Below are 119,348 nucleotides of genomic sequence, written 5' to 3' on the forward strand. Positions count from 1 at the left end.
TCACAGCAGTGTTTCTGGACAGCATCGTGTGAGGGCATTTACTATCTTTGGCTAGCATTTTAAATGCTGAATTGTATGCCATTCTAGCAGCACTTATTCGTATCACATCTATGGCTGTGTCATCATTTGTGGTTGTCTCAGACTCCCTTAGTGCTCTACAGGCTATACGGAAATTTGATACACCTCACCCCCTAGTTCTCTGTATCCAACTTTGGCTACGCCGTATTTCTACCAACCATAAAGATATTGTTTTTTTGTTGGGTCCCTGGTCATGTTGACGTACAGGGCAATGAACAGGCAGACACTGCTGCGCGGTCAGCAGTACAAGACCTACCAATTTCATATAGAGGTGTTCCATTTCCAGACTATTTTGCTGTAATAGCTACCCACCTTCTTGACAATGGCTGATTTACTCCACAAACTCTGATACCTTTCGCACTCCTCTCAGCCCTTTCTACCTCAGTCTCTTGCTACCCTCTACCCTTTCACCATCCACTGTTCCGCTGTTCTCCGTAACCTATTACTCATCCATCTCCCATTTGCCACCTGATACCCTCGCTTCCTTCCTGCCCTGCAGCGCTGTATAGCCCTTGTGGTTTAGTGCTTCTTTTTTATTATAATAATAATAATAATCAGACTCCCTTAGTGCTCTACAGGCTATACGGAAATTTACCTCACCCCCTAGTTGTATCGCTACCAAGCATAAAGATATTGTTTTTTGTTGGATCCCTGGTCATGTTGACATACAGGGCAATGAACAGGCAGAAACTGCTGTGCGGTCAGCAGTACATGACCTACCAATTTCATATATAGTGGACCCCAGACATTCGATGGCATCGACATTTGATAAATCCGACATTCAATGCATTTTAACGCAAAAATTTCACCTCAACATTCGATGGAAAACCCGACATTCAATACGATTCGTACGAGACGTGTCCATGTGTGGCCTGAACTGCCTCGTATGTGCTAGTGTTTACAAGCCAGCCAGTGTAGGCACATCTAAGGATACATTCGGTACATTCCATATTATCCATATTATCACTGTTTTTGGTGCTTGTTTCTGCAAAATAAGTAACCATGGGCCCCAAGAAAGCTTCTAGTGCCAACCCTTCGAGAAAAAAGGTGCTAAAGACTATTGAAATGAAGAAAGAGATAATTGCAAAGTACGAAAGTGGAGTGCATGATGATTTGGTAAAGAAATTGCCTGCAACTAGTGATGTGAGTGAATTTAAGGCCAGCAAAGGTTGGTTTGAAAGATTTAAGAATCATAGTGGCATACACAGTGTGGTAAGGCATGGTGAGGCTGCTAGTTCAAGTCCTAATGGAAGGGGATTTCCCTTCTAAACACTAACACCATCCACACTCTCCCCTCCTCCCATCCCATCAATCATCACCAGATCTTCATTAAAGGTAAGTGTCAATTATTCTATTGTTATTAATCTATTGTTATTGTTGTTATTGTAATTATTCTATTGCATTAAACTTAATATTTCATGTGGTAAAAATTTTTTTTCATGCTTTTGGGTGTCTTGCATGGATTAATTTGATTTTTCATGCTTTTGGGTGTCTTGTATGGATTAATTTGATTTTCATTATTTCTTATGGGGAAAATTAATTTGACTTTCGATATTTTCGACATTCGATGGCCCTCAGGAATGAATTAATATCGAATGTCGGGGGTCCACTGTAGAGGTGTTCCATTTCCGGACCATTTTGCTGTAATAGCTACCCACCTTCACACCCGTTGGCAACAATGTTGGTCAACTCTGCTTGGTAACAATATTAAACCGAGCATAGGTTACTGGCCGTCTTCTTGTCATCAGTGCCGAGGCTGGGAGACTACTCTCTCCCGCCTTTGCATTGGCCATACTCGTCTTACTTATGGGTATCTCATGGAGAGGCACCCTGTTCCTCTCTGTGAGCAGTGTCAAGTTCCAGTATCAATTACCCACATTCTGTTAGACTGCCCTCTCTATCAACGAGCACACAGAATTTACCTCCGTCGTCTCCGCTCTACTACTCTCTCTTTACCTTCCCTTCTTGCTGATGGACCCTCCTTTAATCCTGACTCTCTCATCGACTTCTTGACAAAGACTTATTTACTCCACAAACTCTGATGATGGTACCTTTCGCACTCCCCTCAGCCCTTTCTACCTCAATCTCTTGCTGCCCTCTACCCTTTCACCACTCACTGCCCCTCTGTTCTCCGTAACCTATTAGTCGCCCATCTCTCTTTAGCCACCTCCTGCAGCGCTGTATAGCCCTTGTGGTTTAGTGCTTCTTTTTTTATTATAATAATCTATATGAAACTAAGGTCAAGTACTGCTGACTGCAGCAGAGTCTGCCTACTCACTTCCCTGAACATCAACATGACCAGGGATCCAAGAGAAAGCTTTTTGCTAGAAATGTGACTGGACCAAAGTCGTATACGAAGAACTAGGGGATGAGGTGAATCAAATTTTTTAGTAGCCTGCAAAGTAGAAAAGGAGTCTGAGACTACTACAAATGTTGAGGTAGGCATAGATGGAATACGTAAAATTGCAATGAGAATTTCACACAATTCGTAAGAAAGAACTAAGCAAAAATGCTAGCCGAGTCGAATAAATGACCTCACACTATGCTAGTCATTCAAAACACTACACCATGTACATCAGGCCAATATTGGAATATGCATCACCAATACTACTACTTCCCCACTACTACTTCCTTCCCTCCACTACTACTACTACCACCACCTGCCTATATATACCCATCCTGCTCTCCTTTTTGTTAGTGTGACTTTGTAAATGGTCCGAGTCGGACCGAAACGTCGTCGTAAGCTCTTCTCTTCTATGTGCGGGTTGTGTAAAGCATCACCAATATGGAGCCTACACAGGGTCAAGCACATAAAGACATTAGAGAAGGTTCAAAAGTTTGTTATAAGACTAGTCCTGGAGCTAAGGGGCATGTCGTATGAGGAAAGGGTAAGGGAACTCGACCTGACGACATTGGAGGACAGGAGGGTAAAGGGGGAACGTGATAACAAATGCTGAGAGGAATTGACAAGGTGGACAGGGGTGTTTCACATACGGTACACAACTGAAAGCTGAAAACTCAGATGCATCATAGGGATGTTAGGAAGTATTTCTTCAGCCTTAGAATTGTCAGGAAGTAGAATAATCTAGAAAGTGTAGTAGTGGAGGCAGATCCATACATAGCTTTAAGCAGTACAATAAAGTGCTTTGAGCAGGGAGAGAGTGGACCTAATAATGACCAGTGAAGAGGTAAGGTCAGGAGCTGTGCCTCGACCCCTGCAACCACATACAGGCGAGTACATAAGTGTACATACACACGCTCGCACACATACACAAAGACAGACAGTTGACCATCGATAATGAAGGTAGCCATGTTCTTGAAAATGGCATCCTAAAACAAACTGAAGACCATATGGGAAAAATAGGGTTACAGTATTTAACCCCCAAAATGGTAAACATTTTAGGTCTAAATTAACCCTTTGTTTCGGTCGTATGATGAGACACTGTGTTTGACATATATACACTCAAAAATTCTAGTGGCTTCAAATCAAGCAGGAGAAAGCTGGTAGGTCCACATGTGAGAGAATGGGTCTATGTGGTCAGTGTGCACCATATAAAAATCTTGCAGCATGCAGTGCATGAGGAAAAAAAAATTCCAACCAGGTTTTTGGATTAAAACGCCGACTTTGTGGTGTATTTTCATGTAGTATTTATCGTTGTATTCTCGTTTTCTTGGTCTCATTTGGTAGAACGGAAAACATATTATAGAAAAAGGTGATTTTGATTGGTTTTACTATGAAAAGAACCTTGAAATGGAGCTCAAAGGAGGGAAAATGTTTGATTTTTGCCAATGTTCAAAACTAAACAACTAGCCATTCTAATATGCAGTCATGAATGGGTTGAGATTATTTGTACAATTATTACAATATTGCAGTAGTCTGCATAACAGTAAATCTTCTAATTTTTGTTTGAATAAAAATTCAAAATAGAAAGCAAGAGTAATATCAGAGGGGCCTGGAGACATGACTGATAAACAAAGAAAATGTTATTTTAGAGCCAGGAATGTCTGCACTGTTCATTCTGGACCCTATCTTGAAATTGGCATATTTTTTAATTTGCGTGAAATTGGCTAAATTGCAAATTTCTGACCATGTTATTGGGTAGGAACAATGGAATTAGCCAAAAATAGGGCTCAAAGTGGGCGAAATCGCCGATTCATAAATATTGCCGATTCGTAAATATTAATTCTTTTGGTGTCATTACCATCAGGAAAAGATTCTCTATCATTTCATTTGAAAAAATATTTTTTTTTTAATTTTCAACACCAGGAGACACCTCAGGATTTGGGGTTGTGAGAGTCAAAGGGTTAAAAAAAAAATTAGTTGTAGTTTATCTTTGTGTTCAGTGCATTGCTTGATCCTACAGTTACAGAAATACTATATCTTAACCTTAAATTGTGGTTGCTGGTGAATGTCACAGATTCTGACCAGAGTGGAGAGGGGTACTATAGCCCTACTTGTCTACAGCATCCCTGGTTGAGGCTGTCAATCAAAATAGATGGTTGTACTACAGTAGCGAGAAATTCTGTAATGTATCTTTGGTCTCTTACCCTGCAGTACTTTATACAGCTCATGGTAAGGCATAATCAGCTGCTCTAGGCACAGTATAAGAAAAATCTTGCCCCATGTAGTGTATGATGAGAACAGCAAACCACTGAAACAGCATTCCTTAAGAACCCTTGAAAAAACCTCATCAGGACCAGGTGACTTATTTTGCTTCAGTCGGTCTATCTGCTTCACAACCATTTCACTAGTGACTGTGATGTTACATAATTTATCTTCTTCTGATCCACTATAAAAATTAATTACCAGAATCTTATTAGTGTCTTCCTGTGTAAAAACCGAGAGAAAATAATTATTTAAAATCGAGCACATTTCATTCTCTTTGTCAGTAAGATGCCCATAGTTATTTTTAAGGGGACCTATCTTATCTCTGACTTTTGTTCTATAGACCTGGAAAAAACTTTTTGGGTTAGTTTTAGAATCCCTAGCAACTTTAATTTCATAGTCCCTTTTAGCTTTTCTTATCCCCTTTTTAATGTCCCTCTTAATGTCAATATACTGATTCATAAGATGACCCTCGCCTCTTTTGATACGCCTATAAATTCCTTTCTTATGCCCTAGTAGATATTTCAGCCTATTATTCATCCATTTTGGGTCATTTCTATTTGATCTAATTTCCTTATAAGGGATAAACGTTCTTTGAGCAGCATGTATTGTGTTCAGAAAACTGTCATATTGATAGCTCTCTTCGTTACCCCAGTCAACAGATGATAAGTGTTCTCTAAGCCCATCGTAATCTGCTAGGCGAAAATCTGGGACTGTTACTGAGTTATCCCTACTATCATACTTCCATTCAATTCTAAATGTAATTGATTTGTGGTCGCTAGCACCCAGTTCCTCTGAAACTTCTAAATTATTAACAAGGGATTCATTGTTTGCCAGAACTAAGTCAAGCAGGTTATTACCCCTTGTAGGTTCTGTCACAAACTGCTTCAAAAAACAATCCTGAACTACTTCTAAGAAATCGTATGATTCTAAATTCCCAGTCAAGAAATTCCAATCAATATGACTAAAGCTAAAGTCACCTAGAATTACTACATTATCGTGCCTTGTGGCCCTAACAATTTCCTCCCATAGTAGTCTCCCCTGGTCCCTATCTAAATTTGGGGGACGGTATATCACACCTAAAATTAATTTTTCATGCCCCTCTGAAAATTCTATCCAAACAGACTCTGTATGTGTTACTTCAGACTTAATACCCGTTTTTATGCAACAGTTCAAGCGATCTCGGACATACAATGCCACCCCACCCCCCTTCCCGATACTTCTATCTACTTGGAACAATTTAAAACCCTGAATGTGATATTCTGCAGGCATGTCCCGACTTTTTGAATTAAACCACGTCTCAGTAATGGCAAATACATCTATGTTACCTGCACTAGCAACTAGTCTCAACTCGTCCATCTTATTCCTAGCACTGCGACTATTTGTGTAATAAATATTTAATGACCCTCCTCTCTCTTTACCCTTCCTGCTCCTTTCTGTTATTCCACTAAATCTATTACTGTCCTTGTCAATTAGTGCCACTGGCTTTCCAATATCCACCTCATTTTGCCTATTACTAGTTCTCCTAGTACTCATGTTACTACCCTGCGACTTCACAGTTTTCCCGCCAAAACCCCCAAAACCCATACCACTAACTATTCCTAGTTTAAAGACCTAACAGCTCCCTCCACTGCAGTTGCCAGTGCTCCCACCCCAGACCTAGATAAGTGAACCCCATCCCTGGCATACATGTAATTTCTGCCATAGAAGAGGTCCCAGTTGTCAATGAATGTTACCGCATTTTCCTTACAGTATTTGTCCAACCAGCAATTGACACCAATTGCTCTGGACAACCATTCATTTCCAACTCCTCTCCTTGGCAAAATGCCACATATGACAGGTTTCCCACCCTTCTTCCTAATTATCTCTATTGCTGACCTATACCTGCTAATCAGGTCCTCACTCCTACGTCTGCCAACATCGTTGCCTCCAGCACTGAGACAGATAATAGGATTGCTCCCATTACCTCTCATGATGTCATCCAGACGGCTAACAATATCCTTCATCCCAGCCCCAGGAAAACACACACTCTGCCTCCTACTCCTATCCTTCAAGCAGAATGCCCTATCCATGTACCTAATCTGGCTATCCCCAACAACAACAATGTTTTTACCTTCCTTGGCGTCGTCCGTCGTGATGCTCCGAGTAGTCGACTCACATTCGCCACGTAGCATTACACCACTTGTAGAATTCGTCAAGACGTTCTCGATGGTCTTCGTTGGGGTTTCTAGGGATGTCTTACTCACGTCTGCCAATGCTTCTTTGGTGCTCGTTGTGGCATTCCCAGTAGAACACTCACATTCGTCAGGTAGCACCGAGAATGAGTTGGAAGTTTCCATGGTAGTTTTCTGGTTTCTCGTTGTTTCTGCCTCTCCAACCGTTTTCTTGATCTTCAGCTTGGTTCCATGTTGCCCGGCCACTGACCAAGCTCCCCTCTTAACCTGGGGACTCACAACAGAAGGATTACTACGAATCCTCTTGTTCTCCTCCGTTAATCGCCGTATCTCCATCTTAGCAACTCTGAGCTCTTCTCTCAGCTGCTGGTAAAGTTGCTCAAGAGAGGGCATCCTGGTACAGATTCGCAGAGAGCACACAAACAGGTCTTCACAGAGCTAAGTACACGTCACCACTGAGCTAAGTACACGTCACCACTGAGGAGGAACTGAGTTTGATTTGTGTCATTGGGTACGGGAGTAAATTCTTGGGTAGCTTTGGGTGGAGGTCATTTTGATAAGGACCTGCCTTGCATGGGCCAGTAGACCTGCAGTGTTCTTCCATTGTTATATTCTTACTGGCTATTTGTTTGTGTGAGGGAGGGATGGCAAGTTTATTGTTGGAAAATATGACACTAATATCAACTCAATGGCTTATTTATCTATCACAATTCAGCTAATATGACATAATAAACAATATTAATAACATAGAAACATGGAATATACTGTAGAATGAATAAAATAAGTCATTACGAATGTCACGAGTGGCCCGGTGGCCTGGTGGCTAAAGCTCCCGCTTCACACACGGAGAGTCCGGGTTCGATTCCCGGCGGGTGGAAACATTTCGACACGTTTCCTTACACCTGTTGTCCTGTTCACCTAGCAGCAAATAGGTACCCGGGTGTTAGTCGACTGGTGTGGGTCGCATCCTGGGGGACAAGATTAAGGACCCCAATGGAAATAAGTTAGACAGTCCTTGATGACGCACTGACTTTCTTGGGTTATCCTGGGTGGCTAACCCTCCGGGGTTAAAAATCCGAACGAAATCTTATCTTATCACGAGAGGTGTTGTGTTGTGTTGTTGTTGGGTATATAAGGGCCACTGAGTGTAAGCCGTCCATAATGGTGGTGAGGCGGCGGTGGTTTTTGTAGCCCTATATAACTCCAACAACATTGGAGGAGTTGAACATTAAAATGGTATAAAATACCGACAGGTTGTTAGGTAAGACACATATGCAACAGTTAGGTATCTTTATTTCGAAACGTTTCCCCTACACAGTAGGCTTCTTCAGTCGAGTACAGAAAAGTTGATAGAAGCAGAAGAGACTTGAAGACGATGTAATCAGTCCATCACCCTTAAAGGGTGATGGACTGATTACATCGTCTTTAAGTCTCTTCTGCTTCTATCAACTTTTCTGTACTCGACTGAAGAAGCCTACTGTGTAGGCGAAACGTTTAGAAATAAAGATACCTAACTGTTGCATATGTGTCTTACCTAACAACATTGGAGGAGTTGGTAGAATTGCTGAATCACTAAAGAAGGAACCCTCTACCACCATCACTACGACCTTCTACCACTATTACAACTGTTACCACCATCACTACTACCTTCTACCACCATCACTACTGCCTTCTACCACCATCACTACCACCAAAGAAAGCTTCTAGTGCCAGCCCTTTGGTAAAGAATGTGAGAAACACATAATTTATGAAAAAGTTTGTAGAAAAATACAAAGATGGTGGTGGTAGAGTGGAACAGTTGTGATAGTGGTTGATGAACATAAGAACATAAGAAAGGAGGATCACTGCAGCAGGCCTGTTGGCCCAGGCTCGGCAGGTCCTTTACAATTCATCCCACTAACGAAACATTTTCCCAACCCAGTCCTCAATGTTACCCAAGAAATAAGCTCTGATAACTCTATCCACTCATTTGGGACTTGCAAATGAGTGGATAGAGTTATCAGAGCTTATTTCTTGGGTAGCATTGAGGACTTGGTTGGGAAAATGTTTCGTTAGTGGGATGAATTGTAAAGGACCTGCCGAGCATGGGCCAACAGGCCTGCTACAGTGATCCTCCTTTCTTATGTTCGTCAACCACTATCACAACTGTTCCACTCTACCACCACCATCTTTGTATTTTTCTACAAACTTTTTCATAAATTATGTGTTTCTCACATTCTTTACCAAAGGGCTGGCACTAGAAGCTTTATTTGGAGCCATGGTAGCTTATTTAGCACTAAAATCAATGGAATATTATGAAATATTTCGTAGGAGCATGTGAGGGGACCGTCACTCACTGGTAAACAATGGCACACTGGCTGGGAAGGAAAGGCCGAGGCGGCTCAGAGCGTGAGTACGCGTCCAGGACGAAGGACTATTAGGACTATTAGCGAGTTACCGGACCATTTGCAAGCCAATATTTTGACGAAAAAACAGGACTATTTCCGAAATGGACGACTTTCAGGCCGGATGATTATTGAGGGACCACTGTATTTCTTATGGGGAAAATTGATTCGAAAATCGTCCATTTCGATAATAGTCCCACTTCCAGGAACGGATTATGGACGATTATTGAGGGACCACTGTATTTGTGTATACCTGAATAAACTTACTTATTCCGACTTCTCCCTCTACGGTGTGGCAATTTTCGAATCGCCAGCCCGTCCCACGTCGGACCAACTCCGGTCCCACTCCTAAACGCCCACGACAGTTGCCTGATATTTTGCTTCCTTCTCAGAAAAAAACAGGCACGTCATGCACTCTGTTTCCACACTCGGTTTCAGAATGCACAGTGGACTAAATTCTTTACGACTGACTTCCTCTACTGGCAAGGTGCTCCTACGCCATGTTGGTAGAGATATATCTTTTCACGCTTTCGAGAGTGATACTAGCATCATCACTGTCCAGAATGCTAACCAAGCTCATGACCTTTCTCTTCTTTCAAATATCGATACTATTCCTGTCACTATTGAAAAACATCATTCCCTCAATTCTTGCAGTGATACTGTCACTCTGCCCCATACCACTGTCCAACAGAATTTCCAGACATATGGCAATGACATTCCAGAACAGCTGGAACTCCAAGACCTCCCAATCCTCAAAGTAAACACTTATGTCCCTGCCCGCGGGCGGAGACGATACCCTTGCAATGTAGCTCGATTAACTTTTGACTGCCGTGAACTCCCATCCTCTGTTTATATAGCAGGACATCATTTACAAGTTCGAAAGGTGATCCCTACACGGCAACAGTGTAGAAATTGCTGGCGTTTTGATCACCCAGCGAAATATTGCAGATCTCTAGCCGAATGCCCAATCTGTGGTGCCGATGACCATTCCAATACGTCTTGTAGTCTCCCTTCCTCTTGCCTTGTCATGAGGCTCGCCCGTCTTATTCTCGCCGTTGCCAAGTTTGCTCAAATGAGCGAGAAATCTGTTGCCTCCAAGAGGCAGGTTTCCCCTATGCTATGGCAGTTTCTCATCTACGTCTCCAAGGGAGACTACCCCGTATTTCTTGTTCTCATGTTTCTAAATGTCCCCCCACCTCTGGGGGTCCCATCTTCTGCAGCCTCCTCTGTGGTTACCCCTTCCATAGTCAGTCCTGTCTCTAATTCTTTTGCTGTCCTAGACTCAAAATCCCTACTTCAACACCTCAGTCTGTTCTCACTTCATGTTCTCCCTCACAAGTTCCGGTATGGACAAGATCTCATACACCTCCTCCCTATCACCCCTCTACTTCTCAGAAGTCCAAAAAAATCCCCATTGCTCAAATCTCCTTTAACCCTCCCTTCCCTTCTTCTACCACATTTTACTTTTCCAGTCTCTGTACCTGGTTCTTCACCTGTTACAAGTGTGGAGGTTCACCCTCCTCCTCGTACTGTACCTTCCTCCCCTGTCCCCTCCCAAGTTTCTTCCTCTTCTGCCCCCTCCCAGGTTTCCTCTTCTGTCCCCTCCCACACTTCTTCTCCAGTGCTCTCTGCCCTTTCATCCCCCCTTACTTTGGTACAGTCCATTGCTGTCCCAATCTTTACTCACCCTCCTCCTTCCATCTCCAATATTGTCTCCCATACGACATCTATGTCTTCCGAAACACTTGAAGCTATCTCGGAATATATTGAAGAGACGAGACCATCAATGGACACTGATCCACCTCCTGTTCCTCCTCTTTCCTCCCCTCCATCTGTGCAACTCCCATCTTAGCAGTGTCCCATTCCTTCGCTGCTTGAACATTTTCCATAGATACCTTTACCTGCAGATTTCTTGTATCTTTCTCATTACCAATCATGGCCTATTTACAGTGGAATATCCGTGGCCTCAGAGGTAATCGGGGTGGGCTTCAGATGTAGCTCTCCCGGTTTTACCCTGTTGCTGTTTGCTTACAGAACCAAAATTACATTCCACTGTTATCCATCCAATCTTAGGCAATGATTTATTGTATTCTTCAGATCCTTTTTCTGATGGGACCTTTAATGAAAGTGCCCTTCTTATACGCAGATATTCCGTACTGTCAGCTATTTAAACCATACCCCCGGCCAGGATTGAACCCGGCTGGGGGTATGGTTTGTTTGCAATCGTGTCATTACGATTTCTTGAGTCATGTTGACGGCAGTGAAGGGACTTGAGCTAGAGTTCGTCATGGCCACGCTAGCTGGAGAGTCGTCTGTAAAAACTTGCATTTGTGGTCGCAGAGGTGCCTGTGCTAACCTTCCTATGGTGTAGAAATATACCTAGTTGGATGAATCTTATTGTGGCTAGCTGGTCTAGTGGCTAACGCGACGGGCTGGAGTTTTGAGACTATGACCGCGGGTTCAATCCCGGCCGGGGGTATGGTTTGTTTGCAATCGTGTCATTACGATTTCTTGAGTCATGTCAGCTATTTGTTCATACTTTGCTGCATTACACTGCAGCCTGTATCCAGTTGAATAAATGGTATACAATCTGTTCTTTGTATCTCTCTCCTTCTTGGGCATTATCTATCCCAGATGTTGCCTTTCTTGTTTCGTCCTTACCGCCACCACTTTTGTTGCCTGGCGATTTTAAAACTCCTACCATTTCCTCTGGGGGGAAGGGGGGTCTCACTGTGACTCCCGTGACATTCAGTTAGAGACTTTTCTTGCTTCTTATCTCCTCCATGTTTTAAATACGGGGACTCCCACCCATTTTGATCCTCGTACTCATACTCTCTCTTGCATCGATCTCTCGGTCTGCTCTTCCTCCACTGCACTAGACTTCACCTGGTCTGTCGTCCCGGACTTGCATGACAGTGATCATTTTCCAATCATTCTTCTCCTTCATATTCACCATCTCTTCGTAGCCCACGCTGGCAATTTGATCGAGCACACTGGGACCTTTACTCGCGACTAACTGCTTTTAGTGAGGTTCCTTCTTCGTCCTCCATTGATGAGCTTTTACACCTCTTCTCAACCTCAATTTTAACTGCAGCTTCTCATGCTATACCCCAAACCTTGGGGAGGCATTCTCAGAAGTGCGTGCCTTGGTGGTCCCCTGCCTGTGCTCGGGCAGTACGTTTGAAACATGCTGCGTGGGGCAGGTATTGGTACAATAGAACCACAGACTTCTTGATCTTAAGCAGAAGCGAGTGGTTGCTCGCCGTGTCATCCATGACGCTAAACGAACTTGCTGATGAGATTGTTTCCACCATCACCTCTGCTTCCTCTATGAGTGCAGTCTGGAAAAAAGTATGGAAACTGAGTGGTAAATGCTCTCCCAACCCGGCTCCTGTTCTGTGGGTTGCCGGTGTTGATATAGCAAACCCTCTTGACGTTGCCATTGAAATTGGCAATCATCTGGTGGTTGTTTCAGACTCCTTTAGTGCTTTACAGGCTACATGAAAATTTGATACACCTCACCCCCTAGTTCTCCGTATCCAACTTTGGTTACACCGTATCTCTACCAAGCACAAGGATATTTTTTGTTGGGTCCCTGGTCATGTTGACATACAGGGCAATGAACAGGCAGACACTGCTGCGTGGTCAGTACATATAGAGGTGTTCCATTCAAGACTATTTTGCTGTAATTGCTACCCACCTTCACACCCATTGGCAACAACGTTGGTCTGATCTGCTCTGTAACAAACTTCATTCTATTAGAATGTGTATAGGTTACTGGCCGTCTTCATGTCATCAATGTAGAGGTTGGGAGACTACTCTCTCCCATCTTCACATTGGCCACACTCGTCTTACTCACAGGTATCTCATGGAGAGGCCCCCTGTTCCTCTCTGAGAATTGTCAGGTTCCAGTATCTGTTAGCCACATTCTGTTAGACTGCCCACTCTATCAATGAGCACAGAATTTACCTCCAATGTTGTCTCCTCTCTGCTGCTCTTTCTTTACCTTCCCTTCTTGCTGATGGACCCTCCTTTAACCCCTGGACTGTCGCATCCCCTAATCCTGAAGTGTCTCCTGGTGTCGCAAAATTAAAAAAAAAAAAAAAATTAGTTTTTCTTATGAAATGATAGAGAATCTTTTCCCGATTGTAATGACACCAAAAAAAATGAAATTTGATGGAAAACTGATGGAATAACGCTCTCGTGAAGTTAGCGACCTCAGCGATATTTACAGATCGGCGATTTCGCCCACTTTGAGCTCTATTTTCGGCTAATTCCATTGTTCAGTCGACCAGACTCATAGCTATTTCTTTCGAACTCCATTTTTTCTATTGATTGAATACAAGAAACTGCCCATTTACCAATTTCAACTACCCAATAATGTGGTCAGAAATTTGCAATTTGGCCAATTTCACAAAAATTAAAAAATATGTCAATTTCAAAACAAGGTCCAGAATGAACAATGCAGACATTCCTGGCTCTAAAATAACATTTTCTTTGTTCATCAGTCACATCTCCAGGCCCCTCTGATATTACTCTTGCTTTCTATTATGAATTTTTATTCAAATAAAAAATAGAAGATTTACTGTTATGCAGACTACTGCAATACTGTAATAATTGTACAAATAATGTCAACCCATTCATGACCGCACATCAGAATGGCTAGTTGGACATTTATTGGACAATGACATCATTTGTTTACTTTTGAACATCAGCAAAAATCAAACATTTCCCCTACCTTGAGCTCCATTTCCAGGTTCTTTTTATAGTAAAATCAATCAAAATCACCTCTATTTCTATAATATGTTTTCCATTCTATCATGAGACCATGAAAACAAGAATACAACCATAAATACTATATGAAAATAGACCACAAAGTCAGCATTTTAATTAAAAAAAAAAAAGGTCGGAGTTTTTTTTTTCTCATTATGCACTGCGTCCTCCAGGATTTTTTTTATATGGTGCACACTGACCACACAGACCCATTCTCTCACATGTGGGCCTACCAGATTTCTCCTGCTTTATTTGAAGCCGCTAGAATTTATGAGTATATATACGTCAAACACGGTACCTCATAAGACGTATATATACGACCAAAACAGTCAAAGGGTTAATCAGAACTGTCATTGACTTTTTGACAGCCACTGATTTACTCCACAAACTCTGATGATACCTTCAGCACTCCCCTCAGCCCGTTCTACTTCAATCTCTTGCTACCCTCTACCCCTGCACTATCCACTGCCCTGCTGTACTCCATTACCTACCAATCATCCCCCCCTCTATTGCTACCCGATACCCTCACATCCTTGCCCTGCAGTGCTGTATAGCCCTTGTGGTTTAGCACTTCTTTTTGATTATAATAATAATCTTTGATTATAATAATTTACTAAGTCTGATTCAATTATTACTATGCTATAAACCATGACCAATCATTCCTGGTTATATTTTATTATGAGAAATATGGTAAATTTTACATTTTTTTGTGAATTCAAAAAAAAATGCAAGTTTATTTTATGCTTTTTAACCCGTAAACGGTCCAAACATATATATACGTTCACTTGCCCAGTGCCCTAAATATTTTGAAAAATAAAATTGTTTTTTTCATAGAAATAAACAGTACATTTTTCTAAGTTATAGGATAAAAAAAAATTTAGGGTCAGTACTTACCGAGATATGAGGGCGCAAAGTTGGCACTTGGCAATCACCTGATGGCAACATGGAGCGCTGCCGCTTGCAGAAATTCTACATATTTACTTTTTTTTTTACTTGGTTTTCATATGATGCTTATGTTTTATAGTAAATCTTTTGAGTTCAATATTCAATGCCAATTGTTGCATATACATCAGTATTATATACAAAATTATTATCATACTGTCACAAACACACACACACTGATAGGTGATTTTGCACACCTGGCTCAATCACATTCTATTATCTACAACTATATACAAGTATTTACATGTCCCACTTATGCTTCTAGAACTCCATGATTGTATGATACTCCATGAAGCATGGAGTCATAGAGTGCCACCCCACACTAGCAACATATGTATCATGTGTTCTTCCGCTGTTGGGGTCGTTTTGTGGTCACACACACAACACACTTTTTCTGGGAATGCTTCTTTGGGGGTAGGTATTGGTACCAGGTAGTGACAGTTAGGGATGATTCAGTCAGGCACTTCCCCCACTGGCTGTGGTTGTGGTTGGGGGACAGGTTGTGGTGTGACAGGTCGCTTTGAGGGGCAGGTACAAGTGTAGTACCATACTTTTTTGCTATCTGTTTTACAACATTCAGGGAGAATTCTGCAAAACATTGTCATTTTCCAGTCTGTATTTCATACATAATGAATGCATTGAGCACTGCAATGTCTACAAGGTGGAAAAACAGTTTTATATACCACTTGCGACTCCTACGCACAAAGTCAACAAACCCTATCATGTCACACTTGTCAACTAGTTGCATATTGTTCCTGTAGTCGACAACAGCAGCTGGCTTGACAATACGTTTATTAGTGTATGGTTCATTTTGTTTGTACCATCTCGTTTCTGTGGATGGTTGACAGCAATGTCACGTCCCGTTTGTCATGCCACATCAGTGCCATGATGTCATTGGCATGAAATGCTTGCACTGCACCTTCAACACTGCCTCCACTGAACCTTGTCATATGTTTTCTATTCCTTCTCACTGTTCCACATAATATCATAAATTTCAAGCTTTGTGTCATTACCTTAAAAAAAAAAAATTATATATCACTACAGATTTTTTTAAATGTAGATACGGAGCAATATTAATTTTGGAGGTCATGACAGTAAAAGGGTTAAGATACACCAATGTTGAATGTTTGAAGTCATGTAGAAACAGCTTTTTACTGGTCATTGGGTACCTACACAAGCTATTGACTGCTTAAGCCTTTCACCAGAACTGAAAACTTGAAGCCAGTCAGAGGCATTCTCATACTGCAAAATAAAAAATCTAATGAAAAATTCTGGTAACAACTGATAGGTACCCCTTTAGGGATACAGAATAACTATGGAAGCAGCAGCACACTGCCATATGCAGAATGGAAAACTTTTATTGAGAAGTCTTTCTGGACACCAAATTTGTTCAATGAAGGGTTCCCATTCTGTTTGTCAGTTTTAACTAATAAAAAGAAACAAAAATATAAATAATATAGTACTCTATGTGAAATGCAATAATGCACAAAGTGGATTGTTGACAGCCTTTATTAACTACTTATTTTTTGATAGTGTTCTTTGTTTTTCTGCAAACTCTACTATTTTTTCATCAATTGCAAGCCCTTTTCTTTTTCTAACAGCATTGATGTACTTCCTGGCACTATTACCACTATCAGATTTCTCACCCCAATGCATCAGCTCTTCGGTGGTTTGAGGTTCCCAAAAGGGGTCAATATCCAACATCTCCCAGTGAGAAAACACAAGTTGAGGCATTGCTTCCCCTGAAGTCTGAAAATTAAAAAATAAATTATGTTTATTTGTTGTCTTTCCCTCAGCTTACAGAGCCCATCTACTCACAAGCACAGTAATTAAACTAATTTTTATCAACATTAATATTTTCTAATGTTTTACATTAGTTATCCTTTGTGACTGCCCTTCTAACATAGAAATTCATCTATTTTACAACTAATTTTTCCAAGTAAATTTACTTTTTTATCAAGATTTCTTCCAATTATGCCTTATGATTTAGGAAGGAATTATTACACAATTATTTCCAGAAATATGTTGACATTACAAGTCAGATTACCCTCTGACTAACATCCATATCTTTCCCTCATGATGCAGGCACTGCCCTTCCCACCTGCAGAGCTCAAGTCCAGCTAATCGGTTTCCCTTCAAGTTTACCTTACTTACACTAGCAGCACATCCATAAAACCCCACTTTGTTTCCATTCACTGCTATATAAAACTTAAAGCCTCTTTCTCCTAGCCATTCCTGGAATGTCCTTTACCTCTCCTACCTTCCACTGCAGATTTATACACCCTCTCCATCCTCTCTACATGCCCAAACTACCTCAGTAACATTTCCTAAGCTCTCTTCATTAAACATTTGGTCACCCTACATAACATTTTAATTTCTTTGTTCTGCATTCTCTGTATGATACTCTCAACGCATTGGTCTCATACACGACATCACTCCTCTAGCCTACTACTCGCTGCAGCATTTCAAAGCCAATGCCTCATACCCACATGAAAGTGTTGCTACAACTATATTTTGATACATTCCCCATATTTGCCTCCATTTATAAAATATTTTCCTTCCACAGATGCTTCAACACACCACCAACCTTTTTCATCTCATCAATGGGTCACCTATTGTCACAGACCTAGCTTCTGACATGTCCACTTGCAAATCTCTAAATATATTCACTTCCCTCTTCCAATCTATTACCCAGATTTTTAGTTACCTTCATCATCTTGCTCTTTTCCATTTTTTTTTTTTCAACAAGTCGGTCGTCTCCCACCGAGGCAGGGTGACCCAAAAAAAGAAAGAAAATCCCCAAAAAGAAAATACTTTCATCATCATTCAACACTTTCACCACACTCACACATTATCACTGCTTTTGCAGAGGTGCTCAGAATACAACAGTTTAGAAGCATATACGTATAAAGATACACAACATATCCCTCCAAACTGCCAATATCCCAAACCCCTCCTTTAAAGTGCAAGCATTGTACTTCCCATTTCCAGGACTCAAGTCCGACTATGTGAAAATAACTGGTTTCCCTGAATCCCTTCACTAAATACTACCCTGCTCACACTCCAACAGATCGTCAGGTCCCAAGTATCATTCGTTTCCATTCACTCCTATCTAACACACTCATGCACGCTTGCTGGAAATCCAAGCCCCTCGCCCACAAAACCTCCTTAAGCCCCTCGCCCACAAAACCTCCTTTACCCCCTCTTTCCAACCCTTTCGAGGACGACCCCTACCCCTCTTTCCTTCCCCTATAGATTTATATGCTTTCCATGTCATTCTACTTTGATCCATTCTCTCTAAATGACCAAACCACCTCAACAACCCCTCTTCTGCCCTCTGACTAATGCTTTCATAAACTCCACACCTTCTCCTAATTTCCACACTCCGAATTTTCTGCATAATATTTACACCACACATTGCCCTTAGACAGGACATCTCCACTGCCTCCAACCGTCTCCTCGCTGCTGCATTTACCACCCAAGCTTCACATCCATATAAGAGTGTTGGTACTACTATACTTTCATACATTCCCTTCTTTGCCTCCATAGATAACGTTTTTTGACTCCACATATACCTCAACGCACCACTCACCTTTTTTCCCTCATCAATTCTATGATTAACCTCATCCTTCATAAATCCATCCGCCGACACGTCAACTCCCAAGTATCTGAAAACATTCACTTCTTCCATACTCCTCCTCCCCAATTTGATATCCAATTTTTCTTTATCTAAATCATTTGATACCCTCATCACCTTACTCTTTTCCATGTTCACTTTCACCTTTCTACCTTTACACACATTCTCAAACTCATCCACTAACCTTTGCAATTTTTCTTTAGAATCTCCCATAAGCACAGTATCATCAGCAAAAAGTAACTGTGTCAATTCCCATTTTGAATTTGATTCCCCATAATTTAATCCCACCCCTCTCCCGGACACCCTAGCATTTACTTCTTTTACAACCCCATCTATAAATATATTAAACAACCATGGTGACATTACACATCCCTGTCTAAGACCTACTTTTACTGGGAAGTATTCTCCCTCTCTTCTACACACCCTAACCTGAGCCTCACTATCCTCATAAAAGCTCTTTACAGCATTTAGTAACTTACCACCTATTCCATATACTTGCAACATCTGCCACATTGCTCCTCTATCCACTCTATCATATGCCTTTTCTAAATCCATAAATGCAATAAAAACTTCCCTACCTTTATCTAAATACTGTTCACATATATGCTTCAATGTAAACACTTGATCTACACATCCCCTACCCACTCTGAAGCCTCCTTGCTCATCCGCAATTCTACATTCTGTCTTACCTCTAATTCTTTCAATTATAACTCTACCATATACTTTTCCTGGTATACTCAGTAAACTTATTCCTCTATAATTTTTACAATCTCTTTTGTCCCCTTTCCCTTTATATAAAGGGACTATACATGCTCTCTGCCAATCCCTAGGTACCTTCCCCTCTTTCATACATTTATTAAACAAAAGTACCAACCACTCCAACACTATATCCCCCCCTGCTTTTAACATTTCTGTCATGATCCCATCAGTTCCAGCTGCTTTACCCCCTTTCATTCTACGTAATGCCTCATGTACCTCCACCACACTTACATTCTGCTCTTCTTCACTCCTAAAAGATGGTATACCTCCCTGGCCAGTGCATGAAATTACCGCCTCCCTTTCTTCCTCAACATTTAAAAGTTCCTCAAAATATTCTCGCCATCTACCTAATACCTCCCTCTCCCCATCTACTAACTCCCCTACTCTGTTTTTAACTGACAAATCCATACTTTCCCTAGGCTTTCTTAACTTGTTTAACTCACTCCAAAATTTTTTCTTATTTTCATTAAAATTTCTTGACAGTGCCTCCCCCACTCTTTCATCTGCTCTCCTTTTGCACTCTCTCACCACTCTCTTCACCTTTCTTTTACTCTCCATATACTCTGCTCTTCTTATAACACTTCTGCTTTGTAAAAACCTCTCGTAAGCTACCTTTTTCTCTTTTATCACACCCTTTACTTCATCATTCCACCAATCACTCCTCTTTCCTCCTGCCCCCACCCTCCTGTAACCACAAACTTCTGCCCCACATTCTAATACTGCATTTTTAAAACTATTCCAACCCTCTTCAACCCCCCCACTACTCATCTTTGCACTAGCCCACCTTTCTGCCAATAGTCGCTTATATCTCGCCCGAACTTCCTCCTCCCTTAGTTTATACACTTTCACCTCCCTCTTACTTGTTGTTGCCACCTTCCTCTTTTCCCATCTACCTCTTACTCTAACTGTAGCTACAACTAAATAATGATCCGATATATCAGTTGCCCCTCTATAAACATGTACATCCTGGAGCCTACCCATCAACCTTTTATCCACCAATACATAATCTAACAAACTACTTTCATTACTTTTCCATATTCACTTTAAATTTCCTTATCCTACATACCCTCCCAAATTCATCCACCAAAATTTGCAACTTTCCTTCAGCAAAGAGCAACCGTGACAAACTCCCATTTTGTATCGGATCCAACTTTTAATTCCACATCTCTTCTCAACATCCTAGCATTTACTTTCATAACCTCACCACTACATATTTAACAACCATGGTGACATCATTCATCCTTTACCATAATTTAAGTGAAAATAGTCCCCCTCCCTTCTACATACCCTAACCTAAGCTTCACATAAAAACCTTAATTGTTTTTAGTAACCTACCCCCTATTCCATATATTTGCAACACCTGCTATGTAGCTCTCCTATCCACCCTATCATGTCCTATTCCTAAATCCATAAATGTAAAAAATCAGCTCTTTACCCTTATCTAAGTACTGCTTTCTTACATGCTTCAATAAAAAAAGCTTTACCTACACATCCCCTACCATTCCTAAAACCTTCCTGCTCTTCTGCAATCCTATTTTCCGTCTTAACCCTAGCTCTTTCAATAACATTTCTACCATTTATCTATACCTGGAGTGATCAACAAACTTTTTAACATACTGGCTGACTCCCACTGAGGAAGGGTGATCCAAAAAAGAAGAAACACTTTTACCCTCCCTCAACCTAACACTGTCTTCTCAGAGGCATGACAACATTACAGCTCAGATGCCCCTCCAAACTGCAATATCCGCACTCCTCCAGAGTGCCGGCACTGTACTTTCTACCTCCAGGACTTCAGTGTGGCTAACCACTTTCCCTGCATCCTTTTATGTTACCCTGTTCACACTAACTTCGCATCATAAAAAATAACACTCGCCTCCACTCCTTTCTAACACGTTCACACACACCTGGTAGATGTCTGAGCCCCTCACATACAAAAACCCTTATCTTCTCACTCCAACCTTTCCTAGGGCAACCCCTACCCAGCCTTCCCTCTGCTAGAGATTTATACATTCTCCAAGTCATCCTATATTGGCGAGTACAAATAGGAAGCGCATCTGTATCGCGCTCAACAGATGTAGGATCAAGCCTCCACCTCATCGTGCACTGAATAATACACACGGGTTTAGTGCTTATGAAATTAAAATATATAAAGATCCAAGGCATCCTTAACAGACTTATCTCCCTTACATTCTCTGGTACTCTTTCCTTTATACAAAGGAACTATGCATGCTCTTTTCCAGTCCTCTGGTACATTCCCTCCTTTTCATGCATATACTGAACCACTGGAATACTACATCTCCTTTGCCCACTTTCATTCTACTCACTGCCTCAAGTACTTTCCCTATATATACATCAGAACACACGAGGCACTAAAAAGAAAACTGATGAATTCACCAGTGAATGAAGCATAGCGAGTGAAAATTGCTTTTATACAAAAATGTTCACCAATCTTTAAAATGAGACCAGTTTGATCAAATTGTAAAGCTGACTACAGAGACATTGTTGCAAACATGTTGCAGACATTTTGTAGGGGATAGTCTCAAACGTGACATTTGGCAAATTCATTGGTTTTCTTTATGCTGCAAAGGTTTGTAGGTGATTTTCCCCAAGTGATATTTGGCAAGTTTATTGTTTTTCTTCTCAGTGCCTCATTCAATACTGCATGTTAGAAATATATAATACTTTATATTGCATCTGGGACTAACAAAAACATTAAATGGCGTGAAACTTACAGACTTGCGCAGCTCATTGGCAAAGTTCATGCTTTCAATGACTGGGAGGTAGGCAGTGATATTCCAAGATGTTGAACCTTCTGTGATGTCACCATCAACAATTCTCCCTTGCCTTTTGCCTATCACACTGTACATCCTGCCCACGACCTCTGATGTTACACTGATCACACATGAGTACATGGCACAAACCAGCCTTTGACATTGATTCTCAAATGCTTTTCTTAAGGTGTCTTTGGAAAGGGATATTATTTGTCCAGATGATATACCAAATGACTGTAACTGAGAGTCCCCACTTTCAGATACATTTGCTGGTGCCAAACTCCAGTCCTCTATTATGAAACAAACACCCATCATTGGTTCCTCACACAATGGTCCAGCAACAGAAGCCATCTGAAATCCAGTCACAAAACTTGTGTCATAGGCAGCTAAAGGAGAGTCAATTAGTGAGGCCTTTTCCCAAACTGAAGGTCGAGGATATGTCTTGATTCGATTTAACAAGATATTGGGGCCACATCTGTGAGGCCCGAAACTCCATATTTCATTAACTGCATTTTTCCATTCCACTCCAGCATCTTTAAATGCTTTATCTAGAGACATCTTAAAATCCGTTATTGCTTTGAAAGTTTCAGTTTTTAATTTCTGTCGATTTTCCATAGCTTTAGCAAGAGCACTCATTTCAGATTTTGTCCCAGCCTCCTGTTTTGACAAGATGTTATCAGTCATGTCACTCCCTGCATTGTGTGTATTTGTTTTATCAGTCACAATAGCACCAGCCAGGGTAACCAACTTTAACAGTTCTTCATTCTGTTCCAGGAGTTTAGTAACAGCTTCAGGTAAAGGTACAGCTCTGCATCGCAGTTTTCCTAAGCGGCCATTCACTTCGACCACACCCAAAGGGTCAGATTTGTCCATCTGAAACAAGCACACAAAATATGAATTAAATTTGAGAAGGCTCTAATATCCCATCCTACATTAAGAGTACAATATGAAGATATATTAAATTACAGTGGAACCTCAGTATGCGAGCTTAATTCATTCCAGAAGGCTGTTCGAGTGCCGCTCCATTTGAGTATCGAACAAGGTCTTCCCAACCAATTTTCTGTTTGGTTGGATGTTATCACTAATCTTCATAGGCCCCATGGTGACTTATTTATACAAATAATACTAAAAAACACCAAAAATACGAAGAAACACGAAATAGTTTACAGCGAGGTACTGGCAGGTCGTATTTGTTTGGTCGAGTGCTGAGCTTTGTTCCAGTAGGGAGCTGCTGGTATACCGAAGTTCCACTGTATTTCTATGGCGAAGTGGAAAAGAATTCTTCCTCCGTAAGTCATGGGTGTTTTAAGAGGTGACTTAAAATGCCAGGAGCAAGGGGCTAGTAATCCCTTCTCCTATATAAATTACTAAATTTAAAAAGAAAAACTGAGTTTTTTTCTTTTCAGGTCACCCTGCCTTAGTGGGATACAGCATGTTCATTGAAAAAAAAAATTAACTTACGTAAAAATCCTAAAATAAGAACATAAGAACATAAGAATGGAGGAACACTGCAGAAGGCCTACTGGCTCATGCTAGGCAGGTCCTTATCAAAACAACCCCTACCTTAAGCTACCCAAGAAATAACTCCCATACCCAATGACACCAATCAAACCCAGCCCCTCCCACTCATATATTTGTCCAGTCTCTTCTTAAAGCTACCCAAGGTCCTGCCTCTATCAACCCACTGGGAAGACTGTTCCACGCATCTACAACTCTGTTAGAAAACCAGTACTTACCTATGTCCTTTCTAAATCTAAATTTATCCAACTTAAATCTATTATTTCTGGTTCTTACCTACCTGGTTGGACACCCTCAGTACTTTATTAATATCTCCCTTGTTTATGCCTGTCATCCACTTATACACCTCAATGATATCTCCCCTCATTCTACGCCTCTCCAGAGAGTGGAGATTTGAGGCTTTAAATCTATCTTCATACGGGAGGTTCCTTACACAGTAAATCATTTTAGTCATTCTTCTCTGTATGTTCTCCAATGAGTCTATATCCATCCTGTAGCAAGGGGACCAAAACTGAGCAGCACAATCCAAATGTAAAATAGATAAATGAGACTTTTTATTTTAACACATTGGCTGTCTCCCACTGAGGCAAGGTGACCCAAAAAAGAAGAAACACTTTCATCATTCATTCATTCTATCACTGTCTTCCCAGAGGCATTTTAATACTAAAGTTTAGATATCCCTTCAAACTGCAAACATCCCCACCCCTCTTTCAGAATGCAGGCACTGTACTTCCCATCTCCAGGACTCAAGTCCAGCTAACCAGTTATCCTGAATCCAACATCTAGTCAAGTCCCAAAAACCATATGCCTCCACTTATTCCTCACAAATACTTACTGGATATCCAAGCCCCTCACACACAAAACTTCCTTTACCCCCTCCAACCATTTCTAGGGTGACCCCCTACCCCCCACCTTCTCTCCGCAGATTTATAAATCCTCCAACCTCTCAATGTTCAAACCACCTCAACAACCCCTCCTCAGTCCTCTGGATAAGACTTAGTAACCCAGCACCTTCTAATCTCCAAGCTATAAATTCTCTGCATAATATTTACACCACACACTGCCCTCAGACATGATATCCCCACTGCCTCCAGCCTCCTCCTCACTGATATTCACAAATGAGACATCTGACAAATAGTAATAGAGATAATTCATACAAGTCGTGTATATCAAAATTTTAAGCATTGCAAGACCACAGAAAAATGATAGTAAAATAATTAAATCTGTAACAAATTAAGTTATTAAGTTGTTTTGCTGGAATAAAGCTTAATGACTTAAGATATAGACTTAAAAAATGGTTCATTAGTTAAAAACTGCATTAAGCACATTGCAACTTCCCAAATAAGCCAATGTTATAACTTGAGATGGGGACAGGAACAATAATATTAGTTTATAGTTAATATTTTCTCGTCAGTAATAAAATTACCAAAATACGTTCTCAATAAAGATGGGTTTACCAACAGAGGAATACTGGCATTGTAGCCACATTTTGAGTGCACAAACCAAAAAAATATGAGAAACTATAGAAATATCAAGAAAAGTATCACACTGAGTTTTTATTTTCATTGGATTGAAGGGTTGTAATGGCTCCTAAGCTGCCTGTTGTTGATTTAAAGGGTTATGACGACCTAAGGGCTCTCTTCAACCCAATACTAGTTGATGGCCTAGTGGCTATCACATAACTCAACAGTCAAAAAAACAGAATGTGATACCTCTCTTAATATTTTGATAATCTTTCATAAATAACAAAAAGGCACAATACCATAACTAGAACAATACACAAATAACCTGCACAAAGGAGAGAGGAGCTTACAACATTTCGGTCCAACTTGGACCATTTACAAAGTCACACTGAAACGTCATGGTAACCTCCTCTCTCCTGTGTGTGGGTTATTTGTGTATAATCTTTCATATTCCTTTTGTATTGTACACTTGTAAAACAGAGGGTATAATACTAAACAATGGACCCATCTCTAGTGAGGGGAGGAATGTAGAAGGTGCAGTAGTGACATGACATTTCTCACAGACAGCCAGAACCAACCAACCTCTCTCTCTCTCCCCGAGGATGATAAACGATTCACATTCATAAGCACTATATGCATTTTCCTTGTATCATATGGTGCAAAGGATGTGAAAACACTGTGATCACTTACTACCTATGCAGGAAGCAGCAGATTTAATCCCATCTGTAGATCCATAAAGCAATGAGTGCTATATTTACGAGCATTATCTGGTTGTTGCATGAGTGAAGCATGGTCAGTAAGCAGGGAAATAGTCAAGGATTTTTTTTTTTTTTCCAAAATTATATGGGTCTACTGTACAATTAAGATTACTTACCTTTCTCAAATTTATATTTTCTCCTTCAATAGCTTCGTTAAGTCTGTCAACTGTAGGTGGAAGAATAATAGTTTCTCTAAAGGGCACAATTGGGTCGGAAGTGCGCACAGGAACACGTGCATATCGTTCTTGAAGATCATCTATACAGCGTTGTAGGTGCACTTCACCAGCAGTAAGGATAACATATTCACCATTATTTTGTAGTGCAATCTAAAATTCATTAAAAAACCTGTTTAAAATTACTTGAATTTTGCAGTATAAAATGATTAATTAAATTTTAAAAATTATGCAACAAATAACGTAAAATTCAATAGAATCAAACTGTGTTATGTTCATTAATCACTTATTTGTGGACAGCTAAAATTCTCATTGTTGAATGGGCAATGTGTGCATGTGGGCTTCTGATAACTGGGCAAAATGTACATGTACAGGTGCTCCTTGACTTGCAATGGGGTTACGTACTAATGAACCCAGCCTAAGTCAAAAATATCGTAAGCAGAATATGAACATGACATGATAAACAAACAAGTAAATATAGTAGACCAGGTGAAATTGCTGACCTAGAAAATGTACAGAGAACCTTCACCCCGCACATAACGGAGATAAAACACCTCAATTACTGGGAGCGCTTGATGTTCCTGAACCTGTACTCCCTGAAATGCAGGCGGGAGAGATACATGATTATATACACCTGGAAAATCCTAGAGGGACTAGTACCGAATTTGCACACGAAAATCACTCACAATGAAAGCAAGACTCTGCAGACGATGCAACATCCCCCCCTATGAAAAGCAGGGGTGTCACTAGCACGTTAAGAGACAATACAATAAGTGTCAGGGGCCCGAGACTGTTCAACTGCCTCCCAGCATACATAAGGGGGATTACCAATAGACCCCTGGCTGTCTTCAAGCAGGCACTGGACAAGCACCTAAAGTCGGTACCTGACCAGCCAGGCTGTGGCTCGTACGCTGGATTGCGTGCAGCCAGCAGTAACAGCCTGGTTGATCAGGCTTTGATCCACCAGGAGGCCTGGTCACAGACCAGGCCGCAGGGGCGTTGACCCCTGGAACACTCTCTAGGCCTTTGGTCTCTTTCTACCCTGCAATACTTTATACAGCTGATAGCAAAGCATCATGAGCAGTGCTAGACCCCAGAAGAACATGTTTACTGTAGTTGTCATTGCTTGTTAATTTGGAAATGTGTGCAGAGGGTTGATGTGACCCTATACAATGTGTGTACAAACATGACATGTTATCACATGCTATCAGCTAGCACTTGCAAATATCAGTAAAAAATACCATATTTTACTTGCTAAGACAAAATTTTTACTAAATAAATGTGTCCAGAGTAATACCCACCATAATATAAATGCAAGCTATCTAACTAAACAAAAAAAAAATTAAATGATTATGAGAAAAGCTTCTCAAGGCTCTCAGCATGTGTTACTGTTATTGTTGGGTTGAGGGTTGGGACGACCCGAGGGTTGGGATGACCCAAGGGTTGTTGTGTCCATCTCCCTGCTGTGATATTAACTACCAGAATGCTTTTGCAAATACAGGTCGGCCATCACTAATCCAGTAATCAGTAATCCGGCACTAATTTCGGCTAGCATAATTTCCAATTTCCAGAGTCGTAACACCATCCTGCTGCTACTGTTTGGTTTACCTGGAGAGAGTTTACCTGGAGAGAGTTCCGGGGGTCAACGCCCCCGCGGCCCGGTCTGTGACCAGGCCTCCTTAGGTCAGTGTCCCAGGATGCGACCCACACCAGTCGACTAACACCCAGGTACCCATTTTACTGATGGGGAACATAGACAACAGGTGGAAAGAAACACGTCCAATGTTTCTACTCTGGCTGGGAATCGAACCCAGGCCCTCGCCGTGTGAAGCGAGAGTGTTAACCACCAGGCCACCACTTGTTGCATAAGTCATTCCAATTTCTTTTTCTCCATTTATTATTATAACCTATTAACTTTTAGCCCTAGCCATGGTTCCAACAAATAAAAGAAATGCTTCTTGTTGTGTAAAGCACATACACCACACATTGTCCATATGAGAAGGTGGCTTTGAAGCCACTGTCAGTCGCCATGAGCTCAGCTCACTCAGATAAGTTGTGACTGGTAATTTGGGCCTACATATGAGAATAGGCATGTTTGGTAAGTGTGCACCATATAAAAAAAATCCTGCAGCACTCGGTGCATAATGAGAAAAAACTGACCTTGTTTTTTTGTGTAAAACAGTAACTTTGTGGTGTATTTTCATATGGTTTTTATGGCTGTATTCTCATTTTTTTTTTTGTCTCGTGCGATAGAACGGAAGATATGTTACAGTAACAGATATGATTTTGATTGGTTTCACAATGGAAAGCACCTTGAAATTGAGCTCAGAGTAGCGGAAATGTTCTATTTTTTGTCGATGTTCAAGAGTAAACAAATGATGTCACTGTCCAATATGTCTCCAACTGGTCGGTCCGATACGCAGTCACAAATGGGTTGACATTATTTATACAATTATTAAAGTACTGCTGCAGTCTGCATAACAGTAAACCTATTTTTTGTGTGAATAAAAATTTGGAATGGAAAACAAGCATAATATAAGAGGGACGTAAATATCACCATTGGATTACACGTATCCTAACCTAACCACTCTGTAATCCGGCAAATTCCTAATCTGGCACCCTACAGGTCCCGATGATGCTGGATTAGTAATGACCAACCTATATAAACTATTAAGTACATATTACCTAGGTAGTAGGTTGGTAGACAGCAGCCAACCAGGGAAGTACTACTGCTCTGCCAAGTGAGAAATGGAAACCTGTAATTGTTTCACATGATGGCAGGATTGCTGGTGTTTTTTCTGTCTCAAGCATGCGGAATAACAGGTACATCTTGCTATGTCTACTTACACTAATGTCACACTACATATGCATATGCGCATGCGCACGCACACACACACACACACGCGTGCACATCCACACATACATACACATGCGTGCACATCCACACACACACACACATCCACCCACCTACCTATCTCCCACTCCTTCCACTGATCCCCAGTGCTCTCTCTCTCACTCTCCTCCTCCCTCTCCTCTCCCTCTTTCCCCCCACTCCCTCTCCCATTCTCTTCCCCCTTGCTTCTCCCTTCTCTCTCCCCATATTCCCCCCCTCACTCCCCCTCCCTCTCTCTCATTTCACCACTGTCTCCAGCTTCCTCCTCTCCCTCCCTCCGCCCCCCCCCCACACACTCGGACAAACACCAGAAAACACACAAAATTATATAGTGGCAACCAAAAAAAAAAAAAAATTGGGTTGCCAGAGAGCAGGAAGGAAAACCAGGGGACAGGAGGATGAGTCTGCGAAGGAAGATTGGGCAGCAGAGCTCATGAAAAGGGAACATGAGTGGGGAAAGAAGCTAGAAGAGCTTAGCATGAGAATGGAGGAGAGGATAGACGCAGGAAGCAATTAGTGGCAGATGCGAGTCACAGCAGCAGAGGCTAAGATACAGAGATTAGAAGAGGAACTGAAAAATCTGAAACAGCCTAAAGAACTAAAGTACAAATTGGGAATGACATCAGAGACAAGGGGACTGTAGGGAACGAAGGAATGAAACTGTATGCAGAGGCCTTATCAGACCATCATGGAGCCCGAGAAAGAGAGGGAATCACAAGAGCAATCAAGGGGGCTGTAGAAAATGAAAGAGCTAAGCTATATGTTGAGGCCCTAACAGACCACAGCAGAGCCCAGGGAAAGCTGAGAAGGGAAAAACAACAGGCCACTGGGCCCAAGGACAACTGATAGTGAAGAAACTGAAGAAAGGAAAGGTGCAATGGAAGCAAATAAATCGAGTCAGGGGATACATAGGGATATGCAGTAGGAGAATGAAAGGGAGAGGTCAGTCAGTATTTATGGGCTCCAGGAAGGGGAAACTTACGAAGCAAGAAGACAAGGGGAGAAAAAAGTGATCAAAAGTATCATAAAAGCAATAGAAGATAACATGACCCAGCTGGCAAATTTTCGGAGAATAGGGGGGTCTGCAAGAAGAACCCGGCCAGTCAAAGTGACTTTCAAGGCAGAATCGACTCGAAACAGGATCCTGCAGGAGAAAGCAAGACTAAGGGACAAGCCGGCATACCAGAAGGTGCATCTCGACCACGACCGAGCATGAGAAGAGGCGCAGAAACTGAAAGAGATGGTACAAAGGCGAAAGGAGGAAAGATAGGTGAAGATGGAGATGGACAGGAGAACCCAGACTCAGGAGGATCAAATACAGCCTCCCTCACAACCACCTACAGAAGCCCCCAACCAGAACAATCCCAATATGATCAAACATTCTAACCCAAAACACACAGGCCATATCCAATGCCCCCACCCACCTCATTACAAACTCCACCCTTACAGCAACCACCCATAGTTCCTTAGTAGGTCTCCCACTTCCCCAACCCCAACATACCCCCCAGACCACAGTTTTAGTAAAGAAGTTGAAGGTTTGGTATATAAATGCAGATGGAAAAACAAATAAGTGAGGAGTGGCATGAAAGAATCAAGGAGACATCCCCAGACATAATACCACTCACAGAAATGAAACTCGCCAGGATCATAACAGATGCAATCTTCCCACCCGGATATCAAATCCTCAGGAAAGATGGAGGGAGGAGAGTTGTTGCACTGCTAATTAAAAACTGGTGGGGATTTGAGGAAATGGAAGGAATGGGTGGAATGTGCAAAAGGTACTACTTAGAAGGAACAATCCAGTCTGAGGGCCATAAGGTGGTAATTACAGTAATGTAAAACCCACCACAGAACTGCAGGAACCCAAGAGAAGAATACAATGAGAGCAAAAAACCAATGGTTGACACACTAGCCAAGGTGGCCAGAAGAGCTCACATGTTGGGAGCAAAGTTACTAATTATGGGTGATTTCAATCACAAGGAGATTGACTGGGAAAACCTGGAGCCCCATGGGGGTCCTGAAACATGGAGAGCCAAGATGATGGATGTGGTACTGGAAAACCTCATGCATCAACATGTTAAGGACACTACCAGAGAGAGAGGGGAAGATGGACAAGCAAGACTGGACCTCGTGTTCACCCTGAGCAGTTCAGACATTGAGGACATCACATATGAGAGGCCCCTTGGAGCTAGTGATCATGTGGTTCTGTGCTTTGGATACATAGTAGTTATAAGTGGAGAGGGTAACAGGAGTTGAATGGGAAAAGCCAAACTATACAAGGGGGGGGGGGGTACTACACAGGTATGAGGAACTTCCTGCACAAGGTTCAGTGGGACAGATATTTGGTAGCAAAGTCAGTAAATGAAATGAGGGAATATGTAACAACAAAATGCAAGGAGGTAGAGGAAAGGTTTGTTCCCAAGAGCAACAGAAATAATGGGAAGACCAGAACAAGACCCTGGTTTACCCAAAGGTGTAGGGAGGCAAAAACTAAGTGCACTAAAGAATGGAAAAAGTACAGAAGGCAAAGAACCCCAAAAAATAAGGAGATTAGTTGAAGAGCCAGAAACAAGTATGCACAGATAAGGAGGGAGGCCCAACAACAGTACAAAAACAACATAGCATCGAAAGTCAAATCTGACCCAAAACTGCTGTATAGCCACATGAGGAGGAAGACAACAGTCAAAGACCAGGTGATCAGGCTGAGGAAAGAAGGTAGGGAACTCTCAAGAAACGATCAAGAGGTATGTGAGGAGCTCAACACGAGATTCAAGGAAGTATTTACAGTAGAGATAGGAAGGGCTCTGGGAAGACAGCAAAGAGGGGAACACCAACAGGGAATATACCAACAAGTGTTGGATGACATACACACAACTGAGGAGGAGGTGCAGAAGCTGCTAAGTGACCTTGATACCTCAAAGGCGATGGGACTGGACAACATCTCCCCGTGGGTCCTTAGAGAAGGAGCAGAGATGCTGTGTGTGCCACTAACCACAATCTTCAAAACATCCCTTGAAACTGGCCAACTACCTGAGGTATGGAAGACAGCAAATGTAGTCCCCATTTTTAAGAAAGGAGACAGAAACGAGAAGCTAAACTACAGACCAGTGTCACTGACGTGTATAATATGCAAAGTCAGGGAGAATATCAGGAGGAGAGTGGTGGAGTATCTGGAACAGAACAAGATTATAAATGACAACCAGCACAGATTCATGGAAGGCAAACCCTGTGTCACAAACCTTCTGGAGTTTTATGACAAGGTAATAGAAGCAAGACAAAAGAGAGGTGTAGGTTGATTGCATTTTCCTGGACTGCAGGAAGGCCTTCGACATGGTTCTTCACAAAAGATTAGTGCAGAAGCTGGAGGATCAGGCATGTATAACAGGAAGGGCACTGCAATGGATCAGAGAATACATGACAGGGAGGCAACAATGAGTCATGTTATGGGATGAGGTATCACAATGGGTGCCTGTGATGACCGGGATCCCACAGGGGTCAGTCCTAGGACCAGTGCTATTTTTGGTATATGTGAATGACATGATGGAAGGGATAGACTCAGAAGTGTCCCCGTTCACAGATGATGTGAAGTTAATAGGAAAATTAAATCAGATGAGGATCAGGCAAGACTACAAAGAGACCTGGACAGGTTGAACAGGTGGTCCAGCAACTGGCTCCTTGAATTCAACCCCGTCAAGTGCAAAGTCATGAAGATTGGGGAAGGGCAAAGAAGACCACAGACAGAGTATAGGCTAGGTGGCCAAAGACTGCAAACCTCACTCAAGGAGAATGATCTTGTGGCGAGCATAACACCGAGCACGTCTCCGGAAGCACACATCAACCAGATAACTGCTGCAGCATATGGGAGCCTGGCAAACCTGAGAACAGCGTTCTGATACCTTAGTAAGGAATCGTTCAAGATGCTGTACACTGTGTATGTTAGGCCCATACTGGAATATGCAGCACCAGTTTGGAACCCACACCTGGTCAAGTACGTCAAGAAATCAGAGAAAGTGCAAAGGTTTGCAATAAGGTTAGTTCCGGAGCTCAGGGGAATGTCCTACGAAGAAAGGTTGAGGGAAATTGGCCTGACGACACTGGAGGACAGGAGGGTCAGGGAAGACATGATCACAACATGCAAAATACTGCGTGGGATAGACAAAGTAGATAGAGACAGGATGTTCCAGAGAGGGGACACAGAAACAAGGGGTCACAATTGGAAGCTGAAGACTCAGACGAGTCACAGGGATGTTAGGAAGTATTTCTTCAGTCACAGAGTTGTCAGGAAGTGGAATAGTCTAGCAAGTGATGTAGTGGAGACAGGAACCATACATAGTTTTAAGATGAGGTTTGACAAAGCTCAGGGAGCAGAGAGAGGACCCAGTAGCGTTCAGTGAAGAGGCGGGACCAGGAGCTGAGTCTCGACCCCTACAATCACAATTAGGCGAGTACATCCACACACACACACGGATTTTCTTTGTTCTTAATAGTTGTTGTTCTTCATTTCCTCTCATCTCCATGAGGAAGTGGAAAAGAATTATTCCTCCGTAAGCCATGCGTGTTATAAGAGGCGACTAAAATGCCAGGAGCAAGGGCCTAGTAACCCCTTCTCCTGTATAAATTACTTCTTTCTTTCTTTCAACACACCGGCCATATCCCACCAAGGCAGGGTGGCCCAAAAGGAAAAATGAAAGTTTCTCCTTTTACATTTAGTAATATATACAGGAGAAGAGGTTACCAGCCCCTTGCTCCCGGCATTTTAGTCGCCTCTTACAACACGCATGGCTTACGGAGGAAGAATTCTGTTCCACTTCCCCATGGAGATAAGAGGAAATAAACAAGAACTAGAAAGAAAATAGAAGAAAACCCAGATGGGTGTGTATATATATGTTTGTACATGTATGTGTAGTGTGACCTAAGTGTAAGTAGAAGTAGCAAGATGTACCTGAAATCTTGCATGTTTATGAGACAGAAAAAAAGGACACCAGCAATTCTACCATCATGTAAAACAATTACAGGCTTCCGTTTTACACTCACTTGGCAGGATGGTAGTACCTCCCTGGGGGGTTGCTGTCTACCAACCCACTACCTAGGATAAAAGAAGTCTCCGTCAGGAGTCGAACCTGAGTCTGCCGTTTTAAAGACTGACAGCTGCTCCTCGAAGCCATTGTCTTCAGCTAAATTTACTAAATTTAGTAATTTATAACTTTTTCTTTTTAGGTCACCCTGTCTCAGTGGGATACAGCCGGTGTATTGAAAAAAGTGTATATTAATTAATTTGTTACAATAAACAGAATAAAATTATCATTTCCCTTGCATTTTCAACAATAAAAATAGTCTATAGGGAAGAGTGGGTGGGATGCTTGCACCACCATCACCACTCACACATGTCCTAGTTTCTTTATTACAAAATACGTACTATAAGTATGCCAGTCTAGGTAGTAGGTTGGTAGACAGCAACCACCCAGGGAGGTACTACCGTCCTGTCAAGTGAGTATAAAATGGAAGCCTGTAACTGTTTTACATGATGGTAGGATTGCTGGTGTCTTTTTATTCTCTCATACACATGCAAGATTTCAGGTACGTCTTACTACTTCTACTTACACTTAGGTCACACTACACATACATGTACAAACATATACGTATATACACACCCCTCTGGGTTTTCTTCTATTTTCTTTCTACTTCTTGTTCTTGAATATTTCCTCTTACCTTCATGGGGAAGTGGAACAGAATTCTTCCTCCGTAAGCCATGCATGTTGTAAGAGGCAACTAAAATGCCAGGAGCAAGGGGCTAGTAACCTCTTCTCCTGTATATATTACTAAATGTAAAAGGAAAAACTTTCATTTTTCCTTTTGAGCCACCCCGCCTCAGTGGAATACGGCCGGTGTGTTGAAAGAAAAGAAGAAAGAAGTATGCCAGCTAAACTGATGTGCAAATATATATGAAGTAGGTACTGTGTACACATTACATTCAGGCTCTCTTCATCTTGTATTAATGTTGGTAGAATTACTGACAATATGTTGAGTAAAAAACAACGAATGCAACTAATGTGACATTTTAATGTGGCAATGTTTCGCTCTCCAGGAGCTTTATCAAGTGAAATGTTGCCACAATAAAATGTCACATTAGTTGCACTTGTGTCCTTTCCTTTCATCTTTTAACCTTTATTATGCAAAGGAAGATAAGCAGAGTGTATATAAACACTGGAAGAGTCCCTCTCCTGGACAGGTGCAGCTCATGTCTGCCCTTTCAATTTGTATATAGACATTGTCTTCAGCACACTCACATTTGAGCACAGATGATGCAAATGATATGAAAATGCTGCATGTAATTACTGGTAGGCAGAAATCAACTGATTAAGTAAATAAACAAAGAATTACTATAACTAAATAACAGCACTGAACAGTAAATAAATGAGATGTTCATGCTCACAACTGCTGCAGAGCCTGAGAGCTCAGTCATGGCTTCCCATTGCCAGGAATGTGCATAGCTATCGCACCATTGTAAAGTCGAAATATCATAAGTCAAACCATCATAAAGTGAGGAGCACCTGTATACTTTCATAACATTCTCTACATTATCAGTAATTGTTATTTTATCATTGTCAGTTGACAGGCAAAACCATATAACAAGCACATTCTACAAATGTACAAACCTTTACTTACCCTGCCATGTCAGAGAAATTGTATGTCTTACATCAGCTTGTTTATTACATTAAAGTCTATCTACTATACAAGGGTCATTTCCATGTTGCCTGTACACCATGTCAAGGATACTTTAATCCTCAAATTAAAGATAACTTTCATAGTGTGTGTATGTAAACAGAGAAATACACCTCTAATAAGAAAGCTATTTACACTGAATATAATGAGACTCTTCATACATTCTCACACCTTTTCTGTCTTAATGAGATGCAAACAATGACTACTAATACATTATCCCAGGACTGAAACATATCCAATAGAGATGACAGTGTATGCACTTGTGTCCTCTCATTCTTATCAGTATCACGAAACATCATCATCTACGTTTGAAGATTTAAATAGCCAGCAGGGAGAGGTAGAATGTGTGTGCAAAGTAACTCTTTATAGACCTGGGTATCTTGTATAATTATAATTTTTGCACACTCAGGATAATAAACAAAACTTGTTCAAAAGTCATTTGTATAAGTGTATACTATATGGATGTTTATGACATTCATTTTGAATAATAAACTAAGTGCATATTGGTTATTTTTCTAAATGGGTTCAGGCATCAACACGCCTTGTGACTTTGTAAATGGTCCAAGACGGACCACAACGTCGTCATAAGCTCCTCTCTTCTATGTGCGGATTATTTGTGCACCCTGTGTATAATATACAGTAAATACAGGATAAAATTTTACAACAAAAGAGTTAATTAAAGTTTTGTGAACATTAACCATACAGTACCTGAACACATGGATCAGCTTGGTTCAGCAGCTTAAGACCAGCACGTAGCTTAGGCAAATCTCTAGGGTCATGTGGTTCAACTGCAACTCTTAAAATGGGGTTAACACTCATTGTGAGCTCTGTGAAGGGCGACATGGCTAGTGAGGATGAAAGTGTGGCACTCTTGATGACAGTGTCTTCCAGCCCAGTTATGCCCACTACTGTACCAGCAGCAGCACATTCCAAAAGCTCGTACTCTCGGCCCAACAACAGGTAAATTCCAGATATCTGTAGCGGGTAAAATGAAAATGTGCACATAAATTAGGCTCCTTTTCAGGTTGCTTGTAAATGCTTAAAATTATTCTAGATCAAATTACCTTATTTCTTAACTTTTGTGATGTTCAAGCATATACAGTGACATCTCAGCTTAATGGACCTGAATTTAATGGATTTCAGAAGCAATGGTCTAAAAATCTGGTTGGACAAATGCCAAAATGGAGAAAGTCCATTGGATCCTGATTTTTTGTCTCTTTGTGGTAGTGTCCCCAGTGATGCATCCAGTAGTCTACAGAACCAACTGACCAAATGTGTTGACCCCAGTATTTGTCCAATATGGGCCAAAGCATCTGCATCCAGGACCTGTCATTTTCATTGTTTCTCAAGGTTCATATAGGTTGCCAGTATCAGTTTATTGTCTGTGTTCAATCACACACTCGTCATTCTAAAATTTTCCCTGAATTTAATGTGCTTTTTGTGATTATTGGCATATTAAATACAGTGCTATTAACAATGTCCTCTACAGCAAGTGGTGGTGCCATAACGAAATGTTAATTTGAGTGTTAAGAAGAAACTCGAATTAATCAGGAAGGATGAGCTTGGTTTCTCAGTGTCACGTGTATGTGAAAAATATAGTGTTAGGAAACAGTATCTAATATCTGTAGAGGCAAGAGCAAACTTATAGAGCAAATAAATAAAAAAAAATTAACAGTTAACCCTAGAAAGCACAAGAGAATGCCCAAGATCAATTTTTTAAAGAAGCAGTACATAAATGGTGTTTTAACACTAATAGAACGTTGGTGTTAACATTTTGTGATGTTGATCTTTGCTCTACTGCTAATAGGCTAGCAAAGTATGAACAAAGAATTTTCAGACAAGTGATGGTTGCTTATCAGTATAATAAGAAATGAATGCTCTGATCCAAGAAATAGCAAATAGTGTGACTGCAAGTATACCATTTGACTTTTGGTTCAATAACACTAATTCATAGTAATATATACTGGTAAATGGAAAACCCAAAATTTATGTAGCATTAATGCTGAAAAATTTCACACCTGAGAATTAGCAACTAAATACAGTTACTGAATACTAATGATTGTATTAAACACACAGTGCCTATTATGCCAATTAAGTATGTATCTACATGTTTTAAGCTACACTTAAAACTACAGTGCTAATATAATTCAATGTTGATGAATGCTCACTATGTCCCAACCAATATAACTCAAGAATTTTATTTATTTATTTTTTATTAACACAGCATCCATTTCAAACCGAGGCAGGGTTACCCAAAAAAGAAGAAACACTTTCATCATCACTCACTCCATCACTCTTGCCAGAGGCATGCCTATACTACAGTTAAAAACTGCAATATATCAACACCCCCCTCCCTCAGAGTGCAGGCACTCTGACTCTAGGACTCAAGTCTGGCCAACTGGTTTCACTGAATCCTTACATCAATGTTACCTTGCTTACACTCCAACAGCACGTCAAGTCATAAAAACCATTCATCTCCACTCATTCCTATCTAAAGAGCTCACACATGCTTGCTGGAAGTCCAAGCCCCTCATACACAAAACCTCTTTTACCCCTCCCTCCAACCTTTCCTAGGATGACCCTAACCCCACCTTCCCTCTCACTACAGATTTATATGGGAGAGATACATGATTATACACACTTGGAAAATCCTTGAGAAATTAGTACCAAACTTGCACACGAAAATCACTCCCTATGAAAGCAAAAGACTTGGCAGACGATGCTATATCCCCCTAATGAGAAGCAGGGGTGCCAATAGCATGATATGAGACAACACAATCAGTGTCAGGGGCCCAAGACTGTTCAACTGCCTCCCAGCATACATAAGGGGGATTACCAATAGACCCTTGGCTGTCTTCAAGAAGGCACTGGACAGGCACCTAAAGTCAGTACCTGACCAGCCGGGCTGTGGTTCGTATGTCGGGTTGTGTGCGGCCAACAGTAACAGTCTGGTTGATCAGGCCCTGATCCACCATGAGGCCTGGTCATGGACAGGGCCACGGGGGCGCTGACCCCCAATACCCTCTCCAGGTATACTCCAGGTAAGTCATTCTATTTTGTTCCACACACTGTAAATGTGCGAACCACCTCAACAACCCCCTTCTCAGCCCTCTGAATATTTTAAGAAACCCCACACCTCTTCCTAATCTCCAAGCTACAAATTCCCTGCAGTATATTCACACCGCAGATTGCCGTCAGACATGACATCCCCACTGCCTCCAGCCTTCTCCTTTTTTGTAATATTCACAACCCATGTTTCACACCCATATAACATCATTGGTAACACTATACCCTTATACATTCCCCTCTTTGCTTCCATGGATAATTTTCATTGTCTCCACAGACTCCTCGGTGCTCTACTCACCTTTTTACCCTCATCAATTCTATGATTCACCTCGTCTTTCAAAGATCCATCTGTTGACAAGTCCACTCCCAAATATCTGAATACATTCACTTCCTCCATACCCCCTCCCTCCAATCTGATATCCAATTTTTCATTACCTAAATTTTTTATCCTTATCATCTTGCTCTTTCCTATGTTCACTTTTAATTTCCTTCTTTTACATACCCATCCAAACTCATTCACCAACCTCTGCAACTTCTCTTCAGAATCTCCCAAAAGCACAGTGTCATCAGCAAAATGCAACAGTGATAACTCCCAATTTGTGTTACATTCTCTACCTTTTAATCCCAAGCCTACTGCCAACAACTGGGCATTCACTTCTCTCACAAACCCCATCTATAAATATATTGAACAACTATGGGTGTGAAGCATGGGTGATGAATGCTGCAACGAGGAGAAGGCTGGAGGCAGTGCAGATGTCGTGTGAGGGCAATGTGTGGTGTGAATATAATGCAGAAAATTCGTAGTTTGGAAATTAGGAGAAGGTGTAGGATTACCAAAACTATTATCCAGAGGGCTGAGGAGGGGTTGTTGAGGTGGTTCGGACATGTAGAGAGAATGGAACAAAACAGAATGAAATTGAGAGTGTATAAATCTGTAGTGGAGGGAAGACAGGGTAGGGGTCGGCCTAGAAAGGGTTGGGAGGGAGGGGGTAAACGAGGTTTTGTGTGTGAGGGGCTTGGACTTCCAGCAAGCGTGCCTGAGTGTATTTGATAGGAGTGAATGGAGACAAATGGTTTTTAATACTTGATGTGCTGTTTGGAGTGTGAGCAAAGTATCATTTATGAAGGGATTCAGGGAAACCGGCAGGCCGGACTTGAGTCCTGGAGATGGGAGGTACAGTGTCTACACTCTGAAGGAGGGGTGTTAATGTTGCAGTTTTATAACTGTAGTGTAAAGTACCCCTCTGGCAAGACAGTGATGGAGTGAATAATGATGAAAATTTTTCTTTTTTGGGCCACCCTGCCTTGGTGGGAATCAGCCGATGTGTTAATAAAAAATAACTATGGTGACATCACATTCCTGTCTAAGACCTACTTTTACTGAGAAATAATCTCCCTCTTTCCTAAATACCCTAACTTGAGCCTCATTGTCCTCATAAAAACTCTTCACTGCTCTCAGTAACCTACCACCTATTCCATATATTTGCAACATCTGCTACATTGCCCTCCTATCCACCCTATCATATGCCTTTTCCAAATCCATAAATGCAACAAAAACCTCTTTACCCTTACCTAAATACTGTTCAGCTATGTTTCATTGTCAACACTTGTTCTACACCCCTTACCCCTTCTAAAGCCTCCTTATTCATCTGCGATTCTGCTCTCTGTCTTGTTCTTAATTCTTTTAGAAAATAACTACCATACATTTTACCAGGTATACTCAACAGGCTTATTCCCCTATAATTTTTACACTCTTTTGTCCCCTTTGCCTTTATACAAAGAAACTATGCATGCTTCCTGCCAATCCCTAAGTACCCTTCCCTCTTCCATACATTTATTAAATAAACACCAACCATTCCAACATCTAAATTATACATTGTATACTATGCCAGGAAAAAAAAATTAATTTAAATTTGAAACATTTGCTCTAATTAATATTGATGTTTATAAGAATGCTGAGAAAGTTAAGATCTGGAAATAGGAAATCCACTGAGCATATGAAATACAGTGGACCCCCGGTTAACGACATTTTTTCATTCCAGAAGTATGTTCAGGTGCCAGTACTGACCGAATTTGTTCCCTTAAGGAATATTGTGAAGTAGATTAGTCCATTTCAGACCCCCAAACATACACGTACAAATGCACTTACATAAATACACTTACATAATTGGTCGCACTGGGAGGTGATCGTTAAGCGGGGGTCCACTGTATATATGTATTATGGTCAGTGTTCACTTTGCAAATTGTGCAATAAACTACAACAAACAAGCACTGCCAAAACCACCACAAATTAAAATTATTCAGGTGAAGCCTTCCAGGAAAAATATTGGATAATTGAGGCACATGAATTAGTCAACTATTGTATACAAAAATAGTAGTAAATATCCATTTAAAAAACTTACTTTGCATATATGAATGTGTTTGTAATCCTTCAATTTTTCTTCTATTTGCTGCTCATTGAGTGCTGTAAGAGCCAACACTGTATTTGGATCATGCTTTGGGCCTAACACATACACCTGTGCAAAACAAATTTAATATCAGTGTTGGTCATGCTTTCTTCTTAGATTTTCAGATTTTGCCACCGAAGTGGCTAGTTTATTGTACACCCCATATCCATCCTGTGGACAGTAGCGTAAGAGCATATGGATACACAAAAGGCCTAGGAACTAGGCTCCAAAGGGTTAACAGGAGTACATATGGATTTATATTCACATATCTATACGCAACAGTTAGGTATCTTTATTTCAAAACGCTTCGCCTACACAGTAGGCTTCTTCAGTCGAGTACAGAAAAGTTGATAGAAGCAGAAGAATCTTGAAGACGATGTAATCAGTCCATCACCCTTGAAGTTTTGAGGTGGTCAGTCCCTCAGTCTGGAGAAGAGCATTGTTCCATAGCCTGAAACAATATGGAGTTGAAGTGACAGGATTGAGCCTTATACACCGCCAGGAGGTGAGATGTAGGCCACTAGTAGAGGTAAGAATGAAGTCGTTGTGAGGTCAGGTCCCTCTCAAATCCAGCCATTCTCACTAGTAGTAGTCCAAGTTGATTTCAGGTCTGTACCAAGATACCCTTGTGTTGCAGTGTCTGACAGAGTGAACATTAAAATGGTATAAAATACCGACAGGTTGTTAGGTAAGACACAACGACTTCATTCTTACCTCTACTAGTGGCCTACATCTCACCTCCTGGCGGTATATAAGGCTCAATCCTGTCACTTTAACTCCATATTGTTTCAGGCTATGGAACAATGCTCTTCTCCAGACTGAGGGACTGACCACCTCAAAACTTGGACTGATTACATCATCTTCAAGATTCTTCTGCTTCTATCAACTTTTCTGTACTCGACTGAAAAAGCCTACTGTGTAGGCGAAACGTTTCAAAATAAAGATACCTAACTGTTGCATGTGTGTCTTACCTAACAACCTGTCGGTATTTTATACCATTTTAATGTTCACTCTACATGTCAATAGTTTGGAGGGATATGTTGTGTCTCTTTATATGTATATGCTTCTAAACTGTTGTGTTCTGAGCACCTCTGCAAAAACAGTGATTATGTGTGAGCGAGGTGAAAGTGTTGAATGATGATGAAAGTATTTTCTTTTTGGGGATTTTCTTTCTTTTTGGGTTACCCTGCCTCAGTGGGAGACGGCCGACTTGTTAAAAAAAAAGAATCTATAGTTCACTTATCTGTTACAAACAAAATTAGAAAATTTGCTTAGTATATCTAGTATCTTATTTTCATTAATAAGATATTTTGACATGTCACATAGGTTATTATACTGTCTATCTCTGTATTCCTCAATAAGTGGACAATTAAGCAAATAGTGTTCAAGACAGTGACCGTATGCCTGATCACATAATTTACATTTAGTTTGATCATCATCTGTGTCTCTCCCAAACTGCCAAAAGTACTTGTCTTCTTTAAACAGCGAATGCTGAAGAATTACGAGAAAATTTCAAGCACATGTAAAAACAAGGAGCCATATCATAGAAATCAGACTAAATTTCTGAATTTATAAATAAATATTACAAAAAGAAAAATTTTCTACTATAAAATGTATTTTTTTCTAATGCAATATTTGTATTAAAGTAAAAATTTGGAGATACCTAGGCAGCATGTTTGGCATTAATAATTGGTTACCAACGATAGATGGCATGGTAGGTAAACTGTTAACAAATGTGGTAAAACACCCAACCTCTATTGGCTGGATGATGTTTTGTTTAAGTGTGAGTTTTATCATGTGCTACAAAACACTCACAACATACTGACATAATAACCACATCACTGTGGGTAAGAAGTGTCAGAAAGGGTTGTGATGACAGATGGAGCAGGGCTTCATACTGTTGGGGCCAGTGTTAGTCCATATTTTCAGAGAATGTGATACACAAAAGGTGGAGCAATGCTATAAGCATCATTTTGTTCAATGGTGGTGTGTGCAAAACCAATGCTTCTAGGTACATCATCCTTAATTACCAGCTTGGCATTTTTCCACACTGAAGAGGTGTGCGTATCATCTTACTCACAGGTTACACTGCCACCACCCAGGCACTTTGTAAAAGTACAATGAATGTCACTATTCTCACATAAAAACTAGGTGTGACCTGACTAGACCCACTACGCTCAAAACTACCATCTTTTCCATCCCCATCCTCTGCACAGGATATGAAAATGTGAGTGAACCATCATGTGATACCTACACAAAAATGTGAGTGAACCATCATGTGATACCTACACAAAAATGTGAGTGAACCATCATGTGATACCTACACAAAAATGTGAGTGAACCATCATGTGATACCTACACAAAAATTACAAAAAAGAAACATACTTGAAGAACCCAATAAAACCAGCAATGCATGTTACACCAAATGTAATAAATTCATACATTACATTCTGTGTAATAGTGCTAGGCCTGCTATTAAGGAAGACGACAGGACAAACAAAACTGCAGACTAGTAACTGAGGAAGATGGAACAAACAAAACTGCAGACTAGTAATTGAGGAAGATGGAACAGACAAAACTGCAGACTAGTAATTGAGGAAGATGGAACAAACAAAACTGCAGACTGGTATTGAGGAAGACAGGACAAACAACTGCAGACTAGTAACTGAGGAAGACAAGACAAACAACTGCAGACCAGTAATTGAGAAAGGCGGAACAAACAAAACTGCAGACTAGTAATCGAGGAAGACAGGACAAAGACAAGGACAAACATTTCCACCACTTTGAGGCCTATTTTAAGCAACTTCTCATCTGAAATTTACCAAAATCATCTCTATTTCACTATGTTTTCTGTTCTACCAATTGGCACCAAGAAACATCCACCCTAAAAAATGCCCTAAAGCTGTTACTTTAACCTAAACACAATGCCAGAGGTTAGTTGTTCCCATCATGCACTGAGTGGGGAAGAATTTTAATTTTTTTTTTTTGCACAGCACACAACCATAACAAAGACCCGTTCTTTCATGTCTAGGCCAAAATTTGCTGTTCACAGCATATTCAAGGGCACTATATATGTAGATCTAAGCAATCGCGTAGATTTACACGAGTAACAGTGAGAGTTTCTGCAAATATCCCTCCTTAAATATCACAGTTTTTAAAAAGAATTACAGTGGACCCCCGGCAGATGATGGCGTCGGCATACGTTAAATCTGGCAAACGATACATTTTAACGCAAAAATTTTGCCTCACCTCACACTAAAAAACTCGCCTCACGCGATTCGTCTGAGTGCGCCTCAGCTGCCCCATGGGTGCCAGTGTTTACAAGCCAGCCAGTGCGGTTGCATCCACACACACAATCGGAACATTTCATATTATCACAGCGTTTTTAGTGATTGAACCTGCAAAATAAGTCACCATGGGCCCCAAGAAAGCTTCTAGTGCCAACCGTGTGGTGTTGCTGCACCACCGTCAGCTGTTGTTGCACCACAGTCAGCTGCTGCTGCACCATGGCCAGCTGCTGCTGCACCACAGTCAGCTGTTGCTGAACCACGGTCAGCTGCTGCTGAACCACGGTCAGCTGCTGCTGCACCACGGTCAGCTGCTGCTGCACCACGGTCAGCTGCTGCTGCACCACGGTCAGCTGTTGGTGCACCACGGTCAGCTGTTGGTGCACCACGGTCAGCTGTTGGTGCACCACGGTCAGCTGTTGCTGCACCACGGTCAGCTGTTGCTGCACCACGGTCAGCTGTTGCTGCACCACGGTCAGCTGCTGCTGCACCGTAGTCTGCTGCTGTTGCTGCACCACGGTCAGCTGCTGCTACACCACAGTCAGCTGTTGCTGCACCACGGTCAGCTGTTGCTGGACCACGGTCAGCTGTTGCTGCACCAGTCAGCTGTTGCTGAACCATGGTCAGCTGCTGCTGCACCACAGTCAGCTGCTGCTGCACCACAGTCAGCTGCTGCTGCACCACAGTCAGCTGCTGCTGCACCATGGTCAGCTGTTGCTGCACGACAGTCAGCTGCTGCTGCACCACCATCAGCTGTTTCTGACCAACATGACTCGTCCCGAACCTGTCCATCCAGCCCTGCTGTCATTGTTTACAAGCCAGGGTGGCCGCTTGCATGCATACATTCGATACATTTTGTATTATTCCATTGTTTATAGTGCTTGTAACTGCTAAATAAGCCACCATGGGCCCAAAGAAAGCTTCTAGTGCCAACCCTGTGGCAAAAAGGATGAGAAATATGTACTATCATACCATGGTCAGCTGTTGCTGCACCACAGTCAGCTGTTGCTGCACCACAGTCAGCTGTTGCTGCACCACAGTCAGCTGTTGCTGCACCACAGTCAGCTGTTGCTGCACCACAGTCAGCTGTTGCTGCACCACAGTCAGCTGTTGCTGCACCACAGTCAGCTGTTGCTGCACTACAGTCAGCTGTTGCTGCACCAGTCCGCTGTTGCTGAACCACGGTCAGCTGCTGTTGCACCACGGCCAGCTGCTGCTGCACCACGGTCAGCTGCTGCTGCACCACAGTCAGCTGCTGCTGCACCACAGTCAGCTGCTGCTACACCACCGTCAGCTGTTGCTGTACCATGGTCAGCTGTTGCTGCACCAGTCAGCTGTTGCTGAACCATGGCGAGCTGCTGTTGCACCACGGTCAGCTGCTGCTGCACCACCGTCATCTGTTGCTGCACCACGGTCAGCTGCTGCTGCACCAAAGTCAGCTGTTGCTGCACCATGGTCAGCTGTTGCTGCACCATGGTCAGCTGTTGCTGCACCCCGGTCAGCTGGTCCTAGTGGCATTAAAATAAGGGAAGTAACCCCGGAAAAGGACATGCTACCTAAAGTCCTAATGGAAGGGGATTCCCCTTCTAAACATTAACAACTTCCATACTCTCCCCTCCTCCCATCCCATCAATCATCACCAGATCTTCAATAAAGGTAAGTGTCAGTTTGTGTGTATTAAAATTAATATTTCATGTGGTAAAAATTTTATTTTTTCATACTTTGTGGTGTCTTGCATGGATTAATTTGATTTCCATTATTTGTCATGGGGAAAATTAATTCACCTTACGATAATTTTGGCATACGATGAGCTCTCAGGAACGGATTAATATTGTATGCCGGGGGTCCACTGTACTAGGAAGAAAACAAGATTTGAGTGGGAAATCCAATATCTCTAATCCAATCCTATACGTATTTCCTTTTGAATTTGAGCATCATGCATCAAGTCAATAGCAAATGGACGCTGTTTGATATGTTTTTAACTATCTCTTGAAAAAATATTCTAAACAGGTAAATACTGGCATCCATAACAGCTGCTCAGTCAAATTATGTTCCAAATAGGGAAATCAGATCAAACAAAAATGATCCTAAATGGATGAACAATAGATTAAAATATCTGATTGGTCAAAAGAGAGGCATATATAGGCAAATCAAAAGAGGAGAGGTGCAATTGAGAAATCGATATATTCAGTTAAAGAGAGAAATAAAAAAGGGAATTAGAAAAGCAAAAAGAGATTATGAGGTTAAAGTTGCAAGAGAATCGAAGACTAACCCAAAAGGATTCTTTCAGGTATACAGAAGTAAGATCAGGGACAAGATAGGCCCACTCAAAAGTTCCTCGGGTCAGCTCACTGACAGTGATAAGGAAATGTGTAGAACTTTTAACACATACTTCCTCTCAGTTTTTACACAGGAGGATACCAGCGATATTCCAGTAATGATAAATTATAATAAAGTTGGTAGAATTACCGACAATATGTAAAGTAAAAGGACACAAGTGCAACTAATGTGACATTTATTGTGGCAACGTTTCGCTCTCCAGGAGCTTTATCAAGCCATTACAAACAATACATGGACACAGAGGGTATATAAAGGCTCAGAGTGAGGTGAATACTAGTGAGGTACCATTCCGATGTTCACTAGTGGTAGTAGTAGTAGTAGTAGTGGTAGTGACAAAAGCAATTAATTCGTACATGAGTAAAAGGATATAAAAGCTATTACTAAAAAATGATCTCACACACTTCTATTCCAGTCAAGATACCAAGACCAAAAGAGGCATCATCATCAGGTTTTTCCTAAGAGCATACCGAATTTGTAGTCCTGAGTTTCTTGACGAGGAATGTACTTACATTCACCAAACATTCACTGAGTTACAATTTCCTTCTTTTTTCATCAAAGACTGCAAGAAAAGAGCTCTTCAGATCATCAATTCTCCACGCATCAACACCGCTCCCAACAAAGTTATAATTCTTCCCAACAGCCAGGTTGCACTAAACGTCTCAAAAGTACTTTCACAAGCTAACACCAGAGTCGCCATCGCTTCTACCACTTCAATAAAGGATCTAACCAGGACAAAACCCATGCACCACGAACCAGTCAATGCAGGAGTTTACACTATACCCTGTGGAGGCTGCGACAAGATCTACGTAGGTGAAACAGCAAGAAACCTCGACACCCGCCTCAATGAACACATATACGCATGTAGGAACGACAACTTAAACAACGCCTGTGTACAACACCGAAATTCCACCAATCATCTTATGAAATTCAGAGACGCCCAATTAGTGATAAAAGAAACTAATTTCCGCACACGCAAATGCCTTGAATCAGCACTGATCGCTGTTTCGAATACAATTAAACAAAACAACGGCAGTGATGAATGGTTTGAAAAACCGACAAGTTGAAGATTGAGACACTTATGCAGCATATGGGAATCTTTATTCAGGAAACGTTTCGCCACACAGTGGCTTCATCAGTCCAATACAAAGAGGAAGGCGTAAGGAGAGGAGGAGTATGAGGTAATCAGTCCCTCAGCCTGGAGTCGATGTGTTCAGTCCATCAATCTTGTAGAATGTACAGCATAGGGCCGTAGACGTGGCTTATATACTGTAGTGAGGTGACTTGAAGCAGACGGAGGCGGGATCATAGTGGTATCATCAACTAGTCGAAGTAGGTCTTCGTCCAAAGGTTGAACAAGCGTTGAAGAATTCTTTGTAAGAAGATCCCATGATGCTGCAGTGTCTGACAGTTGTGATGAATGGTTGAGGGACTGATTACCTCATACTCCTCCTCTCCTTACGCCTTCCTCTTTGTATTGGACTGATGAAGCCACTGTGTGGCGAAATGTTTCCTGAATAAAGATTCCCATATGCTGCATAAGTGTCTCAATCTTCAAAACAACGGCAGCTTCACCATCTCCGAAGTCTTAGCAAGAATCCTCCTGAAAACAGTAAACCCTGCCATCACATAGTCTCTCCTGTTATACTACACAAAGCACAGAGAGTGAACACTGAAACAACCTGCCTCATTCCAGTTTATATTTGTCCAACCTATTTTTATGTTACCCAAGTAATAGCTTTTATATCCTTTTACTCATGTACGAATTAATTGCTTTTGTCACTACCACTACTACTACTACTACTACCACTAGTGAACATCGGAATGGTACCTCACTAGTATTCACCTCACTCTGAGCCTTTATATACCCTCTGTGTCCATGTATTGTTTGTAATGGCTTGATAAAGCTCCTGGAGAGCGAAACGTTGCCACAATAAATGTCACATTAGTTGCACTTGTGTCCTTTTACTTTACAATGATAAATTATGTAGAACAGGACGATAATAAACTGTGCACTATTAGGGTCACAAGTGACATGGTCCTTAGGCAAATAGATAAATTAAAACCTAACAAATCCCCAGGCCCTGATGAACTGTATGCAAGGGTTCTAAAGGAATGTAAAGAGGAGCTTAGCACACCTTTGGCTAATCTTTTCAACATATCACTACAAACTGGCATGGTGCCAGATAAGTGGAAAATGGCAAATGTGATACCTATTTTCAAAACAGGTGACAGGTCCTTAGCTTCGAACTATAGACCAATAAGCCTAACCTCCATAGTGGGAAAATTTATGGAATCAATAATTGCCAAGGCAGTTCGTAGCCACCTTGAAAAGCATAAATTAATCAACGAATCTCAGCATGGTTTTACAAAGGGGCGTTCCTGCCTTACGAATTTATTAACTTTTTTCACTAAGGTATTTGAGGAGGTAGATCATGGTAATGAATATGATATTGTGTATATGGACTTCAGTAAGGCTTTTGACAGGGTCCCACATCAGAGACTATTGAGGAAAATTAAAGCACATGGAATAGGAGGAGAGATTTTTTCCTGGATAGAGGCATGGTTGACAAATAGGCAGCAGAGAGGTTGCATAAATGGGGAGAAATCAGAGTGGGGAAGCGTCACGAGCGGTGTTCCACAGGGGTCAGTGTTGGGCCCCCTGCTGTTCACAATCTACATAAACGACATAGATGAGGGCATAAAGAGCGACATCGGCAAGTTTGCCGATGACACCAAAATAGGCCGTCGAATTCATTCTGACGAGGACATTCGAGCACTCCAGGAAGATTTGAATAGACTGATGCAGTGGTCGGAGAAGTGGCAGATGCAGTTTAATATAGACAAATGCAAAGTTCTAAATGTTGGACAGGACAATAACCATGCCACATGTAAACTAAATAATGTAGATCTTAATATTACGGATTGCGAAAAAGATTTAGGAGTTCTGGTTAGCAGTAATCTGAAACCAAGACAACAGTGCATAAGTGTTCGCAATAAAGCTAATAGAATCCTTGGCTTCATATCAAGAAGCATAAATAATAGGAGTCCTCAGGTTGTTCTTCAACTCTATACATCCTTGGTTAGGCCTCATTTAGATTATGCTGCACAGTTTTGGTCACCGTATTACAGAATGGATATAAATTCTCTGGAAAATGTACAAAGGAGGATGACAAAGTTGATCCCATGTATCAGAAACCTTCCCTATGAGGATAGACTAAGGGTCCTGAAACTGCACTCTCTAGAAAGACGTAGAATTAGGGGGGATATGATTGAGGTGTATAAATGGAAAACAGGAATAAATAAAGGGGATGTAAATAGTGTGCTGAAAATATCTAGCCTAGACAGGACTCGCAGCAATGGTTTTAAGTTGGAAAAATTCAGATTCAGGAAGGATATAGGAAAGTACTGGTTTGGTAATAGAGTTGTGGATGAGTGGAACAAACTCCCAAGTACCGTTATAGAGGCCAGAACGTTGTGTAGCTTTAAAAATAGGTTGGATAAATACATGAGTAGATGTGGGTGGGTGTGAGTTAGACCTGATAGCTTGTGCTACCAGGTCGGTTGCCGTGTTCCTCCCTTAAGTCAATGTGACCTGACCTGACTAGGTTGGGTGCATTGGCTTAAGCCGGTAGGAGACTTGGACCTGCCTCGCATGGGCCAGTAGGCCTTCTGCAGTGTTCCATCGTTCTTATGTTCTTATAAGTAAGTTAGTGGATGCTCAAACTGATTATCTAAGATCCATGTCTCAAAGAGAAAAACAAAAACAGACAGCCATATAATAGTGGCTCAAAATAAAAGACCTCCGAATAATGAATGACTGACAGTACTCAGGAACTTTTAACTGTAACTGACAGCTACAGTATTACAGACTTACTCATGTTAAGATTGTTATGTTGCATGTCAAAATAAACAGCTACCATCCTGCCAAGTGAGTGTAAAACAAAAGCCTGTAATTCTTTTACATGATGGCAGGATTGCTGGTGTCCTTTTTTCTGTCTCATAAACATGCAAAATTTCAGGTATGTCTTGCTACTTCCACTTACACTTAGGTTACACAACACATGCATGTACATGTGTATATATACCTACCCCTCTGGGTTTTCTTCTATTTTCTTACTAGTTCTTGTTCTTCTTTATTTCCTCTTATCTCCATGGGAAGTGGAATAGAATTCTTCCTCCGTATCCATGCGCATTGTAAGAGGCGACTAACTTGCTGGGAGCAAGGGGCTAGTAACCCCTTCTCCTGTATACATTACTAAAATTAAAAAGAAACTTATTTTTTTTTTTTGGGGGGGGGGTAACCCTACCTCAGTGGGATATAGCCGGTTTGTTAAAAGAAAACTCAATATCATTTTTTTTTTTATTAACACATCGGCTGTCTCCCACCAAGGCAGGGTGGCTTGAAAAGGAAAAACTTTCACCATCATTCACTCCATCACTGTCTTGCCAGAGGCATGCTTACACTACAGTTATAAAACTGCAACATTAACACCCCTCCTTCAGAGTGCAGGCGCTGTACTTCCCATCTCTGGGACTAAAGTCTGGCCTGCCAGTTTCCCTGAATCCCTTCATAAATGTTACCTTGCTCACACTCCAACAGCATGCTGGGTCCTAAAAACCATTTGCCTCCATTCACTCCTATCTAACATGCTCACACATCCTTGCTTGAAGTCCAAGCCCCTCTCACACAAAACCTCCTTTACCACCTCCCTCCAACCTTTCGCAGGCCAACCCCTACCCTGCCTTCCCTCCACTACAGATTTATATACTCTTGTTCTATTTTGTTCCATCCTCTCTACATGTACAAAACACCTCAACAACCCCTCCTCAGGCCTCTGGATAACAGTTTTGGTAATCCCACACCTCCTCCTAATTTCCAAACTACGAATTCTTTGCATTATATTCACACCACACATTGCCCTCGGACATGACATCTCCACTGCCTCCAGCCTTCTCCTTGTTGCAACATTCACCACCCATGCTTCACACCAATATAAGAGCATTGGTATAATTATACTGTCATACATTCCCCTCTTTGCTTACCTTTTTCTCATCAATTCTACGATTCACCTCATCTTTCATAGACCCATCTGCTGAAACATCCACTCTAATATCTGAATACATTCACTGCCTCCATACTCTCTCCCTCCAATCTGATATCCAATCTTCCGTTACCTAACATTTTTGTTATCCTTATCACCTTACTCTTTTCTATATTCCTTATACAGTGAAACCTCAGCTTACGAACTTAATTCATTTCATGACCTTGTTCATATCCTGATTTGTTCATATGATGAGTCAATTTTCCTCATTTAAATTAATTGAAATGCCATTAATTCATTCCAGTGGAATTCCTGCTCTCAGGAGGCATGACAAAATAATGCTAATATCAACTCTGCAGCTTATTTATCTATCACAATTCATCTAATATGACATAATAAACAATATAAATAACACAGAAACCTGATATACACTAGACTGTCATTTAACCCTTTCAGGGTCCACAGGCCCTCTCAGAGACTTGTTCTCAGGGTCCCCCAAATTTAAAAAAAAAATTATTTTTTCTTATGAAAAGATAGAGAACCTTTTCCCGATCATAATGACACCAAAAGTATGAAATTTGATGGAAAACTTTGAGCCCTATTTTTGGCCAATTCCAATGTACTAGTCGACAAAAGTCATAACTATTTTGCTAGAACTCCATTTTTTCTATCGAATGAGTACAAGAAACCACCAATTTACCAATTACAACTAACCAATACAGTGGTCAGAATTTAGCAATTTTGCCAATTTCACACAAATTTCAAAATATGCCAATTTCCAAATAGGGTCCAGAATAAACAAGAAAGACATTCCTGGCACTAAAATAACATTTCCTCTGTTCATTAGTCACGTCCCCAGGCCCCTCTTACATTTCTTTTGCTTTCCACTTTGAATTTTTATTCTCACAAAAAAATAAGATTTACTGTTATGCAGACTACTGTATTAGTGTAGAAATGGTATAAATAATATCGGCACACTTTTTTTTTTTTTTTTTTCAACAAGTCGGCCATCTCCCACCGAGGCAGGGTGACCCAAAAAAGAAAGAAAATCCCCAAAAAGAAAATACTTTCATCATCATTCAACACTTTCACCACACTCACACATTATCACTGTTTTTGCAGAGGTGCTCAGAATACAACAGTTTAGAAGCATATATGTATAAAGATACACAACATATCCCTCCAAACTGCCAATATCCCAAAAACCCCTCCTTTAAAGTGCAGGCATTGTACTTCCCATTTCCAGGACTCAAGTCCGACTTGTGAAAGAATATTAGACTCACCAGTTGACATGTATTGGACACTTAGCATGATTTGTTTACTGTTAAACTTTGGTAAAAATCGAACATTTCTGCTACTTTGAGCTCAATTTCAAGGTACTTTTCATTGTAAAACCAGTCAAAATCATCTCAATTTCTGTAATATGTCTTCCATTCTATACAATGAGATCAGGAAAACTAGAATACAACAATAAATACCATACGAAAATACAGTGGACCCCCGGTTTGTGATGCTATCGGTATCCGATAAATCCGGTATCCGATGCATTATATTGCAAAAAATTTGCCTCGGTTCCCGTTACAAAACCCGGTATGCGATACAATTCGTACGAGACGTGTCCACGTGTGGCCTAAACTGCCCCATATGTGCCAGTGTTTACAAGCCAGCCAGTGTACACGCATCTAAGGATACATTCGGTACATTCTATATCATCACTGTTTTTGGTGCTCGTTTCTGCAAAATAAGTCACCATGGGCCCCAAGAAAGCTTGTAGTGCCAACCCTGTGGTAAAAAGGGTGAGAATTAGTATGGAAATTAAGAAAGATTTTGAAGGGTTTGGGGCTAACCCTGAGAAGCCTATGCCAGTTGTGGAATCCATTGTGCCTACTTCAAAAATTAAGGAAATGTGTGCACAGTGGGTTGAACTGCAAACCTTTATGGATGAAAATCACCCTAACACAGCTATTGCAAGCCATGCTGGTGACTATTACACTGACAATGATGTGAACCACTTTAGGAAAGTCATATACGAACAAAAGGTACAAGCCTCTATGGACAGATATGTTGTGCGACAGAAGCCCAGTGACTCAAGCTGGTCCTAGTGGCATTAAAAGAAGAAGGGAAGTAACCCCGGAAAAGGACTTGCTACCTCAAGTCCTAATGGAAGGGGATTCCCCTTCTAAACAATAGGTTCAACACTCTCCCCTCCTCCCATCCCATCAATCATCACCAGATCTTCATTAAAGGTAAGTGTCAATTATTATATTGTTTTTGTTATTGTAATTATTCTATTGCATTAAACTTAATATTTCATGTGGTAAAAGTTTTTTTTTTCGTACTTTTGGGTGTCTTGCACGGATTAATTTGATTTCCATTATTTCTTATGGGGAAAATATTTTTTTTTTCTCATTACACACTGTGTGCTGCAGGATTTTTTTTATACTGCGCACACTGACCACACAGACCCATTCTTTCATATGTAGGCCTACCAGCTTTCTCTCACTAGATCTGAAGGCGCTAGAATTTATGCATACTAGTACATCATAGACACTGGTGCGTAAGCCATACTAGTACGCCGAAACCCTGAAAGGGTTAACACGGTAGTTACGTTCCTGAAAACGACGTGTTAGGTAAAAACCATGTTAGCTGAACTGAAGAACTTATGGGAAAAATAGGGTTACATTCCTGAGAGCCCCAAAAATGCCAAACAACTTTTTTTAGGCCTCCACATCTTATAAAAATAAAAGTGAATATGTAATTGTAGTTCACTGTGATGTATTATGCTGTTTTTACTGCTTAAGATTACAAATGTAACAGAAATAATAGTATTTCTTACCTTAAATTGTGGGTGCTGGTGTTTGTGGACGATTGTGAAGAGAGTGGAGAGTTATGTTGTGGCCCTACTGGGCTGAGGTGGATGGTAGAGGTTCTGGTACTGAAGTCAAAGGTTTTACTGGAGTGTAACTAAGTCATTCTGTCAGTCAAGTCATTCAGTAAGTCAGTCAAGTCATTCAGTAAGTCAGTCAAGTCATTCAGTTGAATCAGTAAGTCATTCAGTTGAATCAGTAAGTCATTCAGTTGAATCAGTAAGTCATTCAGTTGAATCAGTAAGTCATTCAGTTGAATCAGTAAGTCATTCAGTTGAATCAGTAAGTCATTCAGTTGAATCAGTAAGTCATTCAGTTGAATCAGTAAGTCATTCAGTTGAATCAGTAAGTCATTCAGTTGAATCAGTAAGTCATTCAGTTGAATCAGTAAGTCATTCAGTTGAATCAGTAAGTCATTCAGTTGAATCAGTAAGTCATTCAGTTGAATCAGTAAGTCATTCAGTTGAATCAGTAAGTCATTCAGTTGAATCAGTAAGTCATTCAGTTGAATCAGTAAGTCATTCAGTTGAATCAGTAAGTCATTCAGTTGAATCAGTAAGTCATTCAGTTGAATCAGTAAGTCATTCAGTTGAATCAGTAAGTCATTCAGTTGAATCAGTAAGTCATTCAGTTGAATCAGTAAGTCATTCAGTTGAATCAGTAAGTCATTCAGTTGAATCAGTAAGTCATTCAGTTGAATCAGTAAGTCATTCAGTTGAATCAGTAAGTCATTCAGTTGAATCAGTAAGTCATTCAGTTGAATCAGTAAGTCATTCAGTTGAATCAGTAAGTCATTCAGTTGAATCAGTAAGTCATTCAGTTGAATCAGTAAGTCATTCAGTTGAATCAGTAAGTCATTCAGTCAAGTCAGTAAGTCATTCAGTCAAGTCAGTAAGTCATTCAGTCAAGTCAGTAAGTCATTCAGTCAAGTCAGTAAGTCATTCAGTCAAGTCAGTAAGTCATTCAGTCAAGTCAGTAAGTCATTCAGTCAGTCAAGTCATTCAGTCAGTCAAGTCATTCAGTCAGTCAAGTCATTCAGTCAGTCAAGTCATTCAGTCAGTCAAGTCATTCAGTCAGTCAAGTCATTCAGTCAGTCAAGTCATTCAGTCAGTCAAGTCATTCAGTCAGTCAAATCAGTCAAGTTAGTCAGTCAGTCAAGTCAGTCAGTCAAGTCAGTCAGTCAAGTCAGTCAGTCAGTCAAGTCAGTCAAAGTCAGTCAGTCAGTCAAGTCAGTCAAAGTCAGTCAAGTCAGTCAAGTCAAGTCAGTCAGTCAGTCAAGTCAAGTCAGTCAGTCAGTCAGTCAAGTCAGTCAGTCAGTCAGTCAGTCAGTCAAGTCAGTCAGTCAAGTCAGTCAAGTCAGTCAAGTAAGTCAGTCAAGTCAGTCAAGTCAGTCAGTCATAAGAACGTAAGATGGAACACTGCAACAGGCCTACTGACCCATGCGAAGCAGGTCCATGTCACCCCCCCCCCCCCCATCCAGCTTAAACCAATGACTCACCTAGACAGGTTACTTCCGCTTAAGGAAGGAGCACTGCATCAGACCTAGGAGCACAAGCTAGTCAGGTCCAACTCACACCCACCCACACCCACTCATGTATTTATCTAACCTATTTTTAAAACTACACAACGTTTTCGCTTCTATGATGGTACTCAGGAGTTTGTCCCACTCATCCACAACTCTATTACCAAATCTGTGCTTTCCTATATCCTTCCTGAATCTGAATTTTTCCAACTTGAAACCACTGCTGAGTGTCCTGTCTTGGCTGGAAATTTTCAGCACGCTATTTACTTCTCCTTTATTTATTCCTGTTTTCCATTTATACACCTCAGTCACATCCCCCCTAATTCTACACCTTTCTAGAGTGCAGATTCAGGGCCCTCATAGGGAAGATTTCTGTTAAATGGGATCAACTTTGTCATCCTCCTCTGTACGTTTTCCAGTGCATTTATATCCATTCTGTAATATGGTGACCAGAACTGTGCAGCATAATCTAAATGAGGTCTAACCAAGGATATATAGAGCCGAAGAACAACCTGAGAACTTCTATTATTTAAACTTCTTGATATGAAGCCAAGGATTCTGTTAGCTTTATCACAAACACAAATGCACTGTTGTCTTGGTTTTAGATTACTGCTAACCAGAACTCCTAAAACCTTTTTGCAATCAGTAGTATTAAGATCTACATTATTTAGTTTAAATGTGGCATGGTTATTTTCCTGTCCAACATTTAGTACTTTGCATTTGTCTATATTAAACTGCATCTGCCACTTCTCCGACCATTGCATCAGTCTATTCAAATCATGCTGGAGTGCTCTAATGTCCTCATTAGAATGAATTGGATGGCCTATTTTGGTGTCATCAGCAAATTTGCTTATGTCGCTATTTATTCCCTCATCTATGTCGTTTGTGTAAATTGTGAACAACAACGGGCCCAACACTGACCCCTGTGGAATACTGCTTGTGATGTGCCCCCATTCTGATTTCTCCCCATTTATGCAAACTCTCTGCTGCCTATTTATCAACCATGCCTCTACCCAGGAAAAAATTTCTCCTCTTATTCCATGTGCCTTAAATTTCCTCAATAGCCTCTGGTGTGGAACTCTATCGAAAGCCTTATACACAATATCATATTCATTACCATGATCTACCTCCTCAAACACCTTAGTGAAAAAAGTTAGTACGTTGCAGTCAGAGGTCACGTGTGGTCACTGTCCTAAGCTGTCTGGGAATTAGCGTGGGGTGTTACTGAGCACTACGGCCTGCAGTAGTGTTTTGGAATCTCAGGTTAAAGTGTTGAAGGAGGAGGTTCTGCTTCTTCAGGAGGAAAATAGGAGGCTGTAGCTTTGCTTAGACGGGTTTGAGAGTGAGTGTGAGATGGTGGGAGGTGGTGAGGAAAAGGAGACCAGCAGTGAGCTAAAGAGTTGCAGCTGCTTTAAGTGGCAAGCGGTTCACAGTTCAGGAAGAAGGAAGATTAGGAAGGTTAATAGAGAAGATGTGAAGGTAGGAAATCGATTCTCTGTTCTCCAGGACCAGTGTACTTCAGTGGTTAGTGAGGTAAAAGGTACCACTGACTCCCCTGCTAATCAAGGTAAAAATATTCTAACTGTAGGAGATTCTCAGGTAAGATATATGGACCATGCTTTCTGTAACAGAGACAGGAAGGTCAGACAGAGGGTGTGCCTCCCAGGAGCTGGTGTTGGTGACAGTCAGCAGGTTGGATAATAATATGTCAGGTAATGGGAACAAGCCCATTATCTGTCTTAGTGCTGTTGGAAATGACATCAGGAAGGGCTGGAGACAGGAGCTGCTGGGTAAGTAAAGGTCAGCCATAAAAGTCGTCAGGTCTAAGGGAGGGATCCCAATCATATGTAGTATCTTGCCTAGAAGGGAAGTGAGCAATGAATGGATGTCTAGGGAAATTGTTATAAATTGCTGGCTAGAGAGGTACTGCAAGGAACTTGCAATCATATTCATTGATAACCGGGACAAATTCTATGGCAAGCATGATATGTATGCAAGGGATGGGGTTCATCTCTCTGGGGTTGGAGTGGTTGCATTAGCCAATTCGATTGAGGGAGTCATTGATGACTTGTCTAGGAATTTAAACTGATAGATTATAGAGGTATGGGTGTCTGTGAGAAACAATCAAGCTGCAGTATTAGGGTTGAAAATATCAGTTATTACCAGGATACCCCAGGGATACATTTAAAAGACAATATTCAAAATAAAGTTGCTAGTAAAGGCAAAGCAACTGCTCAACAAAGAGATAGTAGAGGGCAACGAGTGACTAGCTCCCTTAAGGTTTACTATACAAATAGTAAGAGTCTAAGAAATAAGACAGACGAGTTAAGATTACTTGCAAGTGCAGGTAATAGACCTGGTTCAACTTGAAAGACAGATTGTAGATGAAAGGTTCAAAGAACTGACACGTTGATAAATTAGACACATGTGCAACTCTTGGGTATCTTTATTGAGGAAACATTTCATCACACAGTGGCTTCATCAGTCCATACAAAGGAGAATCGTGAAGAACAGGAGGAGAATGAGGTAATCAGTCCCTCAACCTTCTCCTCCTCATTCTTCTCCTGTTCTTCACGATTCTCCCTTGTATGGACTGATGAAGCCACTGTGTGCCAAAACGTTTCCTCAATAAAGATACCCAAGAGTTGCACATGTGTCTTAATTTATCAATATGTCAGTTCTTTGAACCATTCATCTACAATATTGTCAGACACTGAAACTTCTTGGGATCTTAATACTTGGGAATTCTTCGCTTGCCTAACCCTTGGGCACGACCTTCTTCCACATTGGACAAATATGACACCACCTACAACTGCTGCACCTCTCCTGCCTATGTTATATAAGCCACTTCTCTGCTCATATGCTGTATTCTATTCAAGATTGATGGACTGACCACATCGACTCAAGGTTGAGGGACTGATTACCTCATTCTCCTCCTGTTCTTCACGATTCTCCTTTGTATGGACTGATGAAGCCAATGTGTGGCAAAACATTTCCTCAATAAAGATACCCAAGAGTTGCACATGTGTCTAATTTATCATTGAAAGACAGAGAAATGCCTTCTAAATGCAACATACAGGGTTATAAACTATTCCACACTATAGGGTCAACAGGAACGGTGGAGGAGTGTCGATGTATGTGAGAGAATTTAAATTGTTGTGTTAAACAAGATGTAAGATTAGAAACATCAGAAACAGAAACTGCTTGGCTACAGTTTCTCGAAGGTCGTGAAAAATTAATTTTGGGTGTGATTTATAGGCCCCAAACCTTGATAGAGAGTGCGGTAGGCTGCTATGGGACGAAATTCATAAGGCATCTAGATGTGAAAATGTTGTGTTAATGGGAGATTTTAACTTTAGACAAATTGATTGGAACAGTGTGACAGGAAATCTCGAGTCTAGTGACTTTCTTGATACGGTTCAGGACTGCTTTTTAAAAGTTTGTGACAGAACCAACTAGAGGAAACAATCTGCTTGACTTGGTTCTTGCCAACAAAGAATCATTAATTAATAATCTTGACGTTAATGATGAGCTAAGGCAAAGCGATCACAAATCACTTAGTTTCAATATATGTATCATGGAATTACCCAGATAACTGCAATCAAGTTGCTGTCCCAGATTTCTGCTTGGCCGACTTCATGGATATGAGAAATTACCTGGGTGGGCTAAATTGGGATGACCTTACTATGTCTCAGGTAGGTAGGTTTGGTTGCCAATATGACGTATTGTCCCAAGTAAGGATCTAGCAAAAATGATCCCAAATGGATAAACAATAGATTAAAACATCTCTTTGGTCAAGAGAGAGAGATATATAGGCATATCAAAAGAGGAGAAGGGCAAAAAGGGATTATGAGGCTAAAGTCGCAAGGGATTCGAAGACTAACCCAAAAGGGTTCTTTCAGGTATACAGAAGTAAGATTAGGGACAAGATAGGCCCACTTAAGAGTAACTCAGGTCAGATCACTGACAGTGATAAGGAAATGTGTGAACTTTTCAATACCTACTTCCTCTCAGTTTTTACTCAGGAAGATACTAGCGAAATTCCAGAAATAAATAAATTATGCAGAACAGGACGATAAACTATGCGCGATTAGGGTAACTAGTGACATGGTCCTCAGACAAATAGCGAAATTAAAACCTAACAAATCCCCAGGCCCTGTTGAACTGTTTGCAAGGGTTTTAAAGGAATGTAAAGAGGAACTTAGCATACCTTTGGCTAATCTTTTCAATATATCACTACAAACCGTCATAGTGCCAGACAAGTGGAAAACGGCATGTGTAATACCTATTTACAAGGCAGGTGACAGGTCCTATGCTGTCAAGAGTTCATTTCGTTTCGTCCTTTTTTCTCAAACTCACTTATTATAGTATAGTAGACCCTTGACTAACAACTTTAATCCGTTCCAGAGAGCTTGTGCTTAGCCGAATTAATTTTCCCCATAAGAAATAATGGAAATCCAATTAATCTGTTCCAGACAGTCAAAAGTTTAAAAAAAAATAATTCTTTTTACATGAAATATACATTCCCCTACAAAGCAAACAATGAGACATGCACAAATAACCCACACAGAAGAAAAAGAAGAAAAAGAGGAGGAGGAGGGGTGGTGGTGGTGGCGGCGACGACTTTGTAAATGGTAGAAATAGGACCAAAACGTCGTCATAAGCTCCTCTCTTCTATGTGCGGGTTATTTGAGTATCGTTCCACTCATGGTATTGTGCCTTTTTTGTTATTAATGAAACTTTTTTTTTTTTCAACAAGTCGGTCGTCTCCCACCGAGGCAGGGTGACCCAAAAAAAAGAAAGAAAATCCCCAAAAAGAAAATACTTTCATCATCATTCAACACTTTCACCACACTCACACATTATCACTGCTTTTGCAGAGGTGCTCAGAATACAACAGTTTAGAAGCATATACGTATAGAGATACACAACATATCCCTCCAAACTGCCAATATCCCAAACCCCTCCTTTAAAGTGCAGGCATTGTACTTCCCATTTCCAGGACTCAAGTCCGACTATATGAAAATAACCGGTTTCCCTGAATCCCTTCACTAAATATTACCCTGCTCACACTCCAACAGATCGTCAGGTCCCAAGTATCATTCGTCTCCATTCACTCCTATCTAACACGCTCATGCACGCTTGCTGGAAGTCCAAGCCCCTCACACACAAAACCTCCTTTACCCCCTCTTTCCAACCCTTTCGAGGACGACCCCTACCCCTCTTTCCTTCCCCTAAAGATTTATATGCTTTCCATGTCATTCTACTTTGATCCATTCTCTCTAAATGACCAAACCACCTCAACAACCCCTCTTCTGCCCTCTGACTAATGCTTTTATTAACTCCACACCTTCTCCTAATTTCCACACTCCGAATTTTCTGCATAATATTTACACCACACATTGCCCTTAGACAGGACATCTCCACTGCCTCCAACCGTCTCCTCGCTGCTGCATTTACCACCCAAGCTTCACATCCATATAAGAGTGTTGGTACTACTATACTTTCATACATTCCCTTCTTTGCCTCCATAGATAACGTTTTTTGACTCCACATATACCTCAACGCACCACTCACCTTTTTTCCCTCATCAATTCTATGATTAACCTCATCCTTCATAAATCCATCCGCCGACACGTCAACTCCCAAGTATCTGAAAACATTCACTTCTTCCATATTCCTCCTCCCCAATTTGATATCCAATTTTTCTTTATCTAAATCATTTGATACCCTCATCACCTTACTCTTTTCTATGTTCACTTTCAACTTTCTACCTTTACACACATTCTCAAACTCATCCACTAACCTTTGCAATTTTTCTTTAGAATCTCCCATAAGCACAGTATCATCAGCAAAAAGTAACTGTGTCAATTCCCATTTTGAATTTGATTCCCCATAATTTAATCCCACCCCTCTCCCGAACACCCTAGCATTTACTTCTTTTACAACCCCATCTATAAATATATTAAACAACCATGGAGACATTACACATCCCTGTCTAAGACCTACTTTTACCGGGAAGTATTCTCCCTCTCTTCTACACACCCTAACCTGAGCCTCACTATCCTCATAAAAGCTCTTTACAGTATTTAGTAACTTACCACCTATTCCATATACTTGCAACATCTGCCACATTGCTCCTCTATCCACTCTATCATATGCCTTTTCTAAATCCATAAATGCAATAAAAACTTCCCTACCTTTATCTAAATACTGTTCACATATATGCTTCAATGTAAACACTTGATCTACACATCCCCTACCCACTCTGAAGCCTCCTTGCTCGTCCACAATTCTACATTCTGTGTTACCTCTAATTCTTTCAATTATAACCCTACCGTATACTTTTCCTGGTATACTCAGTAAACTTATTCCTCTATAATTTTTACAATCTCTTTTGTCCCCTTTCCCTTTATATAAAGGGACTATACATGCTCTCCGCCAATCCCTAGGTACCTTCCCCTCTTTCATACATTTATTAAACAAAAGTACCAACCACTCCAACACTATACCCCCCCCCCCTACTTTTAACATTTCTGTCATGATCCCATCAGTTCCAGCTGCTTTACCCCCTTTCATTCTACGTAATGCCTCACGTACCTCCACCACACTTACATTCTGCTCTTCTTCACTCCTAAAAGATGGTATACCTTCCTGGCCAGTGCATGAAATTACCGCCTCCCTTTCTTCCTTAACATTTAAAAGTTCCTCAAAATATTCTCGCCATCTACCTAATACCTCCCTCTCCCCATCTACTAACTCCCCTACTCTGTTTTTAACTGACAAATCCATACTTTCCCTAGGCTTTCTTAACTTGTTTAACTCACTCCAAAATTTTTTCTTATTTTCATTAAAATTTCTTGACAGTGCCTCTCCCACTCTTTCATCTGCTCTCCTTTTGCACTCTCTCACCACTCTCTTCACCTTTCTTTTACTCTCCATATACTCTGCTCTTCTTATAACACTTCTGCTTTGTAAAAACCTCTCGTAAGCTACCTTTTTCTCTTTTATCACACCCTTTACTTCATCATTCCACCAATCAACTCTTTCCTCCTGCCCCCACCCTCCTATAACCACAAACTTCTGCCCCACATTCTAATACTGCATTTTTAAAACTATTCCAACCCTCTTCAACCCCCCCACTACTCATCTTTGCACTAGCCCACCTTTCTGCCAATAGTCGCTTATATCTCGCCCGAACTTCCTCCTCCCTTAGTTTAATGAAACATGCACAATAAATACATAAATACTAAAACGACACTTGCCTTTATTGAAGAGTATTGATGAGTGATGAGAGACTTTCTTGAACACTGGGATTTTCAGAGTGATACACGAATAAAGGCTTCGCTTTGCAATCCCCACTAGCATACAACAAAACATGAGAGTTAGCCTGTCTTTCATAGGCTTGTGTTCTGGGAGTGCCTTTTCCTCCTGAGTAATGTAGGTCCTGTTTGGCATTTTCTTCCAGAGCAGGCCTGTTTCGTCACAATTGAACACTTGTTGGGGTTGGAATTTTTCAGCTTCGCCATGTCTTATCACACTGTGTATGCCACTACGATTCTTAAATCTCTCAAACCAACCATTCCTGGCCTTAAATTCACCAATATGAGCACTAGTTCCAGGCATTTTTTCCTGTTCACCTGGGTGTTAGTCGACTGGTGTGGGTAGCATCCTGGGGGACAAGATTAAGAACCCCAATGGAAATAAGTTAGACAGTCCTCGGTGACGCACCGACTTTCTTGGGTTATCCTGGGTGGCTAACCCTCTGGGGTTAATTGTTTCTCGTTATCGGTAATTGTTTTTTGTTAAGCCACACCAACAACACACACTCCACATCTTCGAGTAGTACAGCTGACGGTGGTGCAGCAGCAGCTGACGGTGGTGCAGCAGCAGCTGACGGTGGTGCAGCAGCAGCAGACGGTGGTGCAGCAGCAGCTGACCGTAGTGCAGCAACAGCAGCAGCCCGTGGTGCAGCAACAGCAGCAGACCACGGTGCAGCAACAGCAGCAGACCACGGTGCAGCAACAGCAGCAGACCACGGTGCAGCAACAGCAGCAGACCACGGTGCAGCAACAGCAGCAGACCACGGTGCAGCAGCAGCTGACCATGGTGCAGCAACAGCTGACCGTGGTGCAGCAACAGCTGACCGTGGTGCAGCAACAGCTGACCGTGGTGCAGCAACAGCTGACCGTGGTGCAGCAACAGCTGACCGTGGTGCAGCAACAGCTGACCGTGGTGCAGCAACAGCTGACCATGGTGCAGCAACAGCTGACCGTGGTGTAGCAACAGCTGACCGTGGTGCAGCAACAGCTGACTTTGGTACGATAGTATTTCGATAGTTTTTCTCACCCTTTTTACCACAGGGTTGGCACTAGAGGCTTTCTTTGGGCCCATGGTGGCTTATTTAGCAGTTACAAGCACTAAAAACAATGGAATAATACAAAATGTATCGCATGTATGCGTGGAACTGTCCGCCCTGGCTTGTAAACAATGGCACACTAGCTGAAGGCAGGACAGCTGAGGTGCTCAGGCTGGACAGACAGCCGGACACGTTTCAGACAAATGTCCTTACCCGAGTTTTTCATTGTTGGTCGAGCCAATATTTTTACGCAAAAGCGCATCGCTACCCAATTTTATCATTAGTCAATGCCATCATTGGTCGAGGGTCCACTGTATACTATTATAATTATTATAGTATTATATTATTATTATTATATTATTATTATTATATTATACAGTGGTACCCAGAGTTTTGGCCATAATTCATTCCAGAAGGCTGTTCGAGCGCTGTTACTGAACGAATTTGTTCCCATGAGGAATAATGTAAATTAGATTAGTCCGGTGCAGACCCCCAAAACTACACTAACAAAAGCACTTACAATAATACACTTACACAAGTGTTCGAGTTGGGAGCTGTATGAAACTCGGGGTACCACTGTATTATTACGTATATTATACGTACTATTATTATTAGTAGTAGTACGTACGTATTATTATTATTAATTTAGGGAACCGGAGCACAGATCCAATTCCCTAGATCAAGAGCCCCTCACCAAGGAACCTCCCTTCAGGGGGAAGTCCGCATCCTGAAATTTTGTTTGTATCCAGAAGCAAAAAATCGACCAAACGACTGTTTGTATCCTGAAAAGTTTGCATGAGGCATTCGAACGCTGAAGTTCCACTGTATTATTAAAAATGTAATTTTTTTTTTTCAACAAGTCGGCCGTCTCCCACCGAGGCAGGGTGACCCAAAAAAGAAAGAAAATCCCCAAAAAGAAAATACTTTCATCATCATTCAACACTTTCACCACACTCACATTATCACATTATAAAGAAGACGTCTTAGAACAATTATCAGAGAACAAGAGACTGTAACTTAAAGCTTTAAAAAAAAGGAATGAGGTTGAAGAAAGGAGGTCCCCTAGTCTGTCTTACAATCAGTGGAAACTTAAAACATCTTCACAGAATAACACATAACTGAAGACAGGACACCAAGAGCACAGGGATTATCTAACTACAAAAATATACAATAAAAAGTGAAGGTAAATAGAATACTGTTAAACCACAAATGTTAAGCTACACCTATCAATAGAGGAAACAGTAATACAAGGACTATAGAGTGGCTGAGGAATTCGAACTAAAAGAGAGGACCAGGAAGAACATGATCACAGCATAAAATGCTCAGTGGATTATATACGGACACGTTGTTTGAGACATGAGAGAGTGTCATGAGAAAAAGATAGTAGCTAAAAATGAAGATGAACCATACGAATGTTAGTATCAGCCTCAGGATAGGGAAAAAGCACTATACTAAAGAAATGAAAGCAAAACATCGTATAATACACAATTTCAAAATACGCGAGCAGGCCCTGGAGGTTAGAAATTGGTGAAACCAGTTGATAAGAGGTAAAGAGGCAGAAGCTAGTACTAGACCCCTGAAAACAAGTGAGTAAATAAAAACAAACCATGAAAGATATGAGAAACAAAATCAAGTCTATTCCAACCATCAAATAGTTTTTTCAAAACACACACACACACAAAAGAAAACTAAACTAAAAAAAAAAAAAAAAAACTAGGGATACCATAGTGACAAATATTTGGAAAAAGATTTCACATACAAACGCATATAGGGAAACCATAAAAAAAAAATTAACATACCAATCATTTACTACTAGATATATATAAATAATCTAGGTAGTAGGTTGGTAGACACCAACCGCCCAGGGAGGTACGTACTACCGTCCTGCCAAGTGAGTAAAACAAAAGCCTGGAATTGTTTTACATGATGGTAGGATTGCTGGTGTCCTTTTTTCTGTCTCAAACATGCAAGATTTCAGTTAAGTCTTGCTACTTCTACTTACACTTAGGTCACACTACACATACATGTACAAGCACATATATACACACCCCTCTGGGTTTTCTTCTATTTTCTTTCTAGTTCTTGTTTATTTCCTCTTATCTCCATGGGGAAGTGGAACAGAATTCTTCCTCTGTAAGCCATGCATGTTGTAAGAGGTGACTAAAATGCCAGGAGCAAGGGGCTAGTAACCCCTTCTGTATAAATTACTAAATTTAAAAAGAGAAACTTTCGTTTTTCTTTTTGGGCCACCCTGCCTCAGTGAGATACAGCCAGTTTGTTGAAAGAAGAATATACGTATAAATAAAAAATCCTATACCTAAAATTAAATGATCTGACAAGCTGTGGTGCCTATGTCAGACTTCATGCTGTGAGCACAAATAGTTTGAGTTTTCAAACCACAAACCAACAAGGAGGCCAGGTTCAAGACTGGGTCACAGATATGATCCCTGGAATTAAGTTATACAACAACTAAAGTTATGCAAATGGGAGACAAATCTCACTGTGTGTGTACATTCAGAAAAACAGTGAGAGCTTACCTTTTGCCCAGTTCTGAGAGTTCCACTGAAGACACGTGCAAAGGCAACAAACACCTCCTCATTCATCCCCTTTCTCTCTTCCTCTACTTTTTCTTCTTTATCCTTCATTATTTGTTCCTGCTGACTTGTCAACTCTTCATTTTCTTCTGTTGTTAAGATTCTTTCTTGACCAGATTCGGTGTTAACAGCTACAAGTGTGGCTTCCTTCCTGCGACGTAATACGTCCCTGCGTGTTGCTATTTCTTTTTCTGACAACAAGCCCTGACTGACATTTTCATGAGTTACCTTTATTCCAGTATTTTTGTCCACTGGAAGGAGTTCTCTCTGCACACCAAACATCTTTGAGATATAAACAATAAGTGGCTCATTTTTGTCACTACTACATTTCATAAAAGCTTTTTTAAGTTTTTGTGTTTCTGGTGGCAGGGAATCAAACCTCTGAGTTGCTGAACACATAAGCTTTGTTGCACGTTCTTCTGACATGTCTGCTGCACTTGGTAAATGTTCAACAACCATCTCCAAGACTGCTGAAGCTAAGGGAAGCCAACCACTACACAGGCAATTAAGTTTTAATCGCATATCTGTTGACTTGCGTATACTCATCGGAATCTTCACTCCTAAAGTCTCTGCCAATTTCTCAGTTTCATATTTGTCTTTTTTCACCATAATAGTATCATAAACTTTGTAAAGATTTTCCAAGATTGTAACAAAAAGAGGATTCTTTCGTTTATCACGTGCACCAGATACAATTTTTTTCTCACCACCTTTTGTAGTTATATAGTAGTCTCCCCACAAAGTTTTGTTGAGGACAGCTTTATTCATCCCCAATTTTGCAGAAAATAGATTAGCAAAATGGTGAATACTGAAAAATAAAAATAAAAATTAAAAGAACATATGAAAACTGAAAATTAATCTAAAAATAGAAGCAATAGCAGGAACTTTAATGGGTCCTATATTTATAAAGTAATATATCCTATTTACTTTCTCTCATACAGTGGAACCTTGGTGTTCAAACATACCAAATATCGAATGAACTGGAGCCCGAATAATTTTGTTCAGAAAAAACTGATCTAGTTTTTGAACATTTTTCTTGAGTCCGAATGCACCTAATAAATACTGTATCAGATACAGAACCTTTCGGAGTTCGAACACCACCCAATAACCAATTAAGTTCAAACACCAAGGTTCCACTGTACTATGCATATGAGTGAGATTACCTGTTTCCTATTTGTAGTCACAGGAGCAGAACTGATCACTGTGTTCTAAATTCAGTTTTTAATTTATTCTTTCAATTTCCAGTGGTTCTAGAATTACCTCTTATTTTATCTTACTTTTTCCTTGGTGCAGAACTGCAGCCTCTTGTGCTCAGTGTTGAAAGTATTGAAAAATCATCTTTCTTTATTCTTTTGTATCTTTGCATGACTTCATACGTTGTCTTCGCTTTTCTTATTGGACAAAAAGTTTATTTTAGTCTAAGCCTAATAATTAGAATACAGTGGAACCTCTGCTTATGAGTTTAATCCATTCCATGTCCTTGCTCACATCTGGATTTGCTCGTTTGCAGAGTCAATTTTCCTCATTTAAATTAACTGAAATACAATTAATCTGTTCTGGCTCTCAGGAGGCACGACAAGATGCTTCAATATTTTGCTAATATCATCTTTACAGCTTATTTATCTATCATAATTCATCTAATATTACATACTAAACAATATAAATAACAGAAACCTGATATATACTCTAGAATGAATAAAAAATGTCATTATATGACAGGTGGAGGAGGCCACAATCGCTCCCGCTTTGTTGTGGTAATCACTGCCATCTAGAGACGGCCTTTTGAAGCAGTCTATTATTATATTTATTATATAGTACATTATTATTATACATGTATGTATTATTTTATGTATTATATTATTATTATTATTCTATTATTATTATATATTATACCGTTATTATATGTATATTATTATTATTATTATTACAATACAGTGGACCCCTGGTTAACGATATTTTTTCACTCCAGAAGTATGTTCAGGTGCCAGTACTGACCGAATTTGTTCCCATAAGGAATATTGTGAAGTAGATTAGTCCATTTCAGACCCCCAAACATACACGTACAAACGCACTTACATAAATACACTTACATAATTGGTCGCATTCGGAGGTGATCATTATGCGGGGGTCCACTGTATATATAATTTGTACTTTTTATTCACACAAAAAATAGAAGATTTACTGTTATACAGACTACTGCATTATTGTAATAATTTTATAAATAATGTCATCCCATTCATGACTGCATATTGGAATGGACAGTGATGTCATTTGTTTACTCTTGTACATCGCCAAACAAACATTTCTGCTACTTTGAGCTCAATTTCAAGGTACTTTTTGTCTTGAAACCAATCAAACTTATACCTGTTTCTGTAACATATCTTCCATTCTATCAAATGAGATTAAAAAAACGAGAATACAACCATAAAAACCATACAAAAATACCGCTAAGGGGTGGCTAATGGCTGAGAAGCAAACTCCGTTATTTATGGTCTGATTTCTTTCATTTTTGGTGTACTTTCAGAAGCATCTCTCCATCATACATTGCCCAAGTTTCAATGTGATAGTCCAACAAACTGAGATCCAATTCCCTAGATCAAGAGGAAGAGCCCCTCACCAACATCATGGAACCTCCCTTGAGGCCTGCTCGCATCTGGAAATTTTGCTCGCGTCTGAAAGCAAAAAATTGACCAAGCGACTGCTCGCATCTGGAAAAACTCGCACATGGATGCACTCACAAGTAGACATTCCACTGTACTTTATATTTACTCCCTCATAAGCCATTGTGTATTTTTTCTTAAAAAAAAAAAAAAAAAAAAAAAAAAAAAAAAAAAAAAATCTTATACACGGTTGATTTTTATTTTGTTGCTGAAGCGGTTTAGTTTATTATGCACCCCATATCCATCCTATGGACGGCAGCACAAGAACAAATGGATACACAGAAGGCCTAGGAACTAGACCCCAAAAGAGTTTACAGGAGTACATCTGGATTTATACTTATAGTTCACTCTCCTATTGCAAGCACATTTAGGAAATTTCCTTAATATGTCTGGTAACTTATTTTCATTAATAAGATATCTTGACATGTCACATATGTTATTATACTGTATCTCTATATTACTCAATAAGTGGACAATTAAGCACAGTGCTCAAGACAGTGACCAAATGCCTGACCACATACTTTGCATTTAGTTTGATCATCATCAGTGTCTACCAAACTGCCAGAAGTACTTGTAACCAAGCCTAAGCCTGGCCACTGCAACATAAGTCCGTCACATTGCAAGTTACTCCACAAATGTACTTATCTATGTTCATGTTATCATAGTGGGTTATTGATCTACTCAGGCTTCTAATTGCATTCCTGTAACTTCCAATTTCATTATTTACTTCTATTATTATTCCTAGCTAAACACAGATGCACCAGTTATATTCTACATTCTCCTTCAGGGTACTTTTTTTTTGTTAACATATCAACTTTATCATGAAAGAGTATCAAATATGCGATGGAATAGATAAAAAAATTTCATTCGTTTTTCCTGGATTTCTGAGCATCTATATCTGGCTTCTCCAAAGAGCATGTTGTTAGTCATTATGGAAGTCAAGAGCCTTTAGTGATGACATAAAATCAATAGTCATTATAGAGCCAAGCTCAGTGTCATAAGTTAACTGTAGCATCATTAGGATGGCAAACAATTGTTTACAATGTAGATGCCAAGTTGTTAATTCTTGTGATAAATTATGACTAATAATTAGGCCAGAAATTTCCTCTCGAGGAGTTGCCTCTGCAAGTGATTTAACCCTTTGACTGTCCATCACTCAAAACTACATCACTGACGCCAGGGTCCGTTACACTGATCTACATCATGAGCTCAGCTCATTCATATAAACTTTAAGTGGTAATTATGGCCTAGATACAAGAGAATGAGTCTGTGCAGTGAGTGTGCACAGTACAATATAATCCTGCCTCGCAAGGTGCATGATGGGCAAAGCTAAACTCTGACCTAGCACTTAGTTTAACCCTTTGAGAGTTCAAGCCGTAGATCTGCCTTGTCCACAGGGTCCAAGCCGTAGTTCTACGCCATAAGCTCAGCTCACTCAGATAAGCTGTGAGCAGTAAATTTGAGCCTAGATATGAGAGAATGTATCTATGTGGCAAGTGTGCATCATTTAAAACAAATCTTGCAGCATGCAGTGCATGAGAAAAACTGCAACCATGTGTTTGGATTAAAACACCAAATTTGCAGTGTATTTTCGTACGGTTTTTACAGTTGTATTCACAGTTTCTTGGTCTCATTTGATTGAATGGAAGATATATTACAGAAATAGAGATGATTTTGATTGGTTTTAGCATTGAAAATAGCTTGAAATTGAGCTGAAAATTGCAGAAATGTTCAATTTTTGCCGATGTCCATGAGTAAACGAGTGACATCATACATCCAATACACGTCAATTGGTGGGTTTAATATACATTCACGCATGCTCTGATATTACTTATACAATTATTACAATATTGCACAACAGTAAATCTATTTTTTGGTGTGAATAAAAATTCATGTAATACTAGTGAAATAGCTAAGAATTTGGTCGACTGAAATAATGTAAGTGGTCTAAAATAGGAGTCAAAATGGGCAAAATCGCTGATGCGTAAATATGGCTGACGCAGTAAAATTCGCGATAGTATAATTTTATCAATTTTCCATCAAATTTCACACTTTTTGTTTTATTACCTTCAGAAAAAATTCTCCACCATTTCATAAGAAAAAAGAAAATTTTTTTTTTTAAATTCTTGGATCCTGTGAACAAGGTGTACATCTACGGCTTGGACCCTCAACGGGTTAAAATAGTGACTTTGAAGGGTTTTCTAGGATAGATTTTATGTATTTTCCCATTTTACAGAGTGCAGATTTTTAGGAGTGTAATCTATGGATCATAAAAGGTTTTATTATAAATACTGTATTCATCACAAGAGCATTTAAAAAATGTTGGGATAATTAAGTATAGTATACAACTACCTAACAAGTCTTCAATAGGAAGTAAAAAATAGGCAAACAGAATATTTAAGTTAATAGGGAAATAAGTTGTTTTATATTTAAAATTCCTAGCTTCAGTATTGTATGTTACTGATAGCAACCACTTAAGAACAAAGTGCAAAAATAAATGGAAACTTACCTAAAACCCCATCCATCATAAGCACTTGCAAAGACTACATTGCCTAGCTCTGGCAAAAAATATAGATCAGAATCATCAACTGTGTTTATGCCCCAGTCAGCAAATATACGCTGAGCTTCAGGCATTTCACACTCTGAGACTTTTCTTTCAATCTCTGATAACTTTCTCTCTCTTTCAGCCTGCTTACGTATTTCTTCTACTTCAGATTCTTTGGCCAAGACAGCAGTGTTATACAGTTCACCCATGTATGCATTAACCTGGTGACAGGAAAAACTAACATTAATTTTACTATTATGCAGGAGAGCAAAACATTAACATGTTACCACTACATATGGACCTTAAAACATATTTGACATATACTACATGCAAGAATGGCATAGATAATTCAAGCTCCTGGAATCACCAGTGAAATTCTAGCACAGATAGAGCAATGAGAAAAGACAGAAACAGAATTATCAGAAAGAGATTAATAATACAAATTAAATGCTTTTAAGTATAAAACTCTTTCTGGGAACTTCCACTTGTGATACAGCATACAATAAATTAATCACAAATTTTAAAAAGGTAGGTTTAAAAATGTAGTGTTAGAGTGTTCAGCAGAAGTCTGTGGTTACAGGAAAGTGGGTGCGGGAGGAAAGAGGAGCGACTGGTGGAATGATGTAAAGAGAGTAGTAAGGGAGAAAAAGTTAGCATATGAGTTTTTACAAAGTAGAAGTGATGCAAGGAGGGAAGAGTATATGGAGAAAAAGAGAGAGGTTAAGAGAGTGGTGAAGCAATGTAAAAAAGAGAGCAAATGAGAGTGGGTGAGATGTTATCAACAAATTTTGTTTAAAATAAGAAAAAGTTTTGGAGTGAGATTAACAAGTAAAGGAAGCCTAGAGAACAAATGGATTTGTCAGTTAAAAATAGGATAGGAGTTATTAAATGGAGAGTTAGAGGTATTGGGAAGATGGAGGGAATATTTTGAGGAATTGTTGAATGTTGATGAAGATAGGGAAGCTGTGATTTTGTGTATAGGGCAAGGAGGAATAACATCTTGTAGGAGTGAGAAAGAGCCAGTTGTGAGTGTGGGGGAAGTTCGTGAGGCAGTAGGTAAAATGAAAGGGGGTAAGGCAGCTGGGATTGATGGGATAAAGATAGAAATGTTAAAAGCAGGTGGGGATATAGTTTTGGAGTGGTTGGTGCTATTATTTAATAAATGTATGGAAGAGGGTAAGGTACCTAGGGATTGGCAGAGAGCATGCATAGTTCCTTTGTATAAAGGCAAAGGGGACAAGTGTGCAAAAATTATAGGGGGATAAGTCTGTTGAGTATACCTGGTAAAGTGTATGGTAGAGTTATTATTGAAAGAATTAACAGTAAGACGGAGAATAGGATAGCAGATGAACAAGGAGGCTTTAGGAAAGGTAGGGGGTGTGTGGACCAGGTGTTTACAGTGAAACATATAAGTGAACAGTATTTAGATAAGGCTAAAGAGGTTTTTGTGGCATTTATGGATTTGGAAAAGGCGTATGACAGGGTGGATAGAGGAGCAATGTGGCAGATGTTGCAGATATATGGTATAGGAGGTAGGTTACTGAAAGCAGTGAAGAGTTTTTACGAGGATAGTGAGGCTCAAGTTAGAGTATGTAGGAAAGAGGGAGATTATTTCCCAGTAAAAGTAAGCCTTAGACAAGGATGTGTGATGTCACCGTGGTTGTTCAATAAATTTATAGATGGGGTTGTAAGAGAAGTAAATGCGAGGGTCTTGGCAAGAGGTGTGGAGTTAAAAGATAAAGAATCACACAAAGTGGGAGTTGTCACAGTTGCTCTTTGCTGATGACACTGTGCTCTTGGGTGATTCTGAAGTTGCAGAGGTTGGTGGATGAATTTGGTAGGGTATGTAAAAGAAGAAAATTGAAAGTGAATACAGGAAAGAGTAAGGTTATGAGGATAAAAAGATTAGGTGATGAAAGATTGGATATCAGATTGGAGGGAGAGAGTATGGAGGAGGTGAATGTATTCAGATATTTAGAAGTGGACGTGTCAGCCGATGGGTCTATGAAAGATGAGGTGAATCATAGAACTGATGAGGGGAAAAGGGTGAGCGGTGCACTTAGGAGTCTGTGGAGACAAAGAACTTTGTCCTTGGAAGCATGAGAGTAAAACTATACTCTCATACATGAGAATGTATGAGAGTATAGTTTTACCAACGCTCCTGTATGGGTGTGAAGCATGAGTGATGAATGTTGCAGCAAGGAGAAGGCTGGAGGCAGTGGAGATGTCATGTCTGAGGGCAATGTGTGGTGTGAATATAATGCAGGGAATTCGTAGTTTGGAAGTTAGGAGGAGGTGCGGGATTGCCAAAACTGTTGTCCAGAGGGCTGAGGAAGGGTTGTTGAGGTGGTTCAGACATGTAGAGATAATGGAGCGAAACAGAATGACTTCAGGAGTGTATCAGTCTGTAGTGGAAGGAAGGCGGGGTAGGGGTCGGCCTAGGAAAGGTTGGAGGGAGGGGGTAAAGGAGGTTTTGTGTGCGAGGGGCTTGGACTTCCAGCGGGCATGCGTGAGCGTGTTTGATAGGAGTGAATGGAGACAAATGGTTTTTAATACTTGATGTGCTGTTGGAGTGTGAGCAAAGTAACATTTACGAAGGGATTCAGGGAAACCAGCAGGCCGGACTTGAGTCCTGGAGATGGGAAGTACAGTGCCTGCACTCTGAAGGAGGGGTGTTAATGTTGCAGTTTAAAAACTGTAGTGTAAAGCACCCTTCTGGCAAGACAGTGATGGAGTGAATGATGGTGAAAGTTTTTCTTTTTCGGGCCACCCTGCCTTGGTGGGAATCGGCCAGTATGTTAATAAAAATAATAATAATAATAATTAAATGAGCAAATGATACAGTACAACAATTTATAAAAAAAAGTCAAGAGCAAGAACATTACTTCCATACAAAAATAACCTACAGAATGGAAATTTTACAATTATAAAAGATGGATGAGTAAGGGAGGGTTAAGAGAGTAAGGGGGTAAAAGAAAGGTGGTGGTTGTGTGAGGGAAAAGACATGATGAAAGGGTTGTGGTTATGGCTGATGAAGCAAACTGGTGTCATTTAGGAAATTAGTGTCTACAACAAGACCATCAGAGAGAACAAGAGATGAAGTAAGCATGTTACAGCACTGAAGAAGCCACTGGACAAAGTTGGTATGCTCTCATATGAATGATTTAAGCAATCACATGTTGTCCCGTGAAGGTGACTTGATAATGCTCACAGTGCACTGCTACATGCCACAAATTGCACAACTGGTCAACATACTGTACTCCTTGGATAAAAATAGCTTATGTACAGTTCAGGGCATTTATTAAAGTGAACATTTTGCCCTGAGCAGATTCATCAGTATTGATGAAGCCACTCATAAAACATTTATTCAACAAATGTCTTAAACTGTACGTAAGTGTCCTCATCAACAGCTTGTCAGTAACACTATACCAGATTGTATACTTCTTACCTTGCATGCTCTCTGTGGGTTCCTTTGTGCCATTAACCCCCAGTTTTTTTTTTTTTTTTTTTTTTTTTTACAACACATTACCAGTGTGAAGATAGTCAATTTTTCATTGTCCTTGTGATGTGGTGTAACTTTAGACAGTTGCAATAATAACCAATTCCAGTTATATTCTTTTGTAATTATGTACATTTTCCAATAAGGATGCATGTTTCTTGTCTACATTAAGGTCTTGCTTGTGAATGCCTCCTAGCATCATTTGTGCTTGATATATATAGCCGAGATTCATACCAGTACTTTATATCCAAAATACGTAGTATAAAATTTCCTAGGTAGTAGGTTGGTAGACAGCAACCACCCAGGGACGTCCTACCATCCTGCCAAGTGAGTGTAAAACAAAAGCCTGTAATTGTTTTACATGATGGTAGGATTGCTGGTGTCCTTTTTTCTGTCTCATGAACATGCAAGATTTCAGGTATGTCTTGCTACTTCTACTTACACTTAGGTCACACTACACATACATGTACAAGCACATATATACACACCCCTCTGGGTTTTCTTCTATTTTCTTTCTAGTTCTTATTCTTGTTTATTTCCTCTTATCTCCATTGGGAAGTGGAACAGAATTCTTCCTCCACAAGCCATGTGTGTTGTAAGAGGCGACTAAAATGCCGGGAGCAAGGGGCTAGTAATCTCTTCTCTGTATATATATATATATATATATTTTTTTTTTTTCAACAAGTCGGCCGTCTCCCACCAAGGCAGGGTGACCCAAAAAAGAAAGAAAATCCCCAAAAAGAAAATACTTTCATCATCATTCAACACTTTCACCACACTCGCACATTATCACTGTTTTTGCAGAGGTGCTCATAATACAACAGTTTAGAAGCATACACATACAAAGATACACAACAAATCCCTCCAAACTGCCAATATCCCAAACCCCTCCTTTAACCCTTTGACTGTTTCCGACGTATAAATACGTCTTACGAGCCAATGTTTCTGACGTATTTATACGCACAAATTCTAGCGGCTTCAAATCAAGCGGGAAAGGCCTTGTAGGCCTACATGAGAGAGAATGGGTCTCAGTGGTCGGTGTGCACCCTGTGAAAAAAATCTGGGATCCAGCGGTGCATTGTGGGAACGCCATGTTGTTAGTCCATTTTCACCATGCCTCTCGATAAGAAGTTCCTCACTCCTCGGCGGACTGGAGGTCTTTTGTTCCCAAGTGATAGCTCTAACAGCGATGAAAATGTCAGTGACAGTGAATTCCAGGGTTTTGAAGTGAGTGTTACTGGAAAAAGTGCCCAGGATAACGTAATTAGTGATGAAAACCCAGATGACCCACAACCTTCCACCTCTGGTGCTGGGCCGGCTTGTTCACGTTCACGTTCGCCTGTACCAGGACGAAAGAGGAAACTATTTGGTCGTGTACAACACCCAGATGTTAGCAGTGATAGTGATAGTGTTTTCAAGGTCATTGAAAGCAGTTCTAGTGACAGTGAGAGTGAATATTCCCAAGTGAAGCGGCAGTATGTACGACGTAGCATGCGGTCTGGTAGTGTTTCATATGTTGTTCCAAGGGGAAGGAGAAACTCTGGGAGCACATCCCGTGGCCCTACACCACGACCTGATAGTGAAGATGACGATATTGTAACGATGGGTATGAATGATGTGAGTGATGGAGCAGGCAGTGGTGGTGATAGTGAGGGTGGCACGGCCCATGTGGCACCATCAACGGGCCACACTACTACCCACGCTGCTGACTCGGCACAACAACCAGCCTCACCCTACCCCACACTCCCAAAACCTGCACCACCACAACCTGCACAACCACAACCTGCACAACCACAACCACGGTACAATATCCAGACCCCACCAGCAGACCGCATCTGGGATTGGCAGGACGGTGACGAGTTTGTTCCCAGTCCCCATGACTTTGATGAAACACAAAGTGGAATAAAGCCATCTTGTCCACTTGGGAACAATGCCAGTGAACTGGACTGCTTTGAGTTATTCTTCGATGAACCCCTGATGGACATCATTGTCAGGGAAACAAACACATACTGTGATTACACCATGGCAAATACAATTCTCTCACCAAAATCACGGCTACACAACTGGAAGGAGACAACTGTGGCAGAAATGTACCTGTTTTTTGCCACAATAATGCTTATGCCACATGTGTATAAGCACACTGTCACCACATACTGGGCAACAGAACGCCTGATTTCAACTCCAGGTTTTAGCGACATTATAGGTGTCAATCATTTCCTGATACTGTTATGTATGTTACACTTTTCAGACAAAACCAGGCCTGACAGAAGCGACAGGTTATATAAGATCAGAAATATGTTTATGTACCTGAAACAAAAGTGCTGCATGTATTTTTATCCCTTCAGGAAGCTTGTTATTGATGAGTCCTTGATTTTATTCAAAGGAAGACTCTCATTCAAGCAATATATACCAAGCAAGAGGAAACGCTTTGGTATAAAGCTATTTGTACTGTGTGATTGCAGAAGTGGTCTAGTTTTGGATATCATTGTGTACACTGGCAGTAATACTTTGAGAGATACCACAAAGTTATTGGGTATCTCTGGTGATGTGGTTCGAACAATGATGGAACCATATCTTGGTAAGGGGCATATGTTATTTACTGATAACTGGTACACAAGCCCCTTACTCAGTGATTTCTTGCGAGTGAACTTGACAGACATGTGTGGGACAGTGCGTCGTAATCGTAAACATATGCCAAGGTTTGACGCTGGCACTCGCAGAGGTGAGGTGCAAGCCTTTGCTGCCAATGACATCATGGCATTTCGGTGGCATGACAAACGTGATGTCACATTGTTGACATCAGTTCACAGAAACGAAATGGTACCCAGTGGCAGGGACAACAGAGAGACCAATGAACCCATTCTAAAGCCTGCAGCTGTCATGGACTACAACCTCAATATGCTCTTAGTGGACAAATGTGACATGCAGATTGGGTTTGCAGACTGTGTATGCAAGAGTTATAAGTGGTATATAAAAAATTTTTTCCATCTTGTTGATATCTCTATGCTAAATGCTTATAACATATACAAGTTGAAGACCAACAAAACACCAAAATATGGTGAATTTTGCCTGTCAGTAATCAGACAAATAATTGCAAAGTACCAAGGAGCAACTCCTGCAATAGACCAGCGCCCACACACGTCATCTCGTTTCAGGCCTGGTGATCACTACCCCATACAACTGCCTCCTACTAATGCCAAGAAAAATGCTCAGAAGAGGTGTTATGTATGTATGCATACCACAAAATGCCCACAAACATGCAGAGACACTCATTTTATGTGTGAGGAGTGTGAAGTGCCCCTCTGCATATACCCACGTTTCAAAGAGTTCCACAAGCTGCAGCAGTTCTAGGAACGTGTTTAGTGACTGTACATATGTATATATATTATGGAACAATAGTAATAAACATTGTTTTGTATTGTTTGTTTGTGTAAACAAAGTGTATACACAAACTAATAGTGATAAAGTTTGTTCTGTTATTGTGTTGTAAACAATGAGTGTATATTTGAACAATGCACCTTACATTGGTCTCACAGGCCACATAAGTTACCTGGAACAGAAAAATATTGAAAAATGCAAGAAACCTTTGAATCAGAGTAAATAAAAGAATACCGGGTGGGCGGCAGTCGCCGCTGTTGCCGTACGCACGTCACTTTCTGCAAACTTTGCGGCTCTATATCTCGGTAAGTACTGATGGCAAAAAATTTTTTTTTAGGCTTAAAACACTCACAAAAATAGTCCTAACATTTTCATAAGAAAAAATAATTTTTTTTTTTTCGAATATTTGGCGACATAGAATGACAGTTTCAGAGAGGGGCCTGAAACAGTCAAAGGGTTAAAGTGCAGGCATTGTACTTCCCATTTCCAGGACTCAAGTCAGACTATATGAAAATAACCGGTTTCACTGAATCCCTTCACTAAATATTACCCTGCTCACACTCCAACAGATCGTCAGGTCCCAAGTACCATTCGTCTCCATTCACTCCTATCTAACACGCTCACGCACACTTGCTGGAAGTCCAAGCCCCTTGCCCACAAAACCTCCTTTACCCCCTCTCTCCAACCCTTTCAAGGATGACCCCTACCCCGCCTTCCTTCCCCTATAGAGTTATATGCTTTCCATGTCATTCTACTTTGATCCATTCTCTCTAAATGACCAAACCACCTCAACAACCCCTCTTCTGCCCTCTGACTAATACTTTTATTAACTCCACACCTTTTCCTAATTTCCACACTCCGAATTTTCTGCATAATATTTACACCACACATTGCCCTTAAACAGGTCATCTCCACTGCCTCCAACCGTCTCCTCGCTGCTGCATTTACCACCCAAGCTTCACACCCATATAAGAGTGTTGGTACTACTATACTTTCATACATTCCCTTCTTTGCCTCCATAGATAACGTTTTTTGACTCCACATATACCTCAACGCACCACTCACCTTTTTTCCCTCATCAATTCTATGATTAACCTCATTATTCATAAATCCATCCGCCGACACGTCAACTCCCAAGTATCTGAAAACATTCACTTCTTCCATACTCGTCCTCCCCAATTTGATATCCAATTTTTCTTTATCTAAATCATTTGACACCCTCATCACCTTACTCTTTTCTATGTTCACTTTCAACTTTCTACCTTTACACACATTCCCAAACTCATCCACTAACCTTTGCAATTTTTCTTTAGAATCTCCCATAAGCACAGTATCATCAGCAAAAAGTAACTGTGTCAATTCCCATTTTGAATTTGATTCCCCAAAATTTAATCCCACCCCTCTCCCGAACACCCTAGCATTTACTTCCTTTACAACCCCATCTATAAATATATTAAACAACCATGGTGACATTACACATCCCTGTCTAAAACCTACTTTTACCGGGAAGTATTCTCCCTCTCTTCTACACACCCTAACCTGAGCCTCACTATCCTCATAAAAACTCTTTACAGCATTTAATAACTTACCACCTATTCCATATACTTGCAACATCTGCCACATTGCTCCTCTATCCACTCTATCATATGCCTTTTCTAAATCCATAAATGCAATAAAAACTTCCCTACCTTTATCTAAATACTGTTCACATATATGCTTCAATGTAAACACTTGATCTACACATCCCCTACCCACTCTGAAACCTCCTTGCTCATCCGCAATCCTACATTCTGTCTTATCTCTAATTCTTTCAATTATAACCCTACCGTACACTTTTCCTGGTATACTCGGTAAACTTATTCCTCTATAATTTTTACAGTCTCTTTTGTCCCCTTTCCTTTTATATAAAGGGACTATACATGCTCTCTGCCAATCCCTAGGTACTTTCCCCTCTTTCATACATTTATTAAACAAAAGTACCAACCACTCCAACACTATATCCCCCCTGCTTTTAACATTTCTGTCATGATCCCATCAGTTCCAGCTGCTTTACCCCCTTTCATTTTACGTAATGCCTCACGTACCTCCCCCACACTTACATTCTGCTCTTCTTCACTCCTAAAAGATGGTATACCTCCCTGACCAGTGCATGAAATTACTGCCTCTGTTTCTTCCTTAACATTTAAAAGTTCCTCAAAATATTCTCGCCATCTACCTAATATGTACCTCCATCTCCCCATCTACTAACTCCCCTACTCTGTTTTTAACTGAGAAATCCATACTTTCCCTAGGCTTTCTTAACTTGTTTAACTCACTCCAAAATTTTTTCTTATTTTCATTAAAATTTCTTGACAGTGCCTCTCCCACTCTATCATCTGCTCTCCTTTTGCACTCTCTCACCACTCTCTTTACCTTTCTTTTACTCTCCATATACTCTGCTCTTCTTACAACACTTCTGCTTTGTAAAAACCTCTCATAAGCTACCTTTTTCTCTTTTATCACACCCTTTACTTCATCATTCCACAAATCACTCCTCTTTCCTCCTGCCCCCACCCTCCTATAACCACAAACTTCTGCCCCACATTCTAATACTGCATTTTTAAAACTATTCCAACCCTCTTCAACCCCCCCACTACTCATCTTTGCACTAGCCCACCTTTCTGCCAATAGTCGCTTATAACTCACCCAAACTTCCTCCTCCCTTAGTTTATACACTTTCACCTCCCTCTTACTTGTTGTTGCCACCTTCCTCTTTTCCCATCTACCTCTTACTCTAACTGTAGCTACAACTAAATAATGATCTGATATATCAGTTGCCCCTCTATAAACATGTACATCCTGGAGCCTACCCATCAACCTTTTATCCACCAATACATAATCTAATAAACTACTTTCATTACGTACTACATCATACCTTGTATATTTATTTATCCTCTTTTTCATAAAATATGTATTACTTATTACCAAATCTCTTTCTACACATAGCTCAATTAAAGGCTCCCCATTTACATTTACCCCTGGCACCCCAAATTTACCTACTACTCCCTCCATAACATTTTTACCCACTTTAGCATTGAAATTCCCAACCACCATTACTCTCACACTTGATTCAAAACTCCCCACGCATTCACTCAACATTTCCCAGAATCTCTCTCTCTCCTCTACACTTCTCTCTTCTCCAGGTGCATACACGCTTATTATAACCCACTTTTCACATCCAATCTTTATTTTACTCCACATAATCCTTGAATTAATACATTTATAGTCCCTCTTTTCCTGCCATAGCTTATCCTTCAACATTATTGCTACTCCTTCTTTACCTCTAACTCTATTTGAAACCCCTGACCTAATCCCATTTACTCCTCTCCACTGAAACTCTCCCACCCCCTTCAGCTTTGTTTCACTTAAAGCCAGGACATCCAGCTTCTTCTCATTCATAACATCCACAATCATCTCTTTCTTATCATCTGCACAACATCCACGCACATTCAGACTTCCCACTTTGACATTCTTATTCTTATTCTTTTTAGTAATCTTTACAGGAAAAGGGGTTACTAGCCCATTGTTCCCAGCATTTTAGTTGACTTTTACAACACGCATGGCTTACGGAGGAAAGATTCTTATTCCACTTCCCCATGGATATAAAAGGAAAAGTAATAAGACCAAGAACTATTAAGATAAAATCAAAGAAAACTCAGATGAGTGTGTATAAATAAATGTGTACATGTATGTGTAGTGTGACCTAAGTGTAAGTAGAAGTAGCAAGACATGCCTGTAATCTTGCATATTTATGAGACAGACAAAAGACATCAGCAATCCTACCATCATGTAAAACAATCACAGGCTTTCGTTTTACACTCACTTGGCAGGACGGTAGTACCTCCCTGGATGGTTGCTGTCTACCAACCTACTACCTACATACATGTACAAGCATATATATACACACCCCTCTGGGGTTTCTTCTATTTTCTTACTAGTTCTTGTTCTTGTTTATTTCCTCTTATCTCCATGGGGAAGTGGAACAGAATTCTTCCTCCGTAAGCTATGGGTGTTGTAAGAGGCGACTAAAATGCCAGAAGCAAGGGGCTAGTAACCCCTTCTCCTGTATAAATTACTAAATTTAAAAGGAGAAACTTTTGTTTTTCTTTTTGGGCCACCCTGCCTCGGTGGGATACGGCCAGTTTGTTGAAAGAAGAAAGTTTAAAATTTAAGTCTCTACTGGGGATTTTGTATATCCATGATTCTTTGGGGCTAATTGCTTTATATGCAAAGGCAATTTTGTTACTGATTCAATTAGGATAATTAACCCTTTCATTCTCCAAAGCCCTAAAATTAAAAGAATCCATATGTTAAAAGAATATATATATACAGTGGAACTTCGGTTTTCATGATTAATTCGTTCCAGAAAGTCTGACTAAAACTGAACTGTACGAAAACTGAAGCAATATTTCCCATGAGAAATATTGTAAATCCAATTAATTCATTCCAGACACCCAAAAAATTAACAAAAAATACATTTTACAGAGAATATAGATTTACATACAGAAAACAATGAGAAATAAATATAAATGACTAATGAAATGGATAAATGAACATTTAACATCACTTTTACCTTTATTGAAGACTCTTGTTGGCGTATGGAAGATGGCGAGGAGGGGAGAGGGAGGAGGAAAGGTTATTGTTTGGAAGGGAAATCCCCCTCCATAAGGACTTCAAGTATCAAGGCCCTATCCGGGGTTACTTCCATCATGTTTCTTGCCTTCCTTATCAAAGGGCTGGCGCTCAGAACTTTCTTTGGCCCTATGGTGGCTTATTTAGCAGTCGCACTCAATAAACAAGCACAAAAAACAATGGATTATTATGAAGTGTTTCGGATGAATGCGCGGGGTAGTGCTCACTCAACATGAAACAAAGCCAGGCTGAATCAGAACGCGTGGGATGCTTTGTGTGGGTGCGGGCAGGCAGATGCTTTTGGTACAGCAGACCACTGTCAACTCTACGAAAACTGAGCGGATGTAGGAACACTGGGACAAAATTTCAATGAAAAAAGTACAAAATTTGATGAAAAATTCATGGAATTACATAGATTCAAAATTAGCTGTCTCGAAACAATTTACACATTGGCAATTTTGTCCACTCCCTATTTTAAGCCAAATCCATTGCACATTCGACCAAATTCTTAGCTATTTTGCTAGTATGCCTTCCATTATATTGATTAAGGATAAGAAACCATTCATTCAACTATCAAACTACCTTACAAAGTGCACAAAATTCAATAATTGGTTAATTTTATACAATACAAAAATTCCAATTTAAAAACAGTCCAAAATAAGCACTACAGACACTCCAGGCCCTAAAACATTTCCTCTGTTCATTAATCGTATTCCTAGGCCTCTTATATTATTCATTCAAAATAAAATCAAAGATTTGCCCTACTTCTCTGATAAAATATAACCAGGAATGATTGGTCATGGTTTACAGTGTCCCAACAATTGATTTACAGTGTCCCAACAATTGATTTACAGTGTCCCAACAATTGAATCACAAAAAAAAAAAATTGTGCCAATAATGCAGTGGCCCAGTAGGTTGCTACATATTAATAGAAGAACATGCTAGCTGATGAAATTTTTTTTTTTTGGTCAGTTGCTATATCAGTCTTCTGCTAGAAACAATTCAAGTCTACAGTTGAACTACAGTACTGTATTATGGTTGTCATTCATGTTACAATACTTGCTTTGTAAAAGCATTTATTTGCTTGCATCATAACAATACTAGTTACAAATCATGTGCAAGTAAAAATAATGAAACTCTTGCAATGTGGAAGCTTCATTCACTTGGGGACTTTGTATGCAAGTTACTGATATACATGAATTACACTTTCTTAATACTTTATACATGTATAAAATAAATCTTGAGCTTCCAGTAAAAATGTTGCAGAATGTTTGGATCTGTTAAATTGTTTCATGGCTATATTCTAATCATATGAGCATAACTTAAATACTGTCAGCATTAATTTTCTTTGCCTTCACAAGACAGGTTGGGGCATTGGCTTAAGCCGGTAGGAGACTTGGACCTACCTCACATGGGTCAGTAGGCCTGCTGCAGTGTTCCTTCTTTCTTATGTTCTTATAATTAACAATAAAATATTTCACAATACAGCCTCTCCTCACTTAACGACAGAATTCTGTTCCTAAGACCACGTCAGTTAACGAATTCGTCGCTAAGTGAGGAGCATACTGTAGTGGTAGTGGGTTTGTGTCAACCATCTTTGATATTGTTTTAATGTCACCTTTGAGCCATTTATAACATTTTTAGTATATTTTTAAATGTTTATACAGTAGTGTACTGTATAATGTAATAAACAGAATAGAGGAAATCAGTTCTAATATACGTACATTATTTAGGTATGCATACTGGTCAGAGAGCCTGTCGTAAGTCCAAGTCATCGGTAAACAAGTATGTTGCTAAGTGAGGAGAGGCTGTAATATTAAATGCAAACACTCACTTGTTCGAGGACCTGCGCAATATGATAGTAGCAGTCAATGGGGCTCAACTTCATGTCTAATATTAATCGGTCAATTTTGTTGAGAACAAGAACTGGCCGAATGTTCTCGGCCCAAGCTTGTTGTAGTACTACCTGCCAAATTTGAAAAAACAATTAAATAAAAAATTACAAAATAAATTAAATATTCTACTTGGCAAATGACCTAACATTACACGTCAGTATTTTATATACAGAAGCCTGTCAGTTAACATATAATCTGTTAACACTTTTGCATTAATGTGGTTTTAAAACTGACATATTTGGTTAGCACACTGTTTTAAGCAGGTTACACAGACGAATATGTGCAGGGGGGAAAATGTAGTATGTGCCATGTTCTTTCCTCTCTATCTCACAATAATCCTATGGGTGAGTCCATTGTCTTACTGAAGCGGCCTATGTAATGTACACAACTTCCCTCGCCTCAGTGCTCCATTCATCCATACATGTCCAATACCGTACTTGGCCTGTGTTATTTAAACAATTTTTTATCTTTTCATCATCTCATCTATTCTCTGGATAGTATCCATGGCATCCAAGAGGAATGCGAGTTATCCTGGAAGTATAAAGTGGAAGTTTGTTTTTAAGACAATTGAAATGCAGGTATTAAATAAGTGTGGAGCATGTGTGAAGATGTGCTGAGCCTATCACACACCCAGGACCCACAGCCTTACCACCTGCTCACACACCTTCCTCATGGCCTAACACTTTCTCCCATGCCCATGCTTGCCCATGCCTACCCACTCTCACAGCCCTATGCCCACACACCTTCACCCACACCATCCTCATACAGCCACACACCCACACCTTACCTACACCCACACTTGCCCACACATCCAGCCAATCATCATCCACATTACCACCCACATGACCATCCACCTGGTCGTCCATCATACAGAAACAACCCACACCACCACCAACACTCCCATCCAGACAAGTTATGTCTGTGTACACATATCTAGGTGCCCAATAAACAGCAGGGCTATGCACTTTATTCAGGGGCAGCACCAGTAGGCTAGGAGACATTTTGAAGAAACATTATTATTAAAATTATTATTAACATTATTATTAAAATTATTACTATTTTTATTTTTGGTGGGAACTTTAACCCTTAAACTGTCCAAACGCAGATCTATGTTCACATGCGTAGTGCTCTGAACATAGATCAACGTTTTTTTTACATGCTTTCAAACAGAGAAAATAAAGGTCTGAGCGCTACGCATGTGAATGTAGATCTACATTTGGACAGTTTAAGGATTAAGGACTGACAGAATTTTGGGGGAGTGAAGCCATCAAGCCTTGGCACTGCTCCTGATTTTGTGTGTAAAGAATGAAAAACACTTGTTTATGAAGCCATGTTTCAGGGACTTCCACAGACTAACAGTTTTAGAACATGACCAATCCCTGTATATAAATGTGTTTACATATGTTAGAATAGTTTAACTATGAAGCAAATGGATGCGTGTGTTTACACTTTTGAGTATTATTTTGTAAAGAAGATACTGTTGACACAGAGCAACTATAGTGTCATAGCTCAGACAACTTGAAAATGTTAAAATTTAGAAAACACTAGAAAAATGGGAAAACATCAATAAAGTAATACCTAACATGCAGCAATCTTCGACATTGCTGTCATGTGGTTCAATGACCTTCAACTCTGTGCTTCATATCTCAACAAGTTCTGAAGGAATTTTGTTTTATTACACAGAAAAAATGTGCTTTATTTTTAGAAGGCAAAATGGGGAGGAAGGGATAAATCCCAACATTAACAGCATTTTTAATTTAGGGGCTCATGACAGCAAAAAGAGTTAATGCACTGAATGTTTTCTTCAAACATTTTATATAAATTTTATACAATTTTTTATATAATTTTTTTGAAAACACTGGTAAGGTAAGAAAAATGCTGTCTCGTGAACATTACTCACTCTAATTTAGTTAGAATATGGGAGGCTGGAGGGGCACACCTACAGCACACTGAGATATAGCTGATATTACAGTATGCGGTATCAAAATTTTTTGAGCCGTGAAATTTTTGTTGTATTTTTTTTTAGTTTATTACACACACTCATACTGTATGGTGGTAATATAAACGAGTTTACTATATACAGGTCACCCTCAACATTCACGTTTTCAACTTTCACGGGCTTCACACATTCGCGAATTCCCAACCGCCAAATTCCCAGCCACCAAATCCCCAGCTGCCAAATCATATTTAAGTTTCCTGCCACCTGAGAGTCCCTACTACCCTCCCTCCGACCCCCGCAACTGGCAGCCAGCCCTCCCACCACTCAGTGTGGTGAGTGTTTTGTTTGTTGATTATTTGCTATTAAACTACAGTATAAATAATGTAAACCCATTCATGACTGCATATTGGAATGGCTATTCGGGCAGGTATTAGACGGTGACATCATGTGTTTACTCTTAAACACTGCGAAGAATTAAACATTTCTGCTACAGCTAATAATAACAATAGTAATAATAATAATAATAATAATAATAATAATAATAATAATAATAAACATGATATAATTGAAGAAGGAAATTGTACAAAAATACGAGGGAGTGGTTGACACATCGTCAGTGTGACTTTGTTTATGCTGGAGTGAACATTAGTCTCCCTGCTCTTCCAAACATTTCACAATAATTCATTGTGTTTGATGCTTGAATTTGGTAGGGTGTGCAAAAGAAGAAAATTAAAAGTGAATACAGGAAAGAGTAAGGTTATGAGGATAACAAAAATATTAGGTGATGAAAGATTGGATATCAGATTGGAGGGAGAGAGTATGGAGGAAATGAATGTATTCAGATATTTGGGAGTGGACGTGTCAGCAGATGGGTCTATGAAGGATGAGGTGAATCATAGAATTGATGAGGGGAAAAGGGTGAGTGGTGCACTTAGGAGTCTGTGGAGACAAAGAACTTTGTCCTTGGAGGCAAAGAGGGGAATGTATGAGAGTATAGTTTTACCAACACTCTTATATGGGTGTGAAGCATGGGTGATGAATGTTGCAGCGAGGAGAAGGCTGGAGGCAGTGGAGATGTCATGTCTGAGGGCAATGTGTGATGTGAATATAATGCAGAGAATTCGTAGTTTGGAAGTTAGGAGGAGGTGCGGGATTACCAAAACTGTTGTCCAGAGGGCTGAGGAAGGGTTGTTGAGGTGGTTCGGACATGTAGAAAGAATGGAGCGAAACAGAATGACTTCAAGAGTGTATCAGTCTGTAGTGGAAGGAAGGCGGGGTAGGGGTCGGCCTAGGAAAGGTTGGAGGGAGGGGGTAAAGAAGGTTTTGTGTGCGAGGGGCTTGGACTTCCAGCAGGCGTGCGTGAGCGTGTTTGATAGGAGTGAATGGAGACAAATGGTTTTTAATACTTGACGTGCTGTTGGAGTGTGAGCAAAGTAACATTTATGAAGGGGTTCAGGGAAACCGGCAGGCCGGACTTGAGTCCTGGAGATGGGAAGTACAGTGCCTGCACTCTGAAGGAGGGGTGTTAATGTTGCAGTTTAAAAACTGTAGTGTAAAGCACCCTTCTGGCAAGACAGTGATGGAGTGAATGATGGTGAAAGTTTTTCTTTTTCGGGCCACCCTGCCTTGGTGGGAATCGGCCAGTGTAATAAAAAAAAAAAAAAATGTTATTAAATACATACATGTTAATAATAATACATGTTATTAATAATAACATGTACTATTATTATTTATAACATATATGTTATTAACTCCATGGGGAAGTGGAACAGAATTCTTCCTCCGTAAGCCATGCGTGTCGTAAGAGGCGACTGAAATGCCGGGAGCAAGGGGCTAGTAACCCCTTCTCCTGTATATATTACTAAATTTGAAAGGAGAAACTTTCGTTTTTCCTTTTGGGCCACCCTGCCTCGGTGGGATACGGCCGGTGTGTTGAAAGAAAGAAAGAAGAATATGTTATTAAATACCACTGCCTCAACCGCTGAATTATTGTGAAATGTTTGGAAGAGCAGGGAAACTAATGTTCACTCCAGCATAAACAAAGTCAGACTGACGATGTGTCAACCACTCCCTTGTATTTTTGTACAATTTCCTTCAATTATATCGTATTTATTATTATTATTATTATTACTATTGTTATTATTAGCAATAGCAGAAATGTTCGATTCTTTGCTGTGTTCAAGAGTAAACACATGATGTCACCGTCTAATACCTTTCCTAATAGCCATTCCAATATGCAGTCATGAATGGGTTTACATTATTTATTCTGTAGTTTAATAGCAAATAATGAACAAACAAAACACTCACCACACTGAGTGGTGGGAGGGCTGGCTGCCAGTTGCAGGGTCGGAGGGAGGGTAGTAGGGACTCGCAGTGGTGGAGGCATTGGTGGAGGCAGTGGTGGAGTCTGTGGCATTTAATAACATACATGTTATTAACATACATGTTATTAAATAACATATGTTATTAAAGCATAACATGTATATATTTAGTACAATTTATGACGTTTTCATGTATTTTATGATTATTCATGGTTCAACAAGTTAAGGAAGCAGTATTGTAATGTATTTCCCTACAATATATTGGGGCACCAAACATTCACGGTTTTTCAACATTCGCGAGGCTCTTGATCCCCTAACCCTCGCGAATGTTGAGGGAGACCTGTACTGTACATACATGAGGGCATGTATATGGAAAAAAAGAAGAGACCTACAGTATTTCTATTAGGATTTGACAACATACCTTGGTTTGAGCACAAACTCCTTCTATAACATCCACAACAATAATTGTTCCATCACAAAGGCGGACAGCCGTTGAAACTTCAGATGAAAAATCCACATGTCCAGGCGAATCAATTAGATTGATAATGTATTCCCCTTCTGGTCTCTTGTATGCCAATGAAACACAAGAGCTCTTCATGGTGATCCCTCGCTCCATTTCCTCCTTGCGACTATAAAAGAACAGTTATTTGTAATTGTAATACACAGTCCTGTACTCAAGTACAGTGGTACCCCAGGTTTCGGCCATAATTCGTTCCAGAAGGCTGTTCGAGTGCCATTACCGAACGAATTTGTTCCCACACAGAATAATGTAAATTAGATTAGTCTGTTTCAGACCCCCAAAAATACACGTACAAAAGCACTTACAATAATACACTTACAAAATTGTTCGAGTTGGGAGCTGTACGAAACTCAGGGTACCACTGTGTATGTCTACCAATGCACGAGTCGACATTAAAGACTATCTGCTCAAAAGAAGGCTGGATCATTAAATAATTGCCTACAACCACCAACTACAGGACCGCCATCACAAATCTGGCATCACTGGGACTTGTAGTGTGCCGGATTACTGAGTCTGCCGGATTACAGAGTGGTTAGGTTAGAATACACTTAACAAAATTAACCAACTTGACTTACACAAAGTTCATTGAACATCAGCGAAAATTGAACATTTCCACTATTTTGAGCTCAATTTCAAGGTACTTTTTGTCGTGAAACCAATCAAAATCATATCTATTTCCATAATATATCTTCCATTCTATCAAATGAGACCAAAAAACGAGAATACAACCATAAAAACCATACGAAAATATACAGCAAAGAGGCGGCTAATGGCTGAGAAGTGAACTCCCTTATTTATCATCCGATTTTTTTTCATTTTTATGTACAGGGGACCCCCAAGTTTCGTGATTAATCCATTCCAGAGAGCCTGCCGAAGGTCGAAATTCACGAAACTCGAAACCATTTTCCCCATAAGAAATAATGAAAATAAAATTAATCCGTTCCAGACACCCAAAAATATTAAAATAAAATATTTTTTTTTTTCAAATTAAATAAAGATTTACATAATGAAAACAATCAGAAATCAAGTACATGCATTTAAAATAAATAATAATAACACTACACTTACCTTTACTGAAGATTTCTGGGTGGATGAAAGATGGGAGGAGGTGATAGGAGAAAGGTGTACACTATTGTTTGGAAGGAGAATCTCCTTCCATTAGGACTTTAGGTAGCAAGTCCTTATCTGGGGTTACTTCCCTTCTTCTTTTAATGCCACTGGGAACAACTTGAGAGTCACTGGACCCCTGGCACACAAAATATCTATCCAGAGAGGTCTTTTTCTGGCGTTTCTTTAAGATTTCCCTGAGGTGGGACACAACACTGTCATTGTACATGTTGCAGATACGGCTTGTTTCAGCTTGGTCAGAGTGATACTTTTCAACAAAACTTTGCAACTCATTCCACATTCTACACATGTCCTTAATCACTGAAAAAGGCACCTCATCCACTCCCTCTTCCTCCTCCTCTGAAGCAAGTTCCTCGGCAGTGGTCTGATGCTGTTCCAGTTGAAGCTCTTGCAGTTCGTCAGTGGTTAGCTCTTCCCTGTGGTTCTCCACCAACTCTTCCACATCCCCGTCACTCACTCTATTTACCAAAGGGCTTGCACTAGCTTTCCTTGGGTCCATGATGACTTATTTAGCAGTTGCAAGCACAAAAAACAATGGATTATGAAATGTATTGTATGAACCCGCGGGGTGATGGTCACGTGTTGGTAAACAATGGCACACTGAGCGAGAATGGCATGGGAGACTGGCGGACGGGTACTGGACGGTCACCGAAACACGAGTTTTTTCACGAAACTCAAGGCCAAATTTTTCCAAAAAAACTCGCCGAAGGTCGAATTTCACGAAAGTCAAGGCTGCCGAAACTCGAGGGTTCACTGTACGTTAAGAAGCATCTTTCCATCATACATTGCCCAAGTTTCAATAAGATAGTCCAACAAACAAATGAGAAAAAAATTTACCAAACATCATATATGGCAAGGGACTGGAAATAAGTCACTTTGTCTGAATTTGGGTTATCCTCAGTACTCTATACATATGCTATGTATGATAATCTATGTAACTGTATTTGTGTATACCTGAATAAACTTGCTTCTATTTTGTCGAATGAGTACAGGAAACCGCCCATTCACCTATTTCAGCTACCCAATAAAGTGGTCAGAAATTGGCAATTTGACCAATTTCACACAAATTTCAACAGATGCCTATTTCAAAATAAGGTTCAGAATAAACAATGCAGACATTCCTGGCACTAAAATAATATTTTCTCTGTTCATCAGTCATGGCTCCAGGCCCCTCTTATATTACTCTTGCTTACCATTTGGAATTTTTATTCACACAAAAATAGAAGATTTACTGTTATGCAGACTACTGCATTATTGTAATAATTGTATAAATAATGTCAACCCATTCATGACTGCGTATTGGAATTTGGACTGGCAGGCAGACACGTATTAGACGGTGACGTCATTTGTTTACTCTTGAACACTGCCAAAGAATCTAACATCACCGCTACTTTGAGCTCAATTTCAAGGTACTGTATGTACTTTTTATTATGAAAGCAATCAAAATCATATCTATTTCTGTAATATATCTTCCATTCTATCAAATGAGACCAAAATAATGAGAATACAACCATAAAAACCACATGAAAATATACGTTATGGGGCTGCTAATGGCTGAGAAGTGAACTCCGTTATTTATGGTCCGATTTCTTTCATTTTTGGTGTACGTTAAGAAGCATCTTTCCATCATACATTGCCCAAGTTTCAATAAGACAATCCAACAAACAACTGAGAGAAATAATAATAATAATAATAATAATATCTTTATTTACTACAAGTACATGTACATGGTATACAGGCCTAGCTGACATCAATGACATACTATTATACAGAAAGCTCCTTGTTATGCTAAGCATTTCAGGCAAATAAGGTCAGTGTCCCAGGATAAGACCCACACCAGTCCACTAACACCCAGGTACCCATTTACTGATGGGTGAACATAGACAACAGGTGTAAAGAAACATGCCCAATGTTTCTACCCTGGCTGGGAATCGAATATTTACCAAAAATTATATATGGAAAGCCCAAGCCAGGTATTAGAAATAAGCCACTTTGACTTTTGGGTTGTCCTAGGTTCACTACACATATGCTGCTATGTATGATAATCTATGTAGAGAAAATAGCTTTTTTGTTTCAGTTTTATGGTGCAGTACGAGTGTACATCAGTTAGCCATGTGCTATACTCCATTTTCTCTAATATAAGCCCCCAAGACAGGGATAGGAGAATGGTACTTGTATCCCATATCCTCTTCATACCTCTGCTGAACCGCTCGGTATTATGCCAAATATTATTAATTCTGGAGTATTTAACATGTTTTCATGTTATTTTTGTTGTTTATTATGTCATATTAGATCAACTGTGACAGGAAAATAAGCCGTAATGTTGATATTAGTGTAAAAATAAAGCATATTCCCCTGCATCACAAGACTGAGCTCATGGCAACTGACAATGGCTTCAAAGCCACCTTATCTTTTATGGACAATGTACTGTGTATGTGCTTTACACAAAGAGGAACATTTCTTTTATTCTTTGGAACCATGGCTAGGGGTAAAAGTAAGCAGGTTATAATAAATTAATTAAGAAAAAGAAACTGGAATGACTTACACAGCAATTAGCACCACCAAACAGTACCAGCAGGTTGGTGTGGCGACCCTGGAAATTTGAAATTATGCTAGCCAAAATTAGTGCCAAATAACTGAAGGAACCGGATGTCTCACTGCCAGATTTGTGATGGCGGACCTGTACAGCACTGCTGTAGTGAAAGGGTTAGATGACCCTCTAAGCTGCCACATCCCCAACACTGCTTCTGTGTGGGGGCAGTGTACTTCACACTGCCGGGGTGCAAGTCTGGGTGATCAGTTTATTCGTGACATCATAAAACATTTTTAATAACTTTATTATCTTTTTAGTACAATCATGCGCCACATAATGACGTTTCAGTCAATGATGGACTGCATATACAACGGTGGTTCCTACTGTGCTGCCAGTCATGTAAATGTATAGCATATACCTGGAGGTTACCTGGAGATTATTCCGGGGATCAACGCCCCCGCGGCCCGGTCCATGACCAGGCCTCCCGATGGATCAGGGCCTGATCAACTAGGCTGTTACTGCTGGCTGCACACAGTCCAATGTTTGAGCCACAGCCCGGCTGATCCGGCACTGACTTTAGGTATCTGTCCAGCTCTCTCTTGAAGGCAGCCAGGGGTTTATTGGTAATTCCCCTAATGCTTGATGGGAGGCTGTTGAACAGTCTTGGGCCCCGGACACTTATGGTGTTTTCCCTTAGTGTACCAATGGCACCCCTACTTTTTATTGGGGGGCATTTTGCATCGCCTGCCCAGTCTTTTACTTTCGTAGGGAGTGATTTCTGTATGCAGATTTGGGACCATTCCTTCCAAGATTTTCCAAGTGTAGATTATGATATATCTCTCCTTCCTGCATTCCAACGAGTACAAGTCAAGTGCTTCCTAGGGGAATATGCCTAGGAATATTCCTAGGGGAATATGCCTAGAACATGCTTCAGCTGCCAGGAAGTTGATTCTTTCAAGGCACTGGTTTGGATCCATGTCATTTAAGACATCTTCCCAACATGTTTCATTTAGGACATGGTTTACCTGGTCCCAGTTGATGTTCTTGTTGTTGAAGTTGTATTTTGTGAAGACACCTTCACAGGTACATGCATTCTGGTGATCAGGACCCCTATGCATGTATGTCTGGACTTCGATTAGGTTGTGATCGGAATTAGTTGTTTTTGATATTCTTATGTCTCTTATCAGGTCCTCATTATTTGTGAAGATAAGGTCAAGTGTGTTTTCTAGTCTTGTTGGCTCCACTATCTGCTGGCTTAAGGTGTGTTTTTCGCAGAGACTTAGTAGCTCATGTGTGTGTGACCTTTCATCTGCGCTACCTCCGGGGATTGTTTCAGCTATAACATTATTTGCTACATTCTTCCATTTTGTATGCCTTAGGTTGAAATCACAAAGCAGTAAGATGTTTGGGGATGGAGCTGGAAGGTTTTCCAAACAGTAATCAATTTTCAGTAGCTGTTCCTTGAACTGTTGTGAGGTTGCATCTGGTGGTTTATATACAACCACAATGACTAGGTTTTGGTTCTCGATCTTTATTGATAGAACTTCAACTACCTCATTTGTGGTGTTCAGCAACTCCGTGCAGATGAGGGACTCTTTGACACAGGCCAACCCCCCCTTGTTGCCTGTTCTTTCTGTCGCATCTAAAAAGGTTGTAACCACTTATCCATATTTCACTGTCAAAGTGATCTTTTGTTTGAGTCTCTGTGAAGGCTGCAAACATTGCATTAGACTCCTCTAGAAGTCCACTGATAAAAGGTATTTTGTTGTTGGTGGATGGCTTAAGGCCCTGTATATTAGCAAATATGAACGAGGTTGCATTCTGTGTTTGTTGGGGGGATTTTGTTATTGGCATCAGTAGTTGTAATTCTGGAGGGCCATGGGTGGCCACTGGCTGCACCTCCAGTCCAACAAGGCTCCAAGGTGGACTATTTTTGTTATTTTCTTCCATTTTCTTTTTCCGTTTCCTGCCACTAAAAAAATCACCTGGAGTTGGGTTGTCGTAGCTACTATTGTTTGTCTTGTGGGGTCTGTGCCTCCTGGTCCCTTTTAGATGGTATGCAGGGCAGTCGATAATGATAATAAACAACTATGTTACTGGTTTATGTATTCACTATACTGTACTTATTATTATTCGAGAGTGCATTCACATCATATAATACATGATCCATAATACAGGTTAGCCATCACTTATCCAGTATTATTGGGACCTGTAGGGTGCTGGATTAGTGAATTTGCCAGATTACAGAGTGGTTAGGTTAGAATACACTTAACCCAATGGCAATATTTACACATCTGTGATTTCACCCACTTTATGCCCTATATTTGGCCCATTCCATTGTTCCAATCTACCAAACTCATAGCCATTTTGCTATTCCTTTATTCTGTTGATTGAGTAGAAGAAACTGTCCATTCACCCATTTCAACTACCCAATAAAGTGGTCAGAAATCAGTAATTTGGCTAATTTCATGTAAATTTCAAAAGATGCCAATTTCAAAATAGGGTCCAGAATAAACAATGCAAACATTCCTAGCACTAAAATAACATTTTCTCTGTTCATTAGTCATGTCTCCAGGTCCCCTCTTATATTATGCTTGCTTTCCATTCTGAATTTTTATTCACACAAAAAATAGAAGATTTACAGTTATGCAGACTACTGCATAAATGTAATAATATTATGAATAATGTAAACCCATTCATGACTACGTATTAGACCAGCCAGTTGGACACGTATTGGATGGTGACATTTGTTTACTCTTGAACATAGGCAAAAATCGAACATTTCCACTACTTTGAGCTCAATTTTAAGGTACTTTCCAGTGTGAAACCCTCAAAATTATATCTATTTCTGTAGTACATCTTCCATTCTATCAAATGAGACCAAGAAAACGAGACTACAACCATACAAACCATACAAAATTACACCACAAAATCGGGTTTACACCATAAACACGATTGCAGTCTTCTCATTATGCACTGTGTGCTGCAGGATTTTTTTTATATAGTGCACACTTACCACACAGACCCATTCTCTCATATGTAGGTCCAAATTTGCTGGTCAAAGCTTATCTGAGTGAGCTAAGCTCATGGTGACTGACAGTGGCTTCAGAGCCACTTTATCTTTCATGGACAATGTACAGTCTGTGCGCTTTACACAATGAGAAGCATTTCTTTTCTTTGTTGGAACCATGGCTAGGGCTAAAAGTGAGCAGGTTATAACAATAAATGGAGGAAAAAGAAATTGGAATGACTTATGCAGCTAGTAGCGCCACCAAACAGTAGCAGCAGGTTGGTGCGGCGACCCTGGAAATTTGAAATTATGCTGGCAGAAATTGGTGCCAGATTACTGATGGAACCAGATTACTGATTGCCGGATTAGTGATGGCCAACCTGTACTTATTTCTTTGCATTTTTTTCACAACTCGCATCTTCCATTTATGCACTTACTAATACAGTGGACCCCCGGTTAACGATATTTTTTCATTCCAGAAGTATGTTCAGGTGCCAGTACTGACCGAATTTGTTCCCATAAGGAATATTGTGAAGTAGATTAGTCCATTTCAGACCCACAAACATACACGTACAAAAGCACTTACATAAATACACTTACATAATTGGTCGCATTGGGAGGTGATCGTTAAGCAGGGGTCCACTGTATACATATTCGCTTTTCTTGGGTAGATATGTAACATTATTTAGTGGCATCTATCTGCTATTTAATCTTTTACATTTTCACCAAAAGCTTTTTATCCATCATCCTTTTAAGTTACAATATCCAATTCAAACTATTCTTCTTAAAAGCAAATAAGCTTTATTCTGGCTAAATTCAGAGGTTTTTACAGAATGTGGTTTTAAATTTAGACAGTGTATTAAATACATGATTTTTATCAATATAGAGTGGTGATAAATTATAAGTTTGTCTTTAGGTACACATGTACAATGCCATATGACAGACAACACAAAACAAATTTTAAATTACAAGACAGCATTTTATGTATGTTACACCAAAATTTATATAAACCAGATTAAATATCAGTCCATACAGCTTCTTACTCCACACTGACTATTCATGTAGCATTATATTAACCTTTCAACTGTCCGAGCGTAGATCTACGTTTACTCACATAGCACTCTGAAGGTAGATATATGTTTTATCTTACATTTGAAAGCATGTAAAGTAAAAGGAAAAGTGCAACTAATGTGACGTTTTATTGTGACAACGTTTTGCTCTCCGGGAGCTTTGTCAAGCCGTTACAAACAATTCATGGACACAGAGGGTATATATATAGGCTTAGAGTGAGGGTGAGGGTGAGGGTGAGGGGGGGGGTGTGGTGGTGGTGGTCGTGGTGGTGGTCGTGGTGGTGGTCGTGGTGGTGGTGGTGGTCGTGGTGGTGGTCGTGGTGGTGGTGGTGGTGGTGGTGGTGGTGGTGGTCGTGGTGGTGGTGGTGGTCGTGGTGGTGGTCGTGGTGGTGGTGGTCGTCGTGGTGGTGGTGGTCGTCGTCGTGGTGGTGGTGGTCGTCGTGGTGGTGGTCGTCGTGGTGGTGGTGGTGGTGGTGGTGGTGGTCGTGGTGGTCGTCGTCGTCGTCGTCGTGGTGGTCGTCGTCGTGGTGGTGGTCGTCGTCGTCGTCGTCGTGGTGGTGGTCGTCGTCGTCGTCGTGGTCGTGGTGGTGGTCGTCGTCGTCGTGGTCGTGGTGGTGGTCGTCGTCGTCGTCGTCGTGGTGGTGGTGGTCGTCGTCGTGGTCGTGGTCGTGGTGGTGGTGGTCGTCGTCGTGGTGGTCGTGGTGGTCGTGGTGGTGGTCGTCGTCGTCGTGGTGGTGGTGGTCGTGGTGGTGGTCGTCGTCGTCGTGGTGGTGGTGGTGGTGGTCGTCGTCGTCGTGGTGGTGGTGGTGGTGGTCGTCGTCGTCGTCGTCGTCGTCGTGGTGGTCGTGGTGGTGGTCGTCGTCGTCGTCGTCGTCGTCGTCGTCGTGGTGGTGGTGGTGGTGGTGGTCGTGGTCGTGGTGGTGGTCGTGGTGGTCGTGGTCGTGGTGGTGGTCGTGGTGGTGGTCGTGGTGGTGGTCGTGGTGGTGGTCGTGGTGGTGGTCGTGGTGGTGGTCGTGGTGGTGGTCGTGGTCGTGGTGGTGGTCGTGGTCGTGGTGGTGGTCGTGGTCGTGGTGGTGGTCGTCGTCGTCGTGGTGGTGGTGGTCGTGGTGGTGGTCGTGGTGGTGGTCGTGTGGTGGTGGTCGTCGTCGTCGTCGTGGTGGTGGTCGTGGTGGTCGTGGTGGTGGTCGTCGTGGTGGTGGTCGTCGTGGTGGTGGTGGTGGTCGTGGTGGTCGTGGTGGTCGTGGTGGTGGTCGTGGTGGTGGTGGTGGTCGTCGTGGTCGTGGTGGTCGTCGTCGTGGTCGTGGTGGTGGTGGTCGTCGTGGTGGTGGTGGTCGTGGTCGTCGTGGTGGTGGTGGTGGTGGTCGTCGTCGTCGTGGTGGTCGTCGTGGTGGTCGTCGTGGTGGTCGTCGTGGTGGTGGTGGTCGTCGTCGTGGTCGTGGTGGTGGTGGTCGTGGTCGTGGTGGTCGTCGTCGTGGTCGTGGTGGTGGTGGTCGTGGTGGTGGTCGTCGTGGTGGTGGTCGTGGTCGTCGTCGTGGTGGTGGTCGTGGTCGTCGTCGTGGTGGTGGTCGTGGTCGTCGTCGTGGTGGTGGTGGTGGTGGTCGTGGTCGTCGTCGTGGTGGTGGTGGTGGTGGTCGTGGTCGTCGTCGTGGTGGTGGTGGTGGTGGTGGTGGTCGTCGTCGTGGTGGTGGTGGTGGTGGTCGTCGTCGTGGTGGTGGTGGTGGTGGTCGTCGTCGTCGTCGTGGTGGTGGTGGTGGTGGTCGTCGTCGTCGTCGTGGTGGTGGTGGTGGTGGTCGTCGTCGTCGTCGTGGTGGTGGTCGTGGTCGTCGTCGTGGTGGTGGTCGTGGTCGTCGTCGTGGTGGTGGTGGTGGTCGTCGTCGTGGTGGTGGTGGTGGTCGTCGTCGTGGTGGTGGTCGTCGTCGTCGTGGTGGTGGTGGTGGTCGTCGTCGTCGTGGTGGTGGTCGTCGTCGTCGTCGTGGTGGTGGTCGTGGTCGTCGTCGTCGTCGTCGTGGTGGTCGTGGTCGTCGTCGTCGTCGTCGTGGTGGTCGTGGTCGTCGTCGTCGTCGTCGTCGTCGTGGTGGTGGTGGTGGTCGTGGTGGTGGTCGTGGTGGTGGTCGTGGTCGTGGTCGTGGTCGTGGTGGTGGTCGTGGTGGTCGTCGTCGTCGTCGTCGTCGTCGTCGTCGTCGTCGTCGTCGTCGTCGTCGTCGTCGTCGTCGTCGTCGTCGTCGTCGTCGTCGTCGTCGTCGTCGTCGTCGTCGTCGTCGTCGTCGTCGTCGTCGTCGTCGTCGTCGTCGTCGTCGTCGTCGTCGTCGTCGTCGTCGTCGTCGTCGTCGTCGTCGTCGTCGTCGTCGTCGTCGTCGTCGTCGTCGTCGTCGTCGTCGTCGTCGTCGTCGTCGTCGTCGTCGTCGTCGTCGTCGTCGTCGTCGTCGTCGTCGTCGTCGTCGTCGTCGTCGTCGTCGTCGTCGTCGTCGTCGTCGTCGTCGTCGTCGTCGTCGTCGTCGTCGTCGTCGTCGTCGTCGTCGTCGTCGTCGTCGTCGTCGTCGTCGTCGTCGTCGTCGTCGTCGTCGTCGTCGTCGTCGTCGTCGTCGTCGTCGTCGTCGTCGTCGTCGTCGTCGTCGTCGTCGTCGTCGTCGTCGTCGTCGTCGTCGTCGTCGTCGTCGTCGTCGTCGTCGTCGTCGTCGTCGTCGTCGTCGTCGTCGTCGTCGTCGTCGTCGTCGTCGTCGTCGTCGTCGTCGTCGTCGTCGTCGTCGTCGTCGTCGTCGTACAATAAGGTAGATCAATTAACTTGCACATGAGTAAAAGGATATTAAAGCTATTACTTGGGTAGCATAAAAATAGGTTAGACAAATATTTCAATGCTACCTAAGTAATAGCTTTTATATCCTTTTATGCTTGTGCAAGTTAATTGTTCTACCATATTGTATTTCTACTACAACAAAAACTTATATCACTACTACTACTACCACTAGTATCACACCACTAAGCCTAAATATACCCTCTGTGTCCATGTATTGTTTGTAACGGCTTGACAAAGCTCCTGGAGAGCAAAATGTTGCCACAATAAAGCATCACATTAGTTGCACTTGTGTCCTTTTACTTCACATATTGTCAGTAATTCTACCAACATTTATACAATTTGAAAGCATGTAAAATAAAACTAAGATCTACATTTGGAGAGCTAACAGTGCAAACGTAGATCTACATTTGGACAGTTTAAAGGTTAAAATACAAAAAACTTTTCCACTTAATGCATGTTCATTAAGTACTGCTTTGTGGCATTACTGGTCTTGATGCAATTAGATAACCCATTTCAGTATTTTATATTCATATATGACTCACGAAATCGTAATGACACGATCGCAAACAAACCATACCACAGGGTATTGTGGCTAGCTGGTCCAGTGGCTAACGCGATGGTCTGGAGTTTTGAGACTCTCTGACCGAGGGATTAAACCCCACCTGTGGTATGGTTTATATTCATATATGATGGATACTGAAAATTTAGGTTCCCTTCCTCATGTGACATACTGATTTTGGTTACTAACTCTTTCAAAATTTTAGGCAAGAGAGAGTCTGGGCAATTTAAAAGCAATTTTGTAGTCAGTTTTGCTTTAACTGTTTCACTGTGTCTGCCCCACACATTTTATCCCTCGAGTACTCTCAGATGTCTCATCCTCCAGTAACTATTTATTTTGATTAGTGTTAATAGCCTTAAAACATCATTATAGTACAGTGGACCCCCGCATACCGTTGGCATCACATAACGTTAAATCCGCATACCAATACATTTTATCGCTGAGATTTTGCCTCGCATACCGCTAAAAAACCCGCTCAACACTATTTGTCCGAGACGCGTCTAATGTGCGGCCTGAGCCAGCCTCACATGTTCCGCCGGTGGCACTGTTTACCAGCCAGCCTCCGCTGTAACATCCAAGCATACAATCGGAACATTTCGTATTATTAGTGTTTTTGGTGATTTTATCTGCAAAATAAGTGACCATGGGCCCCAAGAAAGCCTCTAGTGCCAACCCTGTGGTAAAAAGGGTGAGAAATATTATCGAAATACTGTGGTACCATGGTCAACTGCTGATGCTGCTGCTGCTGTAGCACCGTCAGCTGCTGCTGCTGCTGTAGCACCGTCAGCTGCTGCTGCTGCTGCTGCTGCTGTAGTACCATCTGCTGCTGCTGTAGTACCATCTGCTGCTGCTATAGCACTGTCTGCTGCTGCTGTAGCACTGTCAGCTGCTGCTGCTGCTGCTGCTGCACTGTCAGCTGCTGCTGCTGCACTGTCAGCTGCTGCTGCTGCTGTAGCACTGTCAGCTGATGCTGTAGCACCGTCTGCTGCTGCTGCTGCTGTACCACCGTCAGCTGCTGCTGTAGCACCGTCTGCTGCTGCTGTAGCACTGTCACCTGCTGCTGTAGCACTGTCAGCTGCTGCTGTAGCACTGTCAGCTGCTGCTGCTGTAGCACTGTCAGCTGCTGCTGCTGTAGCACTGTCAGCTGCTGCTGCTGTAGCACTGTCAGCTGCTGCTGCTGCTGTAGCACCATCAGATGCTGCTGCTGCTGCTGTACCACCGTCAGCTGCTGCTGCTGCTGTATTACCATCTGCTGCTGCTGTAGCACCGTCTGCTGCTGCTGTAGCACCGTCTGCTGCTGCTGTAGCACTGTCAGCTGCTGCTGTAGCACTGTCAGCTGCTGCTGTAGCACTGTCAGCTGCTGCTGCTGCTGCTGTAGCACTGTCAGCTGCTGCTGACAGTGCCCGGTGGCTAAAGCTCTCGCTTCACACACGGAGGGCCCGGGTTCGATTCCCGGCGGGTGGAAACATTTCGACACGTTTCCTTACACCTGTTGTCCTGTTTACCTAGCAGCAAATAGGTACCTGGGTGTTAGTCGACTAGTGTGGGTCGCATCCTGGGGGACAAGATTAAGGACTCCAATGGAAATAAGTTAGACAGTCCTCGATGACGCACTGACTTTCTTGGGTTATCCTGGGTGGCTAACCCTCCGGGGTTAAAAATCCGAACGAAATCTTATCTTATCTTTTCTTAACAATTAACCCCAGAGGGTTAGTCACCCAGGATAACCCAAAAAAAGTCAGTGTCATCAAAGACTGTCTAACTTATTTCCATTGGGGTCCTTAATCTTGTCACCCAGGATGCAACCCACACCAGTCGACTAACACCCAAGTGAATAGGGAAAAATGCCTGGAACTAGTGCTCATATTGGTGAATATAAAGCCAGCAAAGGTTAGTTTGAGAGATTTAAGAATCGTAGTGGCATACACAGTGTGATAAGGCCTATTCTGGAAGAAAATGCCAAACAGGACCTACAGTACTCAGGAGGAAAAGGCACTCCCAGGACACAGTGTCTCATCAGTCATTGCTGCATCTTCAATAAAGGTAAGTGTCATTTATTCTTCATTTAGTAGAGTAGTACATGCACAATATATATTGTGCATGTACTACTCTACTATTGTGCATGTATCCTTCTCTTTGTGTGTAGGAAAATGTATATTTCATGTGGTAAAAATTTTTTTTTTCATACTTTTGGGTGTCTTGCACAGATTAATTTGATTTCCATTATTTCTTATGGGGAAAATTCATTCGCATAACGATAATTTCACATAACAATGAGCTCTCAGGAACGGATTAATATCGTTATGCGGGGGTCCAATGTATATACATCAGACACCACAATACTCAAAGCTTTAAATCATCCTTTTCTCATACTCACACTTGCCTTCACATATTTAAAATAATTAACAGTTCAATATACAGTGGACCCCCGACATTCGAAGGCATCGACATTCGATAAATCCGACATTTGATGCATTTTAACGCAAAAATTTCGCCTCGACATTCGATGGAAACCCGACATTCGATACAATTCGTACGAGACGTGTCCACGTGTGGCCTGAACTGCTCCGTGTGTGCCAGTGTTTACAAGCCAGCCAGTGTGCGCGCATCTAAGGATACATTCAGTACATTCCATATTATCACTGTTTTTGGTGCTTGTTTCTGCAAAATAAGTAACCATGGGCCCCAAGAAAGCTTCTAGTGCCAACCCTTCAAGAAAAAAGGTGCTAATGACTATTGAAATGAAAGAGATAATTGCAAAGTACGAAAGTGGAGTGCATGTGTCGGAGTGCATGTTGATTTGGCAAAGAAATTGCCTGCAACTAGTGGTGATGTGAGTGAAGTTAAGGCCAGCAAAGGTTGGTTTGAAAGATTTAAGAATCATAGTGGCATACACAGTGTGGTAAGGCATGGTGAGGCTGCCAGTTCAAGTCCTAATGGAAGGGGATTCCCCTTCTTAACACTAACACCATCCACACTCTCCCCTCCTCCTATCCCATCAATCATCACCAGATCTTCATTAAAGGTAAGTGTCAATTATTCTATTGCTATTAATCGATTGTTATTGTTGTTATTGTAATTATTCTATTGCATTAAACTTAATATTTCATGTGGTAAAATTTTTTTTTTCATACTTTTGGGTGTCTTGCACGGATTAATTTGATTTCCATTATTTCTTATGGGGAAAATTAATTCGACTTTTGATATTTTCGACATTTGATAGCTCTCAGGAACGGATTAGTATCGAATGTCGAGGGTCCACTGTATATGTAACTGCAGAAATACCAGTGATCTCAGACATTAATCAGAAGCCACTATTGTATATCTACCGGTGAAGAGTTTTCCACATATACAATAAGTAAAACTATCAGCAAGCACTATCCTGAACTTAAATTACGTTGTATAACATGTAGTTACATTTTAATAAGTCACCCAACCTATCACCAGTAAAATTCTCTGATGTAAGCTAGTATTTGAAAAGTCAAGTGGTTTTGCCAAACATCAATAGCAGAACTTACCTATCCATGTATCTAATACGTCCAGCCTGGCGCTGATTGATTAGGCCATTGGAAGCCACTAGTGCATCTGCGAGTGAAGTCTTCCCATGATCAACATGTGCCATTATGCATAAATTACGAATATTTTGTGGGTTGCTCAAAAGAGCAGGCAACTTGTTGGGTGCGTCACCCCCACCAACCACCATTGTGTCTGAAATGAAGAGAAATGCTTCAAGCTAAAACCAGCTGCACTAATTCAACAGTGATATAACAAATAATTCCAATTTATTGAGGTTTTTACCTGTTATTATAGTAAATTAATCCTAATAACCCTGTTGTCAGTCACATTTTAAGTCTTTCTGAGCTCATACCAAGCATTACTGAGCACATATGTTCACATACATATTACTCTTATACTCGAGTACACGTTCATAGCAACATACCAGACGGTACTTATTAAGATCTACCTTCACACCCGTGGTGGCTTAATTATAGTTGCCTACGAGCCTAGGTGACCTATGGTACATAGCTATCTGCTGTACATGAATGGTAAACAGTACCGACAAGATGAAAATTTGACGCATGTGCAACATCTGGGTATCTTTATTGTAGATGTTTTGCCAACCAGTGGCATCATCCTGGAATTTGTATTGATACAGCCACTGGTTGGCCAAACATCTACAACACAGATACCCAGATGTCTCATTTTCATGGCTATTTGTAAATGAGTGATAAATGGACCTATCAATCTGCTCACCTAGTCATTCTATGGACCTAATCATCCCCTTGGCTCAGAGCTCACATATGAAGGGCTTGGAATTGATCCCAGCACAAGTGGAAACACTGGGCACATTTCCCTACACCTGTGTTCACCTAGCAATATTATTATTTTCATCAAAATTAAGTGCTAAACCCACAAGGGTCTCACTTAAGCAGTAATAATAATAATAATCACTAATAATAATAATAATAATAATAATAATAATAATAATAATAATAATAATAATAATAATACAAACAAAATTTTTTATTTCTTTGCAAGATTACACTGAAATTCTGAAATTACAATAATAAGTTGCAGTGCAAAGAGAGCCACTATCATGCCTTGGCATTATGGAAAGAATTTAATGGCTTACACACTACTTAATACTAAAGAAATTGATCATAGTTTAAGTTGTACATCTGTTTTTATTTATAGTAGACAGCAAATTTACTCAAATTACAATTGTTTCAATAATAAATATTGAAATTATATTATGGAAATATAACACTGAGTTGTTGAAAGTAGTTTACAATATAAGAATGTTACAATTGGGTGTAAGGCAGTATTGCTTTGGGTAGGAATTTATACTACAATGTAGGATTAATAATGTATGAACTTTGGGTGTCTAGATTTGAATTTTTAAGATTTAGGTAACTGGGAGATTTTTTGGTGAAGTTAAATATTGAGTATTGAGTATTTAGTTTAGAGTGAGTAGGTGGTTTTTGAGAAGTTTTTTTAATTGGTGTTCAGACCTGGTTACTTTAGTATTTACTGGTAATGAATTCCAAATTTTGGGGTCCTTTATGTTTACCTGGAGTTTACCTGGAGAGAGTTCCGAGGGTCAACGCCCCCACAGCCCGGTCTGTGACCAGGCCTCCTGGTGGATCAGAGCCTGATCAACCAGACTGTTACTGCTGGCTGCACGCAATCCAACGTACGAGCCACAGCCCGGCTGGTCAGATACAAACTTTAGGTGCTTGTCCAGTGCCAGCTTGAAGACAGCCAGGGGTCTATTGGTAATCCCTCTGATGTATGCTGGGAAGCAGTTGAACAGTCTCGGGCCCCTGACACTTATTGTATTGTCTCTTAACATGCTAGTGACACCCCTGCTTTTCATTGGGGGATGTTGCATCGTCTGCCAAGTCTTTTGCTTTCGTCGAGTGATTTTCGTGTGCAAGTTCAGTACTAGTCCCTCTAGGATTTTCCAGGTGTATATAATCATGTCTCTCTCCCGCCTGCGTTCCAGGGAGTACAGGTTCAGGAACTTCAAGCGATCGCAGTAATTGAGGTGTTTTATCTCTTATGCGCGCCGTGAAGGTTCTCTGTACATTTTCTAGGTCAGCAATTTCACCTGCCTTGAAAGGTGCTGTTAGTGTGCAGCAATATTCCAGCCTAGATAGAACAAGCGACCTGAAGAGTGTCATCATGGGCTTGGTATCCCTAGTTTTGAAGGTTCTCATTATCCATCCTGTCATTTTTCTAGCAGATGCGATTGATACAGTGTTATGGTCCTTGAAGGCGAGATCCTCCGACATGATCACTCCCAGGTCTTTGACGTTGGTTTTTCGCTCTATTTTGTGGCCAGAATTTGTTTTGTACTCTGATGAAGTTTTAATTTCCTCATGTTTACCATATCGGAGTAATTGAAATTTCTCATCGTTGAACTTCATATTGTTTTCTGCAGCCCACTGAAAGATTTGGTTGATGTCTGCCTGAAGCCTTGCAGTGTCTGCAATGGAAGACACTCGTGCAGATTCGAGTGTCATCTGCATAAAGTTTTTACACAGTGAGATATGGACATGGGGTACACCAAAGAGAGATCTGTGTCTTGTACTATGGTCGTGTGTCCTGTTCAGGTGAAGAAGAAGAAGAAGAAGATGAAGATGAAGATGAAGATGAAGATGAAGAAGAAAAGAAGAAGAAAAGAAGAAGAAGAAAAGAAGAAGAAGAAAAGAAGAAGAAAAGAAGAAGAAAAGAAGAAGAAAAGAAGAAGAAGAAGAAGAAGAAAAGAAGAAGAAGAAGAAAAGAAGAAGAAAAGAAGAAGAAAAGAAGAAGAAAAGAAGAAGAAAAGAAGAAATTATTATTATTATTATTATAATAATAATAATTTCTACAAGTACATGTACAAAGTATACAAGCCTAGCTGACACCAATGACATACTACTATATAGAAAGCCGCTTGTTATGCAGAGCATTTCAGGCAAATTAGGTCAACTTTGTTCCCAGGGTGCGACCAACACCAGTCTACTAATACCCAGGTACCTATTGTACTGATGGATGAACATGGGCAGCTGGTGTCTTAAGAACACGAGAACATAAAAACGGAGGAACACTGCAAAAGGCCTACTGGCCCATACAAGGCAGGTCCTTATAAAAAACCACCATTTCCACCTGTACTGGGGATCGACTCCCCAAACCTCAGTGCGTAAGTTAAGTGTGCTAACGATCGAGCTACAGGACACAGTATTACATTTAGGAGGGAAGTGCTAAACCCGGAGGGGTTACACAGCACCTGGGAGATGGAAAGCATTCAGGTTTGATCCAAGGAAGAGGAGAGCAGGTTCAATGTCTTGGATCAAGAGTCCTTCACCTCAATTTCTTGGATCAAGAGCCCCTCACCAGATTCAGGGAACCTCCTAGAGAAGTCACCTAGCAGTAAGTAGGTACCTGGCTGTTAGTCAACTACTATGAGTCAGATCCTGGGAAAGAAGACTCAGGGTTTAAATAACAATATATTACAAGGACTACAATGGAAATAAGTCACTAACTTTTTTGGGGTTATCCTAGGTAATTTATTAAGTTTATTTAGGTACAGGTACATATAAATAGTTACACAAATTATCCTACATATAAACATATGTGTAAATTACCTAGAATAATCCAGAAGTCATAATGACTTATTTCTATTATGGTCATTTAAAGATAAAAGATATATAATTGTATTTGTGTACCTGTACCTAAATAAATTTACTTACTTAAGGCCAGATAATAGTCTTATTGGGCGAGTCTAGGTTAATAACACTCCGGGTTAATAATTGCAGTAAACTCTACGAGGTAGTCACCAGTGGTTAGTCTTGTTTACACCTGTGAAAGTTGTTTAAAAATACCCTTAACTTTTAATCACGAGTTTTGTGGTTGAAATAAAATTGAATAATATCATACCCGTAATTATGTAAGAGACCAAAAATTATCTTTGCTTTGGAAGCAACTAGAATGCAACAGCAGGAGCAGCAGCAACAGCAGCAGAGCAGCAACTGCAGCAGAGTGTGAGCCACGAGTGATGCAACCAGTTATTGTTGTTGTTGTTGTTGTTCTGCTTGTTGGGGGTAAAGGTTGCCACCAACCTGGCAGACTTCTCAATCATATAACTAACTGTTTCAGACGTAGAGTTAAATAAGTTATTTTAGGTACTCGTACACATAAGTACACACCAATGGAAATAAGTTAAGGACCCCAATGGAAATAAGTCACTTTGACTTTTTTGGGTTATCCTATGTAATCTACACATATGCTGCTATGTATGATTATTTATGTAACTATATTTATATGCACCTGTACCTGAATAAAATCTTACTTCATTGTGCACTCCATGCTCATCCTGTGAATGCTGCCCCCCCCCCTCCCCCAAAAAAAGTACAAAGGTCACAATAGGTCTTTGTCAGACTTAACTAAGCATTGAAAGAAATATTAGTCATTTCATATTTTACAGTTACTTCATACCCTTCAAACTGAACTGTTTGCTATTCTCCTCGCACTCAATTGTGTCCATGTATCCTGTACCTAAGATTGATACCTTACTTGTAACTCATTCATTATCATACATAAATACTCTCAACTCCTTAAGTATCAGTTGTGTCATGCTTGTGTCAGAGGTCAGACACAGATATGGTAGGATTGAAGACAATGAGTCAGTGTGCACCTTCTGTTGATTCCATCTCACACTGGTCTTCAGATACATGATAGAACTGGTGAATTGGCAAAGTCATAAACCTTCCAGGAGGAAGTAGATTACAATCTTGGAGAGTCAGTTACCAGTATGAGAACAATATTAAAAGAACTTCAACCGAAATTCATTGATTTGAGACTGAGGACATGTCTATGGTGCCTTCAACAAAATAAGCAGTCTTGGATGTCACTACTGCCAGGCTGCAGCTGGGTTACAAGTACCTCTGGGAGACTAATGACCACCACCATATTAGTTTTAGTTTTTAGTTTAATATGTTTATTATGCACCCCATACCCATCCTGTGGGCGGTAGTCAAAAGATTACAGAGGTACATAATTGGTCCAGGGACTGGACTCCAAAGTTTTGATAGCTGAGCAAGTTACAGAGGTAATGAACTCACAATTTACAAAGGTAATGAACTCACAATTTACAAAGGTAATGAACTCACAATTTACAAAGGTAATGAACTCCAGGTAAGTCTGGTCACAATCATGACAAGTTACAAAGGTATTTACAGATTACAGAGGTACGTAATGGGTCCAGGGACTGGGCCCCCAAAGTTTTGATAGCTGAACTAGGTACAAAGGTAATGAGCTCACAAGTTACAAAGGTAATGAATTCTGTAGAATGGTTACTTACGTTTATACTTTGGCTACAATCATGAACAAATTATAGAGTAATGAGCAATTCACACTTCCACACCCAGTCACAACTGTAATGAGTTATTGGTGCAAATATTGATTGTTGAATCACACACACCACACACACACACACACACACACACACACACACACACACACACACACACACACACACACACACACACACACACACACACACACACACACACACCATATTAGGTAGACATAATTATACGTAAATTGCAAGATGAACAATTGTCACACCTTGCGTCATTATGTGCTGAAACTACACAAAGTTAGTTTAACATCTTTTTACGCTCCCCATACCCATCCTGCGGGCGGTAGTCAAAAAGATTACAGCATACATAAGGGGGATTACCAGTAGACCCCTGGCTGTCTTCAAGAAGGTACTGGACAGGCACCTAAAGTCAGTACCTGACCAACCTGGCTGTGGTTCGTACGTCAGCTTGCGTGCGGCCAGCAGTAACAGCCTGGTTGATCAGACCCTGATCCACCATGAGGCCTGGTCTCAGACCGGGCCGCGGGGGCGTTGACCCCCGAAACCCTCTCCAGGTACACAATGGGTCCGGGAACTGGGCCCCCAAAGTTTTGATAGCTGAACAAGTTACAAAGGTAATGAAACATTTACACGTCTACACCTAATAACAATTGCAATGAGTTATTATTGCAAATATTAGCTTTATTTACAGTGAGCAAAGTCAGGGTATTTTTCCAGAATGGTTTGTAATATACCATTGTGGATAAAATACATTGACATTTCTTGAACATTTCTAAGTGAGTTGTCTCTGAATTAATTACTCGGATCGCTTTCCAGTACATAATGACGCAAAGTGTGACAATTGTCCATCTGGCAAAGTTTACATTTAGTTTGGTCTACATCTGGTGGTGGTGATTTACCTTCCCAAAGATACTTGTAACCCAGCCGGAGCCGGACAGTAGTTACATCCAAGAATCTGGTTATATTGTTGGATGTACAATAGACATGTGGCTCCTCCTACATGATGGAATGATAGATGGACTGACTGGTGTCAACCTCCCTGAGTTTTAAAGTTCAGTTGAAGTTCTTTCCGTATTATTGTTCTCAAACCGCTGACCGGCAAGCCAAGAATGCAATTTACTCCCTCTCTGAAGGCATACAACTTAGCCAATTCATCAGTTCTATTACGCATCTGAAGACCAATGTGAGATGGAATCCATAGAGGGTGCACTCTCCCTCCACTGATACAGTTAAAAACACACTGCCTATTAGATTTTGCCACCGAAGTGGCTAGTTTATTGTGCGCCCCATATCCATCCTGTGGACGGTAGCGCAAGAGCATATGGATACACAAAAGGCCCAGGAACTAGGATCCAAAAGGGTTAACAGGTGTACATATGGATTTATATCTACATATCTACAGTTCACTTATCTGTTACAAGCAAATTTAAGAAACTTGCTTAGTATATCTGGTATCTTATTTTCATTAATATATCTTGACATGTCACATAGGTTATTATATTGTCTATCTCTATATTCCTCAATAAGTGGACAAATAAGCACATAGTGTTCAAGACAGTGACCATATGCCTGACCACATAATTTGCATTTAGTTTGATCTGGTGGCCTGGTGGCTAACGCTCTCGCTTCACACGGCGAGGGTCTGGGTTCGATTCCCAGCCAGACAGCCAGAGTAGAAACATTGGACGTGTTTCTTTCCACCTGTTGTCTATGTTCCCCATCAGTAAAATGGGTACCTGGGTGTCAGTCGACTGGTGTGGGTCGCATCCTGGGACACTGACCTAATTTGCCCGAAATGCAGAGCATAACAAGAGAGTTTCTATGTAGTAGTATGTCATCGTTGTCAGCTAGGACTGTATACCTTGTACATGTACTTGTAGTAAATAAAGATATTATTATTATTATTATCATCATCTGTGTGTCTCCCAAACTGCCAGAAGTACTTGTAACCAAGCCTAAGCCTGGCTACTACAACATCAGTCAGTCTGTTCACATTGCAAGTTGCTCCATGAACATACTTATCTATGTTCATGTTATCATAGTGGGTTATAGATCTACTCACACTTCTAACTGCATTTCTGTAACAATCATTTTCATTATTTACTTCTCTCCTAATATTATTCCTAATACTAGACACAGATATACCAAAGTTATATTCTACATTCTCCTTCTGGGTACTCTTCTTGGCTAACATATCAACTCTATCATGAAGGAGTAATCCAATGTGTGATGGGATCCATTGCAATTGTACAATAATTTCTTTGTCCCTGATTTTTGAGTATCTATACCTGGCTTCTCCAATGAGCATGTTGTTAAGAGCATTCAGTGCTGGCATAGAATCAGTAATGATGATAGAGTCAAGCTCAGTGTCATAAGTTAGCTTTAGCGCCATTAGGATTGCAAACAATTCAGTTTGCAATGTAGACGCCCAGTTGTTAATTCTTATGCCTAGTTTAACAAGTTTATTATCGCTCCAAACTAGGGAGGAGTTTACCTGGAATTTACCTGGAGAGAGTTCCGGGGGTCAACGCCCCCGCGGCCCGGTCTGTGACCAGGCCTCCTGGTGGATCAGAGCCTGATCAACCAGGCTGTTACTGTTGGCTGCACGCAAACCAACGTACGAGCCACAGCCCGGCTGGTCAGGAACCGACTTTAGGTGCTTGTCCAGTGCCAGCTTGAAGACTGCCAGGGGTCTGTTGGTAATCCTCCTTATGTATGCTGGGAGGCAGTTGAACAGTCTCGGGCCCCTGACACTTATTGTATGGTCTCTTAACGTGCTAGTGACACCCCTGCTTTTCATTGGGGGGATGTTGCATCGTCTGCCAAGTCTTTTGCTTTCGTAGTGAGTGATTTTCGTGTGCAAGTTAGGTACTAGTCCCTCTAGGATTTTCTAGGTGTATATAATCACGTATCTCTCCCGCCTGCATTCCAGGGAGTACAGGTTCAGGAACTTAAAGCACTCCCATTAATTGAGGTGTTTTATCTCCGTTATGTGTGCCGTGAAGGTTCTCTGTACATTTTCTAGATCAGCAATTTCACCTGCCTTGAAAGGTGCTGTTAGTGTGCAGCAATATTCCAGCCTAGATAGAACAAGCGACCTGAAGAGTGTCATCATGGACTTGGCATCCCTAGTTTTGAAGGTTCTCATTATCCATCCTGTCATTTTTCTAGCAGATGCGATTGATGCAATGTTATGGTCCTTGAAGGTGAGATCCTCCGACATGATCTCTCCCAGGTCTTTGACGTTGGTTTTTCGCTCTATTTTGTGGCCAGAATTTGTTTTGCACTCTGATGAAGTTTTAATTTCCTCATGTTTACCATATCGGAGTAATTGAAATTTCTCATCGTTGAAAAATTTCAATTACTTCGATATAGTAAACATGAGGTGGCAGCAAGAGCAGATGCAGCCCTGCCAGAAGACTCCTGTTTAGATCCATCAGTGTATATAACTTGTGATAACTTATTATTATCAGCTAGGCGAGAAATTTCTTCTTCAGCAGTTGCTTTAACGAGTGATTTAAGGAAGGGATTACTAGCAATGAGCTTCTTGGGAGGGACTTGCAGGTATGTGATATTAAATGAACACATCTTCCATGGAAGGGTGAAATGCTCTTGCTGTCTACAGTGATACAGTTCATGCAGGTTATAAAACATAACGCAATTGCACGTTTTCACAATCCATTTAGATCTGTGTGCATTTACTTCGAGAAACTTAGTAAGAATGATTTTGACAGTGCCTGGTTCATTTCTTAACATTCTAATACCGAGTACAGTGTTAATCTCAACAATCCTATCACTGATACTAGAAATACCAAACTCCTTCCTCATATTAAGATCCTTTGTAGTTTTGGGACAGCCAAGAATAATTCTGAGAGCTTCATTTTGCATTAACTCCAAGGGTCGGAGAGAAATTTCTCTAGCTAATATCAACATGGGAGCAGCATAATCAATTAAGGACCTAACATAGGCTATGTACATCATTATCACGATTCTCAAATTAGCACTATAGTTGAGGTTGTAGTCACCAACAGCTTTGGAGCATTTAGCCTATCTTTGCATTTCTTATTTAGTTGTGGTATAGTGGATTTGTTAAAGGGTACATCTACACCAAGATATCTGTAAGTTTCAACGTAGCTAATGTTTTCACCCTGCAAATAGATGGGTGGGGGATGTCGTTTGCTTGTTAATATCTTTGTTTTAGAGGAAGATATTATGAGGCCTAGTCGATTACAAATTACTTGAACTTAATTAAGAATGGTACTCATCTTCTTATGTCCTGTTGTGTGGATCATGACTTCATCAGCATAGCTTATAGCTATATGTTTAGGTGAGGCAGGTAGAGCATTAATCAGAATGTTAAATAGCATGGGACTGAGAACTCCTCCCTGCGGAGTACCTAGGGACATTTCTTTAGACTCTCTTCTAAAGCCTTGGTAGAAGACAGAGGATACTCTATTTGACAGGTATCCTATTATCCAGCAAAGTAAGCTACCACCAATATTCATTTTGGCTAGTTCACGTAGTATAACGGTTCTGTTCGCGATATCAAATGCAGATTTTAGATCAAGAAATGTGGTAAAACTAGTAGAGGTGTGCGCAGTGAGAAAGGTGGAAATACAGTTCTGCACACTTTTACCTTTCGTGAACCCATAGAGGTAGGGGGAAAGTTGGTGTCTGATTCTGTAGTACAGTCTGTTAAGTATCATTCTTTCAAAAGTTTTACAAACTAGTTAAGAAGATCAGTCTAAATGTATCAGGATATTGGGGCTTAGAGATAGGCACAATGAGACTATTGGTCCAGGAAGTAGGAAGAACGCCCTCAATGTAACTGAGATTATACAGTGCCAACAAAGGGTTATCAGGCACGTGCCTTCGAGTTCTGAGAATATCATAGGTTATACCATCCTCTCCAGGAGCAGTTGATCGACCTTTAGTTAATGCATTTCTAATTCATACTCGGTGAAGAGGCAATCACTCTCATCAATAGTTTGGCTCATAAAATTAATCAGTTTCAACATCTCTTCAGAAACACTCTCTAATTTTTTTTCTAATATGAGATGGAAGGTTTTCATGCCTGGATGTTTTGGACCAGCCATTTATGAGGTCATTTGCTTTTTCAAGAGGAAAGGGATGAGCAACATTGCCAGTATTTTTCCTGGTTATTTTATTTATACCTTTCCAAGCCAAACTTAAAGAGGTGGACCTATTTAATCCACAAACAAATTGTTCCCATTCCTGTTGCCTAAGTTCTTACTTTCTATGCCTTGCATTTGTTAGTGCAGCTTGGAACGTTCTGAGCAGGTCTGGGGTCCTACATTCACGGTATGCTTTACCAGTCCTCCTAGCTGCTGCATGTGTTAGATTGCGTAGCTGTGGATCATTATAGTATTTACATTGGTTTTCATTGTCATTTATAATGGAAGGTTTATGTTTTATTTTCCTGCCCACTTGATCTGTGAGGACAGAGGACAGTCTCAATAGTGGCAACTTAATCATCATTGAATTTTTGTGCCAATGGGCTCGTAATTCTTATACCATTGATCCAAGTGGTTAATAAAGTTATCTCTGTGTTCTGGGTTGAGAATAAGTTTCCTCCTTTATTTAGCTCCTTGATTACTGGAGATGTAATCAAGATTGACAGTTGTGAGTCTTGGGAAGTGATCAGATAGAAAATCATCAACTATGACCGAGTCATGCATCGTATATGATGTATTAAATCCAAGGCAAAGATCTAGTATACCACCATATATGTGAGTATGCTTAGTAGTGCCCACAATTCGAACATTATCATGCTCATTTAGCAATTTCACTAGTTTAGTTCCATTGGTGTTTGTTATAGACCCACCAATATTCTTATGTCTGGCATTAAGTCTCCAAGAATGAGGGTAGGTACACTATTGATGCGACCTGGTAAAGCATCAGATCGAAGCTGGTTCGCTGGGGCATAGAGATTAAAAATGTTTAGGGAAAAATCGCCTGCATATACTTTGACACCATGATACTGCATGTTTACTCGACTCTGCAGGGCAAGGAGTGAATGTGGCAAGTTCACACAACAGTTGATTGACCTTAAGTTATAAGCTGCATATCCAGGCAACTTTGGTGGAGGTGCTCCATCTTTCAGTCTACATTCCTGCAAACAGATGACATCAATATTCTTGGTTGCACTAATATGATGTAAGTCAGGCAACCGCTTCCTGATGGAAGCAATGTTCCATGAAGAGATTTGAAATGTATCCATTGTAGTGAGTTATTACAATCTCTTGTTCATAAGATGGTATGCTTTGGCTACATTGTGCAGACACCTAAGGGCAAATAGCATAGTTTGTACGTGTTTGTTTTCAGGACCCTTTTCTTTAAGCATTTTTCGGCATCTTGGCAGTCAGTTCCAAGGCAACCTTTGAAACCAGGAGTCACGGGCTTCTTTCTTACAAATTGCTTGAAACTGAACAGAGATTGCTGACTTTTTACATCATCAACATACTCAAGAGCATCATCCTGACTACATACATTTATTAAACTCGTACTCACCTAATTGTGGTTGCAGGGGTCGAGACTCAGCTCCAGGCCCCGCCTCTTCACTGATCGCTACTAGGTCCTCTCTCTCTCTCTGCCTCCTGAGCTTTGTCATACCTCGTCTTAAAACTATGTATGGTTCCTGCCTCCACTACATCACTTGCTGGGCTATTCCACTTCCTGACGACTCTGTGACTGAAAAAGTACTTCCTAACATCCCTTCGACTCATCTGAGTCTTCAGCTTCCAATTGTTTTAGTTTAGTTAGTTTAATATGTTTATTATGCACCCCATACCCATCCTGTGGGCGGTAGTCAAAAGATAACAGAGGTCCAGTCCAGGGACTGGACTCCAAAGTTTTGATAGCTGAGCAAGTTACAAAGGTAATGAATTCACAATTTACAAAGGTAATGAGCTCACAAATTACAAAGGTAATGAACTCCAGGTAGGTCTAGTCACAATCATGACAAGTTACAAAGGTATTTACAGATTACAGAGGTACGTAATGGGTCCAGGGACTGGGCCCCAAAGTTTTGATGGCTGAACTAGGTACAAGGTAATGAACTCACAAGTTACAAAGGTAATGAATACTGTAAGAATGGTTACTTACGTTTATACATGGCTACAATCATGAACAAATTATAGTGTAATGAGCAATTCACACTTCCACATTGTGACCTCTTGTTTCTGTGTTCCCTCTCTGGAACATCCTGTCTCTGTCCACCTTGTCTGTTCCACGCATTATTTTGTATGTTGTTATCATGTCTCCCCTGACCCTTCTGTCCTCCAGTGTCATCAGTCCAATTTCCCTCAACCTGTCTTCATAGGACATTCTCCTGAGCTCCGGAACTAGCCTTGTTGCAAACCTTTGTGCTTTCTCTAATTTCCTGACGTGCTTGACCAGGTGTGCGTTCCAAACTGGTGCTGCATATTCCAGTATGGGCCTGAAGTACACAGTGTACAGTGTCTTGAATGGTTACTTACTAAGGTATCGGAATGCTATTCTCAGGTTTGCCAGGCGCACGTATGCTGAAGAAGTTATCTGGTTGATATGTGCCTCCGGAGACGTGCTCGGTGTTATGGTCACCCCAAGATCTTTCTCCTTGAGTGAGGTTTGCGGTCTTTGTCCACCTAGCCTATACTCTGTCTGAGGTCTTCTTTGCCCTTCCCAAATCTTCATAACTTTGCATTTGGCAGGGTTGAAATCGAGAAGCCAGTTGCTGGACCACGTGTCCAGCCTATCCAGGTCACTTTGTAGTCCTGCCTGATCCTCATCTGATTTAATCCTTCTCATTAGCTTCACATCATCTGCAAACAGGGACACTTGAGAGTCTATCCCTTCCACCATGTCATTCACATACATCAAAAATAGCACTGGTCCTTGGACTGACCCCTGTGGTACCCCACTCGTCACAAGAGCCCACTGTGATACTTCATCACGTACCATGACTCGTTGTTGCCTCCCTGTCAGGTATTCTCTGATCCATTGCAGTGCCCTTCCTGTTAAACGTGCCTGATCCTCCAGCTTCTGCACTAATCTCCTGTGAGGAACTGTGTCGAAGGCTTCCTGCAGTCCAGGAAAATGCAGTCAACCCACCCCTGTCTCTCGGGTCTTACTTCTGTTACCTTGTCATAAAACTCCAGAAAGTTTGTGACACAGGATTTGCCTTCCATGAATCCATGCTGGTCGTTGTTTATAATCGTGTTTCGTTCCAGGTGCTCCACCACTCTCCTCCTGATAATCTTTTCCATGAATTTGCATACTAAACACGTCAGAGACACTGGTCTGAAGTTTAGTGCCTCGTTTCTGCCTCCTTTCTTAAAAATGGGGACTACATTTGCCGTCTTCCATACCTCAGGTAGTTGCCCAGTTTCAAGGGATGTATTAAAGATTGTGGTTAGTGACACACACAGTGGCCCTGCTCCTTCTCTAAGGACCCACAGGGAGATGTTGTCCAGACCCCTCGCCTTTGAGGTATCGAGGTCACTTACCAGCTTCTGCACCTCCTCCTCCATTGTTTGTATATCATCCAGCACCTGTTGGTATGTTCCCTGTTGGTGTTACCCTCTGTGCTGTCTTCTCTCTTCATATTCCTCTCTTGGCCTCCTGCAGTTCTGTGGTGGATTGTACATCACTGCAATGACTACCTTGTGCTCCCCAGACTGAAGCGTACTTACTATGTATTCTCTTCCTCCAATCTCGTCCATGCCTCTCATTTCCTCAATTTTCCATTGGTGTTTTACGAGCAGTGTAACCCCCTCCCTCCTCTGC

At 41.0% G+C, this 119,348-nt stretch overlaps 1 protein-coding gene across 2 annotated transcripts; it reads right to left on the reverse strand.

The window, feature by feature from the left end:
* Window positions 1–16,076: 16,076 nt before the first annotated feature.
* Window positions 16,077–109,257, reverse strand: LOC128690322 (elongation factor-like GTPase 1). 2 transcript variants are annotated; one of them, XM_070090478.1, is made up of 11 exons: window positions 109,118–109,257; window positions 105,214–105,403; window positions 90,503–90,710; window positions 85,761–85,892; window positions 72,343–72,599; window positions 67,120–67,981; window positions 41,121–41,234; window positions 36,361–36,627; window positions 25,980–26,189; window positions 22,086–22,997; window positions 16,077–16,706 (listed from the first exon to the last, which is right to left on the reverse strand). In XM_070090478.1, exons 2-11 carry the CDS (start codon window positions 105,396–105,398, stop codon window positions 16,473–16,475), a joined length of 3,381 nt encoding a protein of 1,126 aa, XP_069946579.1. In that variant the 5' UTR covers window positions 105,399–105,403; window positions 109,118–109,257; the 3' UTR covers window positions 16,077–16,472. The 2 variants fall into 2 exon arrangements, with proteins under 2 accessions (XP_069946579.1, XP_069946580.1); XM_070090479.1 differs by lacking the exon at window positions 109,118–109,257 and adding an exon at window positions 108,931–109,042 and having other exon boundaries at window positions 16,451–16,706.
* Between the last annotated feature and the right edge of the window lie 10,091 nt (window positions 109,258–119,348).

The sequence above is a fragment of the Cherax quadricarinatus genome, chromosome 32 (genome assembly GCF_038502225.1).
Source record: "Cherax quadricarinatus isolate ZL_2023a chromosome 32, ASM3850222v1, whole genome shotgun sequence".
Classification (NCBI taxonomy): Eukaryota; Metazoa; Arthropoda; class Malacostraca; order Decapoda; family Parastacidae; genus Cherax; species Cherax quadricarinatus.

Excerpts from the sequence above, each read along its gene's own strand:
- LOC128690322 (XM_070090478.1), bottom strand. The coding sequence starts at position 105,398 with ATGGTGGTTGGTGGGGGTGACGCACCCAACAAGTTGCCTGCTCTTTTG. Across the intron at positions 85,893-90,502 it reads GAGTTTGTGCTCAAACCAAG|GTAGTACTACAACAAGCTTG; the intron begins GTATGTTGTCAA and ends CAAATTTGGCAG. Across the intron at positions 16,707-22,085 it reads CCAATGAGCTGCGCAAGTCT|ACTTCAGGGGAAGCAATGCC; the intron begins GTAAGTTTCACG and ends TTTAATTTTCAG.